Raw genomic sequence first — 144,179 nt, forward strand, 5'->3', positions numbered from 1 at the left:
TGTTTGATGTGGCTGATTAAATTTTACTTACTTTTCTCGTCTAAATCCTAATTTTCCACCCTTAGTATTGCAGTATTGGCTTGTTTCATAGTTTGTTCTTGCTAACTTCCAGTAAAAGATAGAGTTCCGGTTATATTAAGTTGCTATTTTTTTTTCCCGTTTTCAACCATGACTAGAATGTGTATGTAGGTCGATTTCCGGCTGTTACTATTTTATTGAATTACTCTTATAACATTGTTGCGGTTGGCCTTGAATCTTTATCAATCTTAGCTTATGCCTATTGTTTTATTTAAAATAGTATTTTGGACTGATTTAAGAGTCTCCACTTAATTTTTCAGAAAAAATCAAGAAAACTGTTGTTTTCAAAAGACTAAAACAGAAATCTAGTGAAACTTAAAAAGGGTTCGAGGTTCTTATTAGCATTTCGGGAAGGGTTTGAAAGCACCCGAAATGTCCGCTAATATGCGGTTATCCGACAATTAATTCTTTGGCTAAAATGTTTAAACTTAACTTGATTTGCGAAATTGGTACTACTTTTAGTTAGGACCATAGAAAAATAATGAAATATTATTTAAGTAAATATTTCATAAACTTATTTATTTATCATTTATTTATTTATTTTTTAGTCAAGTTAAGATGAGTAATTTAGTTAAGTAATTAATTCAAAATAGGTATCTTTCGGGGATTTGAATATTTTCGACCTTAAGATTAACAACAAACATTGACAAGTAAATAAATATAATGAAAATAAATAGGGAAAGAGACTTGGGCCCAAATTTGGTTTTCCTATCCGTCTGGGCCAGTATTGGGCCCATTTTCGTTTTGAGCCTTTGGCCCATTTGAATTACTTGTACCTGTCCTAAGAACTAACAAGTATAACGAATAAGTGGGCTTAGGCCCAAAAATAATAGAATACAACTTTTTCTATATAAAAATTGGGCCCTTGGCCTAATCTTTTCAATTCTCCCCTGATGCCAAATTCCTTCAATCCTGTTCATCGATTTTAATGGTCGGCTGACTCGGAAAGGAGGAATTTGAGCCTTTATGGCTCTCCCAAAATGCAAGAAAGACTGTAGAGTTTATAGTGAACTCGGGCGGATTTCACATGCAATAAAATAAATAAAATACATAAGTAATACTCATAATAATTCGTAAGGAGAATGAAAACCAATAAGATGCTTTCGGTACAATAACTTCAAGAGAAAAATAATAAAATAAAAAAATAAAATTAACAGCATGCCAAACACACGATTTAACTAGGATATCCACACATGCTCCTTCTACTTCAAACGATGCCCATAATGTCAAAGAGTATTCCAATCTCACGGTAAATTGAAATTATGACCAATGTACTCAATCCAACAATAACTTCAATTTTTTTACACTAGAAAACTAATATCACTACACTTCTCATAATAGACAAATTGATAATGACCAACTTCTCTTTTCATGATGGAAGAAGAGAACCCAACAAACATAACATAACATAGGGGACATATAAGTATTGCCAACCATTAGGACAAAATCAAATGCAAGAGAAAAGATTTCAATTAAATTAATCATTAAGACCCATTTAGTGATGAATATGTATCTTTGGCTTATTAATAATAATAAATAAATAAAAGAAAGATAAGAAATAAATTTAAAAAAAAATAAAATAAAAATAAAAAAAATAAAAAGAAATAAAAAGAGAACAACAAGTGACCAAGTACTTTGGCAAGATAATTGGAAATAAGCATGGTCATACTACAAAAAATTCATTAAGTAGTGTTATTGATTTTGACATCAAGGCTCCCGAAGCTATAGACAAAAAAAATAAAAAAAATAAATAGATATATATATATATATATATATCCTTTTCAATCCAAACAAGAACTAAACCGGCTATTTCTTAACCAAACCAAACATTAGACATCACGTAACACTCGTGACAATGCCGGAAACACATAATTGCTAACTTACGAAACACACGGAGAGATATACCAAGAATACATGATTAGCTCACGCCAAAATGAAAGTCACATTCACATGAAATATTAAAGAGCCACAGATTGCCAAGATGCTTTCTATCACAAAAATGGCTACAGAGAAATAGAAATGTGACCATATTAAAGACCGAAATTCCCGGATTCTTTGACCATTAAACAGTACCAAAACCAAACCAAATTATGTCTAAAAATACAAGAAGACAATTAGATTCATAGTCACACATTTTTGAAGCTAAAACAGTGAGCAACAAATGACTCTAGAGGACTAGTATGAGATGTTTTCCTCCCGAAACGAGATATAAACAGATTTTTAGACATGCCTTGAAGAATACAAACTTAAAACTCCAACTTGTACTCAACAACAACCAAGTATACAATAACATAATTTATTCGGCACCATCCGAACACATAACGAAAGCATGAACGTCGTTTCAACAACATAAAAGCAAAACAATACCATGGCTATCCAATGAAGAACAAGCTAAAGCTCGAGGCGAGCACATTGATCACGAATTCGGAAGAAAGAAGAAACCAATAGAGAGACAAACCAAAACGAGCATTAAGCTATCTTAGAGTCTAAACACACGTTATTCATTTCAGAAAAATAAGATGAAGATTAGAGCCATCACTTGGATTCGAACACATCATATAAGAGCATCTCAAGGCCCATACTATCCACGACTCACACCTGAACGTCTACCGGAGACTAAACAAAATGAAAGAGATTAGAGTTATTCACCTTTCGATGGGCAGAGAACAGGAAACGATGAACAGGGGACGACTCCACCACTACGTAAACTTGACCACAAGCAGCGATTAAGAAGCTTGGACAGAATGCCGAACCCAGAATACTCAAAACTAGTTCTCTTTTCCCAAAGTGTATTTCGTATGTATTTTAGCTATTTGCTTAAATTGATCTTAGTCTTTTTCTCTAAATTTTCCAACCCTTTAAATGGAGAAGGAGAGACATATATATAGGGGAAATTCCAATTCACGTTTTGAATGAAGAACGGATAGGAACAGGGGCAGAAACGAAATTTTCCTCCGATTTCAGAATTCAAAATCTGGAGCAGAGAGCAGCTAGGACGAAATTTTCTCCAAAATTTCAGAAAATCCGGACAAGGCAGCAGGGCTGCTGCGAGTTGGTGATGGCAGACGCTTGCTTTTCCGGGGATTCCGCTGAATTGTTGCTGCTGCTTTGACGTTTTTTAACTGCTAAAGAAGAAGGAGAACGTGGGGGGGTCATTAGTTACTGCCGTACGTATGTATAATTGTTTTGAATTGTATGTATTGCTGTTGTCATTATGGCTGGGCCCTTTTTTTTAATTGTTATTATTATTATTATTATTATTATTATTATTATTATTATTATTGTTGTTGTTGTTGTTAGAAGAATCAAGAATGGGTTTGTTGGAATTATATTGGTATTGTATTGTTGCTGTACGTAGTTGCTTGCTGAGGGAATTGGGTTGGTTTTTTATTTTATTTATTTATTTCTTCTTTTTTTTGAATTGGAAATGGGCTGCCCAAAATTGGTCTTCAACTAGTAATAAAACGAATTAATATAATTAGACTATCGAGCTTCTCAATCTTAATGAAATAAAATAATTAATTTAATTATAAACTAATTAATTCAAAAAATATAGACCACTATATGACTGAACTAATTAACCAAATATTTAATTAAAACAAAATCTTTTTAGATGATTTTCAAATAATCATAAAAATATACTAATTATATACATAATTATGTAAAACAAATATATTATCTAAAATTATAAAAAGTGACAAAACTAGTTAAAATAACTTGCAAACATATATATATATATATATATTATATATATATTTTAATTTTATAAAACTAATTATTTTAAATCGTTTGAAATTGAAGAAACTCGATAATTAATATATATTGTGGAGGTCCAAAATTGGGTGTCAACACCTATTGATCCCGAATTTGCATTGATGCTTAGTGTTAGGCGTCATTTTCTTCATTATTTCGTATCAAGTTGAATGAATAAATACGACAAGCTTTCTAGTTCGCATATAGTACTTTGATCATAATGATCTCTCGTTGGATTCATAGGGAGTATGATTGTGCTATTTCCAATTACTTAAGCTGTTGTTAGTAAGTGTAGTTAGTCATCTAAGTTTCATTTTGTTTGTGTTGAATTCTTGCTGTCCATTAAGAAGATAGTTGAGGTGTTTGGTTAGTTTTTTTTTTTTTGTATGCCAAGATGTCTCCTTTGATATTATTTAAGTTAAAAATAAAAAAAAATAAAAAAAAATGCTCATAAGTTAGATTTTAACATGTTTCTTTGATTTCTATGAAGAGAATTTTAAGAAGGCATGTGCATTGAGACTAATGTTAATGGTCATATTTGGGATTATGGATGACATATTTGTCCACGGCCTCTTGTGAATTCCAACTCCCCGCTATGCTTTTAATTTGATATCATTGGGATAGTGATTTAAGATTTCCGACAGTATGATATACATGGAATGATATCTTGGTTGTTGAGAATCTGGTGACGAACATAAACTCGAAATATGGTTTAGATAAAATAAAAATTGGTTTGTTGTCAAGTGTAGCTTTTCCGTTGCTCCAATTACTTCTTATATTAGGTCCATAATGCCTTAATTTCTTGTTTTGCTTTAAGCTAAAATAAGTCGTTCTCAAATTAATTTATGCAATAGTCAATTTCTTTTTTTTTAAAAGAAGATCGAGTGTGACAATAGTTTCTCGGCATAGTATGTCTTGATTTAATTAAGTTAATAATAGAGGAATACCTTATCTTTACATGCTTATCCCCCAATTCTTGGTGTCTAAAGTTAGCTACATTGAATTTGCAATGAAAAATGCCAAATTTCCTTCGGTTTAAAAAATAGTGCATCAACTAATCCTCTCATTCCATTTACTAACTTGTACTCACTTGCTCACTATGTGTATGCTTATCTCCTTCATGAGTAAATCATTTGATCATGTATATGTTGAAAGCTTTATCTCTTTTCTAATTCTTTTCATTCTCTTTGTGTGTATGTGAATCCCTTTGAGTCCATGGTGGACTTATCTACCTTGCATTCCGAGTTAAGCCATAAAGGCTTGATCTTCGCTCTCCCTATGTATCGAGTCAGCCGGGCAAAGAAAACCGAAGGACAAGGCTGGAAAGTCAACATTACAGGTTCCGAAAAGTCAAAAAATGGGCTGTATACATGTTGTATACAGTGGTATACGCTGCTATGAGGGCCCAAAACGCATAGACAGAGGGCGGAGGCGAGATACATGTGTCCGGAAGCAAGAGATGCATGAAAAGAGCTGATATATATGCTCATATACACTGATATACGCCCAGTGTATACGCAAAAACGGGAATTGGATTCAAATTTGAAGGGGCCCAATTTCCTTATTTCTTTTACTATTTTAATTGTTTACTTATGCTTGACTAATTTTATTTAACTCTAACCATAGAATATTTTAATTAACCTATTTATATCCCCAAAAGATGAGCTATATTCTTTATGTCGGTAAAACTTTTTATCAATTCGTGTAATTTATTTGAAAAATCTTTAGTCAAAACTTTTTACTTATCCTTCAATTAATTAACATAGTTTTCATATTTTAATTCGGTTCAAATCATTTTTTTTTAAAAAGTGAGTAAAATAAAATCAACCTAATTTCGTAAGAAAAAAATAAATTCTGATCACATTTAATTCAATGTTTCAATTAATGTCTTCTTTCTTATAAAATGTGTCACTTATTTAATTATTTTCTCAAAGTTAATCAAATATTGTAAGTTATTATTTTTTATGTTAAATCATTATTTTCCTTAAAATAGTCAAATATATTTTGTCAAGTCACAGGTCAACCGCATGTTAGCGGGCACTTCGAATGCTTAACCCCTTCTCGAAGTGTAAATTGAACCCCGAACCCTCTTTGGCATTTTCAAATGATTTTTTCTGTTTAAGTCTTTGAAAATTATAAGTTTTCTTAATTTCTTTAAAAAATTAAGTGACGACTCTTTTCTAAGTATTTTTCTGAAATTGTTTTATACTTAGAACATTTCAAAAGTGATTTTTCTAAAGGTCAGGAAAATTACGGCATAACACCCAAAATCTTCTCGCTCTGATACCAATAAAAATACGTTCAAATATAGTAAAGCATGTTTAAAATTTATAACTAATAATCAGGTTGTTATAACTAATAATCAGGTTGTTTGTAAAAGTAAATAAAGGCTACGTTTGTAAAAATATGTTGTAAGGGCATCTCCAACCTAATCCTCTATTTTACTCTCCAAATATAGAGTTCTCTATTTTTTCAGACAACCAACTCCAACCCAATTCTTTATTTTACTCTCTAAAAAGGAATCTTTTTCTCTCTCCTCAATATTATATTATTATTTCTATTTCATTCTTATTTTCTTATTTCATAATATAAATCCTTTATTTCTTTTTTCCCAAATAATTACTTTATATAATTTTTAATATGATATAAAATTATTTTTTATTCTAAATTTTTAAATAACATAAATTGCAAGAAAATATACATTATGTGCGGATAGGTTTTAAAATTGCGTAAAATGAATTATAAATTCAAAAACATGAGATGCATGTATTAGATTGTTGTATACATTATGTGTGGATAGGTTTTACTCGATTAATATCTACATATAATTTTATTAGTCTAAAATAACTTTGAGATAACTATGAGAATCTCATCCTACGGTTAAAAATATGATGAAATTCATCCAATAGTAAAAATCAAAATTACATTCTATCCTATTTATCTACATAGTAATTTTATTTTATCTAGAAGTAATTTTTTGAGATAAGGATGAAAATCTCATCCTATGGTTAAAAATATAGTGAAATCCATCCCATGGTGAAAATGAAGATTACACTATCGTATTAATATTTATAGATAATTTTTACTTATCTAAAAAAAAAATTGAGATAAGGATGAAAATTTCATCCAATGGTTAAAAATATAGTGAAATCCATCCCATGGTATAAAGCAAAACTTACATTCTATATATAGTATATGTAGAAGTCTATTCTTGTCATAAAGGCAAGATAGTACACTCACATTTCTAGAAAACAACTAAAAAATGTCTCGATCTTCTGGATACTCTCTCAATGAGGATAAATTATTATGTCAAATCTATGTAGACATATCTCAAGACCTGATCACCGGCATATGCCAATCCTATGATCAGTTTTGGGTTCGAATTGAACAAAGCTATAATAATTTAAAGGAAGAATCATAGATATATCGCAATAAGAAATCATTGCAGTGTCGAATAGCCTTAGTTAAGAAGGCAATAAGAAAATTAAGTGGATGTATTAGACAAATAGAAAATTTGCATCCCAGTGGTGCTTCAGATATAGATATTGTAAGTGACTATTTTCTAACTACTTATAATATATTTATATATATTTACTTTTATACAATTTTGATTCATATTTTTGCAGATTAATCAAGCAAAAATGCTACTTATGCAAGAACCAACTTATAAAAAAGGTTTTAAGTTTGATCATGTATGAAATCTCATGAAAGATTTTGAAAAGTTTAAGGATATCGACATCGGAAAGAAAAAAGTTCGAGGCCAAGGCTCTACTTTGCAATCATCGGAGTCCGAGGCTCCTAGTCCTACATCACCTATAGTATCATCTCCTAACTTATCATCTTTTTCACTTAATTTAAATGAGAATTTTTCAGGTCATTACACTTCGTCTGAACGACCTATTGGGGTGAAGAAATCAAAATTAAAGAGATCAAAAGATGAAGGTCTTTCGTCAGCTATGAAACTTTTCGAAACCGAAAATAATCGACTTGGGAAGATGTTATCAGAGTCTGCTACATCCAAACAACAGAACGGCGAAAGGCTAGATAGATATATCAAAGCCAAGGAATTTAGAGACGAAACTAAAATTTTAATGAAAAATTTAGAAACTATTAGTGATCCAAATATTCGTGATTACCTGCAACGAGAACAACAACGAATACTTGAAAAAAGAAATCGACAATCACAACCGCAGTCACAACCGCAATCACAACCACAATCGCAACAATTCTCGGAATCATATCCTATTTTTTTTCTGAATAGTGCTAAATCTGGAAACGACCTACCAGATTTCTAAATTATTGTTGTGATCAATTTATTATTATGTTATGTATTGTATTTTATCTTGTATTTAATTTATTATGTTATGTATTATATTGTATTGTTATCTTGTATTTAAATTATTATGTTATGTATTGTATTGTTATCTTGTATTTAAATTATCATATCATGTATTGTATTTTTAAATTAAATTTTTCATCTTGCTATTTTAATTTTGCATATTCTTTATAATGAAAATTAATAATAAAATAAAAGTTTATTAGTCACGAAAATTAGAAAAAAAAATACTATTAATTCGAAATTAAAATAGTATATATTAAATAATATTTTTAAAAAATATTATATTACATTTAAAAAAGAATTATGAATATTATATATTTAATTAATGCAATTATATGTAAAATAATATGTTAATTAGAAAGTAATAGAAATAATAATAAAATAATGAAAAAGTGAAATAGAGACTGTGAATAGTAGTTCTCCAATGGAGAACTACTATTCACCTCTCTATAAATGGAGAATAGAGAGTAATTTAGAGGGTGGTTGGAGAGCCCTTTCTCTATTTTACTCTCCAAATATAGAGAATGGAGAGTAAAATAGAGTGGGGTTGGAGATGGTCTAAAATCCTACTCAGTACTCCCTCTTCCTACTCCGTTATCTTGTTTAGTAGTGATTTGTTACTAAATCTATGTAATTTCTCCCAAAATTACTTTTTTTTTACTCTGTTCATCTCTTTTCCTTAACCCATGTTCTTAGCACCTGCTTCTTTAACTACACCCTGGGATACACAGTCCTTTCGGTTCCCTGACCATGGCGTACTTTAAAATTCCCTAGATATTTACAGGTTAATCCATCGGGGTTACTAAGAAGATAAAGAACTAACCATTTACTAAGAGTAATTTAAACATTATATGAACATTATAGAAATATAAACATTATATTAAACATTCATAATAATAGTACATAATAATATCTACATGATATAGGGAGAAATTTACGAAGATTTAGAAAACTAATAACTACTTACATGATAATGGCCGGAATGAGGTTTCCCTTTCGGGAGTCCCCGGGTGACCTTGCAGCTACTTGAAAATTAAAACACTTACACATTTTGTACACAAACACTTACTCACTTTTTTTTTTGAAAGGGAAGGGAAATATGTAAACTATACAGTCTTACAAGAACTAAATCAGTCTTTCTTCTTTGCTCAATGCTCTGCTTATACTTAGCTCTACCTCCTCGTCTTGCAAATGGTTCTATTTATAGGAGTAGATCCGGATTAAAGTTCGAATTTCAAATTCTGAAAAAACTTTCTTCACCTGTCGGGTGCTCTTTGGGCCCCATCGTCACATGGCTTTGTGAAACTTTTTCAAAATTGAATGGTCCTTCTTTGTCTTCTTGTGATAGTGGAGTCGTCTTTATTAGTAGTGGACATGTAGTGGAGTCTTCTTTATCATAATGACTTGTGATGTCATTGCTTACATATTTGTTTGTCTTCTTGTGTTGACATCATTGCTTACGTATTTCTCTAGGTATCTAGGTTGTGTAGCGCTATGGAATCAAAACTCATTCCTGAATCATTGTCTTCATTTGGGTCGTAGTGCCGATTAAATTGATCTATTGATAGATCATTTTCATCACTTCTACTATCTGTGTCTTCGTGGTCAGAATCTGCTGGATCTGGCTCTGGAGTTTCTTGTATAATTTTTTTCTTGTATTACCTCCTTAGTCTTTTCTGTGAGTAACTTGTAAAGGGACCTTTTTATTATTTTTTCTATCTTTTTATTTTTTTTCTTTTTTGGAGGATTCCCTTTGTATTTTTGCTCGTCTATGCTATTATACTGAAACTTCATGGCAGAATTCTTACACTTTTAGGTAAAATGTCAACCATCAACGGATTTGATGAGTCCTTACCCGCTACCGTTTGAACGGGACTAGCTGTACCTCTAGCTGGTACAATAGCTCTTTCTACATTCATTGGGGAATGTACACCCATCTTATCCATTTTGTAATGAGATGGAAAACTCTTTAATGGTATGGTTTGATCGGTATTTCCAAGTAAAAACCTTATCCTCTCTTGTAATGAGTGGATATGTTGTGTCATTTTTCCTTTTTTCAGTTTCTAGTCTCTCGATCGTCTGATTTAGTCTTTTGAATCCTTCCGTCATTGAAGAACAATGATCGCAAAAAATTATTTTGTCTGTATCTTTTTGAATGTTGTATTGCAAATATGGTCTTGAAGTTTGTCTCAAAGCTGGGCTTATAAAGTAATTAGGCCCAAGAGTTCCTCTAGCATAGTCTAGTGCTTCATTCAAATCATTGGATCCTTTAAAAAGTGGGGTAGGAAAGTCTTTGATTGAGTCTATTACTTCTATCCATGTGTGGAACACTCCTTGTAATCTCCCTTGGACTACTACATAAAATCTGAATTTTTTGTCTTCATTTTTGTCTGTAAAATAATGGCTTGATGAATTTACTACTGAAATGAAATAAATGTTGTCTTTAGGAATCTTGTTGTATGCTATCCATATGTTGTCTATTAAGCATCTTTGAGGTCTATCTATCTTCGTTTCTGGTTTTACCCTGAAACTTAGATTAGATGGAAGATAGAAAATTAGATTTTGTTTTCCAAAATATATTCTTTCCATGCTTTCCGTATTTAGTCTTGTTTGTGGTTGAAATAAAGTATTTTCTAAAAGAGTCTGCAGAAACAAGTCTTTGTCTCTCTGTCCACTTGAACTTGAACTGGATGCTTTGTCTTTATCTTTGCCTGTACTCATTCTGAAAACAAACAATTAGTTTTCATAAGTCTGCTTAGTTGATTTGCTAAGGAATTATCTTTTCCATTTATATGTTTTAAAGATATATTGTATATTGACGTAACGTCTAAAAACTTTAACCATATTCTTTTACTACTATTTTTTCCTTCTATTTTTTGGTGGAATTTTACAATAGCCTCGCAGACTGTTCTTACCAAAATTTCTTGTTTATTAATAATGTATAATTTAAAATTATTTAATCTATATATAACTGCTAAAATTTTTGCATCTATGCTACTCATATTTCCTTTTTCTTTGTATTTTCCACTGTGATAAGCACAAATTTTTTCATCTTTTTTGTCTCCATATTTATTGTTTTTTGTTTTTAATACTGCTCCCCATCCTTCTAGACTTCCATCTGTTTCTACTATTGGGTAGTCGGTTTCTAGAGGGAGGGCCAAATCTGGTATATTTTTAACCATTTGTTTGAGTTTTTGTACTAGTTTTATGTCTTCTATATTAAATGTTTTTTGCCCATGAATTCCTGTTTTAGAGTATAAGGGTCCTGCTACTTTCCCTAGATCTTTGATGAAACTTCGCGCATAATTTAATATTCCTAGAAATTTTTGTAAGTCTTTAGTGTTGTCTAATTTATCGGGCATGTCGAGGACCTTTTTTGCTATATGGGGTTGTAATTTTATCTTTCCATTTCCAATTTCTCCCCCTAAGAATTTTATAAGAGTCTTACATAATTCCATTTTCTTTTTGCTAATTATAATTTCATTGTCTACGAACAGTTTAAACACCGTTTGTAAATGTGCTAGATGTTCATTGGTATTGTTACTAAATACTAAGATATCGTCTACATAAACTAAAATAAAGTTTTTATAGTCTCTAAATATATTATCCATCTTTCTTTGAAAGATCGGAGGAGCTGTTTTTAAACCGAAGGACAATACCAACCATTTGAAATGTCCTTCTGGGCAAGTAAAAGTTGTCAATTCTATGCTATCGTCATGCATTTTGACTTGCCAATATCCGGATTTACAATCAAACTTACTAAAAAAAATTCTTCCTTGTATTCGATTTATTAATTCTGATTTGTCTGGCAATTTATATCCATCCATTCTAGTTTTGTCATTAAGTCTTTTGTAGTTTATCACCATTCTAGCTTTTCCTCTTAGTATTTCATTATGATTTCTTCCCATAAATGCGGCTGACCTATTTTTGAAGTCGACCTTCTTATTATCCCTAAATTTAATAATTCTTTTATTTGATCTTCAAATTCTCTCAGGTCTTCATTTGTGGATTCTATTGAAGCAGCTTTAACAGTATACTCTGGGTTAATAATATCAAGTTTGCAAGTTATATGATTGGCTTCCCAGTGCTTCAGGGGTCTTTCTCCAATTATTTCTAATTTATCTAAGATGGAAATTACTTCCTCTAGGTCTTTCTGGTTTTTTATGACTCATATATGTTGTAATCCTTTTCTGAAATTATAAAGTTCTGTATTTATTTCTATTAGATCATAACTTTTTTCTATTTGTATATCAGATAAACTTAGTTCTAATAATTCAATTTCTTTAATTTCTTCCATGATAACATGTATTTTAGTACAATTGCATTCTTCCCCTTTATTACATTTTAATGTATTTGTATTAGATTTATCAGTATTTTTAAGATACCTTGATTTTGTAGGAACTGGTTATGTTGTTATGGAGGTTTGAGTCATATTTTTAGAAAATATTACTCCATCTCTAGTAAGGAGACAACTTTCGTTGTTATGTAATAAGAAGTTTAAGCCTAAAACAAAGTCTATTCTAATATTTAAATCTCTAACCCATATTTTCCCTAGTTTATAAGTGGGTTTATAGACGTCTGCACATGTATTTAAAAAACTTATTTGAGCATTACTAACATAATGTTTATATATATTTGAAGATCCATCCATTTGCATTGCGCCTTGTGGCTCAGGAAATTCTTTTATTATTACTGAAGGCATGATACTTCTATTTATTATAATTTTTGTACATCTAGAGTCTACTAGAGCTAAAGTTTCTATTTCATAGTTTGAATTCTTATTCTTGTTAATATTTTGATAAGATTAATTTTCTTGTCTTCATTACAAATTAATCCTTCAAACGATTTGTAGTCCTCTTTTTCATTTAAGAGCTCAATTTCTTCTTCTAACGTTGCATTTTGATTTGTTCCTTCTACTTTTTCTTTTCCTTTTTCTAATTTACTTATTCTGTCTTCTAAACTATCAATCCTTTTTTCTAAAGATATTAATGTTTTTTTCTTTTGTACCTATTGTCTGGTCTATAACTTTGATTTTAAATATCTTATCGATGCACATAAGGCATCCTTCTATATAACAATTCATACATTTAGCTCTTCTGTCTTTACTGGGGTATCATGTGCAATTAAAATATTTTTGGCTATCTAATCCTTTTCCTTTGGAAAATTGGTGATCGCATTGTATATTGACAAATGTAAAATCCTTGATATTTAAGTCTAATTTTTCTAATCCTATTTCGTTTATTAAAGTTTCTTCTTCTGAATCAGACGAATCTTGTTGTCTTCCTTCTAAAGCATCTATACTTATTACTGAATATATACTTTCGTTATCTGACATGTATTCATCTACATTTATCAGGGTTTCTTGGAAATCTTCTATAAGTTGGGCATTTCTTGTTCTATTATTATTTCTACCTGGACAAGTATTAGCTAGATGTTCTTCACTTCCGCATGTAAAACAAGATAGTCTATTTTTATAGATTCTATTATTATTATGCTTTCTCACATGTCTATCTTTATTTAGATAAGGCTTTCTTGCCGTAGATTTCCTTAGATAATATTTTTTCCTTGGTTTGTAGTCTTGGTTATTTAGATGTCTTTTTGTACTTTCTTTTTGGTGTACCTTGATCATAGCTTTGCGTTGTATATATATTTTTACAAAAACCTGTCTCATTTGTTTTAATTGTTTTTGTATTTGTATATTTGTACATTTTTCTTTTAATATTTCTATAACATGCTGTATTTTATGTCCAATAGACCAATTAACATTTGGATTTTGCATAACTCCTTCTCTTTTGCTCCTTCTTTCTTCTATTTCTCTTCCTAAGGCTCTAGGGAGTTTGTTAAAAATCTTTTTTCCCAAGCTTTGGTCAAACGCATTGCCGCTTATAGCGCAATAGTAAAAATAGTCTTTTAAAAAGTTTTTTATATGGCTCCAATTTGTAATACTAATTTGTTCTAGTTTTATTAATGCATTCTTTTGTAAAACTACGAATCCGCTATTTGGGTCTTCTCTTGTTATTAGGCTGTGTATTTTATTAGTGAAATTATATGGGTTTGGTCACATATTTACTAGTTCTTGGAATTCTTGAGGGTAAGCTACTTTGTACGCTTCCCACACTCCTTTGATTGATTCTCCTAAAAAGGTTTCCATGTATCTATACATAGTTTTTGCATCTGTTTCACTATAATAATGTATGTTATCTGCTACCACTATTCCTTTCCATACGTCTATTACTGAGTTCCATAATTGAGGGTCATGAGCTGCTATATTTAATATCTTACCTGTATCTCCTCCGTCTTGAAGCTTGATAGGCAGTTCTATTGGCATTCTTATTCCTATTGGTCTAACCATTTTTGATTCTGTTGTCGGGTCTTGCCTATATACCCTGTGACGTGGTAAATTACCTATAGTATATTCTACTGGTGTTATGGGGGTTTTCTTTTGGAAGGGACTTGAACTAGAAGAAACGATTTCCATGAATTCTTTTAGACTGTGTGTTGTCTCGTCATCGCTCTCTTCTTGGGTGTCATCTTTTTGTCTATACCCATAATTATCTATTCTAAATTTGCATTCTTTTAAGTGTTTTTCTACTTTAGAGATATCTATTTTTCCTAATTTACGACATTTACATTTAAACAGAGTTGTTTTATTTTCTTGATGTAATTCTTTAGCCTTTGCTATCGATAAGTCTACTTCGTAGTCTTCTTCATTTATATTTTGAATATTCATACCTTCCATATTGATGGTTGATTCATTATCTTCTAAATCTTTCTCTATTTCCTTTTGATTTGTATATTTATAATCAGTGAATCTGATTGACGTCTCTCCTTTAGTATTAGTGTATGTGAGGTGGTCGTTTGGTCGTAATACTTCTTTTTTATAGAATTTTTCTAAATTCCATTCTCTACCTGCATATTCTTCTGAATTTATTTTTAAAGGGTTCATTAATTTGATTCCTTTATTTCCCATTATACCTACTGCATCGTTTATCTTTATTTTAAACCTTGAACTGTTGTTGGTGGCTAATTTTCCTATAAAGTCAACACAAACTAAAAGATTGTTTCCACAATTCATTTCTTCGTAACCTTTGGTTTGTATGCCTATTTTTATGTATTTTCCAAATTCTTTTGAATTTATCATGAAATCTGGACTACAGTAAAAAATTCCTCAATTATTACTCATGTCTACTTCTGTTAAACCTATTATTGATCTTTTAGATTCTGACAATCTGCTATCATATAATGTAATCAGTACTTTAGTACCCAAATTTTTTATGGTTAAGCCTTTGAACCCTATTACCACCAACCATGTGCACGAGATTCATTCATTTTTTTTGTATTTATTGCATAGATTCTTTACTAATTAAGTTTATACTCTCACTATCGTTTTCTGATACACTTAACTGTTCTTCTCTATAATGTCTGTATAGATGTGCTGTTAACGAGAAAAAACTTGTATTATAGAGAACTTGTGGATTTAATAGTTTTAATTTATTTTGTTTGATTATTTCTATGTCTCTATCTACATCTATTAGTTCATCCAACTGATGACTACTACTTGGTCTAGATGAGTTATTTATTATTCTAGCTAGCATATTATTTCCTAATATATCTTGAGAGAAACTGGTCCTTTGTCTTTCTTGGGAATTTCTATTCCTGTTTGAAAAAATGTCCATGCTTTTTGTTTTCTTGTAAGTCTATCTTTTTGAGGGGTGATTTCAGTTCTTTTGAGCTGTTCTATTAAGGCTTGTATATCGTTTTCTTGCTTATCTTTCTTAGTAGGGACTTTTGTTTCTAATAAGCTATCTAATTTTTTATTTATTTCAGTTATTTGGTCTTCTAGATTTTTATTTAATTCTAATAAAGGAAAAATTATCAGATTGTTTTGTTTTACACTTATTAAGTCTGTTTTGCCTGATGGAGTATAGTCTGATAATCCTTCAGGGTTAGCTTGAAATTGTGCTGTTTTTCTAAAAACTTCTTTATAAAAGAGACTGTTCATGAAAGGGTTAAGTATTTAAGCTTGCCTAATTCTTTCTTTATTTCTTTTGTTTCTTTATAAAGGTTTTCTAGTTGATTATATATTGTTTCTAGTGGACTGTTATCAGTTATTTTATTTGCTACTATGGTTTGTACCTTAGAAATTATATCTAGTTGTTGGTTTTTTAGAAAGTCGAAATTTTGTTCTATTTTTTCTAATGTTTTGTTTTGTTTATGCTGCAGGTTTTCTATGGTCTCTATTATCTTTAGAAATCTATCGTCTTTGGACTGACTATGTTCTGCTAAATTTATTATTAAATCTGTAAATAGTATTTAAGTGTTGATTCTCACTATGTAAGATATGGTCTCCTTCTGCGAAATTACACTTAAGTAGTGATCCAAGTTTTAGTCTTAGATATTTCTTTTCATAAACTATTTCTAAATCTAAGTATTCTAACTTCTTAACACTTCCTATTATGCTAAATATAAGGTTCTGTTTTTCCAATCTTGTGTTTCTATTCTAATTTTCTTTTATGTAGTGATTAACTCTAGCTCCTATAGTAGGTATTTGTAAATTTATCTGTTTTATTTTCTGGTGTATAGACTATATTTGTGAAGATGTCAATAAATCTGAATATAACCTTAATTGTTCTAAGTATAACTATCTTTGTTCTATCAGAAAATCGTATATATCTATATAGTTCTGTCTTATTCTCAATAGATACCAATGATATTCCTGGTTAATTATAATCTGTTTTTCGTATGACCTAAATCTTTTCTTATATATTCTAGATGGCATATATATTATTACTTGTATTTAGGGTGAGTGCTATTATCCTAAAGGTAGTATTAATTTACTAATACAGTTTCTTTGGACTCCTATGCGTCTATTTGCGTGTTGGATATTACTCTCTATGTTATGTAGTTCCCACTTTAATGCACTTAATAGCTTTGGATTGACTAAGGTTGATCGATTTGATGAATATAGACCCCCGTGAATACAAAATTTGTCTGTTAAGTCTGTTGTTTCTAATATTTCTAGATATAGGGTTAAAACCTCTTTTATTTTCTGCCACTCGGATTTAGTCTGTAATTCTCTATATAAGTACCAATAATTTAACCTTAATTGGTTGGCAAAAGGGTGTTTTTTCATATAGTATAAAATACTAAAACATGTATAATTTAGAGAATACATGTTATATATGAGGGAATATTAAACACTACTACAAACTTTTCTATTATTTTATTTGCTTTTATTAATTTTTTTAAAGTTCTATCTTTATAATTGAGTTTATTTAAATCCAGAATGAGGTATAACACTACATGACTTATTTTAAGTTTGAAATACCCTTTATTATATTAGTCGAGCACCCATTTTGAGTTCGATGATTATGTAGAGATTGAAATTTTGTGAGACTCTTCGAGTTGAGACTCTACAAAGTGTGTTTAATTCCAATAAAGATTCTTGAAGGCCTTTTAACCCTAAACCTTAATTCATGCCTATAAACCCTAGTTCATGCGTATATAAAGGGTACTGTATTTTCTTGAAAAGACATCTCAAATATTTTGTAAATTCATGGAATATTCAGAGATCAAATCTAAATAATTTTAGTTCGAGAAATAAGTCATTAACGGCCTTCGAATCATGAATAAATCTTATGAGAGTAGAATTAAAAGAGGAACAAATTTGTACCTACGAAACATATATGCTTATGCTAACCATATACTATAGTTAGACTATTTTTTCCACATAAATTTGTATTAAATAGAAGTGGGCATAATAAGTGGCGCTTAATTAGGATGCTTGCTCTATGGCATGTAAAATCGCTTTTAAAAAATTGTGTTCTCATGACTATTATATAATTTATAATTAAATTAGAAGGTTCTCAATTCTCATATATGTGAAAGTGAGAAACATATTCTCAACGTTTTAGTTATTATTTCTTATTTATTTAAAAATAAAAATTACATATATTACATCTTTAAATTATATCCAAAAAAATTATTCATACACTTTAGCTTTAGATGCATCCATTACCCCTTATTTTTGTTCATAGTTGAGTTAGTACCCCTAATCTATGACAATGATAATTAACATGTAACTAATTTTTATTTAAGCTAAGCGTCTGAAAAATAAAAGAACACATAAAAAAATATTAATTGTAGATGTATCAGTATGACTATACCATATTTTTCTTTTCTCCAAATACTTTTTCATTATCATCCATATAAGCACAAGCACACATTTGACAAAACAAGGTCACACCATAAGCTCTTATGAAATATTTTATTGACTATGTATAAATAATAGAAAGAAACAAAGCGACATAATTTGACAAGCTGGTTAAGCGTTATATATAGGGAAAATTGTATATAATAACAAACTATTAATTCAAATTAAATGCTATAAAATATAGTTTGATCTAATTGTACCTCATAGCAAACTGTTGCTATTTGACCTCTCTCCTGGTGAATCTTGCTCGCCATTCTCGTTCTCTCCCTCGCCTTCTCGCTTTTTATACAAACGCAAATGTATAAAATGCGTTTGTGTTTGTATAAAGTGAGAGAAATTGTAAATATACATATATTTTCGTTCCCCTCTCCCAGATCTCGCTCGCCACTCTCCCAGATCTCGTCCGCTCACTCGCCTCTCTCACTTTATACAAACACAAATGTATACATTGTGTTTGTGTTTGTATAAAGCGAGAAAAAATTGTATATATACATATATTAGAAAATTGTATATATACATATATTTTCGTTCCCCTCTCCCCCCTCTCCCAGATCTCGCTCATCACACTCCCAGATCTCGCTCTCTCACTCGCCTTTCTCACTTTATACAAACACAAATGTATACATTGTGTTTGTGTTTGTATAAAGTGAGAGAAAATTGTATATACAAATACAAATGCATATATTTTCGTCCTATAAACTTGTGATTATACAAATACGATCTTCCCCTGCCCAGTTTTCTTTTGTCTTTCTCTCTTTATCGCTTTATACAAACACAAATTATACAATTGATCTTTTGTATATGTAACCAAAACAGATTATACAATTGTTTTCTTTTGTATATGTAAAGCGAAATTATACAATTGCTTTCTTTTGTATATGTATAGCGAAATATACATATTTATATTTGTTATGAAGCGCAATTATGCAAACTATAGCTATAACATACAAATATGATTTTTGTGTTTGCTATATGTGAAAGTTGCTCTTATATATATGTTACTTTTTAAGATTGACTATTCGAATCTCAACTTCAACGTATATTTTTGATAAATATTTGAGAGAGGCTTTATTATTAAAAAAAAAATCAAAATTGTTATCTATTAAATATTGTAACTATTAAATTTAAATGATCATAAATCAATCTCTCGTGGCACACACTTATTTGTAGATATACGTACTCACATATATAGGCCTGTAATTTTATAAAATATACATATTAAAATGATGATATATTTATATATATTATCAATTGAATTTAAAAAGTCACGAATTTTATCCATTTTATTGAAAATATTTATTTACTTTTACTTTCCACTATTAACGTATGATTTTTTTTTTTAAAAAGTACTCATAATATAAATATTGTATAGAGTATGAATATGAAAATATTTTACCTAAACTCAACGCGGTAAAAACTAAAAACCTAAAGTAAAGCGCGAGGACCTATGTGCCTTACAAGGTATTTGTGCCTTACTACTTTAGAATTTTGCTTAACAAATTGATTTATGATTGATTCAAATTGAATGGGTTCAATAATTAATTGATAACAATTTTGATTTTTTTTGTTATTATCTTATCGGTTCTTAATAGTTTGAGGTTTTTTCTTAATGGGTTAGCATGTCTACAAACTGATAACCAATAAGTCAAATCGATAAATTTCAAAATCGAACGGAACCGAACGATACGTCTAAATAGCGACTTGACACCACACTTACATTTTTATTTACATATAAATAGTACAAATAGAAAAGAAAAGAAAAAACGTGAAAACACAACAATAAAACAGTTGAATAAATAATGGAGGAGGAATATTATTTTAAACGTTTTTTAATTGTAAGGCTCACACCGACATGCACCTTACAAGGCACATGTCAGTTCGCGCCTGGTAAGGCGCATGTCAAGCTGCGTCTTCCTATATAAGTTTTAAAATAATCGTGGATTATATGAATCCTTTGAATTTTCGCCCAATTTAAGTTAATAAGTTGTATAGAGTAGTTAATTTCCATAATTTTTCTATTAAATAATCGCCCAATTTCTTAAGTTGTATAGAGTAGTTAATTTCATAAATTTTCTATTAAATAATCGCCCAATTTCTTAAGTTTTATAGAGTAGTTAATTTCCATAAATTTTCTATTAAATAATCGCCCAATTTCTTAAGTTGTATAGGGTAGTTAATTTCTATAAATTTTCTATTAAATAAAAAGACATTGATAGGCACTAAATACCCTATTTTAGCATTAAGTCCTCTAGTGCCTATCTTAGTTGGTCGATTTCGAAGGACTATCCTAATTTACGTAGTATTATCTTCTAGATGTTTTTATCTATAGTGCGTTTATTTTTTTAAAAAAATTATATTCTTTATAATTTTTTAAAATATTTTAAAATGTTAATTATTATCATTTATAGAAATTTTTATAGAGTAATTTAAATATACGTGTATTTTATTTTAAAACACTTAAATATCTAATGTTCGAAATCACAGTTAAAATAAAATTGTTTGACTTTTGAAATTTGAAATATGTCACATAGATGCATGATCTTATATCTTGAAACTGATTTGAAAAATCAATAATTAATGTTAAAGACAAATAATGAAAAAGTAGGTTTTTCTACTATAGTAAATAAGTAAAAATAAACGGAGGCGAAGAGTGACCTTTTTTCTCTCTATATAAACTACACTATGTTCCATCCATCTCCAACCCAAAATACAATATTTCCACACTATTTTTCTACCATTTGCATACTCTGTTTCAACTATGGCCTCTTCCGACGACAACAAGAACAACAACAACAATGATGTTGTCACCGATTTCTTTTCATTCTATCGACTCTATAAAGACAGTCGAGTAGAACGTTTCTACGAACTTGCTGGTGTACACAAAGTTCCACCATCGCTGGAAGATCCAACGACTGGTGTATCATCAAAAGACGTAACCATCTCTGCTCACGTCTCCGCTAGACTCTACCTTCCAAAAAACACCGCACCCAATCAAAAATTGCCCGTCCTAGTGTATTACCACGGTGGAGGGCTTGTAATCGGATCTGCATTTTTCAAAACAGAGCATTGTTACCTCAACCATCTGGTTTCCGAATCAAATTGCATAGCGATTTCTGTAGATTACCGTCTTGCCCCTGAGCATGACATCCCGACAATCTACCAGGATTGTTGGGATGCTCTTCAGTGGGTCGCTTCACACTCTATCTCTGATACAATTAACAAAGATCTGTGGATTGAAAACCACAGTGATTTCAACAGTGTGTTTGTAGGGGGTGATAGTGCCGGAGGCAATATAGTATATAATATGATCATGGGAGCGGGGAGGGAAAAATTGATCGGAGATGTGAAACTTTTGGGTGCAATACTTGCATTTCCTTATTTGATAATACCATCGATTGAAAACTTCGATAAAGGTTTGGCTTACAAGCTTTGGAATAACATTTGCCCGCTCTCTGAGGGGGGAAATGATAATCCAATGGTTAATCCAATCTCGACAAAGATCCCTGGCTTATCGATGCTAGGGTGCTCGAGACTTTTTGTGTGTACGGGAGAGAAAGACGAACTTGTCTCACCAGAAGTTGGGACAAAATTCGTCGAAGCTGTGAAGAAAAGCGGATGGAAAGGGGAAATTGAGTTAATTGAAGTTGAAGGTGAAGGTCATGCCTTTCAGTGTGAGAATCCTCAAGCTGAGAAATCTAAAGATTTGATCAAACATATGGCTTCTTTTATCCAACGCAAGTGATCTATGTCTTATTATTTGCCCCCGTGACGAGTTTCCGCCTGAAACAACTTTTTTACCTTTCCGAGATAAAAATAAGGTCTGCATATATTCTATATTTCTCAGACTACTATGTTGTTATTGTTATAGTATACTATTAATATTAAATTTTCTTATCTTAAATTAACGATATGTAATATCTACAATAAACGATATGTTTGCTATTGTTTAAAATATACTATATAGAAGAAGAGAGCAAATCAACTTTATTTTGAGTTTTCAATATTGAGCTTATAATTAAGTTGAGTTCCTTTCTTTTAAAAAGATGAACATCCTAATAAAGTATTCAATGTCAAATTATTTTAATAATTTCTCAATTTACGCCATAATCATTCAAGTAAAATGTCCATTCAAACAACTAAACCATAACCAAGGTACGTAATTTCTAATCTAAACAAAGTAGAGCAAACAACGTTGCAAAAACTTGCAAGTTCATATCATAGATGTATGAATTAATATCATTTAATAGCAAAGTTGCTGTATGTAAATTGCATTCCAGCAAAGGTCCATGCCCTTGGAAATATTTTCTGTCACTGCAGGGAGCTTATATACCTATTGACAAAGGTGTATTCACGATTTGAAGTTTTATGGTTTCGAAATAATATTAATGAACCCGCTGATCATTTGAGTTAGTGTACATATCCGTGTGACTTATAAACGATTTTAATTTTTTAATTTAATTTATTTTTTCACTATACCAAAAGAAGAAGAAGTTGTGTATATTGTATTATATATATTTTTTTGTTATAATAGTTCATTGAATTGTCACTAATATAGACATAAAAATAGACGAGAACAATTTGAATCCTAATTGGTGTAATTTGTCAAGTTTTACGTTGAAACTTGAAATAATCGTTTGTCAATAGAGTAATAAGTGTTTTTTTTTTTAATTAGAAATTTTAAATTCGAGCTCAAAATATAAAATTATTTTAATTTGTAAAGGAGTGATTACATCCAATTGTGATACTTATTTATGCGAAATAAAATTTAATCAAATTCAAATATAAATAACCAGAAAAAAGCTTGTGTAATCAAACAAACTAATTAATAAGTATTAGACATGACCTTTTTTTTTCTTAGGGTAACCATATAATATAGTCAGATATTTTTTCCACATAAATTGTATTAAATGGAAGTAGGCATAACAAGTGGAGCTTAATTAGGAATTAGGATGCTTAAACTATGGTATGTAAAATCACTTTTAAAAAATTGTGTTCTTATAACTTTTATATAATTAAATTAGAAGGTTCTCATACATGTGAAAGTAAGAAGCATATTATCAACATTTTAAGTATTATTTCTTATTTAAAATTGAAAAATTACATATATACATCTTAAAGTTATTCATGATACACTTTAACTTTAGATGCATCTATTACCCCTTATTTTTGTTTATAAGAGTTAGTAACCCTAATTCATGATAATGATAAATAAAGTGTAACAAATTTTTCAAGTCTGAAAAATAAAAAAATACATAAAATAATATTAATTATACACATATCACCATTTTATTGAATATTATAAATTAGTTACACTGTATACTCTGTTTTTTTTTTTCTGAATATTTTTTCATTATCAGCATATCTCAAACACATACGGAACGAAACAAGGTCACCCCATACACTGTCGACTTTAGTATTATGCAAAAATGATAGAAAGAAACAAAGTGACATAATTTGACACGCTAGTTAATTAAACATCTTTGTAATTTGATAAACCAACAAAATTGCCTTTGTTGACTAGACTATATTGTAGAAGTTTTATTAAAGATATAACTATGAAAATAACATTATCTTGCATTATTTGTTATGATATTATTTTCTTCGTTCAACAATAGTTGTCCACTATATTATTTTAATATGTATTTGACAGTATTATTTATTGTCATTTGAAGAATTGTGTCACAGTGGTCCCGCACGAAGAATATTAATTGATGTTTAAATCGAGTTTGTAAAAGAATTGAGTAGTTATTGATTTAATTATGAACTATTATTATAATATATAAAAGGTGAATATGACTCGTTCATTTATCACATGGACGGTTTGCTACTATATGAATCAAATACATATATCTATAAAATGGTTACGTATACGTTTGTTATTAACTGACAAATTAATTTAGTCTTCGCAACGTTGTTTGCTCTACTTTGTTTAAATTAGAAATTGCCTTGATAACGGTTTAATTGTTTGAATGAACATTTTACTTGGATAATTGTGACGTAATTGAGAAATTATTAAGATAACTTAACATGAATACTTTATTAGGATATCCTTCTTTTAAACGAAGAAACTCAACATATAGGCTCAAAATAAAAAATTCTAAATAACCAATTTGATTAATCCAAAATCAAACTTAAGAAAAATGATTCAATCTAAACATAAATAGAATAATTAAAAATAAATTTTAATTATTGAACTCCAAAAATCAATAATTCAAATCCAAATATATCCAAAACATGTCGAAACATACTGGTCACACAAATCAAACATGGAGCAGATAAAGTTGATTTGCTCTATATGTAACAATATCAAACACTTTACAGCTTCTAACAATTCATCTACACCACAGAACACTACCAATAAAATATTCACACTATTAAATATGTTTATTGCAGATATTACGTATCGTTAATTTAAGATAACAAGATTTAATACTATTAATATACAACAACAATAACAATATTGTAGTACGTGAGAGATAGAGAGGTTGTTTCCGGAGGAAACTCATCATGAGTGCAAATAATATAATTTCTAAAAACACATGTTTAATCGCGTTGGATGAAAGAAACTATAAGTTTGATCAAATCTTTAGATTTCTCAGCATGAGGATTCTCACACTGAAAGCAATGGCCTTCACCTTCAAATAAAATGGACTCAATTTCCCCTTTCCATCCACTTTTCTTCACAGCTTCGGCGAATTTTGTCGCAACTTCTCCTGGGACAAGTTCGTCTTTCTCTCCCGTACACACAAAAAGTCTCGAGCATCCTAGCGTCGATAAGCTAGGACACTTTTTCGAGACTGGATTAACCATTGGACTATCATTTCCCCGTTCAGATAGCGGACAAATGGTATTCCAAAGCTTATAAGACAAACCTTTGTCAAAGTTTTCAATTGATGGTATCATCAAATAAGGAAATGCAAGTATTGCACCCAAAAGTTTCACATCTCCGATCAATTTTTCTCTCCCCGCTCTCATGATCATATTATAAACTATATTACCTCCAGCACTGTCACCCCCTACAAACACGCGGTTAAAATCACCATGGTTTTCAATCCACGGGTCTTTGTTAATTGTATCAGAAACAGAGTGTGACGCGACCCACTGAAGAGCATCCCAACAATCCTGATAGATTGTCGGGATGTCATGCTCAGGGGCAAGACGGTAATTTACAGAAATTGCTATGCAATTTGATTCGGAAACCAGATAGTTGAGGTAACAATGCTCTGTTTTGAAAAATGCGGATCCTAATACAAGTCCTCCGCCGTGGTAATACACTAAGACGGGGAGTTTTTGATTGGGTGCGGTGTTTTTTGGAAGGTAGAGTCTAGCAGAGACGTGAGTAGAGATGCTCACGTCTTTTGATAATACACCAGTCGCTGGATCTTCCAGCGATGGTGGAACTTCATGTATACCAGTAAGTTCGTAGAAACGTTCTACTCGACCGTCTTTGTAGAGTCGATAGTATGGGAAGAAATCATTGACAACGTCATTGTTGTTGTCGGAAGCTGCCATAGTTGAAAACAGAGTGTGCAAATGTTAGAAAAACAGAGTATGGAAATGTTGTTTTTTGGGTTGGAGATGGATGGAACAAAGTCTAGTTTATTTATAGAGAAAAAAAAAAAATGCTACTAACTTTTCTGTCCGTTTACTTTTTCTTGTCTACTGCATTAAAAGTATGTATATTTTTTTCCAACGTTTTACCTTTAATAATAATTATTTATCTTTTAAAATCATTTTCAAGATTTAAAATTATACATGAATTAGTACGAGTGTAGTGATAAAATATTCATATTAATTTCTTCATTCATTCAATAATAGTTGTTCACTATACTATTTTTAAGATGTCCAACAATACTTGTTCATTTCATGAAATCAATGGATAATTTTACATTTAGTTCCTAATTTAACTTTATCATTAATTATAATCACTTATCTATTATATTTTTCAAAAAATATTGTATTTATTATATTTAAAGGGTGATATAGTAAATTTACAATTCTATTTATAGTTTCTTAATGAAAGAGTACTATTTATCTCAATTTATGTGATAAATTTCTAATTTCTAGAGTCAAACAATTTTTTTTGACAGTGATTTCGAGCATGAAGTTTTTAAGTGTTTTAAAAGTAAAATTTACACAATTTAAAAATTATATTACAATAATTTACCATTCAAGATATTTAAAATTATAAATAAAAAATTTATTTATATCTCAAAATTCGAAAAGTATCACTTAAATTACGATCGATGGAGTCCCGTCCAACTAATTTCTTCTTGTTTGTTGAGATATGAATGAACTTTCCGTTTTGGGATAATGGGGTTCCGGGTCCGCCTTTGCTTGAATTATTGGTATTTGGTGTGCAGTCAAAATCACTATTTTGCCTATATGTGGCTGTCCATCTTATTCATTTATTACTGTATACTCAATGAGTCGAGATGGTTTTATTAAATAAATTTTAATAGTTAGTGTGATGAGTAATCAACTCTATTTTTTAATATATTGTTTATTTTACCAAATCAATTTAATAAAAAGGCTTTTATTTTTAAATTTCTTACGACTATCAATATATTAGAATATGATACAATATAATTATTGAGATTTTTCATTTTTTTATTAAATAAATTTCAATAGTTGTGTGATTTTTGAGTAATCAACTGTATTTTTTAATATATTGTTTAGTTTACCAAATCAATTTAATAAAAATGCTTTTTCTTTATTTCTTACGACTATTAATATATTAGAATATGATATAATATAATTATTGAGATTTTTCGTTGTTAAGTAACAATAAATTTAATGATACGATCTAACTAAAATAAATATTGTATTTAAACTAACAACACAATACAATATAATCAGAGGCGTATGTAGAGGGGGTGCCGTGGGTTCACGTGAACCCATGCTCCCCTTTCTAAATCATATATAGTAGTGTTATTTTTTTAAAAATATGTGAACCCATGTTCAAAGTATCATATAATAATACGATGATGATTAGGTGCACCTCTCTAACTGAGGATAGAAATTTAAATCTTATATCTATCTTGTCTTCTTGAGTAACACCACTCCAAGTGGTTATCGGTGACACGTTTGACGTTTCAACTAATTTATTTTTGTATTTTTTCCTTTAATCTTTCAAAATTTTCAACTGTCTTACATTGAAAATTCCTAGAAAATTAAGCACTGTAAATTTTTTATGTAATTAAATCAATTGTGTATATTAAAATTTAAAACTAATAGTATTATATATTTTGAATCTTTAGTTTTTAAAATTTAATGGTTCATATTTAGAACCTAAAAGTCAAATGATCAAATTTATATTTAAGATACATTTCTTCGTAATCGTGCACCCATCTAGCCGAAATCTTGGATACGCCTCTGAATATAATAAGTAATAGCCATCCAACCAACATGGGTTGTGGCGCAGCTGCGCATTAGTGGAACTGTTCCACCCTTAACTAGAGGTCTTGATTCAAGTCCTGGGTATGAAGAAAATCATGTTGGAAGCGTCATTCCCCAATGGACCATACAGTGCACGATCCGAATTTAGTCGGAGCTCCAATATAGATTTCGAACACCGAGTGAAAAATAAAAAGAAAGTAGTCATCCAATCAAGCTTGTTAAGTACCCTAAGAAAGGTATCAAATCGACGTTCTAGCAGATTTTTCTTTATTACTAAACATTATTTGCAATTATAAAAGTCATGAAGTTCCAATTTCACATGTTATATTAAATAATAATGCTAAAATAGGGTATCTAGTGCCTATCAATGTTTTTTTATTTAATAGAAAATTTATGGTAATTAACTACTTCGTACAACCTAAGAAATTGGGCGAAAATTCAAAGGATTTATATAATCCAGGATTATTTAAAACTTGGGATATCTTGATCTGTTTAGTAATCTCATAAAATTGAAAAAACATAATAATTATTCTTTTAGAAAGTAATACTATAATTTAGAGAATATATGTTTTTTTTTTTTTTTAATTATAGAAAGAAATATTAAACACTACTCCAAACTTTTCTATTTTTTTTTATTTTTTTTTTAAAGTTCTATCTTAATAATATAGTTCATTTAAATCCCGAATGAGATATAACGCGACATGGCTTATCTTAAGCTTGAAATACTTTGTATTATATTAGTCAAGCACCCATTTTGAGTTCGCTCAGACGAATGTTCCCGCTGATTGAATTTTTCCTTTCCAATGGCTTATTGTAACGCCTCTCAACTCCTAAGTAAAGATCCGAATCATCATTCGTATTTATATAAGTCCGAACCCGATGATTTCTAAGTTTTAAATGTATGTAAAGTCCCTTACTAAGTATACTAAGTGTATCAAATGTATTTTAGGGTCGTAAGGTACCTCAAAAATGAAAAAAGTTCAAAGCATTTTTATTGGCTAAGTTTTCACATGAGTTCATATAAGGGTCGAATTCAAACTAACATATATATTAGAATATGAAGATTTTAAGTGACCGATAACCTATCAAAATAAAGATCTCGGAGTCTACTTTCCAAAGCCGCCAACTTTGCGTTAATTCGAGTTTTGAGTAAAAAATTATGACTTATTTAGTAGAGACACTCTAACCTGGAAAATGCTCCGTGATATGGAGATAAAACGGACTTCACTGTCCACTCGAATTAAATTTCGTCCTCCAGCTCTAAGTATTTATTTTTTAAGGGTATTTTTGGCCTAAAAACACTTGGGGAGTTGTTTAAATGACCCAAAACATGTAGGAAATCAATTTTTTTCATAATTAAATCCTCTCATTCACTCCTAAAATTCTACGCTCAAGAACTTCAAGAAACATCAAGACTAGGGTTCATCTTTCAAGATTCTCCATCAAACTTCCCTACTACGGTACGTAAGGCTTCAATGAGAGTATCCCTTCACTCTCATGATGCCTAAAGTATTTTGATTTTCAAGAACTCTTTAAGATTGTTACAAGCAAAACTAGGACTTTTTTTTTATGAACTTATGATATTCTTCATTAATTCATGTTTTCATTGCTTCGCTTTGATTTTAAAAACTTTATTCTATTGATTTAGCATGATTTTCATGGTTTCTTAAAATATTTATGACCTTTAAGCATGAAGTCCTGTATGATATGAATTTCAACCTAAATTCAGGTTACTTTAGATATGACTTTTGATCTTAGTCTCATATATGATTCAAGCTGATAAATAGTTTTCATATCTATGAGCATTATATGAATATATGTTATTTTGGGAGGACTATTTAGACCGAGAGAATGCGGATTTTAGAAAACCCAAGTCCTATAACTACGTGTCGCCGTAGGATTATGTTTTACCGTCTTGTCGGTTGACCATTTACCCTGAAGCTCAGAATAGTGGATCCACATAGATATGATATGGTCCTATACTCTGGCAAGGTATAGGGCAGCCCTCCCAACTGGTTAGTTGTTGGACTCATGAGCTCACATGGTGAATATCGATTATAAGAAACTCCCTAGTTTATGCATTTTATTGCGATATGCTCTTAACTCTACTTAATTCACTTTAAGTATGTTTATTTACAACTATGATTATGCAGGGATATTGAAATAGACTCATCTCTATATATGTTTCTGAAGAAAGACTGTGAATGGTTTTTAGACATGAAGTACTCCAACTATTTTCTCTTTAGTTCTTTCAATATGCATATGATTTTGGCAACTTTATTTTACTATTCTCGTTACAAAATTTTAAGATTATGCTAGTGTCCTTACATACTCAGTACATTCCATGTACTGAGAAATACCTTTCTCTGCTTTGCATTCTTTTATGATGTAGATTTCAGCCTCCGTACTCAGACTTGTGGTTAGTGAGGTTGAAACAGTTCCAGCCAATAGTTGGTGAGTACTCCTCATTCGAGGACTTCCTAGATCAGTTGTAAGTCATAATTTAGTACTTTAGTGGTTATTTGGTTTGAGGTAACTGGGGCCCATGTCCCGATAAACTTGTTTCCTTCGATTTAAATGTTAGAGGTTTATTTCAAACATTAGTTGTTCAGTCATCATGACTTTGTTGATTTCCTTATTAAGACTGTTAAGCATATGTTTCAACTTCCGCATTAGTTTCATATGATATGTTTTGATATGTTATGTCAAGGATTAGCTTGGGACCACTCGTGATTCCGAGTACCGTGCCTCGACTGGTGTGTAGATCCAGATTGTGACACTTATATACATAGTATAACTTTGCTTGTATGCACATAAGTTGTACATATCCGTGTGACTTATAAACAATTTTAAATTTTTATTTAATTTATTTTTTCACTATACCAAAAGAAGAAGAAGTTGCGTATAGTTTTTTCACATAGTTCATTGAATTGTCACTAATATTGTCACGACCCGAGTCTACACCCTGGACGTGGCCGGCACTTAAGAACCATTGTTGGTCCCCAAGCGAACCCTCATCCTGGTTGACTACAAGCGGAAAACTAACTTAAGCATGCAAAAGCTTAAAACTGAATAAAATTCAATAAACTCAACTTTTCAAAACTTTAACTTTAACTTAGAATAAAAATAATATATTCAACTCGCCATAAAATATACACTTAAGTCTTTAAAACATTTAATAAAATAGATGAATAATACAGACTTCTCAACTATATTGACTATCTGTGAAGCCTCTAACTGTTAAAGATGGAAGTCGGGACAAGACCCACAACATCCTGACTAAACTGAAAAGTAAATGAAATCCTCCGGAAACAAGGAGGCTCACCATAGCTAACTCAAACTCCTGGATGTATCAACGAATCTCTTGTTGATGATCTTGAATACATGTGTCTGCATCATGAGAAGATGCAGGCCAAATGGCTTAGTATGTGGAATGTACGAGCATGTAAGGGGAATTCTAAAACATAAACATAAGCTTGAAACTTGATGAAAAGGAAACATACTTACCTCTTTTCAAACTTACTCGACTTAAGGAATACTCAAGGATATTCAAAACTACTCAAACTTACTTAACTCAGAAGTACTCAAGGATAAGATACTTGACTTCAAAGATACTCAACTCAACTCAAAGATATGATACTCGACTTGAAATACTCAACTCATGAATAATTAATTGAACTCATTTCATTATAAAGCAGTTTAAAACAAGTGTAATATAAAGAAAAAGAAAACTGTTTAAAACATGATGTCAACTCATAATCATAAATTCATAAAAGCCATACCATGCTCCCTCTCAAAGTCTACTTGTGCAATGCATGAATGAAGTCCCATACCCCCATTCATACTAAGCAAATTCCCTTGAGGAACCATGTAATTACTGTTGTGGGAGTTTCTCTAACCGACAACCATCACTTAAGAACTATAGTGATGATACATCGTTATTAGCCCCACGCTGCTCGGGCCATCCTATACATTGCCGTGGTATAAGACCTGAACTACTAAGTGGATCCACTAGTCTATGCGAAAAAGATTCATCTAAAAAGTATGACCCTTTTCTACCCATGATAGCTACATGGTTTATGGGGGCTGTGGGTTCTCTGAACGCTCCCCCATATCGATGCTCAATACTACTCCCAAAATATGATACTAACTGTTTATGTTTTAAAAACATTCTTCTTTCTGTGATTTGAGATAGTGCTAAAAAACTTAGCTCAAAGACTATCTTGGAAATCTCAGTTTCCTCTCTTGCTTCATTTAGAAAACGATTACTCTTTTCTGAAAACTTGCCCGAAGGCTCTTTGAAAATCTCAGTTTCCATTCTTATTTAAATGTGAAAAACATTTTAAATCTCTTTGGGAAATACTTAGTCCCCATATGTTTCTTTGAAGAAAAGAACTTCAACTTAACTCTTTACTGAACTCAAAACTTAAGTCTTAAAATAAAGTTAAAACATTTGTGAAAGACTTTATGAAAACTTTAAGAACTTATCTTAACTTGACTCTTGACTTCTCTTGACTTTGATATTAACTGCTAATGACTTGACTCTTAACTGACCTTGACTTGACTCTTAACTCTTAACTGATCCTTGAATTAAATTATGGATTCAAGGATTAAGATTTGTGATTGGAAAGATCTCATTATGTTTAGGAATGACTTTGAATAGCTAAACCTGAGAAAAGTTATGAAATCACCGTCTTGGAACAAGTCCGCGATGCGGAGACGTTTCTGAATTAATGCTCGTGAAATTAATTTTTGAGACAGAGTAGTCCGCGACCTAACTGCGACGCGGACCTGCGCGCCTGAACCTGCTCGACTTTTCCTTCTTCGTTTTCTAGCCCCAAATCGCCTAAACTCGATTATAGAACTCAAATTCTTTTTAGATCCCGATACCCATCATATGTATTCAAGAACCTAACTCAATACAACCCTAAAACTCAACGTAAAGATCTCAAAAACTCCTCAATTCATCCCAATTCAAGAACAACATTCAAATTCAAGAATACATGTCAAGAACATCAACTTTCAAACTCTTTTAGGACGAATTTCGCTGAACTAAACATGTTTGGTGCGTGGGTGAATGAACCCAACGCTATGAGAGACCATGTACCTCTTAGGGATCAAACCCATGGTGAAAATCCGCTACAACACGCAAGAATCTCAACAAACGCTTGATCCTCTCCTCTTTTCTCCTATTTTCTCTTATGAAACTCTCAACTAAAACCCTAGGCGTATTTTAGGATTATAAAACTGAACCTAATAGGATTAGACCCTTAAAACCTTACCAAAAACGAATTAAATCTGATTTGGTAAGGAAAAGACCAAAATACCCCTTACTATTTTCGGCTAACTTTCCTTAACTGGACAACCTAACTTCAAAAGGTCATATCTCACTCATACGAACTCGAAACTGAGCAAACTCGGTGGCATTGGAAAGATAATTCAAAGGTCTTTTGTACGGTATCTTGTAGCACATCTAACTCATCCTGTGCTAGGAGTTTTGATCATTTCAAGTTGACCCAAAACTCATAACTTAAGCATAACTTGCAAAATTTCAGATTTTGCTATTTCCAATTTGATTCTTTTTGGAACTCAAGGTGCTACGTTTAGTGACCTTAACACTCAAGAAATTGTAAATTCCTTGCAAAAAATCTCACTCACTACAAATAAGGGTTTGAGTCTTAGTTCAAAAATTTTCTGGGGTGTTACAAATATTGACATAAAAATAGACGAGAACAATTTGAATCCTAATTGATGTAATTTGTCAAGTTATACATTGAAACTTGAAATAATCATTTGTTAGTAGAGTAGTAAGTGTTCTTTTCTAATTAGAAGTTTCAGATTCGAGTTTTAAATATAAAATTGTTTTAATTTGTAAGAGAGTGACATCCAATTGTAAGACTTTTTAATGCGAAATATAATTTAATCAAATCTAATATAAATAACGAACAAAAAAAGCTTGTGTAATCAAACAAACAAATTAAGGGCACATTTGGTCATGTGATATGAAATCATGGGATGAAATTGAAGTTTTGTTTGGATTGGACATGCGAATTGAACTTTTTATGTTGTGTGTTAACTCATGAACATAAAATCCCCATAAGTTGTAAAACTATTAAAACTGTCTCAATTTCTTATACAATATTACTGAATAAGCATAAGTTTATAAAATTGAATAATACACCCTCACAAAGATATTCTTAAAAAATACAATATTTATTGATCAAGCTTTAATTCACTAAAAAAATAACTAAACATAAGTTGTATGGTGTACTAGTCTTTAATATAATTGTCCCACACAATACGGATAATCTTCTCACGTTGAACTTGCATTTCTCGCTCACATGACTGAGAAGACGAACCAATATTGTTACTTAGAGCCATTTGTTGGTCAATTTGGTTGGTAAATATATTTGAAATAATAATGAATTTGGTGAATATAAATGGTAAAGTAGAAATTGATTTGAAGTAATAATAAATTATATGTTAGTGAGAATAATCATTATATGAGATATAAATAGTTTTAGAAGTAACGATATGAATTATAAATTTTATTTATGTATGAAATAAATGGTTAGTAGATATATATGTGAGGTTGTATTAACAAAATATAAACTTGTGGGTCACTTCTTGTATTTGAAAAATCACAAATTGTGATTTGAAATTTTCAAATCATGATTTTTAGAAAATTTGAGATTTCATCTCATGATATGAAATTATGAGATTAAATTAGCATGAAATTGCATATCCAAACGCTGATTTCATCTATGATTTCATATCGCAATTTCGTATCGTATGTCCAAATGCCTACTAAGTATTAGACACAGTCCTTTTTTTTGCTTAGGGTAACCATATACTATAGTTAGACTTTATTTTCCACACAAATTGAATTAAATAGAAGTGGACATACCAAGTGACGCTTAATTAGGATTCTTGCACTATGGCATGCAAAATCACTTTTGAAAAATTGTGTTCTTATGACTTCTATATAATCAAAAACTTAGGAAGTTATCATATACTGTATGTGAAAGTGAGAAACATATTCTCAACGTTTTAGGTATTATTTCTTATTTAAAAATAAAAAATTACATATATTACATCTTAAAGTTACATCCCAAAAAAATATTCACACACTTTAACTTTAGATGCATCTATTATCCCTTATTTTTGTTCATAGTTGAGTTAGTACCCCTAATTCATGGTAATGATAAATAAAGTGTAACTAATTTTTATTAAAGCGTTTGAAAAGTAAAAGAAAAATACATAAAATGATATTAATTGTACATGTGTCACTATTTTATTGAATATTATAAATTAATTATATTGTTTACTATATTTTTCTTTTCTCTAAATACTGTATATATATTGCTTTTTAAGGCTGGTGATTCAAACCTGAGCTTCAACATATATTTTTGATAAATATTTGAGAGAGCCTCTATTATTTGATTTTTTTTAGTTAAGTAGACTTGAACTCTAAATCTGTTCTAGTTAAGAGTTAAGACCCAACAAAACAAATTTATTAGGCCTTTATATTGTCTTATAAAATGATAATGAAAATTAGAAAGAGAATGACTGCAAATGTAATTTTTTAACATCTTTTGAACTACAAAGCAAAATTGTATAAATAAATTATTATTTTTATTAAATAAAATAAGAAGCTATTAGCTGTGGATTGTTTTTATCACCAACTTTTCCGAGTGTTAAAAGTGTTTAAACCTATTTTAAAAATTTAGAAAAAGTTCAAAAATATTCTCCTAATCTTCACCAACTCAAGCAATTATTATCTTTTTGTGCAAATTGTCTAATGTCTATGCGCACCAGTTGTAAAATCTGTCCGCTTCTAATTATTAATTAAAAGACATCATAATGTATAAAAAATTAAATAGACACTCAAATTTGACTTTAATTGATAAGTAAATAATAATTATTTAAAAATAAAATAAAATGAAATCTCTTGATATCTTATAATTTAACTAGAAGAAAATGACTTTTTCAAATATCTTATTTGTAAAAATGAAGTTCTCTTATGTGTAATAATAAACATCTCTTCCAAAAAGTATATTCCCTCCCTCCCATTATATGTGACACTTTTCAAATTTCGAGATTCAAACAAGTCTATCTTTGATCATAAGTTTTTCATAGATCTTTTAAACATTTTATATTATCAATTATTGAGACTTATAGTATTTTTTACGTAGTTTACAAATATATAAATTTCATTTAAAAAAATTGAAGATTTCATGTGCAAATTTCAGGTCAAACTTAAACTGTTTGACTCTCAAAAAACGAAAAGTGCCACATTATTGAGACAAAGGGTATAATTTGTATTAAAAAGTTTGTATACGATTAGAAAATTATTTCTTCTTCAACTTTAAATATGAATATTTAAACGCCTTAACTCTACTTGTGCGAGGAATTCCTCAAAATGGTTTGTCATTGTCCTAAAGAACAATGATTTATTTCAGCTGGGAATTCTTCGTCTCTTTTTATTTTATAAAGACTAAGAAAAAGGGGAAGGCTGTGGGAAGAAATGATAAAAAGATATTAGAATAAATTTGGAAAAGATGATGAAGACAAGAGTTCATTTTGGTTAAGGTACTAGGAAATAATCTTTTCTTCCTTTAGCTATTAAGATATTTCATTCGTTAAGTTTAAAAAGTCCAACAAAACTCTTACGAGCCACAAAACTTGAAGTTGTACCTTTCTAGAATTGCCAACAATATGGATGGACTTTTTTCAAAAAAGAAAATTTAGACTGTTTATTAATTATTGAGTAAATTTTAGGAATAACAAAGATAAAAATGATATTAGCGTTCTATAGCTATAGTTTTGTTATTTGCGCTCTATAGCCAAATTATATTGCTATGAAGCATTTGATTTGTATAAATCATGGCGATTTGTATAAATCGGGCACTAATTCATTCGTGTCTATGAAAATTGCATTTGTATATGTATATGTTCTCTGTGTTAGGCAAGAGTGGCGAGTGAGAGAGGGCAGGGAGTGGAGAGAGGTGAATTGTGTATGTATATCGGTTAAATAGTTGTATATATGTAACTACTATGTATATGTATCAATGATTGTATTTGTATATCTGTATAAAATTTTAATTCGTATACAATTGAATCGAGTTAAAACATTTGTATTTGTATATCAAATCTCTCGCTTTATACAAACACAAATTATACATTATATTTGTATAATTTGTGTTTGTATTAAGCGAGAGAGAAAGACAAAAGAGAACTGAGCATGAGAAGATTTGTATTTGTATAATTGTAAGTGTATAGGACATAGATATATGTATTTGTATTTGTATATACAACCTCTCTCGCTTTATACAAACACAAACACAAAAATTGTAACTGTAACATTTATTTTGAATTAATAGTTTGCTATAATGCAAATTTTTTCTTAATTATTTGATGCCCTATTTTTTGTCCCAAGTCATAACCATAGACAGTTCTAGATTGTACAAGTGTTTTGATTGATAATATAAATATGAACAAAAAATATTTTTTAGTCTTATTTGTCCCATTACCTCTTCATTAATTCAAAGTGCATGTGTTTATCAATTTTGCAAGTTTTTTCAATTTGTGATAGCCACGTGCTGCTTTTATTGGTGAATGTATCTTCCCTTGCATTCAAATATTTAATAGTAAGCGTTCCGCATATTTTATTTATTTATTTAGAATTTGTGAAATAAAAATTGAATATCAAGTTATGTTTGATAGAAAAAATGATAGCATTTTATTTTAAATTTATGATAATGAAATTGAGAAACAAATTTGAAACACTTTTTTTAATTTGATATCCAACTCTAAGTTGGATTTAGATACTTATAACCAAACATCAAATTTGACATAAAATATATATATATTTTAAAAAATGAATAATTATCATAGTCAAATAACTTCTATTTTTCCAAATAGAGGCATCTAAGTTATACAAGTAAACAACAATCCTAATATTGGCCCGCACCGAACCAACCCATTTATATATGGAAGAGGTAGAGATAGACAAAAGAAGAATTGATGAGAGCTAATAATTAGATATGACATGAGATAACTTTAACTTACTACGAACATATCCTTAGATAGAAGATTATGGATGGTGCGTTGTTGAAAATCTTACGAAAAATATCTTCATCGCGATACTTGTATGAAATTTACTAAAGCTTGAGGCGTGTCAAATACTGTCCTTAAGGATATTTTACCTTATATAGGTGTATCCCGCAAGATTCAACAAGCTTTTCTAATATAAAACTAGGAACCAAAAACTAACAAAGATTCAATAGAAAAAAAACCAGCACAATAAAATAGGGAAAATAATATAAGTTTAGCTCTATGATCTTTTCACTTCTACCTTCTCAAAATTACATAAACTCCAAAGTCTCAAATGAAACTAAAGTGTACGTAAGAGTGAATGTCATAAAATACATTAAAGACAATAATTGAAGTCAATTTATTTTGGTCAAAAATAGACGTTGCAACAGCCATATGTTTTATCAACTGTAATAGTGAATATATTTATGACATAATCAAAAATATATAAATACTCATTTAATAGAGTAAATATAGATATATAATAGTATCAATTTTTCTTTTGATATATTAGAATATTTTTTCAACACGAACTTGGATAAAGGGTTAGTTAGGTAGTTGAGAGTTGTCTCGTTTTTCATCTTCTTTACTTTTCCATCGTATTAGTAGTCATAATATATTATTACTAATATATGAGAAGTTTCTTGTTATTTCATTTCTGTTACTATTTAGTTTTTCTTGCACTTTGACTATCATATTATTTTGTTGCACTAATTGTCCCTTTGTTTTGTCATGCTTTCTCTAGCATTGTGTTTTGACTTCTTCTCTCTCGTATTTGTTTTATTTTTTCCAAACTACTCTTACTTGAATCGTGGGTCTATCAGAAACAACCTCTCTATCTCTCAAGATAGGGATAGGTGTGCATATACACTATCCTCTTCAGATTCTACTTGTAGAATCTGGCTTGCTCAATCTTTTGTGTGATGCCCTTAAACTCCATATTGTTCAATTGAGTCAATTTTGGGCTTGAGCTTTAGTCATGTATTCTTCATTGTATTAAACCCCTTTCCCTCAAACTCCATAAGTCTGGCTTGCTCAATCTTTTGTGTGATGCCTTTAAACTCCATATTGTTCAATTGAGTTAATTTTGGGCTTGAGCTTTAGTCATGTATTCTTCATTGGATTAAACCCCTTGCTGCCCTTTCCATACCTTCTCCATTGATAAAATTATGCATGATTTGTGTTGCTTTGCCCTATTCTTCACCAAACTTATACCAACTTAAGTTGCTTCTTCTTGATGTAGTTTTTGAGTTCTTTTTGCTAATACCTCTTGTTTACTTCCATGACATTTCAAATCATCCAAGTCATTTCAAAATAATAGTAAATATATGAATCTAATTTACATACATGACCAATAAGATATAAAACTATATTAGTTCACATTTAATAAGATGTGAATTAAGAATCTAAAATTGATGAGTTTAGTAATAAAGTTATGAATCATAATAAATAAGATGTGAATTTAGAATTTAAAATTATTGAGTTTAGTAACGAAGTCATGAATCATAATAAAAGAAATTTAAAAAATAATAATATAAACTTGCACAATGAGTGAATATATTGAACTATCAAGGGGATTAAAACGTTTCGATGAAGGTATTGATCAGTTCAACACTTATCAATACACTTCGTCACACCTCTGGGGGAGCTCGTCTTTTGATGTTCTTAGCACTAAATTTATTGTATGATTATATAATTATGGGCCCATATCTAACATGTGCTAGATGATTTAGTGAACTTTATAAATGTATATATATTTGTGGTGCAAATAATAAAATATACTGAACAATTGTTCAAATGTTACATCCGCCCAGCTGCCTTTAAATGTTATAATAGTAAATGTTATCTTATTTTCAAAATTACAAACTCGCTCTACAAAGGAATATTTGTAGATATTGTTGTGTAACCTAATATTGTAAAGATTAATAATTAGTATGTTAATTGTTAGAAGTTAAACTCTGCATGAGTTTAACACTAGAGACGAACATATAGAGAAAAGTAAACATACAAAATTTTATCGTATTCGAGCCATAAAAATGGGGAACATCCTAATAAGGGAAAGCTCTCCCTTTAATGAGCTAGAGCTCAGTCTTCTATATTATTAAACTGGGTTCACAAGTTAATATATATATATTTATTTAATTTTTTAGTAAAAATATAGAGTATATAGAAAAGCTACTGGATTTGTCTGAACCCACGAACCTCCACCTAGCTCCGCCTCTGTGTGATGTGAATTCATAATGAGTTAAAACTCTATGTGGCGCGAATTCAAAATAATCCAGACTAGTAATTCTCGATACAAACTTGAACCATTGACCTCCAAAAAAAGTCATCCTCATAATTGGGTTGACCAACTTTCGTGTTAGCCTCGAACTATAATTTGGTATTAACAAATATATATTATATAAATTAACGTGCTCTCAACTACTATCCATTGTAGCCAAATATCCTCTTAATTAATTATAGTATATAGTTTCTCCACACCTCATTTCTTAATTTCTCGACTCGTTGTTTCATACACTAAAATCTTTCTCCAAAAATACAAACAAACTCCTAAAACATAAATTCCATCAATTTTATCGATGGAGAAGGAGAAAAATCGCCATCACAACAATATTATTCCTCGATCACCAGTCAATACTCCGCGTTTACTAAGAAGCAAAAGTGGAATGTCACTCCCAGAAATTCACAAAATCGACTATGTTCCACCAAAACATGTCAATCGATCAAAATCGACCACAAAAATGCGATCTAATAGTAGAGGAGAAGAAAATGTTAGCCCATTGAGGATGATCAAGAACAACAAAAAATTTCAAGAAATTGAAGATCATCATAATCATAGTACTTTTGCTAAATTCTTACAAAAACGCGATAATGGATCAAAATCATCAACAACAACAACAGCAACAACAACATGTGTTAGTACAAATAATAATTCGCGATCTGCATGGGCATTGTCACCGGGACGTCCTTTACCTATAGTCCCTAAGTCACCTAGCTCGAGAAAGTTGAAAATGGACACGTCTAAGGACGTTAGTGATAGTGATGGTGGTCGTGGTGGTGTTACTAGCGTTTTAAAGTATTTTAAACAGAAAAAAATTTCGCCCATACTAGAAGAAGATTTTCATCAGTATCGTCTTATGAATAATAGATTAGTACAATGGAGATTTGTCAATGCTCGTGTTGAGGCTTCTATGGCTGCAATCAAGAGGGTTGCACAGGTAAAAAAATTTATGAATTAATTAATTCTTCCATAGGTAGAGTAATTAATTTTAAGTATGATAATTTATTATTTTAATTTATTGTACTAAAGTTACAAAATTAAATAATAACGAAAAAAACAACATATATATACAACTATACATATATGTTGTATCCTTTTTTTTTTATTTAAAAAAGGCCTAAAATGTTAAATATAGTCCTAGAAAACACAAATAAGTGCCATGTACATTAAATTGCTAGGTAAGTGTAGCCACATTGATCATCAACTCACTTTATATAATATTCACGCGATATCACGTACAAATTAAAACTTGATGTCTTTCACCAAACGTGATATATACCATATACTTACATAAATCCTACTAGTTTAGGAGCTAATTACTTAGATATACTCTAGTTTACAATATTACGCATTTTACCAGATTTTGGTCCCCAGATACGTCTAGATGCATGTATGTCGAATACATAAGGTCAAAATTAGGTGTAATTTGTTGTTGATACATTGTATCCAAGTGGATTTGCATGTATCTGGGATACATAACAAATCCTGCTCGCTTGACTCGTTTCTCTCCCATCTCACTCGCCACTATCCCATGTATCTGGTATCCCAGATATATGCGAATCACACCAGATACATACAGATACATGTATCTAGTGTCATTCGTATGTATCTGGTATACATACGAATCTTGCTCGCTTCCCTCCCCAATCTCTCTCGCCTCTCTCCCTATTTTCTTGTATATGATAGCAATAATACATGTATCTAAGTGTATTTTCTTCAATATATGGTAGGAAACTTTTAATTAGTACGTAAGATATGTAATATTATGAAAGTATACGTAATGATAGTATATATAATAGTGAAATATATTTAATTATGTAGTTTTTCCTTCTTTATAAGTGCATATTCTCATTTATTTTTTCTTGGTGATGAGAACAGAAGAAGGTGTTCAATGTATGGTTAAGAATTTCAATTATGAGAAATTTCACAGCTGAGAAGAAAATTGAAGTCCAAAAAATGAAACATGATATAAAAATAAATAAGATAATGAACTCTCAGAATTGTTTACTTAGAGAGTGGCAAAGATTAGAGTTGAAAAATTCTGAAGCTGTTGGAAGGGTAGCAAGAAAATTATCAGCAATTTCTCTTTGTCTTCCACTTGTTGATGGAGCTGAGGTATCTGTCGTATTTTTCTTTTACACGTTTTTAAAAAAATTAAAATTAGAAAAGTGTTTTTTTTTTTTTTTATCCTTTTTATTTGAAATAACTATTTTTAGAAATTAAGACAAATAATTTATATTATTTGGACAGGCAAAAGTTATGTCGATTTACGATGCTATGATCACAGCAGAGGAAGTTATGGACGGTATACAGGATTTTATTATGAATATGGAATGGCAGGTAATTAAAATAAAATAAAATTATTCATCGCAAAAACATATAAGTGTGTATATATATATATATATATATATATATTTACTATAATCGTTCGCGAGTTTTATATCTTAATAATTATTTATTATTTCATTTACCTACTTAAACTATCATTCCTTTGTAATTGTATTAAAACATGCTTCAATGCTGCGTTGGCCTATCATGCCTGTATTGTTGATTGAAAACAAATATTTGGAAAGCTCATTCGATGTGTGTTTTATAATATAAAGAAAACAATATACAATTGAAATATGAAACTCGTTAAAAAATGATAATTTAGATATATTTCGACAATTAACTCTTAAAAAGATGTTCATATGAAATTGGCTCATCGTTAAGGTATTTTCAATGAGCCAATTTCTGTCGGAATTATTTGTTTTTTTAATAGTGATTAGAATAATGAAGAAAATTAATAATATTTTTTTGTTTTTAAATTGGTTTTCCAGGTTGAGCAGTCATGTTATTTGCTCACACAACTTATAGTAATTTTAAAGCAGGAGGAAGAGTTCTTGGAGGAGCTAGAGAGTCATTTAAAAACAGTTGATTCTTTAGAAGTAAGATTTTTTTTCTTAAATTATAATAATAATTATTATTATTTTTAACTTCTTTGATGCCCATAAATTAAACCTGCACACTCTTGTTTGTCATGAAAATTAATTTTCGTCCTACCAAATACATCTTATAATAAGTATACATTTTTCTTAAGAAGAGGAGCACGTAAAGTATCTCAGTTGCGTTCATGCAGAACTCAAAGAAAAATCACATATCAAATAGATATTTTTATTAAGAGAGGTTAAGATTTTCGTGAAGTATAAAATATGGAATCAAGATTTTCATTTTAACAATATATGATCAATGAGCATTATTAACATTATGCCTTGAGATCGAACCTTTAATTTGTGCTTTTTAGTACAAGATTTTGAGTCTTACATATTTACAATTTCACCATCAAGGCATCTTAAAATCGAATCATATTCCATAAATATATATGATAGATATCCAATGTGATATACATGTTATTCCAAAACCAATAATCTCTTTGTATGTGCAGGTAGAAGAGGAAACCTTGAGAGTACATTGTATCCAATTGGCTAAGGAGAGGATGACAAGATGGGAAGGAGGAGCTTAATTAATCCTAAAGTTTTTTTTTTCTTAGCTAAAACACACATTTTTGGGATCAACTTAATATCATTATATTTTTGTTGCATTTTGTAATCCTTAATTATTATCAATATCTATTTGTTAGTTCACGAGTTTATAACAATTACGAGAAAATTTCACAAATAATCACTCAAAAATCAAAATACCTGAAATTTCCACTAATTAAAGTTTTAAAAGGTAGGAAACATTGACTTACCCTATACGATTATACCAATCCCCCACAATTGAAAAGAAAAAAACTAAAGAAAAGAAACCTCAAATCTCCAATTATATTAACACTCCACATTGGCCTTTTGTGCCAAACAAACAAGAGCAATTGAATTGTCACCACCACTTCCGGGCAACTTCCTCTTGGGCTTGGCCTCTTGTAACATGGACACAACATCCCTCATGGAAGGCCGGTCAGCCGGGTTCCGGCTAGTACATAGCAACGCCACCCTAAGCATCAACATCATTTCCTCCCTCACTCGAGGACACGAAGCACCAATATTTTTATCCAAAACATCATTTATACCGTTTTTAATCTTCATCTTCGACCTCACCCAATCCACAATGCTATTCCCATCGCCAAATTCCGAATCTACCGATCTTTTCCCGGACAAAATTTCCATTAACACCACTCCATAGCTATAAATGTCACTCTTTTCGTCCACTTGCAATGTATACGCATATTCTGCACCATAAAGAATATATAAACTTACAAAGTTAGATTAGTGCTCTGAATCTTATATTATTTACTATTATATATAGTGTAAAAAAAGATTAAATCCTAAACATATTTGATAGGATTACAAAGTAGCACTAGCAAGTAAGATAATTAAGTGAGATCACAACTATCTTGCACACAAGAAATCGAGTTATCATAACATTTTGGCTTTTATAGCCCAAAGTATTTGACTTTTGAATTTATATGTTTAATAAAGAATACAGTACTAGGACTAATAAATTAAAGGGTTTTATAATCATGAAGATTCATATATAATATACTTTGGGAAAATCTTTGTGGGTCCAAAGAAATAACATAAAGTGAAAATTAAAGGCCTTAAGAGCCAAGGGGCTAATTCACGCGCAATAGTGGACATGGTCCCTAAAAGGTTAAAACAATTATAAGTAGTAAATCACGGAGAAAAAGAGAAAAAATAAAAATAAAAATGGTAATGGTGGTGCCATCAGAGGCTAATCTAAAATTTGAAGATTTCGGGTGCATCATAGGTTTGTTCTACTGAATGATCATGAACTTGAATCCCTTATCTAGCAGTCACTTATAATAAAAACTATACAATGTGGATCTGGCTAGGCTCGAACCTAGGTCGAGAGGGCAGATGCATTGGCCTGTACCAAGTGTCATTCTATACTTTTCATGGGGCACTGTTAATTATATCTAATTGTTGTCAGTTTCTCAAAATAAATATACTGATCATGATTTTTCCCAAAGTTAACGGGTGCACGTGCACCCCAACCTATATACATGCGAGTTCGCCTCTAGGTGCCATGCCACCTTTATAACGGAAATATCCTCCCCCACCCCCCCGATTAATGAGCTCAAATTAGGCCTTTTCTATCGTCACTGAACCAACAACACACTTTGTATTGAATTTCTCAATACAAATATACAACCGTACAAAAATTACTGAATTTCCGAAAATCATATCCAATACCCTAAGTCCGCCCAAAGTAAGAGGATTCAAAAGAAAGTGGACACATTGAAAAGGACCAAACAAAATGATGAAGTTCACCAAAAATACAATATGACATGATACCACGTTAAGCACGCAAGTGACCCTTTTCGTCACCCTACACAACAGACTAAACCGACACGATCGATGACGAAACATTTTTGGATAAACTTAACACAACATAAAAAAAAAAAAAAACACAAAACAAACCTTAATTATTAAAATAATAAGCATGAATAAATCCAACTTTTTTTTGTTCACACAATGTCTTTTGTGGGAAAATTTTTTTATGAAATAATTGTTGTTGTTACTAATATTGGCAAATCGAAGACGTTTTGATGATATTTTTGAGTGTTAAAGATAATAATAATGTTTAAAGTGTTCGTTGGACAAACAATATGAAATTAAAATTAAGATAATTTTTTTTAAAAAAGATTTCGACTATAAGAAATGTGATTTTCATGGCCACCTCAAAAGTTGTCACTAAAAGTAATATTTTAGGGGTTCCCATCGTAAGTAGTAATTTTACAGACAACTAGCTCGGTCACCACGATTTATAATACTTCGTGACAGGTTTTATAGAAACGCCACTAATACGGAGTATGGACCCCTATAAAGACTACAAACATACATATAACACAACATGAAACTATTAGATTTCAAATTCATGCACGTTGTAATTTAAATTGTATCTCCTTGACAACTAAATCGACCTTAGAAAATAGTTTAAAAAATTAAGGGAGATTCGAAATAACTTACCGGGTGCAATGTAGCCATAAGATCCAGCAATGACGGACATCGATTCGTCGCATTCAATCAATTTAGCAACCCCAAAATCAGCAACCCTAGCTTCCATTTCACCATCAAGAAGAATGTTGCTAGGTTTTAGGTCACGATGAACAATGACAGGGTCACAATCATGATGAAGATAACAAATCCCTTGTGCAACACCAAGTGCAATTTTGTACCTAGTAAACCAATCACCAACCAAATTTGCATCTTTGTTCTTGTCATGTAACAAGTCATCAAGGCTACCATTAGGCATGTACTCATACAACAACATAGTACATTCATTGTTACTACAACAACCTAGTAGTCTCACAATGTTCCTATGTCTTACATTGCCTAACACATCCACCTCTGCCAACACGCCACGTCGTTTCCTTGTCGTCTCCTTATGTTGCTTCCCCGCCCATAGCTTCTTCACCGCTATGATATCGCCACCTGGCATTTCCGCCTTGTACACTGTACCTATATATAAACGCGCACACACAGAGATGGATTCAGAATATAATCTTAATATTCAAGATTCAAACTTCTTTGGAAGTTACTCATGTACTTTTAAGAGATTTTTGCACATGATTTCTCTATGTTCGACTTCACTAACACTATAGATCATCTACTAGTTGCGGACCCCATTTTGAGTTTCACTTGAAATTGTACAATATTATATCTATAGACAAAGACAAATCTAGAATATAATCTCAGTATTCAAGATTCAAGCTTCTTTTAAAATTACTAATGTCAAAGAGATTTTGCACATTTCTCTATATATGTTCGACTTCACTAACACTATAAATCATCCACTAGTTGCGGACCCTATTTTGAGTTTCACCTAGAAATTGTACATTATATCTATAGATAGAGGCGAATCTAGAACAAAATCTTACTATTCAAGATTCCGATTTCTTTGAAAACGTGATTTTGAAATGTACTATTTATTTACTAATGTTTAAGAGACTTTGTACATTTCGACTTTGCTGACACTATAGATCATCCACTACCTACGCGCGGACCCCATTCTAAGTTCAAGGTGGAAATTGTACATTATATCTATAGATAGAGGCAAATCTAGAATATAATCTTAATGGCTTTAAGGATCGAAGTTATTTGAAAGTTGCACTCAAAACTAAATATTATGTAATAATTTAAGGGTAAGATCTAGTCTATCTTATACTTTTCCATTTGAGAGTTATATTGATAAAAGTCCACATTGCCAACTTGTCTAGGTGATGTCAGCATTTAAAAAAAAATATATATATATATATATGTACACCAATTTTGTATGATTTTTCCACCACATATACTTAATGAAAAATTGCGGGTTCAACTGAACTCATAACTAACAATATAGATCCGTTAAGTACCTGCAGACCCCATACCGATGATCTTATCTGTGATTGCTATGCTTTCGAGTACATCATCTGCTGTGAAATTCAACCTTTTGAATGCTGTTAACTTCCACGGTCCGATTTCCTTGTCACATGGAAATCTTCGATTGTAATTTGAATGAAAACACCGAATTGCCACAATAAGAATGATAATTACTACTCCAAATGCTGCCGACGCAATCCATACTATCAATGCACCATCTGTTTTCTTTGAATGGTTCGAAAAATCTGTTTTTCCATCTTTGAGTTCATCAGTCCTGCATGGATTATGTATGATAGTACCACAAAGACCTTCGTTTCCTACGAAGGACGAAGGATGGAAGGTTGAGAACATAGATCCTGAAGAAGGCAATGGACCAGTGAGCTGATTATACGACACGTTGAAATGTTCCAACGTGCTAGACTTTTCGAAATTGGAAGGGATTGTTCCTGTGAGAAAATTATGTGACAAATCAACGTCTGTTATCGAAGGAATACCAGATATTTCCCAAGGAATGATTCCTGTAAATGAATTTCGTCGAAGATTTAGAGAAATAAGCTTTTCACAATGTTCAATGTCCCATGGAATGCTACCATTGAGATTGTTTCCTTCGAGTTCGATTTTGTAAAGACTTTGACATCCTTTGAAATCAGGGAGATTTCCAACAAGGCCACTCTTACTTGCTGAGAATATCTGTAAATTCGGGGCGTTCCAGATATTATCAGGCAAGTTACTACTGAAAAAATTCTCAGAAATGTTCAAGTACATCATTTTCGGGGCATTTCCAAAATCTTTTGGGATTTGCCCCGAAAATTTGTTCTTGCTGATGTCCATGTAAGTGAAATCAGGCAAAAAACCGAATCCTGATGGAATCGTGCCATTGAGTTTGTTGTCTTGGATTCTCAACCTGGATAAAGCGTTGCAGTTAGTTAAGGATGAAGGAATCTCACCAGTAAACTCGTTCGAAAACAGAATGAGTTTAACTAAGTTGTTGCTGAGGCAGAGATTTTGGGGAATTGGACCAGTCAAATTGTTTGAGGACACATCAAGTTTTTGTAACTTAGCATTTGATCCTAACTTTCGTGGTAAAATTCCAGTGAGTGAATTGTTCCAAAGAGCTAACAATTCGAGATTTGGTAACTCACCAATCCCTTCAGGGATTTCACCTGATAAGTTATTGTTCATCAAATACAACATGATTAGCTCTTTCAACTCTGAAAATCCAAAAGGAATGTTGCCTGAGAGACGATTATCCGATAAATCCAATGATTTCAGCAATGTGAGTTTGGAAAAACTCGAGGGAATTGTACCGATAAAATGGTTCTTGAAAAGAAATAAGGATTCAATCTTTGTTAAATTTCCAAGCTGAATTGGAATTTCACCTGAAAGATTAGCTTGTGAGATGTCAAGATAAGCTAAATTCGATAACGAGGAAAATCCAGGAGGAACATTTCCAGTATAATTGTTGTATCCAATTTCAAGATGTTCGAGTTGGTTCAACAATCTCAATTCCTCTGGAATTTTCCCACTCAGTGAATTTCCGGCTAAATGTAGGAATTTCAACTTGTTGAAATTCCCATAACTTGCCGGAATTTCACCAGTAAAGTAACTGCCACCAAGATTCAAATACTCAAGATTTTGAAGCCCAACAAGCTCTACAGGCAACGCGCCTGTAAAGCTGTTGCTATAGGCATTCAAGTGTACTAGGGACTTGAGATTCGTTAGACCGTCAAGAGGAAATGCTGAATTGAAATAATTATGACTAATATCAAGTGTTCTAAGAAATGGAAATTCAAAAATGATGGATGGTAAAGGTCCATCAAATGAATTTCCACTTAAATTTAAGTGATGTAAGTGTATCAAGGATGCAATATTTTGAGGTATTTTACCAGAAAGATTCCTCTTTGAGAGATTAAGGGATGTAATGTGACTTGTTTTTGTGTCACATTTGATGCCTGACCATGAACACCAAAAGGGTTGTGAACCAAAATTTGAGAAAGTTGATGTAGGATTCCAATCTTGAAATGTATTGTTTGGGTCTTGAAATGAAGATTTTAAGGATAAAAGTGAAATGAGTTGAAGAGGAAAATTTGAAGTAGAGAAAACAAGTGAAATTTGTATGAGAAAGAAGAAAATTGTAGTGAGAAAGAAATGGTTCATGGTTATGAGATTGTAAGAAAAAATTGGTTGAGGAAAATAAGGCATGTAAAGATGAGTGGTAAATTTAAGGGAAGTAATGTTTTGATGGTTAGAATTAGCTTTTTGTTCATGATGATTAGTTTCTTGTTTTGTTTTTTTTGGTGTGAAGAGATAGAGAAAGGAAAAGAAAAGAAAAAGATTCACATGTATAATCCCTCAAGAAAGGATTTAACTTATAATCCCACCGTTTTAAAATATTTGTCACGATTTACTTATCGAGAGTCAAAATATGTAAATTATTTACCAATTTAAAGTCATAATTTTTGAAATTTGAAATTGTGTTTGGACATGCATTTTTTACTTGGAAAAAAAATTGAAGTTTTGTGAGAAGAAAATCCAAAAATTGGGAGCTTGAAAATATTTGAAGATCATATTTTCAAAATCTGATCAAATTTCATGATCAAACAAATATTTGAATGTCATATTTTCTATTTACGATTTACTTTTCCTTGCTCATATACATAAATTATACATGAATTCTACATATATTATATATTAGTCGGTTAACTAAATAACTATTCCTTCTGTTCATTTTTACTTGTCAATTATTCTAAAAATAAGTTTTCACTTTTATTTGTCACTTTTAACATATCATGATTTATTTTTTCATGTTTTACTCTTAGCATCCATTACTTACTCAAACCATTTCTTAAAACCTGATACTAGACATCAGGGGTAATGCAACAATCATGTTAATCATTATTTTCTTAATGAATGTGCCAAATCTATACTATGACAATTAAAAGCGAACGGAGAAGGAAGTATTTAAGATATTAAGCTCAAATTCCAATACATCTACAATACCAAATTTTCTTCTTCCTCTTAGTTCTTTTTTGTTGTTACTTCTTTATGTATAACTTCCATGCTTCTACTCACACAATTCATCACTCCATTTGATAAAAGACAGTGAGTCTGTTTTATTTCTTTTCTGTCTTCTTTTGCTTTCTCTGTGTCTCTCTTTATTTATTTATATTTCTCTCAGTATTTTATTTTTGTTTTGTTTTTATCCAAAGCACTACTTTTTCATCATTCCTCATTTGCTTTTTCTTTAATAATCCCAACAGATTGATATTGATTTTTTGGCAACAGTAGTCTCAGGATCCAAGAAAGTGATTTTCCATTTCCCACCTAATGCTATTTTTTTAATTGAAATAATAAATAAAGGGAAAAGGCTCAAATATGTCATTGAATTTTCAGAAAAGCTCATTTATGTCATTCGTTAAAAGTATGGCTCATCTATGTCATTACCGTTTAAGAAAAGGTTCATTCATGCCATTATTTTTTAACAGTGGTTTTGCAAAATCATTTTTTACACGTGGCCAATTATAATTTGGCCATCATTAATTTTTTTTATAAAAAAAATTTGAAATTCTTAACAAAAATTGAATTAAAAAAATAATAATGACGTGGCCGAATTATAATTCAATTTTTATTCAGAATTTTGATTTTTTTTATAAAAATAATAATGACGTGGCTGAATTATAATTGACCACGTGTAAAAAATGGTTTTGCAAAACCACTGTTAAAAAATAATGGCATGAATGAGCCTTTTCTTAAACGGTAATGACATAGATGAGCTAAACTTTTAACGGATGACATAAATGAGCCTTTTTTGAAAGTTCAATGGCATATTTGAGCCTTTTCCCATAAATAAATATGTCATTTAATTTGATTTCAACTGATATTTATGTCTTTGTATATAAGTAGACACTCAAACTTATACAGACATATGTGTCCTACATGGCAGCCTGTGTGACAACTTGCAACCTACATGGCGTTCTATGTGTAATATGTCATTTAGGACGCGTGTGTCTACTTGTTCAATTTTATACAAGTTTGAGTTCTACTTGTGCACACTCAAATAGATATCAGCTGAAATCAAGTTAAAAAACTCATTAATGTGTTATGCTTTTTAAATTTTATTGATTCTCCTTTTTTTGCAGTATATTTTCTTCTTTGAACTACTAAACAACAAATATTGATTCCAAAGGAATAACTTAGTGGGGATTAAGATGTTGTAATTTGAACCATAATATAATAAATTTGAATTTTACTAAAAGAGCATCTCTAATATATATTTAAGTTTTTAGGGAATTCAAATTCAATGAAAAATCAATAATGTATGATATAAAGTCTAATTAATCCCCTCCAATAAGTAATGATACTAATTGCCACCTAATTAATGATGATTAGCATCAATTTGTTGTGGTTACCCTACTGAATACTGATTATTGTTATGTACAAAAAAGAAAGAACAACTTCTTGGAGTTTTTCAAAAAATGGTTGTTTGCCTTTTTCTCCCAAATTTAGCTGGTAAAAAATATCCACCAAAAATGTTTAATTCAATAGAATTTTTCACTTTATTAATTAATGACTATTAGTATCAATCAGACACTCAAGATTGTGAGGTAGCAATCAAGAAGGTTAGTTAAAAATCATGAAGGGTCTGATTTAAATTGGAGCAAAGTTAGAAACGCTAGTAATTTCTTCTTATTTATCCTAGTTTTAGTGCATGTAATTAATTATTTAATACATATTATTGATGAGAGGTGCATAATATCCTGTAAAAATCAATCAAACTATATATACGTTGACCCGAATACGACATAAATAAAAAGAGAGAAGATGATTAGTAACCATCAATCGTCCTTCCATTCCATGAATGATAAACTATATGCTTAAGAACATTAATAATTCGATGTTCAAGTACTTCATTGTAATAACATTTTTAAATTCAGTGTGAATTATTAATTTCATTCTTAAATTATTGATAGCCTTAAAAACACTCATTTACTCGACTAACTGAACTTAAATACATTCCTGATCTTGCAATATGATCAATGAAATACACTCCAAAATTCTCGCTATGTTTAGGGGTGTTTGCAACACTTCTCTCGGGTTTTTATTAAGAGTTGCATACTCTTACAAGAGTTTGAAACCATTTGCTATGTCATGTGGCAGATAGGGGGTATGAATCTAAGTTTAGTTAGTCAAGTAAAAGAATATTTTTAAAATTGTCAATAATTCAAAAACAAAAATAATAATTTATATCAAATTCAAAGGTGTTTTCAATACTCCTCTAATTTTCTTTATAAATGGGAAACAAAAAACACATTTATTGTAGTTCACAATATTATCCAAAACATTTCTGACTGCTACACCAGAATTACTTATTGGTACAATTTAATTATTTTTTGTGACTCCTCATTCAATTATGTATCAATGTTTTAAAAGACGGGGTGTGAGGCGAGGTGTTTTATACAGTACGGGACGAGGCGTAAGCTTCGAGATACGAAGCGTAAGTTTCATGGATCTACGGGGTGTAGTCTCATGTATATTCAATTTTATAGTTTTATTACTAATAAAATAAACAAAGTAAACCTTTGCATGATTTTACAAATAATTTTTTATAAATAACATATAATATATAGAAATTATATTATCATTTTTATTTGAGATAAGTATTAATAATCAATAATGAAGGAAAAAGTATTATAATTACTATTTGAGAAATACCATTAGACCAATAATACAAAATATAATTTAAAGCAAAAAAAGTTTAACAAATAAATTTAAAACGTCCGGATCTACGTTTTTACGCCTAGGACTTATGTTTTTATGCTCGAGGCTTACGCCTCAAATTTTAAAACTTACGTCTTATGAAACTACGTCTTTAATTTACACTTCGAAGCATTTTTAGTACGTCCCGCCTCGAGACTCGACCAAAAACATTTTTGAAAATACTGATGGTTATTAATCATTGTACTGTATCTGCAAGGCAGTTAATATTTTCTTCAAAGTGGAAAATATTTCCTAGTACTTGCATATTATTCCAAGTTCTAGAAAATATCCAAAATGTAGTAAGATGTATTAAAATATTCAGAATGAATACCATAGTAAATTAAAGTGATGATGACAATTTGGACATTTAGGGGAAGTGAATGTATTTGATACCAGCTGTTTCCTATCAAAATTTGTCTTTGTTAAGTTTTTAAATGATGGACATTACTTTGTATTATTAATGATGATGATTGTATGAATTGACAAATAATACTCTACTAAAGTTGTAGAATTTACACATTGAATTTGGGAACAAATGCTTGATTATTGATTAGAATTATGCATATATCAACGATAGTTTGATTATTAATTAGTTACGCAAGTATTTTTTCAAACTTATGCTTGAAAATGGAATTTTTTTTCTTTTAATAAGTCTTACACGACGTGATATAGGGTTTACATATTCAGATACTAGAGTATATGATTTATACGGAAAAGAGAAGGTTAAATTGATAGAAACATTATGTAAGAGTACTTATAACTTTAAAATAATTACTAAATTATACTCCTCATGGAATTTTATTATAACATTTTAATTTTTTTTATAAAGCAATATTATTAGGAAAATTATGTCAAATATTCTAAAAATATTAGTACTTTGTAAAACTGTAACTGTAAAATTATCTGTTTAGACCGATAAGAATTGTGGAGTGATAAAGTACTTATTCATCCTTAATCAGAGATTTTTGGTTTGAGTCCACCTAGATACAAAGTAGTCTTTGTTAGGGAGTGTTTTATCCCTAATATGAGACTTTTCGACGTAAATTCAAATTTAATTACACTTCAATGTGAATATCGGACAACCAAATAAATAAATTATCTGTTTAGAACTTTGGTCAACACTCAACAGGCTGCATTCAGTTCACTTCATTAAATACACTAAAAAGAGTCAGTCGGGTCGGGTCAGAAGAAGAACCGAAGACCAAAATGGTAGAGCCTATTTTAGGGAAAAGCTATGGGCCCACTTTAATGGGCCCCCAAATAGACAGCCCATTTTATCTGCTTTTTGGCGTCATACGTGGCTCATCACGCTTTACTCGCGTGACTTACTGTGGCCCCACAATTCGCTCACTGGGCCCCACCTTCCGTGAATTATCACTACCGTTTATATTTATTTATTTTTCTCTATAATAACTTGAGATAATTCAAACTAGTGTTTGTAGTAGTAGTATTTCCTATTATTTTTAAGATATATGTGGTAAAGTGGGAATCTGCTTTGTAATGTAGAAGATGCGAAAATTAAGGTTGAGATGATTTGAAAATGTAAAGAAGAAGAGCATAAATGTCCAATGAGGAGGTGCGATATATTGACAGTTAAATGTGTGGTAAAGGCAGATTGAAAAAAGAATTGAAGAGATATTATTTGAGAAAATATGACACATCTTCAGTTCATCGATCACATGATAAATTTTTTTTATCCTATTCTTTAGCTCATCGAGCACATGATAAAAATATATCGTATTAATTACTCTATTTAGTTTTCCTATGTTGGTCAAATGCATACTTTCAAGACTAATAACTCTCAAGGTTAAAATCGGAAGAATAATTTTATTTATGTATTGATTTTGTGAAATGACAAGTATTAAAAAACATATATTCTTAATAAGGACTACATGTAAACAAGAATGAAGGAGACACTTTTGTTAGGAGCGCCAAAAAAAAATTATATTACGTAAATTTAAATTTAGTCTTCACGAATACCAACCATCGAATAAAAATTCTAAAAAGAAAAAGAAAGAAGCTCAAACTCCTAAATGAGTCAATTTCCATGGAAGCTGAAGCCAATGAGCCGTCGTGATCATTAGCATATAAGGGTGTCATTTGTTTCTTTTCATGACAATGAATTAATTTCGAATTGATAAAAAGTTTTATAAATATTAAATTGTAGCCATAAAAGAATAAAAAAGAAAAGTAGAAAAGGGACAATTGAATATGACTAAACAATAAATCCTCCTAATATGTATTTGAATGGAGTCGTTTGATTCATAGACTAAGTTATGTCGTTTCAAAATTATAATTTTGAATCTATATCTCATCTGAGAGGTGAAATAAAATAAAAAATCTAAAATTAAATATTTTAAAGCATCGAAATATATTTTTCTTTTCTAAATCAATCAATAAAAATAATAACAGTATACATAGCATATATATATTTACAACTTTTACATACTGAACATGCATTGTCTCTAATTTTCTTATATAATCAACACTGTAAAAATTAAATTTTTGTCCCTTTCTTCCTATCTTCACCCTTTTACGTTACACAATTTACTGAGCTCACAGTGGAAATCAATAGAAGCTGAGAAAGCAGCTCAAAGCTGACAGCCAATTCAAACATGAAAAAAAAAATCGTAAATAATGATGGAGTTAAAATTTTCACTATATAAAATTCAAAATACGTAGAAATAAACGTACTAATAAGCCAAAGGAGCTCAACATCAATTAAGTATATGTAAAAAATAATTTTAATCATATATATAATTTAATTTTCAATCAAACAAATATAAATAAATCCCTTGATTCTACCTGATTCCATCCAAACACGATAGAAAGGTTCATTTGGACTTTTTCTTGTCATTTAGGCTCCCGACTGGAAAGATTATTGGATGATGAAAAAAGGACACGCCTGCTCATTATATGTCTCCATTATTGTTTAAAGACAAATAATAATAATAATTTCATTGATTACCTTTTTTTCTCCCAAACATTTTAATTTTCTTAATTATAAAAATGATCTAGATTAACCTTTAATGGTTTTTATTTATTTTTGTTAAAATTAAGATGTTTGAATTTGATAATACACTTCAAATTATTAAGATATACATTAAAATTTAGATGTTTGTATTTAAAACATATCTAAATTATAAGATCATATTAGATTAAGATCTGATTGCTAAATAATTAAGTGTGATTATTTTTCGAAATCTAAATATATAAAACAAGTATTTATTTAAAAATTAATGAAAATAAAATTTAAATTAATATTATATTAATAAAATATTTAAAACAACTATATGGAGATTGATGATGATGATCATGACAATGGTGTGGTGGTTGTAGGTGACGATTATAGATTGTGTTCGATGATGATAACGATGGTGGTCGTGGATAGTTGCTACAAAGATGGTGGCTAACAGTAGTAATTAATAACGATTGTTAAATGTGGTACTTGATGGTGGCAAATATAAATTGGGGTGGACATGACAACTAAAGGTGGTGCTAAATAATGATAATTGTGACTAATGATGGTGATTATCAATAGTAACTAATAAATATAATGGAAATTGATGATCGTAAATAATGACTATGATAGTGTATGTTAATTGTGGTAATTAGCAATAGCGATGGAGAATGGTGATAGTTGATTATTGTGGGCGATAGCGAGATTAAGGATGAAAATGGATGAAGCAGTGATAAATTATCATCTTCATAAAAATCTTTTAAGTAAATATTTTAATTATATTAAAATTTTGTTTCAAATTTTAGAGCTTGTTCGACATTGCTACTAAAAATTGCTTATTTTTAGAAGCATTTTTTTTAAAAAAAATAGCTTTTCAAAAAAGTAGAAAAAACAATTTAATTCATTTGAAAAGTGTTTTTGATAAGTAAATTGTGTTTAACTAATCCTTTTAAAAAAAGTACTTTTGATAAGCAAATTATGAAAAAGGACAAGTATTAACGTACTTTTAATATAAAGATTACTTTATAGAGAAACTATTTTAAATATCTATTACAAAAATTTTAATTAAAATTTATTAAATTAAAATGTACCTATTCAAATTTTCAATCAATATTATACATAAATAAATTATTAGTAATATAATATTAACTTGATGATTTAAATATACTTAAAAAATATCAAGCAAAATAAATTCAAAAACCATTCCACAAATTAAATCACTACATACGAAAAATAATATTGTTTTCTTAAAAACAATTCTACATAAATTTTCTTTTTTTTGAATCCTATAAAAATATTATTGTTACCTTTATTACTATGAAATAATATATACAATATAAAATAATAATATATAAACATAAAATAAAACAAAAAATTATTATATAAAAATTAAAAATTAAATTCTTGAATAAAGCTTAACCAAATTTATGAGATATGCTAATTAATTAATAAGAAATATATTGATAAATATAAATATATGAAAGGAATACTTCTCCTTGTTTAAGAAGCAGAAAAATTTAGCTTCTTTCCAACAACAAAAAATTGTTTCTGCTTCTATTTAAAAGAAGTTTTAAGGATTTGCCAAATATTTGATTTTTCAAAAATATCATTTTTAACCTTTCAATAACAATGCCAAACAGACACTTAATCGTTTAAATCTTTCAAGTGATTATATAAAAAACACTTAATAATTATAATTTTTTTTCATAACTAAAATTTGGTATTTCATTTATCACACAAATGACCTTTTCTTTTCTTTGCCTTAGTGGAGGACAAAATCATTAGGCTTTGGAGGATATTGAAATGGCATGTCAAAGTCCCATCTCCGGTCAACAAAACATTCCTTTACCCTACCCTTGCCTGAAGAAAAAAAATTAAAGCTTTTCCAAAGTAGAGTCTTGTTTATGCATTATGTTGTCGTTTGATAGGATGTATAAAAATAATATCAAACAGGATATATTATAGTATTGATATTAGTAATACTGACATTCATAACAATATTAGAATTAATTATATATTTCTTATGTAGTGTTTTTGATTTGGTGAATTAAAAATCACATGCATTGTAAAAATTTTCTAAAAATATTATTTTATTTACAAAAATGTTATCAATAAATACAATGAAAAGGGTGTAAAAAGTTTTAAAGACAATTGTATCTTTCATCATGCTAATGCATTACATTAGAGTCCCTTCCATTGCTAATGCCATATTTTTCATGTATTAGTTATACATAGCATTATATTCCCTCTGTCCATTTTTATTTGTCATGTTTCACTTTTCAAAAGTCAAATTGACTAATTTTCAAAGTTAAATTAGATTACACTAATTCAATATTTTAACCAAAAAATTTAGATATTCAAAAACAATACGAAAAGTATTATAAATTGCAATTTTTTTACATATTAATATGATGAAAAAATATATCGTAAAATGTTAGTCAAAGTTATTATAGTTTGACTCTAAAAAGGAAACTGTGACAATTAAAAGTGGACGGGGATAGTACCAAATAACGTGTATACATAAATTGAAAAATCGTGCCAAATAAAGTATCAATAATACTCAAAATTAATACCTATATTATTTTTTATAATACATTCTACCAAACGATCTCTAATAGCTAAAAATAAAGAAGATAATAATAATAATAATAATAATAATAATAATAATAATTAATAATATCTATTATAATGAAAATTCTTTACATTATTAGTGCATACAAATTAAATCTTTCCAAGTTTATATGTATCATGTTGGAGGGAGAAGAGGGAATGAGTAAATAACCACTTTTAACATCTGCTATCAAATGTTAACCACTATTTTAAAAGTTATTGACTTTTTTGACAAGGAGAAAGTTTTTTTTTTCTTTCAAGATAAATAGTAAAATACGAAACAATTGCAACAAACGGTGCTAAAATTCGAAGGATGGACAAATGGAACCATTTTTTCCCACAGGCTTCAAACCTTTAAAAGTTCATACCAATAAACGCGATTTATGAGGTTCAAATCTTTAAAAATCCTTGCGTAATTTAAATAAGATCCAAATTTTATTAAGTATAAGTATTTTCCTATTACTTTTCATATGACGTCTAAAAACTCATAGCAGACCTGAAAATTGATCATCCACCTAATTTTTTTAGGTTTAGGAATTAGGGGTGGTCGCAAACATGACTTAATTTGCTAGAGCAATTAATGCTGGTTTAGTCAAGCTTTTTAAAGACCAAAAATGCACATTTTAATAAAATGTGAGGTGTTTAGTCAAAGCTTTTTGAGAGAAAATAAGTTTTTCTGAAAAGTAGTAGAAACAATTTTTTAGAAGCTAAAAAGAAATTAGTTTTTCCCTAAAAATACTTTTCTGGAAAGCACTTCCGATAAAAATACACTTAAAAGACACTTTTAAAAAGTTTGACCAAATATTAATATGGTTGTTCAAAACAAAAACTAGTTATCACAAAAGTACTTATGAAAAAAACACTTGTAATAAATAAGTTGATGTTTAAGGGCTTGACTAAATAGATTACTAATTTGCAAGAGCAATCAAATCTTTGTTTCATAATGAACCATTTGAAAATAAGCTGAGATTTTTGGTGATTAGATGGTAACTAAGGCATACATGTGATCTATTAACTATTCCCATAATCACTCCTTTGGAAACATTTGAAATATTTGAAGTGATGTAAGAACTACAAGATTGACAAGAAAAGAATTTAATTTCAAAGAAGGCCCCATATATTATATCATTGCAATTCATAAATGAAGTTGCTTTAAAGTGAAGATATACTAGTATTATGTCCCACCTACAATCAATTCCAAAGAATAAATAAACAACAAAATGATTTATGCCTTCTAAAGTATGTACATAAGAGTGTCCAATGGACAAATTGGATTGAATTTGAACGAGTCAAAATAGATTGAGCTAATAAATGATTGAGTCATTAACTCGTCCAAAGGGTCAGTTGGGTGAAGATGAATTGGGTCAAAATAGGCTAAATAATAGATCAGGACTCAACTGATTCATTCTTACTAAGTCCTACTTTCATTGGTTGTTTTTCGTAAGAACCTAAGAATCTTTATTTTAATTATGACTATATATAATATATCAATTCAACTTTTAGATATACTAAAGTTAGATATACTAAATGGGGTGTGGAGGGGCTTAAAATAGGTTGAGTTGGTAAATGAATGGGTTAAATCTTTTGAATGCGCTAAATTGGACATGTCAAAATGAACTGAATTAATAAATGGTTGATCAAGTTACACAAAACATATTTCATGGCCAAATTTTGCCACCCCTATTCACCATTCATGTATAATTAGTTAAAAAGGAATAGAAACTACATTGAGAATGTTGTTAGGATTTAGGAATTACTAAAACTGTGTCAGGGAACGCTTTACCCTCAATATGGGACTTCTCGATGCAAATTCGAATTTAGTCAGACTTCAATATGGATACCGAACACCGGATAGAAAACCAAAAAAAAAAGGTTACAGGAAAACTATCACGATGCTCTTATTTATTTTCCTCTTTAGAATAATTTCCTGCAAGATATACAGTACCTTGTCCAAGAGACTTAAGTGGTCCATTTTGTCTTCCTATTATTTGTAATAGCTTCTCTACCTCCCAAGATCCAGGTCTACATACTCTCTAGTCTCTACCTTTTTCAGACCGCACTTGTGAGATTACATTAGATATGTTGTACTATTTGTAACAACTATTCTTTTGCCTCTATACTTATAACAAATGAATATAATTGGTGAAAATAGACCACTAAATGAACTTATTTTAACCTAGGTGAAAAATAGATTAAAACTCAACCCTATTGGTGAAGACCAACAAGAAGGTAAAGTCTTACCGGGTGTGGTGTTTATCCTGAATCAATGAATACATGACACGTGTTTTCACATACATTCTTGTCTCTAAACTATGGTTAATTAATGTACACTCTCACCTTGATCATTGGTAAATTAGTATTGTTTGGTGTCAACATCGCCGCAGATAATTTTTACCAAAAGACATTCTAAAGCTTGTACTTAGCAGATGATCAAATTTTGGCTAAATGCACTTATTGTTAGATAGTACTCAAAAAGAAACTTTACTCCTATTCCAATTTTGCTTCTCTCCACCTTTCATCTTCTCTTTTTTAAAATCAAATATAGGGATATCCCAAATTGGATCATTTTTTCTGCATCGACACGATCAATACTACTATCGAAGTGAAATAAGGAATCTAAAGAAGAGAGGTCATATTAGTAACAAGGTTTTTTTGGTTAAAAAAGGCATTTCTAGACATTTCTCTATTCAGATTTTACAAATTATAAGACACAATCAATCAATTATACCCTAGTCTAGATATCTGTCCATCTAATTTCTACAATTTGAAGCAAAGAGGAAAGGTACTAATTTCATTAAAGAGTCAAACCTTTCGAGCAAAAATCAAATAAGACAATCATGATGCATAAGAATGTTTGAACTTTATCCCCCCCACCCAATTATGAATTCTATTTATTTTAGTAAAAATTAGGCAAATGACATAGTATAAGAAAGAAATTACTTCCTTTCCCTACTCTTTCATTAATTACCAAAAATTCCTTTCTTTAGTGTTTTTCGGATACATAATATAGCAGTGTGGATACTTAATCTAGCAACGCGGATACTTTAATTAATAACAGGCGGATACTTAAATTATTAAGTTGTTAGCAGCACGGATACTTAATTAACGGGCGGGTGCATAATATAGCAGCGCAGATACTTTAATTAATAACGGGCAGATACTTAAATTATTAAGTTGTTAGCAGCACAAATACTTAATTAACGGGCGGATGCATAATATAGCAGCGCAGATACTTTAATTAATAACGGGCGGATACTTAAACTAATAAAGTATCCGGTTAAGTTGAATTGGGGGAAAATAAGGGATTTTTGTATTTTAGTAAAAAAGTAGGGAAATATTGAGAATAGGTAAAGAAGTGTTGTGTATTTAAGTAATTTTTCCTTTATTTTAAGGCCTAATCCACTTAGAGCCCGTTTGAATTGGCTTTAAAAAGTAGTTTTTAAATCAAAAAAAAAAAAATCAAACTTAAATGACTTTTTAAGCCAAAAAATAAAAAGTAGGGGAGACCTACTTTTGGTTTTCAACTTATTTTAAGTTGCTTTTAACATTGACAACCACTTCCCAACTTATTTTAAGTTATTTTTATATTTGTTAAGCACTTCCAGAAGTTAAAAACTGACTTAAAAGTAAGTCTGATCAACTTTTAAGCCAATCCAAACACCCTCTTAATCATCATAGGCTTCATATCCCCACTTTGGCAACCTATTTACCCAAGTTCTCAATGCCTATAATTGCCAAGCTCTAATATTACTGGTCACTAGTATGGAAATTGGAAGACAACCCATACACCCCTAAAAGTCTATGATCACTTAGTTTTCCTTGGCCTTGTCATCCATCACTTCGCGTATTCTCTTTTTTGATAATAGTGGTTTCCTCGCCAGCTTACACATAACTTGATTAATTCCACAAGTTATTTGCTACCTCCCACCAACACAAGTACCGGATACCTCTATTTACCAAGACTTGGACGATGAGTAGAAATCACCTAGTATATATGCTACTTCATTGCCCACTAGGCCACACTCTTCAGTGAGATCCATCACTATGCTTCTTTTTGAGGACCTATGAAAAAACCTCTCTTGCCTATTTGGCTATTCATGATTGCTATATGAGGATCACTTATGGATTTGCAAAAGGCAGGAATTACATTTCAAGCTAAGAAAAATGTTTTTATAAGTTTTACTCCAGCTGGAGGAATCCAAGGACTGGAGAGAATTGATATGATGAATACTTGAGTTTCTTTATTAATCAAGACGCACTTATATGTATATAAAGTATCTAGCATGCTGAAAAGAGGGTTTCAAGGTCATGTAATAGTAAAGCTTCTGAACAATTTATTTTTTTTAACCGTAGTGCCAGGCCAGATTGTGCGTACCTAGACTAATTCTACGGGATACCAGGTTACTCTATCCAGAAAGGCTAGGATAAATGGGAAACAATCATCAAGTGTTTTTATCTCTGTTGGAATTTGAACCTGAAACCTCATGGTTCTCAACTCACTTCACTGACCAACATAATTTTTACCTTGAAAATAGGGGGAAAAAGAAACCAAATGAAAGATATGACAATAATGCTACATATGCACAACATAGTAATGACATCAATCTTACTGCCTCTGCATCAGTTCTCCAATTCAATCAGAAGTTTGAAGGAAAGGCATAAAGATGAAAGGAGTGAAGCAATGATACCTCTTACCCCTTACAGTATTTGGGTGACAAGAGCATCAAATGCAAGAGCAAGATGAAACAAAAAAAAGAACCGCATAAGATAATCAACTAATTTATGAACCTGCACAGGGATGGAAATAAATATGAAGAGAAAAGGTAGCAATCGCTAAGTTGTAAATGCATTATATACTTAGCAATGAGACGTTCAATCACTTTATATCATCATCTGTTCTTGATCCTGATTGATCTAGGAATGCTGCAGGCATCAAACTGTAGAACTTACAAAAAGGAGATGGTAAGAAGAAGGAACTTGCTTAATGCCATCGGAAGTGTAATTAAGTAGGCATCTTGCCAAGTGAAGACCAGAATCAGACAACAACCCACCTCTGGAAATTGAAAATAAACAGAAAAAGAACATTGTAAACCAAACAAATTAATTAGTGATCTTCAGTAACATCGTATAATTTTGATGTCTTTTAATAGTTCTAAAAAGGATGTGGTCTCTTAATAGGTAACTTTCTCATTACAATTGGAAAATTCAGGTCATTGATTTGAACAAAGTACAATTCTGAGATGCCAACACCACTTGGATTCAATATGGAAACCTGACAAGCAAATACGCATGCTTGCAGCATCAAGCAAATATTATGGCCAAACTAGAAGGAACATGAACCAGTTCATGGAAACATCAAAGAGAGTTCCTTCATACCTAGTAAAATTATGACTTTGGCTTTGAGATACAACAAAGAATTGTCGATATGCATTGAAGATCTAAATGCTATCTTGTTTTCCATAAAATAATTGATAATAAGGTTCTTGCTTTGACCTGCATCGAGAGGCATCTGTTTAGGTGAACGTCAAACTTCAAAACATAACAGAATTTTGAGTATTAAAGATTTGGTGAAATAAATCCTCACTGGAGTGGGACTTTCTTCTTCAGTCAGCATGCTCCCGGAAACGTATGATATTATTGATAAAGGTCCTCTCGCGACGATAGCTGAAGATTAAGATAGATAAGACTCACGAATATACACACAATACTTTCAGAATACAATTTACTTAAAGGACTTTCAAATAATAACAGTTAAGTTTTGATGTTGTCTTTAAGCCTAGTTTACACTTTACCACACTTCTAGTCCACAGTGCATTAGACTACAAAATGTTAGTTCCGCCAAAGTCGTTTAACAGTCATTTTTGCAAAGAAATGAACCTTTGGCTTAATTCAACAACAAAAACTAGCTCAAAAGGTGAGAATTGCCCAAGACCATACAAGATAACAACACAACCAATGCAGGACAATTTAATACACACACACCCTCCCGGCACATGGCCAGACCTGCAAACTGGTGTGTGGTCAACATAATATGGGGGCCAACAATGGGACACATAATAATAGGGACGGTTTTGGCTCTGATACCATGTTAAGAAATGGACCTTGATCCTAACTCATGAAGTGAGGATTATCCCAAATTATATAAGGAGACAAACAACTCATCTGCCAAACCAATGTAGGACAACTTAACAATATTCATAAGCTCCCAACAATCCCTTCTGAAAAGAAAAAATATATATGTATGTGAGTGCGCACATTTTCGTAAGTGTATGAGAGAGAGAGAGGAAGTCAAGAAATGAAAGGCTGAAAGGTCACCTGGGAGGGAGTTGAGAGTGCTTTACAAATAACCTAGACAAGTTTCAAATACTTCATGGGTATACAGAGATTCAAATCTTCTACTTACATGATAAAGGCTGCTAGCATGAAACTGGTTATGCCCACTAAGAAGTGAATGCTAAATGTTCTCCAGAAGTCATCCGGATCCAGAAATATCTTTTCTGAAACTAGAGTGACTATTCCAGAAAAAAGTAGAAAGGTCCAACCAGAAGGCAGGCATCTGCGAAAGGAAAATGAGGACGAATCCTGAAAAAAATCCGAAGAATATATCATCGTCAGAATCCAAGGAAATACTGACTTCTCAAATCTTTACACATCCAAAAATCACAAGCATCCGGAAAAATACCTGGAAATAGTTCCTGATGAATACTGCTGAGTAAGTGATCCTAAGAGCCATATCTTTTAAAAGTCAAGGAACTAGTGGCTACAAATTTTAGATGTCCTTAAGGACAACCTACAACATGTTTCGCACTTCCAACCATTTAGTGAGCCACTCATGGGCTTCCAGTTCTGTATACAGATGCAAGTGCAATAGGAGAGTAAGCACAAATCACATTAGAAACTATTTCACTATTAGCAAGTTCCTGTACTTGTGAAAAGGGTGCCAACACGTGCTTGTTACCTTGACAAACTTGCAGATAGCCATTTCAGTTTAAGCAGTCAGCCAGAATGATACTATTAAAAATGTTTGCAACACTACTACAGCTGCACCTTTCTTACTAACTCCAAAACACAATAGCAATCATCAGGTAAACCCTACCTTCTCCTCATGCATATAAAGCTTCCTGACATCACCATAGTGAAAAACATGCTTTATTTAGCCTACTTCTACATATTAGAAGTGTTCCTGAAAATAGTTCTTTCATAAAATGATTGATTATGACCTTGTAACGTGAAAGATGCTGAAAATAAAATATGCAACCCTAAGTATGGTTGCAACATGTTTACTATCGTCAAGACAACACCAAACTGCAAGACCTTGCCTTATTTCTGAACCAAGCTATATGGTGAGAACAATGATCATCATTTTTTTTAGAACAAAAGCAAACACTTCAAAGTTCCATAAAAGAAAAATATAGAACTTTAATATGTCATGAAAGGATACTCAAAGAATTAGCTAAAATCAACCCAATCGCACCAGCTGAATGTATAAGAGAAACATTCAACACCAGATAAATCAATGAGAATACAAGCAAGGAATCATTTGAGCGCTTGAGTTGAATCTCATTTGCGACCGCATGCAAAAATGCTTCTGATGTTCCTGCACCAAAGACAGAGAAAAAGTCAACAGGATTCACAATAGATCTGTAGACTAGTCACCAGGGTAAATTCAACATATCATCTTCACAAGCTGAAGACAAACACAGAGCAAATTAGTGGAAAAATCTTTAGGTCACATCATTCCAATTAATGACGCAGGTTACAGCAGAAGAGAACACACCTGATTGTAGATTTCAGCTACTTGAAATAGAATAAACAAGCTTTTAACAGTTATTTAAAGCAGCCTTATCAGAAAAATGTAAAAGGAATAAACTGATTCATAAATGATCGAATTAATAAAACAAAAATTTGTATGGAAAAAAAGCTAAAACCTCCAACAATAATTCATAAAGGCAATTGGTAACAATGCCGTATTAGCATAGTACTAGCTGCAATGCACTGCAACGACTTCTGGAGTTCTTCTGGATTGATAAGAACTTAAGAACAAGTACGGAAAAGATCACAGATATCGGGATCTTTTGTTCGTATCATACATGTATATACTGTATTTTAGCTGAAAGATGCAGGAAGACTCTGCCAGTGTTATCAAAAGTGAAAAATGCAAAAAAGCTCTAAGGTCTATGCAAATAAAGCTTGGGTTTTAATGAGAAAAGACGCAAATGGAAAAAAATTACAAATACATGTTTACTCCAAGATAAATAATTATAAGCACGAACAACAAATATATGGACAACGAAATTGAAAATATTATGATAAACTGATATTTCAATTGTTTAGTGCAACCCCTTTAGGAAGGGCTCATTGGCAAGGAAAAGTATGTCTTAGAGCCTTGATGACGACATTAAAGCGCATATTAAGCGAGGCGAAGCGCTCAACATGTTTTGAGCCTCGTTTCAGGCCTTAAGCACGCCTTTGACAACACTGAACTGTGTCCTGTCCTCATTGGTACATGACATCTGATGCTTAGGGACAAAAGCACAAAAGATGGCCTATTCCTAAAATATACCAAATTCATCTCCAACAAGATGATTGGCTGGGTAAGGCATGGCTTCATGAAGCTACCCATTTATATAGGATCCGAAAAATACAAACGAACTTAAAGTATCACGCAGAGGAAAAATCACCAAATCGTTATTCAGGCTGAGCAAATGTACAATAAGCAAGTTCTCGAACTCTCCACGCACCATACAAAAGAGGAGTCCGTCTAAAGGGATTTAAGCATGTTAAGACATGACTAAATAAATTAAAATGTCTCCTCTGTAACAATAAAAGTTTTCAGATGAGGTGATTCACATTTCACACAATTTCACATGGTATAGTGAGTTCAAGTGCCACTATCATCCATACTGAAAAGTATATTCACATGCTTGGTCCTATAAAAATTATCAGGCTAGCACGTCATAATTAATTAAATAACTAAAGCTGTAGACTCTCTAACAGTGTAGCCTTCTACCTGAAAAGATTCACATAATTTAATAAGACAAAAGAAACTTGCTATTAGTTCCATCTCTACCAAAAGGTACAATAAAAGTCACCAATTTAAAAGGCATGCATCAAGTTTGCAGCAGTTCAACAAGAATGAACAACAAAATTACTCACGAATGAACTTGGCCAGATTCCAGTTAAGAGCATGTTTTTATTTTATAACCTCCAGTTAACAGCATGCTTTTCAAAACTTATCAGAAAGGTGAAGAACTGCCTCACTCACAGAAATTTCTAACATGAACAGAACTCTCAAGTAATTTCTGACATGGAAGCTGCTGCGGTACAATTAAATTACAAACTCAAATGCATCAAAATAGAAAACAAAGTTGGGAATTCCAATCTTCACAACCTTATTTCCCATATACAAACAGCTCTGTTTCGATATCATTATTTACTAGATTTGAAGTTTCATAGGACCTGCTTAATTATAATCATATACCGTGCTTCTTGCTTCATAAGATAATCCAGTTATTAAAAAATAAACTAGTTTTTATGCAATGTTTTGACATTTTCTGAGAACTTCAGGTTGATTAGGTGCCAAGTATCACATTTGACAGATTAAGAGGTCCAAGGTTATTAATTATTATTAAACAGCTCCAATCCACGGGCTGAGGCCCACTTCTAAAATCTACATAATTGAGAAGAAGTCAAAAGCCCGCAATATTTCATGATCAAAAGCTTTTCATTTTAAGTCACAATATCAGGATATGGAAGGACGAATCACTTTGCCTTACTCACTATAAAATTAAGAACGAACCTTTTGAGTCTAGATCATGGTTAGTAGCCCCATCAGGACCTAGTGAAATTACCTCATGATAATACAAATGAACCATATAGTAAAAATGGCTACTCAAACAATCATTCTTTCCTTTTCTGTCTAAACTCTTGTGATGACAAGGGAAACCCACCGCCGCTACCCTGTGGGTGCCGCACAAGGTAAAACCCCCACTCTTATGCAATAGCTCGCAAACCACATAAGAGATGTAACCCGCACTAGGCAAGCCTGATACAATGAGTTTGACCTAGAAGGCAAAACCCTTGCTTTCACTATTAGGGGGTTTCAAACTTTTTTAAGTTATGCAATAGAAGGGGGGGTTTGCGCTTGAATTGAAGTAGCGCCTTTGGAATATGAGTAAGGCTCCTAAGTGGTGCGTTCGTGGAGGCAAACCGAAGGAAGAGCAAAAGGAAGGTTGGGTGCTTGTGGGGCACGGCCATCCGGCCTCGAATAGGAGGGAGGGGGTTTCGAACTTGAGACCTCCAACATGGAAGTCCCAAGCCCAAACCATTGGGCCACCCCGAAAGGTCCTTTTCTGTCTAAACTCTTAAGTAGAATTTTTCATGGATCACTCTAAAAAAGGAGAGACTTGGTTTATTTGGAACCATTTAAACTTATTTAATTAGTATTCCTATCGGATTTGTTTCATTAATCTGAATTGGGTTTAGTTATTATATGAGAAAACATTGTTAAGTGATAACAGCATAAGATTTTCATGGAAGTCATTATTTTTAAACTAATTATTCAATAATTGCTTTGTTCAGAGATTATAAATGTTTACTATTATGAAAACCAAACATGATCTTACCATTCATGGCCAACAGAATTACATAGAGGCAATAGTATCGTAGAGCTGTTGAGGCTTCTCCATCACTCCACTTGCGACCATACAGCAACCTAATGAGAGAGTAGGAATAACTAGGGCCAAAGGCCATGACTACCAAACCTACAAGAAAAGCAGTTTTGAGAATGATGGTTAGCTATTTGGAGTCTCAATTTGTTTTATGCACCTAATAGCTAAAATGAAATAAAAATTCACCAAGATTTTTCTATGTAATGAATACAAGCAGAGAGTGAAACATATTGTGTGTCAGTTTATTATTTGAAGCATATTTATGAAGAAAAAAAAGTGAAGCATGGGGCAATGATGCTGACACACCCAAGCAAAATGCCCAAGGAAAAACAAGTTTAAAGAACATATATTGAAACTTCTCATTTCAATGGCAGCCAGAAAACCAGTTTGCTAGACCTTTCAAAGTCTTAGGTAAGTCATAACATCCCTTCTTTATCCCCCCCAAAAAAGGGTCATAACATCCCAAATGCTGAGTACAATGTACATAAGCCTCTATCTTTTAAGGCTTTCAAGTACTTTTTTCAAAGGTAGATTGTGAATTGTCACCACAGTAGACATTGCCCAAAATACAAGTTCTCCTAATTTCAATTCAGGTCTTTATTAGCTTCAGGATTTAGTAGTCCATTCCACTCGTGCAAAAGGTTACTTCGGTAATTAGGGCACACATTTAATTAATTCATAAAAATTGTCAATTAATTAAAATCTCTCTGTTTGAATAAATAAGGTGGCCAAGTAATATGCTTTACTTTATATAACTTGTCCTTCAAACACCTCATATTTCTCTTTCCAGATCGCCCATATGATGCAAAACGGAGAAATGTTCCACTGTTTTCTGCTCATATCATACAGGATTGTGTAAAGAACAGTAATTAATAAGACAAAGAGAGGACATAATAGTGACTTCACATAGTTCTCACATTCGAAAAACAAGGTTAATTCCTGTAAGAAAATATATCCCATAATGTATAAGTTGTCAGAAGGTCAATGATCAGCACCCAGAATGTTTAACAGTAGAATAAGTTCCAAAAAAACGACATCATTGGTAAAACTGGATCTGAGAATTTCAACCAATGTTTGCTAAGATAACAGGTCTGAAAAGAGGAGGACTTGGCTCAACTACTAGAAGATGAACATTCATTTCTTATTTTACTCATTCAGTAACAAGTTCCTAATTTTATGACCCAGTAGGATATTAGTAGAAGTAGGTAACCACTAGTCTAGCTTTATAGAAAGAAAATTTTAAAGATATATTTCTTTTGAAGTAATATTGAAGCAAGTTCTGTTATGAAAGAATGTCAGAGTCACCTATTAGTAAAACAAGTTTCAATGCCTCGGTCAAACTTTTTCCCAGTTTCTTTTGCTTCTGTGTCTGTTCACCTGTCAAAACAGTAAAACAGTTTAGGTATCAAATTGCCACTTCAAATTGAATGAACAGAACAGAATTGGCATTAAGTTTATTTTATTATTATAGCTTTGCAGTAGTGACAAACACCAAAAATGCAATATCAGAAATGAGATTGTGTAAATGATAGTTGTTAAAGAAAAGGACCTTGGGCCTAACTCAACCCTAAAAGCTAGCTCATGAAGAGATTATCCAAGACCATATAAGAAGACCAAGGACCCTTTATCCCACTGATGTGGGACTTCAACCCCCAAGACTGGGGGGCCCAACATTGGATAAACTAATTTGTGATGGGCCTGACTCTGATACCATGTTAAAGAAATGGACCTTGGACCTAATTTAACCCCAAAGCTAGATCATGACTTAACCCCAAGGCTAGCTCATGAGGGGAGGATTATCCAAGACTATATAAGGAGACCAAGGACCCCTTATCCCACGGATGTGAGACTCCAACAGTTGCAAGTTTGGATATCAAGCTGTAAGTCATGGATGGAACTACTCATTGGGTTTTGGTGCACTAATCAGAACTCTAGGAAAACACAGTGTTATTTCTATCATCAATTCAAAGAAGCTTGGAAAAACAAGGGGAAAAGATGGCATTTTGCCTTTTGCTATCAAAGGCACTTCCTCTCTAATACCAGTTGTTTGAATAGATTAAGACTTTTTTTAGAAAAGTAACTGTGTATTATATCCAAAAACAGTACTTAGGTAGTACTGAAGATACTGGAAGAGTTAGTCTGACAAGTGCAGGATACAATTGATGTTAAAAGATCATTGGGTTCATAGAAGTAATAGATCAGGCAAAATCCTGTCAAAGAAATAAATAGACCAAGTAGCATCAGAAAATAATAATAAAAAATAGTTCATTTAGGTGGTTAAGGACTTAAGGTTAAAGAAAAAGATAAGCTCATTTTCTATTTCTTAGCTTCTGTTCATAATCGAAATGTAAGACATGCTGACAACTAGTAAATACCAGTATAACTGTGGTTTAACTGAATAAAAGTTTTTTAATGGGCATGGCATCACTTGAGGAACCACTATTCTATCTGTGTCTTGTCTTGAACTTCCTTAGAAGCCAATCAACAATCCTGTTAAGAACAGGTTCTGTTTGGCAAAAAGTGATAGGTAGGAGGATGATTATTTGTCATTTCCCTTTTGGTAAGTAAAAGTGGGTTATCTAACCTCTCAAATCTAGATTGAAGGAGGAATTATATCTCTTTTACTTCTCTTGTAATTGTGTCATAATTTATGAGGAATAATCCTACTAAGGAAGTAAATTGATGAACTTCTCTCTCCTTGCCCCTCCCTCCTTTCGAAAACAAATTAGCATTACTCACAAAGGTAACAATTATTTAGGTGAACAAAGAAATTGAGAAAATAAGATGATTACGATCAGCCAGAGTCCTAAAAGGAAGGCGAGATAAACCTGATGCAGACCTTGCAAATGTAGCATATGAACTTTCCTCAAATGGGAGAAACACCAGCCTAACCACTAAGCTGCCTGAAAAATCAATTTTGTATCCGGTAAAAATGACACATTTAAGCAAAATATGCTGCTATCTTAAGAAACGCGGTAAGTAGGAGCCAGAATAACTAACTAAAATACCTAGTTTATCTACAAGCCCATATACTGCTTGGTTATATGGTGTGTCCAACCATACAAGAACCAATTTTTCTCCTTCTTGAAGAATCAACTTGCGGAAAGATTGGAAGGTAAACAACATACACATTTTTGAAAGTTGCTCATCAATGCCTCCACTTCCTACACTAAAAGGATATTAACTGTCAACTAAAATAATGGTAGAGAACAAACATTCCAATAGAACTGTCAACATAAAAGGAAAGGGCAGAGAAATTTTGTTAACAAAGTTTAACAACTGATTACTCCAAACCAAAGGCAGGCTTTGTAAAGCCCCACAAGTTTCTAGATTAATTTGGGACCAATTTCGAACATAAATGAAGTTATTGAAGTGAATCAGAGGTACATGGACCCACACAAAGGTGTAGGAACATGGTTCATAAAGCAAAGTAGTAGTCCTTGAATTTTAGCCTGAATGCTTCAAACTGTTCATCACTTGAAGTTACACAGATAAAGTTATGCGCAATTTAATGAACAACATACTTCAGCTAAATGCAGCACAGATTTGCCATTGCAGCACACGCTAAACAGAGACACTGTCAATTGCAGTACAGATTTGCACTGCATCGCAGAAGTGTGGCTTGCGAGTCACGATGCAGGCTGGTGCAGGTTTAAGTATAAAAAAGAATGGGAAGAAAGAAGTTGGTTCCATTCTTTTAAATACAGGACATTTTCTCTCGACCCCAAGTCATCCAAGGTTTCTCCTACTACCAAAGGTAAGTTTCTAAATCGCTTGAAGTTAAATAACTGCTCTCAAACAATGATTCGAACAGGGCTTCATCTTGAACTAGATACCCAACAAGCATACAGGAACAAGTTAGGATTCAATTGAGAACTTTGCAACCCAACTTCTACTATGATTCTTAGAAAAATACTAGTTATAGAATTTGTTTGTAGGAACCACCATGAAAACCTAGGATGACTATGAACACTCAAAACGTAGAAAATCCAGCCAAGGGTTTCTAAATTGGGAAAAGCAAGAAACGTTAGAATTGATTCTTTTGATTGTGTATAAGTGATTTGGTGAATTGAGTCATTCAGGGTGGAGTAAATGGTTGAGCTAAAATGGAAGGAAGCGAGGAGAGTTGAGAATTGAGACAATGCTTTTACTATAGTTGTCTTACAAAAATCATGTCACATATTGTTGTTAAATTGTATAGAGCGTTAATGTGGATTTAGATTGGAGCGAGCGGGCTCACATTATTCATTAGAATTGCAGAAAAGTGTTTAGATGATTATCCTGTTTATTCGTCCAAGTAACGGTTCCATCATTGCATTTCATGACTTGCATACATTCTCAGATATTATAAAATGATGAAGTTTTTCTTTCATATGATTTGATAGGACTAGTTTGATAAGAATTAAGAACAAATAATGTCGACTTGAATTACATGATTATAGAACTGTTCAAAACAAGTTTTTAGAGTCCCTAGATCTCTGAGAGAGATTAGTAGCCTTCGGTGGGTTATGATACCTCGGAACTACTCGTGACTTAGTAGGTGAATAGTGTCTATCTAATCCAGACACTACAAAGCATAGCGCCTAGAAAGCATAACAATGCGAGCATGTTAGAATCTTGAATTGTGTGTCACCAACAAGGATAGAGCCTAGACAATCAGGTTAGGATCGTCCTTGATTTATACAGAACAAGAAATATGTCAGAATCCTTGATACTCCCCAGAAAAGCAAGAAAGAGAGATTTTCATAAAAAGAAAGTAAGTACAACAGAACAAAATATGAGTTGTTCAACTCAATTCTTCATGAGAAGCTTTTTTTTAGAATTATACCATGTCATGCATTCATACTTCTTTCAGAGTCTTGTTTCAGCAATAGTGGGAGATTTTTTTACTCACCGAGCACCATTGTGCATTTGTGCTGTACAGACGTTCCTTTGTTTTCTTGGAACCTACATTGATTTATGTCAATATAGGCACAAATTATTTAGACGGGCAGACTACAAGTTAGTTGCTCCTCCCATTCCAACAGATTCTTGGTAAGGTCCATTCCAGACTATGGAGTTCATTGCATTTGACTTCAACTTTTACTTCTATTTATTTTACTTGAGGATTAGCTGGTGAGCTATGTTCTGAGCAATCCACCCATATTCTTTAGAGACTTCATAGATGTAGTTGAGTCAACGATTTAGAGTTCAGATGTAATCATGTTTTCTTTCAGATATTTGATTTTATAGATGGATTATGCTAAATGTTTTCAGAATATGTCTCTCTAAACTTTAAGAAAGACATTTTCTTTTGGTTTTACATGTTGAACTGCTTGATAGAATAGAAAGAAAAGATTAGAAGGTTTGCTAGTTCAAGTTAAAGCACCAAGTGTCAGTTACAACTAGGTCAGGAATAGGGTTATGGAAGGCTTCCAATTATTCCTTCATATTTATTGCAGCGACATTCCCAACCACCCCTACTTCTGAAGAGGGGAAAAGAAGAAAAGAAGAAAAGAAGGAAGAAGATCTATTCTCATAAAAAAACTTCACTTGTTTTCTTTAGGACCAATACAGATGCATTACGTGTGTCTGCTCACATCTTCCTCTCTCTCTCTCTCTCTAGGTGATTCCGTACTTCGTCTGTAATTTTTCTATAAGCACCGCCCTTGTGCCTTACTTTGTGTGGAAAAAAATCATCATTTATCAAGAAAATATGAAATGTATAACATATATGTGAGCCAATAGAGAGGATGATGAAATATTAGAACTCTTACCTAAAAGGGAAGAGATCAGAACCGCTATACACGTGAAAAAGAAGAAAGTAGCCCCAGTAGCCAAAGAACACACAAGCTCCAAATGCGACTTGTGACAAGGCAAATACAATTGCTTTCTCCTGAAAGTAAGAAATTCTAATCTTCAATCCTGAACAGGTACACTATGCATCTAAGCCATTGAGCAACAACACAGTCCATCTTTTGCATAAACAATTTAAGACAGTAATTCATGTTACAAATGAACATGATTAAAAGAAGCTAACAGTAAACTTGCTTAAACTTAGTAAATAAAGATACATTAAAACAAACAACTAAAAGAGTAAATAATGCAGATGTTGTTGTTTACCATGCCAGGTAGATTTACAATGAGGATGTAAGTAGTTATACAACGTGAAAGGGTAGCTACACTTTCAACTACCAGTCGCAACTTGAGGAGAAGCAAATTCTGAGATAAGATGTAAAAGGGTTCAGCCAGTAGCTCCAGTATACATGCAAAACCTGCTCGGTGGAAATAAAATTCCAAATAAAATAAAAATGTCAAACAACAGAATTTTCAGTTACCAAAAATCACAAAATCAACTTCTGGGGAAGGCCATCGGTCTGATAATGCTACTATCAAGTCTCAAACCTCCAACCAGATGCAGGCAGAAGAAACAGTTCTAAGCAGGTCAGGATGACATTAAAATCACATCGAAACCAAAGACATACAGCCAATGAACTGGTTGAAAAAAATGCACACACCCAATGAATAACGATTTCAGAAGGGTCTAGATCCAAACTCTCACCAGTGAGTGTTCAAAAGCCAAAAAAAGATGCAACCATGAAAACATAATCAATTTTTTTTTCTGAGATGAGTAACCATGGAAAGCTGAAATTTCCTGGATCACATTGATAAGCAGCTTGTAGAATTAGCACAAAACACAATGCTTTAAAAGATTATATCAAAGTTTAAGCTCACCATTTATCCATATAGCCTGTGCAAATTGACTAGAATAACTTAGTTCTTGCCACCATAAAACAAAAATACATCCTGCAAATGTAATAATTATTCCCAAAGGGAGAGTCATCCATGCTACTTTCAAGAGTTTTGCTGCATTTCCTCTCCCTGATGATCCACCACTGCAATTTAAACACAGTAACATCCTTAAACATTAAACGCATAACCAAAAAAGATATTTGCAATGCAATTCACAAAGCAGTATATAAAATGGCAGAAACCAAAGGAAAAATTACCTTCATGTACTCATCACAATGTCAAACCAGGGAAATTAACCTGCTTTTTTTGGGGGCATTTTTTTTTTTATTTCCCTGGTTTGGTTTCATTTCCCTGGTCATGTCAAACCAGGTAAATAAACCCTCTATTTGCTCAATTTTAGGATCTGTGAGCTATTTGGAGTTGATATTAGGAGAGCCATCTAAACAGTCAAAAAACTGACATATGGTTTCCCAAAATATTGTATCCTCTTTCCCTTCCTCGCATATTTGTTCTGAGAACTCAAAACCTTAGCCAACCTATCTGCTCTCGTCTGTGTCAAAGACCTCTAAAAATATTTTCACATACTTATCCATGTTGTCACAAAAATATTAGTCTTTCATCGAAGAAGATGATGAAGCAGCAAATTGCATCGAAGAAGATGTAATTCCTTTGAAAATGAAATTACCAGTTGAGGAGGTTGTTCAAGACACCAACACTTCAGAATGGATTCAACAACAAATCATCAAACTAAGCGCTGAATTGGGTGTAGATCTTAAAGGGTGCGATGAGAAGGCCAAAAAATTATTTATGAAGATGGACAACAACAATCGGATGAACAAGGGGGAGCAAGCCATTGTAAAAAAGAAGGGGGTGAATGAACTGAAATGATTAGAGCTTGATGCCAAATTCTGTAGTTATGGCTCAAGAAGTAGGGGGGGATACCTGGCAATAAAAGATCAATGAAGTTGGAAAGAGTGCCTTGGAATGTTAGGGGGCTAAACTGTGGCAGAAAGAGGAGGCTAATCAGAAAGATTCTACATACATGGAAATCTGATGTAGTGTGTCTGGAGGAAACAAAGCTAACGGGGGATATCACAAAGATACTGAAGGAAGTTCGGACAGACCAGTTGCGGAAGATACTCATTTATCTGTGGAGGACTAAGTGGGTGAGGCAAGGGAACATAAAAGGATAGCTAAAATGCTGGAACAAGGATGGCAATGCATCCAAAGAGGAAGGAAGATGGAAGATTGTCCTTGCATGCACTTCGTGGACAGTGTGGAAAGAAAGAAATAAGAGATGTTTTGAAGACAAGCAGAGCATCTTCCAGGAGTTCAAAATGAATTGTTTAGCTCTGTTTTATTTTTGGTGTAGACATAAATTAATAGCTCAAACAGAAGATATTTTTGACGCTTTAGACTATTCATAGGAACAACAAATAGATGTTCAAGATGTACTTTAGAAGGGGGACTACATATTTTGATGTAGTGTACCAGTGGATATATAGACTAACTGTTACCATTCTCAAAAAAAAAATATTAGTCTTTCACCACACAGGGCTTTTTACATTTTTATGTCGATGCTGAGAAAAGCAGTGGATTTTGTGGAGAATTTAGGAAAATCCGAAAATACAAAAGTGGATGATTTTACAGACCTTCTGAGCTCTTTGCAGAGTAAATGAAAATCCTTGATGATACACCTGCCTAGTTATTTTAATTAAGTACAAATAAATACGTCTTCCTAAAAGAAGTTAAAAATAACAAGCATCATTAGGTATGATGTGAATCACATAAAACAGCCACAACAAAAGTATAAAAACCCGTCTTATTAACTATGACCATGACAACTTGAAGAAAAATATATCTTACTGCATGAGATAAATAGTGAACTCTTTAATCTCAATAATGAGACACAGTTGTGACATGTTTCCACTGATTGATATTTTTACTCTATTGAAGCTAAAAGAAGTTGTGAAATGAAATGCGAACAACAAACCTAAATGTAGCATCATAGTAAATGTCCAATAGTACCTATAAATGTCTGCCCTCATGCATGCTCGTCTGAAGCCCTCTCGACTAAGAAAAAGCACACAAGTAATGAACAAGTGAAATTGTACAGCATACAACTGCATGATTTACCAACAAGATGTTAGACACTTTCCTGTACATAAAACCAAGAAATCAGGTTGAGAAGTATAATAAAGCAGCTGAGTTGATAAAACAACTTCTGGAACTCAAATCACCACAAAAATCAAAGAAATAATGGCTAATCGATTTGGTACATGTAAATGTTGTGACCTCTAGTTTACAACCAGTCAGCCACAAAAGTTTATACTAGACAAAGGGAAAAGAAACAACAAAAACCTTCCAGAAGAACAGGTGAGAGAGTTCTTCTCACTCTCCAATCCAGCTACTTTAGTTGGCAGATCCCTATTTTCTTTCTGTCCATGGAGATGCAGAGGTTGCTATCTTTTTATAATTCAAATTAACAGCACAGTAGTAGTGGTAATACCTAAATAAACTCAATGTGGCATCTCTCTGACAGACTATTACATACTTTAAATACTATTTTAAAATATAGCTGAAATACCAACTCTAATATATGACCAATTCATACTTTCTTTTGTTCAGCTTTGATCACCTGGCTGTTAGAGCCCACAAAATTCTATTCGAATTTAATATGAAACACCACAAAATGAAAAACAGTTTCCATTATTTTTTTGATAATCATTACCTATAGTAATATTTCCAAATGTTGTATTCTCACCCCAAGAAGAGTACAACAAGTGAGACGAAACAACTGCAAACCAACTTATTGATAAATATGCTCTTAAAAAACTATATGCATATACATAAAACAAAAAAAACAACATAGCCTCAATCACAAACTTGGGGTCAATTACATGAATAATTTATATTCATTCTTTTGCTAAGATTAACGTTGAGCACCCTGGCCATTCCACCGTATACTTTCTATGTCACGCCAGCACAGATATCGGGTAGCTATGTCTACTAAAGCTTAAGTAGATGAGAACGAAATCAACTAGCAAGGATCAGGGCTCACCAAATTCATTAACTGCTATCTCTTATCTTTAGCATAATTTCTTCATTACTATATTTTCTTTTCGTACTTGAGTTTGATATATCATACTTGAGCTGAGGATCTATTGGAAAAATCTTCTCTGCCTTCACAAGGTAGGCCTGTGCAATTACACTTGGTTAGTTGGTTTGTTGTTGTTGTTGCTAATGCTACACCTTAGGAGCTGAATCCTCTACATTAATTCAACTTTTCTTGGGTTCATTTCACTCCAATGCTCACTAATTTGTCATTTAAATCTTTGAAACAACTTCTAATTGGATCACTAACCATAGAGAAAGACGATAATTATTGAGAAGTAATTTATTTTTTAGGATAATTGTAGTGTCCGGGAAAGCTTTCGCACACCTATAACCACCCACCAACAACAAGTATCAGCTGCCTCTGTTCACTAAGGGTGGGACAAATGAGAAAAAATCACCTAGTGTTTTTGTCTTTGTTGGAATTCGAACCTAAAACCTCGTGATTCTCAATTCAATTCACGAAACCTCGTAATTACTAAAAAAAAAAAAGCAAAACGGAAATGATATAGAACAAGGATTAAAATAGAAGATTACCGCATAATCTTCTTCAGTTAGGTGTCGAACGATCCAAGTGTTGAATATGAACGGTATTCCCCTTGATAAAAATTGAGTAGCTACAAGTATAACACACTACTCAACAAAAAACTATATGAAGAAAAATATAAAATTGAACAGAGAAAAACTGAGAAGATAAGCACTGACCGAGCAAGTACTTGAATGTGTGAGATAGATTCGCCGGACGGTCACCTTCTTCACTTGATTTTGACATTGCTTTAACTAAATTTCTCTTTTCTATCTATGGCGTCGATTGATCGAACAAGTGAAGAAGAACATGAATAAAATTGGGTTTACGGCCCGCTCTTACTTTAAAGACTTGAACCGGGTTTATTCGGAGGAATTGTGGTGGGATTGCTTAAATCAAAGTCCGGGTTCAAAATTTGGATATAGAGAAAATTTCATTGGAGGCACAAAATAGGTTATATAATGCGCGATCTAGTTTTAGGGTCCATTTGGCTTAGCTTAAATATATTTGAGGAATTTTCGCAAATAGCCACTAAAATAAATTTAATTACGCTCTATAACTATAGTTTGCATATTTACGGGTTGTAGCTACAGTTTAAGCTGTCTCGTTTGTATAATTCGTGGATTTATATAATTCGCGGGTACATTTGTATAATTCAGTTATTTTTGTATAAACCCGAAATAACGAATTTATACAATTACAAACATCAAAAGTGTAAACATTTATACAAATTTCGAATTATACAAAAGTTATACAAATTCTGAATTATACAAACGTGTGAATTATACAAAATTAAAAAGTTGAGCCGTGTAATTATAGCTAAAAGTAGATCTCGAATTGTAATTAAGGTAAACTATAGCTATGTTAAGTAATTAACTAGTATATATTTGCTTATACACGTAATTTTCCCTTATTTTATACTCTTTTGTATCTTAAATATAATCTCTCTTCATTAAATATTTATTTTATTAAGGTGTTTATAGTCTTCAAGAACAATTCACAACGAAGGAAAAAATAATTAATTTTGTCTTAAATTTTTAAAGTAAAATAATTATTATTAGAGATTCAGATAGATAATTTAAGAATAGGGGATTTCTAAATAAGTTTTTTCATTTACAACTAAAACATTTGACTTCTAAAATTGTCGCAAATCATATTTTGATGCCCTGCTGTATATCTCTAATCATTGAATCAAAGCCAAAACTACAAAGAAAGCTAAAACAGCTAATTCTCCAACAACATAGTGATGAACTATATCAAATACACCATGTACAAGAGTGTTAAATGGACGAGTTGAATTAAATTTAAATAACTTAAAATGTGATTAGTTAATGAATGAGTGAGTTATTAATCCAATCAAACTCGGCTAGTCATAATTTCATAGCTAATTTTACCGCTCCTAATAACATATAATCCTCGTAAGTGTCGAGTCATCTTCCTTTCTGCAGTGATGCTGATGTGAAATGGTCCTTTTCTTACAACCGTTAAGAAGAAGAAACACACTGAAAAGAAGTATATATTTAGCAACATATCATGTCATGAAAACTAGAGCCAGGTCAAACAGACTCTACCTGCATGATGAGATAGTAGTAAGGTCTACGTACACTCTACCCTCTTCAGACCCCACTTAGTGTGATTACAGGACATGTTGTTGTTGTTGTATCATCAAAGAACACTATGGGGACAAGATGAGTGGGGAGTGGAAGTTTGGAGATGATCAAGGAGTCCTAGCAATGGTACTATGAATGATTGTTTAGGTTATTGATAGTTTTGGGCAGTTTACAAGCAAATCTCTCACACAATTTTCATTTAGCAACTGAGACTTTAAGGAAATCTATTGAGCAACACAAGGTTCTTAGATATTCACAAGATATTAAAGACAAATCTTCCATACAGGAAATCAGAAGATCTTCTAAATCTAGAAATTGAAGTAAATGTTTCCCTAACAACAGAAACCCTGCTCTAAATTGACAAATTAAAGTGACCTTAGCTCAACTACATCAGATTGTTCAGGAGGAAATCAACATCAGGAGTGACAACAGCCCGTTTTCCGAGTTCTCCCAGCTGACAACACTGCTTCTCAGCAGTGTTGATTGCAACAACATCTTGAGAAAAAGAGCATTCTACACCAGGAGAAACCTGCAAGTAATTTCTTGATGTTAGAGGAGTTTCATGTTGATAGACACATTGCAAGCTACTGCATATGGATAAGTATATGCTCGAGACCAAAAAAAAATGATTGAACATTATGACGAATGTATTTGCAAAAAACTGCAGGTCTATTTTCCACTTCCGTTTCACAGATCACTTTGCTAGCTCATACTTCAAATGCGAGGTAGATGAAATGGACTCATTAACCGAAGTACCAAACATTATGAAGCTTAAGAATTGTTTGAACCATAAGTCTCAGTGGAAATAAGGAAGAAAGAAAATGGAAAAAGATGTGATGCTTGTTCTGCTAAATAAATTGATTCTTTGCATGATAAAATGCTAAAGCTCGGGTCATTCATGGACAGTTCACAGTAAATACTCTGGAGTCCTAATAGTTTAACCATCTTACGGAAGTGTAATATCTTTAAACTGAGAAGAAGAGCTTATTATCAAACTGAAAATTTTAGTTTGTCTTGAAAGCAAGGAAAAGATGTGACTCACATCGTATAGAATGTCTCCAAGCTTCAATTTAATTGCTCCACTCTTGTAAACCAGCATTTTCCCCATGCTTCCCGCGGGCAACTCTTGCAAACTGCACCCTTTGTTTGTAGTATTATTATGTCGTCTGGAGATTGTAGAGCTGTCAGCTATCTCTTTCCCTTTTGCACTGGCAAGAAGCCTGGGAGCACTGCCAGCAACTTCTTTTCCCTTAAGAATAGGTGATGACAATGTTGCAGCTTTATCACTTTTATCCCCTGGCAACGTCAAGCAGACAGCAGTATCTCTACCTCCTGTGCTAGCTTGCAGCTTGCTTAGGGGTAAATTAGCAGGAAGCTGAAGAAAAAGAAGCTGCACATCATCCTTCTTTTCCTGTTAACCAAATATCCATATTAGTAATCTAAGGGAAGAACTTCTTGTTTTTTCTATGAATATGATTTTGTATTCTGAATTTACTGCATAGAGCAGATACCAACCAGTAAGCCAAGCTCTGAAGCAGGATTTATATTATTTTCATCATACACAGCATTTTTTGCAGCCTCTCCAAATTCAGCTTCATTTAAAATTTCTACAAGCCAGAAAAAACAGGAACAAATAAATGATAATGCGAAATCATGGCATGCAACATGAGAAACGAACAGGAGAGTTATATCATCTTCTTTAAGACAATATCATTCATACTAAATAAGCAATAGTTGCTGCATCATAAACCACAATAACTTTCTTTCTTTATCATCATTCATCACTAAATAAATGACTCAAACAAGTCACATGCCCAGAAGCAACCGACAATTGACAAGAGGGACTAAGCTACGCTCTTCCAATTGCAGCAAATGGTCGGAAATCATAGAGAAAGACACTAGCACTGTATTAAAAAGAGAAATACTTCTGACAACGTGGCAGATAAGTGTACTACACCAGGCACTGACATTAGCAAAAACTGAAGTTTCTTCTATTCAAAGTGGAGAAAGGTCTAAAAGTGGATAGGCCCAGGGCTTTAGGGTAGTGGTAAGAACACAATGCATGATATGTCGCCTAGGCACACATCACGGGTTTGAATCCTGCCGCAGACAAAAACTAGTTTTTAAGTGGAGAAAGGTAGAGGGGCAGCCTCAATATTCATCGAGTTTCGAACTGTGAGCCATTGGCCCTCGAGAATTTCTTGGTTATAAAAAAATCTAGGAGTGGATATACAATTTGATAAATTCACACTTTATGGTAAAATGACAAAAAGTTAGTTTCATATGGTAATATGAAATGGAAATTATAGGGACAAGCTCTAATTTGAATGATTGACATACTTTTAGGGCAACACACAGGAAAACAAACTAGTCTGTTAGGGGAAAAGGAAGTTAGATTATTTTTTCTTTAAAATGTTCCTGTTTATTCAGAAATACCTGGATCTCCAGCATATGGTCTTCTCAGAGGAAGGGTTACAGGATAGTTGCTATGATGGTAATCCTGCCAAAGAATCAAGAAGCAAAAGGGTCAATTAATGGATGTCGGCTTGGGCATTGTGGTGCCTAAAGAGATGTGATAGCAGGAAAAACCATTACCCAAGGTTCTTTATACTCTTTCTTCCTTTTAAGTAAAGAATCTGAATTATTGACTGACATTTCAGCAAGATCTGGTCCAGTACTTGAAGGTAAAGTAGGTAAAGAATCAATGTCCATGTTATCACAAGATTCATCGTCTTTCAGAGTACTATCCCGATTGACAGTGAGTTCCCTAGACTTCCCAAAAGTCTTTGTAGAAGTTGGTGATGCTACTCCATGAGCAAACGCAACCTCAACTGCAGCTTTCATTTGAATGTCAATGCACTTTCATAAGAAAAAATAATAATCATCGATGACCATAAACAATAAGGAATGAGAAAACTGCCAATAACTAATAGTATGATGAATAAACTGTCAAGGTGCATATGTCTAGCCAGACTTGCACACTTGACATATTGATCATGATGCATCTCATATAAAAACTTGAAGAGTGACACAAAACTGAAGCATCATTAGTGATTCCAGGAGAAGAGAAAGCTTACCTTTTTTCTCTGTTTTAGGTTTCTGTCTAGTCAAGCGCTCCTGATCAGACAAAAGAGAATAGTTATTGTCAACACTAGCGGACCCAGGATTATCATTAAAGGGGTGTCAATGGTTGTGTAGAAAATATAATTATTGTCATTTGTCAACTTACTATGAGGAGACTAAAGTTGTAAACTTGTAATAGAAATACTACTTAAATGATGCAATGTTTCAGTATGCATCCTTTCTTCTGTTATACATTTTTTGTCATTCATAAAGACCCTTTTGGATGGGATGAGCACAATTACTAAGAAATTGATTCACTTATATCCTCAATCAAATAATAGACGCCATATAAAATTCACTTATAATTCCACTTTAATCACCCATTTCTTAGTTGTATTTCACATTATATCATTTTTTTCTGGGATGATGTCAACTTATTGATATCAGTTCTACTCTAAACTTCATTCATTTTGATTTGAATCCCCATTATAACCTTCCCCTCTTCTTCTTCTTCCCTTTTTCATATTCACAGGACCACCCCGCCGAAAATAATTTCAAAACCACCTTTATTTTCTCTAATATTTTTGGACACACCTATATAATATTTCATTGGATTTTCCCAAAAGAACATTACTACTTTATAACTACCATCATCCTACAGCAACATTTTCCCCTCATATGGGCTTGAGAGAGTTACTAGCTATGCAAATCTTAGGTAGGAAGAGTTTGTGTTCCCAATAGAGTGAAAGAGATATATGAGGATTGATATAGCCAACTCCAAATAGTCTTAAGATTGAGAAAACAGGGTGCATTTGCTATGAAGGAAAACGTTCTCTTGAAAAATAGATGGTTTCTTACTTATTTTCTTATGTTCAGTGATATTATTCCTAAAAGTATTTATATATAATCTAGACAAATATGATGAGAAGTGGGCTAGGGGTGTTGTTGGAGGGTGGAAGGTCACACAACTAATGTGGAATGCCACTTGAGAAACTTTTTTTTCCCTTCTTTTACTATTAAAGTCATTTTCCTCGCTCTTAATAACTTGTTTTCCTAGAAGAAATATTTTCCAAAATAATATATTATATACATAAAAGGAAAATATTTGAAATCCATAATGAAGCACATGGCTTTGACATACACTACAAAGTGAAGCTAACTAAATAAACAAAAAGATAAACACAATAATTATTTGTCTCTTTTTAAAAAAACCTTATATTAATATCTCTTGATTATTGTGATAAAACTAGATAAACACATAGGAGCAAGCAATAACAACTACAAAGTGAAAAATGGAGGGTGAATTTACATTGACTTTGCGCAGAATAGCTTCAGCAGCTTCATTATCATCCCTATCTTCATTTCCATCTGCTTCACTGCAAAAAACAAAAACAAAAAAAAAAACTAACAAAATCAGTACTAAAAAATACACTGTAAATGCCACAAAAAAAAAAAAAAAAATGTACTTTTTATGTTGTGCAGGATTTTGCTTCTTTCGACGGGGAGGTCCTTTGGGAGCAAATTTCACCTGTAAAATAAGAGTTAAAAATGAATAATTTAGTAACAGAAAAGAGAGATCTGTAGGATAATGGAACAAATTTGGAAATTTGTGAAAAAAAAAACCTTTCTAGTGCTGGAAGAAGAAAGAGGTAAATCTGGATCCATGGTAGTTTATGTAGAAAATGACGAACTTGTAGATAAATTGGGCAAAATACGGGTGAGAATTAACGGATCTAAGGCAGAATTGCAGAAGATGATCGTGAAGAAGAAGAAGGAAAAAAAGAAGAAGCAGGAAATGCGATTCGAACCCCAGACGTTGTCAAGGCAGATTGGCGATACAACCACAGGAACTAAATGCAGCTTTAAGCCCTATGGTGGAATATAAAATATATGTATGCACTTTTCTGAATTTTACTAAATTAAGTTAATTTATCATTTTTTATGGGGGTTCTCCAATCTGATGTTCAGTATCGCATTGGAGTTTGATTAATCTGAATTTGCATTAGGTAGGGCTCATCCTAAGGGTAGCGCTTGTAATCCTACAAGTTGGATATGAAGAGTGTAGAGTGTATACAGATCTTACTCCCACCTTCTAGAGATAGAAATGTTGTTAACGATAGCACTTCGGCTTAAAATAGAGCATAAACAAATAGTTTGAAAAAGGGTGTATAGAAATAAGAACAGTAATAACAACAAAATGATGTGAAAGTGAGAGCACTACACATCATACAGAAGAATGAATACTATTACAACAAAAAACACACGTGATACCCAAAGAACAAGAAACAATAGAATAGTGCTTATACCATTGATAAGAAAGGAGGTTCAAGTACGACCACCAAGTCTCTTATGCTCTCTCACTGTTGTGTCTTATGTGAAAGAAAGAAATAAAGTCTCTCATTGATTAGGAAGATAACTCTGTATTTATATTGAATTGATTTCTATTAAGATTGTAAAGATCTAGTAAAAGAGAGTGATCTCACACGTATGAGAAATACGCTTACAAGACAAAACGACAGGTCAATTTTATTTTATATATATATATACATATATATATATCAACCCCAACTCACGAGATACACATGAGACCTAATCTAAATTTGACCTTGAAATTTTTTTTGGGGGTATTTTGAGCATACCCAAAATACGTCCAAATGCATACATTATTTGTGTCCAAATTTATTTTCTACGCTAAAAGTTAATCGATACAATTAATGTTACAACCGTTACATTTATAATTTTGACTTTTACTACTCAACATTGCCAATACATATACTAGTTCTCGAAGACGTGCATTGCACGTGTATTCTATGCTTAAGAGTATAAATATTATAAATGATAACGTATTTGAATTAATTTTTTAGATGTCATATGAACATGTGAAGAAAACAACTATATTTTATCTTTTATAGCTATTTTTCTCCACAATAATTTTTATTTTATAAGGCACATAATAGATGATGTTCTTGTTGTTGGTTCTCATATTTGACTTTTGCATTGAATGTGCACATAAATCAAAAATAGTTATTTTACTTTCCATTTCTATTTTTCCAGTTTATAAAATACGAATTAAACATAAAAAATATATCCAATTTGTGAAATCATATATATAATCACTTGCTTACCTTACATCCAACACAAATATGTTCATATCCTTGTAAAAGATTTTCAATCATTCATCTAGGCATGATAATTCAAGGGTCAATAACAATGTTGTATTATCAGTTATATAAGAGTGGTATAAGAAGGTGAAAAGTTATTAGCTAAAAAATTAATATACGAAAAAATGAAAGATAGAAAAAATTAATGTAATAACTAAAAGAATTCATAATGCTATAACTAAAGAATGTAAAATAATGTGAATACCATTTGCAATAATTAGTAATAACTAAGAGAATTTATAATGTCATAACTAAAAAATTAAAGTGTAATAGCATAATTTCTTATCAATTCTACATTTACTTAAATAAATAACTTCTAATTAATTTACTGTTTATTTAGATAGTTAATTATATTTTAATAAAATGTAGGAGCAAAATGGTAATCCAACGTTGCACTTTAAAGATTTATGTGCGTTGCACATTTATTCTATGTTATTTAATATAAAATATATTTTGCAAATGAGACACGCACGCGCGCACCCCTCCCCCCCATGCCATATGAATTTTCCTTCGACTAAAATATATATATATATATATATATTATTGTAGATAAAGTAATTATTATGTCTTGAAAATCAACAAAACAATTTGTGACAATTCTCTGACACATGCGAATTTCAATAATTTTAAAAAAGATATTAAGAAGCATACATATGCATCAAAGGAGAAATTGTTAGAAAAACAAATGAATTAGACTATTTCACGTTAGCTTCATATATTGAAACATTACATTCTACTGTATATATTAAGAAAAAAATTAAAAAATTATTATTATATATAAAAAAATTATTTCCCTCAAGTAGTCGAGGGTTTGGAGTATATCCTCTTAGAATATAATGATTTATTTCATCAGAATAATGGTACCGAGATTCCACTGATCTTCAAACTCATTCAATAATAATAAATCACACGAAAATTACTAAAGTGTAAGAAGAAGAAGAGTAGAAGATTAGAAAATTTTCATGGTTGAAATATGATAGGACCCTCTATTTATAGCGAAGAAAGGGTAGTATGAACATGTACTTATTGTGCCTTATCTGAAATGTTATTACCCTTCAAAAAAGTGACAATCCTTTGCAAAAGTCACAACTTATCGGAATAGTCAATATTCTTTGGAAAAGTCACCGTCATTTGTAAAAGTCACCGTCATTTGTTCTCAAAAGTCACCGTCATTTGTAAAAGTCACAACTCATCAGAAAAGATACAACTCTTCATAAAAGTCACAACTTTTTAAGAGAACATATGTTATTCAAATAGAAATAGATGGGTGTTTTAAGTAGGGGTATTATATAACTTAACATTCAAGTTAGAGAGTTCATGCTTTTAAACTAGTACGAGTTTTCTGACACGTGTGTTGCACGTGATTACCAATTTCAAAAATATATGTTATAGTAAATAGTATTGCTTATTTAAGCGAAGATTTAAATAATAAGATTGGTAAAAAATAATATTGCAGATTATTTTGTGAATGTTCAATGTGGATCGTCATATATATCTCTTATTCACGCAAACCTATGAAGATGGTCAATGAAAATTTTTACTAGTTAAATGCAATTATGTATATATTTATTTCTATTTGATGAGGTTCAATCATGTAATTAGTCTTATCTCACTAATATTATCTTATAAACAATATTTGTTTTGTATTTTTCTTGTCATCTAATCAAATGTGCTTTGCATGTGTATTGTTAAATTGTTTAGATGTCATATGAACATGTGAAGAGAACAACTACATTTTATATATTCACATATTTTCACATTTATTGTGAGTTTTTTTTGTTAAAAAAAAAAACTATGAACATTTTAAAACAATATATTTTCAAGTTAGAAGATCTCGTTAACTTGATAATACATTTGTGACAAATACAATATTTTAGTTTAAATACAAATACCTACCTAAATATAAATATATATTTGCATTAATGAAAATATTTATCTCATAAAATTAGCTATTAAATAAATAATAAAAATTAAACTAATATAAACTTCAACTTGTGTTATTACAAGTCATATGATTTTTTCTAAAATACTAAAATATTAAGAAATAGTAAATAAGTAAAACAAAAGGGCAATGTTTATATAGTAATAGCTATTTTGAAGCAAACTTTCTGGGAGTCTACATCACATAAGTAACATTGATAAATAAAGTCATTCTTTTGTCTTGAGCATAAAAAATGAATCGTGACAATTCTGTATATTTTGAAGCATATATCAACATCACAAGAGAATTGTTAACAAAAACAAATGAATTTAGACTACATCATATTAAATTCATATATCGGAACATTACATACTAATGTTTATATTAAGCAAAAAAATAATTATTACATCATTAAAATTAAATTATTTCCTCAAGTACTCGAGGTTATGGAATATACCCTCTTAGGATAGAACGACTTACTCCATCAAAATAGTGGTACCTCATATTACGCTAAACTTCGAACTCACTCAACGACAATAAATTACACAAAAAAAAATTTAAATGCAAGAAGAAGAGTAGAAGATTATAAAAAATTGTGGTTGGGAAATGAGAGGAAGTCCCTCTATTTGTAGTAACAAAGGGTGGTATGAATAAATATTTTTTTGTATCTTATCTAAAAAATCATGACCTTTCCGAGAGGTCACAACACTTTGGAAAAGTCACAACTTATTGAAAAAGTCACAACTCTTTGGAAAAGTCACAACCTAAGTTAGGGATATTATAGCAATTTAACATTCAAGTTAGGAGTTCATGCTTTTAAGGTAATATAGAAAATAGATATATATATTATTTCTAATAAGTGGGAATATCTACTACTTAGCACATGACAAGTGTTTGATGATATGTGCTTAGATAGTGTTGTACATTCTTCTTTTATGGTTGTACCTTTAAAATTTATATTATTGGACAATTTAACACCATTAATTACCTACCTCATTTGGGCCCATTTATTTCAATATATGTTGTCTATCTTATTCTTTTTTTCAACCTTTTATTTTAAACTTCTTGAAATTTAATTACCTATTTATTACTCTCTCTATACACTTTTAATTGTTATGATTTCCTTTTTAGAGTCAAACTATAAGAATTTTAACTAATATTTTACCATGTGTTTTTTCATCATATTCATATGCAAAAAATTACAATTTTTATAGTACTTTTTGTATAGATTTTGCATATTTAATTTTTTTGTTTAAAATATCAAATTAATACAATCTAATTTAACTTTGAAAATTATTATATTACTACTATTAATAAGAGTGAATGTGAGGAGCTTCCCGTTTATGGGAATTGACAAAAAAATCCTTAGATGTTACTTTTGTAATTTCACATGAAAAATGTAATTCAATTGGTTAGTTAAAGGAGTAGTGCAACTGCATTTCATTTTTTGTATCTATTGGACTAATTTGTCCCCTTAAAACTACAAATAATTCGCACAACTTTCTAAAAACATGGGCCCCACTTATTACTACTTAGTTGTATTGCTTTGGTGACTGATATCAACTATTCTCTCTCCAATAATATTTCTCCAGTATTGACTTTATACATTTTTTAAGAAATTATAAATAAAAGAGTAATATTACTATATCATTTTTTAAATATAATAAATATAATGTATTAAAAAATATAATTGAAAAATGACTATAATTAATGATAAGGGGTAAACTATCCATTGATTTCATAAAGTGGACAAGTATTGTAGGACATTTCAAAATAGTATAATAAACAATAATTATTGGACGGATGGAGTAGGATTAAGTCTTTCAGTACTTTTCTCACATTACTTAATTTCTCCCATCATTCAATTAGTGAATCTTTAGTAGAATTAATTAGAATACTTTTTACTTAATAATACACACAATAAGCAATAAGAGGAAGCTTTCGTTGGTCTGTTCTTTTAAAGGTATGTTGCTAAACCATCAACACTGAAAGGCAGCTCTACTGATAATTGTGAAGAAAGCATATTAATGGATTAAAAATCAAAAAGAGGTAATTAAACCCTAATATATTATAAAGACATCTATAAAATTTGGTTGAACCTCAAAATCTATTAGTGCCATATAAATTAGGATAGAGGAAATAATATATATTCTTTGAAATAACATGAAACGTACTACAAATCACACAATAATTAGCAACTTCAAAATTTAAAGGACATACAAAAAATTTGATCAACTCTCAAGATTTTACTAATGTCACATAGTTTGGGATAGAAAAAGTAACATTTACGTAAAATGTACTATAACTCATAATAATTAAATAACTTCAAAATCTAAAAGACATACAAAATTTACTTGACTTTCGAAATTCTATCAATGACACATAAATTGGGACAAAGAGAATATTGAAAATTACATATAAAGTATTATTAACCACAATAATCAACAACTTAAAATTTAAAGAACATACAAAAAAATTGTTTGACCGTTAAAATTTTATTAATGTCACATAAATTAAAATAAAAAATAAAAATATATGTTGGACTTGTGCTGGCACGGACTACTGTAACTAGTATATATACACACACTATCAACACACTAAAAATTCTGTTTTTCTTCGGAAGTTGTTCTTCTCCTTTTGTTTTCTCGGCAATAATTTTGTGCAAACTCTAAATTTTTAGTCATGGTGTTTAAAAGTGATTGGTGTAACTTTGAAGAGCAATCAGCAACAACAATTTGTGTTTTTGAGGATTAATTTGCTTTCAAAACAACGGCTTACCACGGCATAAAATTATTTACAGCACGCTTTTCACTATTTTATTTATGTTCAATAGCAATATTATGCTATTTTTCTAACATGTATACTCCATTAATGAACTATAGTTAAACGATAAAAACTGAGAAATATCATAGGATATATTGTTTTTGTACAATAATTGAGTACTCAAAAAAGTTTTTGTTATTTATTTTTACGAGTAAATGAAATAACAGAAAGTCATTCCCACTGGTATGAATATATTTACGGAAAGTCATGCTAATTTCATATGAATATTTTCTCTCTAGTACCATTCCTTAAATTTCATGGTTTTGATCCTTAGAATTTGATTCATTTTTTTTTATGACTGTGGGTACCTACCACCAACAACAGGTACCACGATACCAAGTAAATCTATCCACCAGCTTTGAGGGATCTTCGGGTAGAGCTCAATGCTTTAAAACAATTGTAGACTAAGAAAATGTTCATATATCAAATGGAAATATTAGTGAATATTATTTTTTATTGTTAAGGAAGAAGAGCCTACAAACAAACAAACATACCGCATACACACACATCTACAACAACAACAAAAAAACCAGGGGGGTCTAGAGAGTGTACAGACCTTACCTCTACCTTGAGAAAGTAGAGAGGTTGTTTTTGATAGATATACCCTCGACTCGAAAGAACAATTAAAAATGAGGTTGTAGCGACAAGTGGAAACAACAAGATAATAAGATAACCGAAGCTAAAGGAACATGGAGTAACATACTAAAACACTGAAAGAAAACGAATACACTCGACTACCTACTAATACAAATGCAATCTAAAATCAATGTATTGGATTGGAACATAAATTCCTGGAAAGAAAAAATAGGTTAAGGAAAAGGCTTTTACCATAGAAGGTATTGATTAAAATGACTGTGCAACATATACACAAGAAAGCCCACATACATATCACCCTTTGTTTGATTTTGTGTGAAGAATATGAAGTGATCTTAAACATGTCATGACATGTCTGTGGCTATAAAATCATGCTATTAAAACAAATAAAAAGTTTATGTTATCAAGATATTAGAAAATGTCATTCTTTTAAAAAGAGATTGAAAAGAAAAGAGTATAGAAGAACAAAGGATGTTATTAACCTTCTTTTGTAGTATGACGTAACTATCCTGCTTAGCCACACTGTCTATATTCTCAAAGACTTCACAACCACAGTTCTATCTCAAAGTTTCAACCAATCCATATTCTAAGTTAATGCTAGCTTCCTACAACAATATGCTCTTCCCGCTAAACTAATAGCTAAAATCAAATGATAATACAGCACCCCTTACGCACACTACAACACGAAAACTTAGTCCATTACTGCTAAGGGAAAAAGTACTACACGACTCAAACAGGAAGCATTTATACAGCCCACCTATGTCTTTCTAGACTTCTCTTCTTACCCAGTTTGATGAGCTAAATTATCTCTCTTGGTGCTGAAACCTAGTTCTAAAGAATAACCAAGTAAAGCAAACAAGGTTAAATTTAATACAGCTATATTTGAGGATAAGCAAATTTCTCAACACTCGGCCCAGAACAGGAATGCCCATTGCACTACAAGAATCTTTTCCTGTCACAAGACATCTGGAGAATATATCAGAATCAAATAACAAAGAAATAATCCGGAGACATGTGAACGTAATAGTCATACTATCAAGTCACATACCCTGAGGACCTTCACATCTTGAAGATGCACCTTCTGGAGAGAAATAGCAAAGGCACGCATCAGGCTGCTGTCTGAATATTATCTCATAGTTAAATTAGATTTAGAACCTAAGAGAGAAAACCAGTATAGCAAAGAAAACCAAAATTGATAAGCAGTGAATGTCAGTCGAGGAAAAAAACACAACGCAAACTGTCAGTGATCAGTCATCAAGAAAATCCAACAGAATAATTAAATAAGTTTGAAATCATATGCTAGGCAGCTATGACAAAAGACGAATGTTCAGCATTATTAATATCCATGTGGCACCTAATTAGCTGCTCCAACACATGAGGAATGGACTGAACTCTTCATCTCTCTGCAAATATCATAATAGTACAGCACGGTTAAAGAAGTAAGACATGGCAAGAGGTAAGAAATCATGTGAAGTGCTCCAACAAATCAGCCTGTCAAAATATGGCAACAAGGAAAAACGTTAAGACCAAATCATCAAACAATGTGCTCATATTTAATGCATTAAACTAAATTAAAATAAAGCTTTTTCAAACTAGAAGAAAAAGAAATATAAATCTCTAAAGAAGTCAAATTCCAACAAGTGGAACAGAAGGGCCAAATTCTAGACATAGATACTTGTCCAGGTAGAAGTAGAACAAATGAAAATGGCTGACAAATTTGGTTACCTACATTCTAATTCCTCCTCGCAAACTCTTTTTTCTTTCTCGGGGAAGTTAGTGGAAGTGGAAGAATAGTTAAGAAATGGTCACAAAAGATGCTGAAAAGGTTAGATACAGAAAGCACCTATGGGTATGGCTAATATATAAGTACCCCCACCCCTCAAAAAAGGAGTGTGTGTGTGTGGGTGGGGACTAAAGGTGGAAAACAGTGAGTTATCATCAGCTATGAGTCTGTGATAATAAGACATGATTCTCCTTCAGCCCCAGGTACCATAAGATCGCTAAAAAATCAAGATGTCCCAGGGTAAGTGTGACTGTGTGAGTATGAGTGCATACACAAGGAATGAAAAGTGCAAACCAAGATTGTACACCAAAACAAAAAGTTGCAACTGTAACATTTCCATACCATGTACTACAAGCAAATACAAAGTTAACTGCATCATCATTTCATCTCCGACATGAACTTTTCATACTCTGCATCTGTACCATATGGAGGTTTCTCTGCAGATGGTGGAGGTGGAGGTGGAGGTGCAGGTGCAGGTTCTGGTGGATTTGAGGCCCAGGGAACATTGCTCATACTCTGTGAATGATCTACACTGGACTGTGTTGCAGTTGGAGGAAGAGGAGGTGGTGGTGCCATGGCATAATAAGAAGGATAGCTGTATGAAGATGTTGGATATGCAGGTTGGGTATGGGGTGGCAATGCAGCGACGGAATTGCCATAGGCATAACTGGGAAGCGATTGAACAGGAGCACTATTATGAGATTGCACTCCGGGAGGATAACTTTGTTGTGTCTCACCAGAAGATGTATAATTTTGCTGGTTTTCGCCAGAAGAAACTGTCTGAGCCGGGACACCGGAAGATGGTGTTGGCATTGGTGGAGGATACTGTGCACCATACGGAGGTACAAATTGACCTGGAGGAGGAGGATACATGATTGATCCAGGAGGTGGGTAAGAGGCATATGGTGGAGGCACAGGTGGTCCCCAAGGAACTGGAGTCCCAGCATAGCCACCAGGGGGACCAATGGGACCACCCGTTGCATACTGCAGAGACGGATAGACTCCAGATGCCTGATTAGGAGCAGGATATGGGGGCATTGCTGGAGCAGGAGGGCTTGGAGGCACAGCAGGCTGAGGGGGTTTGCCGGCTACTCTCACAGCAATAGTTCTCCCATCAAGACAATGACCATTCATGCCAGCAATGGCACTATTAGCTTGTTGAACATCTGAATACTTAACAAAACCATAACCTTTACTCAGACCACTGAGACGATCCTTTATAACTTTAGCCATTACGATGGTACCAAAGGGAGAGAATAAATTGATCAAACCATCATCATCCAGAGTAGGAGGAAGGTAACCAATATACAAGTTTGTATCATCAAATTCTTTTGGCTTCATTATATTTGACCCTAATCCAGGGTGTGAATTGGTACCACCACCACTTGTATTATTACTGCTGGCCCAAGGAGGATTACTGCCTGTGCTTCCAGGACCAAGAGCAAGAGTTGCTGCATTCTGCTTAAGTGATGATTCAGGAACTGTCCCTCCCAATTCTGCCAAGAAGTTCTGATACTCATCATCCATTTTCTTTCCAGTAGTATTTTTCACTGGACAATCTATAGTGGGATGTCCTCCATCACCACATATTTTGCAAAGCACATCACTTTTAAATGTGGTGGTGCGAGAAGGACAAGCATATTGCCTATGACCTGGTTCACCACAAAGCCTACAAAACTCTTCATCTCTAATCGTTCCATTCAACGCTGCAAGTTCCCTGAGCTGCTGCCTCTTATGCTCATTAAGTACTTCATCGACGGGCTGCAAAAGCTTCTCCAACATAGCTGCAGCAGCCTCAAGTGACTCCTGAGTATCAGCTTCCACTAGCACATGTAAATCCTCATTCTCTGCCGGATCATGTTTCAAATTCCCTTTCTGTTGGAACCTCCCTTCTTTAATCGACCCTTTACCTCGAATTACAATCTTTGCTCCAGTCTCCTTTTCCATTCTCTTCTGAGTATTCCCTCTCGGCCCAATTATAAGGCCGATAAAATTATAACCCGGGTACTCCTTCATTGGAATGTAAAGCTTTTTATGAAGTTTAGGAGGCCTATAATCTGCTGGTGGCTTAAAAGCTGGATTTTTCTTTATTATCTGTGATATAATCTCTTGTCTTTCCCTATTTAGTTTTTCTCGAGCACGATACTCCCTCGTATTTATACGTACACCCATATTATCATATATAGGTTCAGGCGAAGGGGATCGAGCTCCTTCGGGTCTATCATCTAAAGGCATACCAGATTGCAGTTTCCTACTAATTTCAAGTAATCTACTGTTAAGAGCTTGTACTTCAGGGTCAAATTCAATACCTCCAGCGAAATCCTTCATGAAATCAGGCAACTGAATCACCGGCTTCGGCTCATCATCCGCCCACCTCGATTTCCTCTTTCGTCCAGCCCCGCTTCCATCATTTCCTCCAGTGCCATCATTGCTCGAATCAGTCGGGGGTGGGTCCCATCGGCTTCTCCTCCTTCTTCTACTGGAAGTTTCTTCTTCACCACCTGATTGGTCCCTCTCGGCACCACCACTATGAGTGTTAGTCAACCCATTACCCGACAACAATGGCTTCTGTAACATAAGATTTGAATTCAAATCTGATAGTTTGTTTTGAGCTGAATTATTGTCGCCTGGCTTAGCTGAGTTTTCACGAAAGTTGGAATTTGAGCCGTTCAGCTCGGCATTTTCACAAACACCTGGTGCGGGATCTTGACCTAGGGTTTGTGAAGGGTTTTCATAGTACGAATCTGAAGAATTTTGGTACTGCTCGTATGAATTTACGTTTTGTGATGGTTCTTGAACTGGGTGTGATTGGGAATCCATTGAAGATTTTCGAACAAAACTGGGATGAATTGTATATAGAAGACTAAAGAAATATACGCGGGATTGTGTTTGTGTGTGTGTGTCTATATCGGGGCAATACTCCGGTTTGAAAAGGGCTTGGATATGATAAGTTGGGCTTAAACCAATTGGGCCACTTTTCTTGACCTATCTTGATTTTCCGAGACTTCTTAATTGGCTAGTTGTACATAGTCTTGGGCTATGTAAACAAAGGATTGTTTCAAACTTAGATGTGATACGATGAGATAGAATGCAATAGAAACAAAGACAAGCAATAAGTTAGGAAAAACTACATAAACGGGCCATAAAACTCAAAATAATTACATGTTCATACCTCCCATCCAAAGTAATTCAAGAAATATTCATTCTCTAAAAAAAAATTTACAGCCCATACCCTTCATTCATTAAGGTTGATAATTTTCGTTTAACTGATAAATCAATATCATATGATGTATTGATATCAGACTAATAATTTCACTTAACTGATATTAAATTAGTATATATATATATATCTATGTTACCTTAAAAACATGAACTCCTAACTTGAATATTAAATTACTATAATATCCCTAACATAGGTTGTGACTTTTTCGATGAGTTGTGACTTTTTTCATAGGGTTGTGATTTTTCGATGAGTTGTGACTTTCCCAAAGAGTTGTGACTTTTCCAAATAGTTGTGACTTTTCCAAAGGGTTGTGGCTTCTTGGAAAGGTCATGACTTTTCAGATAAGACACAAAAAACACTTGTTCATACTATCATTTGTTGACTATAAATAGAGGGGTTTCTTCTCATTTTTCAACCACAATTTTTTTGAATCTTCTACTATTCTTCTTCTTGCATTTTAAATTTTTTTGTGTGATTTATTGTCGTTGAGTGAGTTCAAAGTTTAGCGGAATATGATGTACCACTATTTTGATAAAGTAAATTGTTCTATCATAAGAGGGTATATTCCTTAACCTCGAATACTTGAGGAAAATAATTCTGATGATATAATAATTATTTTTTTGCTTAGATAGTATGAAATGTTCCAATTTTTCCGATTCGGCGGTTCGATCTATGATTTATCATTCATGGACGTTGATAAGATCCAATGTATGAAGTTAACATGATGTAGTCTAAACTCATTTGTTTTTATTAACAATTTCTCTTGTGATGTAGATATATGCTTCTGAATATCTTTTTAAAAAATTATTAAACTTTTCAAGAGTTAGAGAATTGTCATGATTTGTTTTTTGATGCTCAAGACAAAAGAATGACTTTATTTATCAATGTTACTTAGGTGATTTAGATTGTCAGGAAGTTTGATTCAAAATAGTTATTACTATATAAACATTGTCTTTTTGTTAATATAAACATTGCCCTTTTGTTTTATTGATTTACTATTTCTTAATATTTAAGTATTTCGACGAAGAAAAGTTTATGACTTGTAATAACGCCCGTTGAAGTTTGTATTACTTTAATTTTTATTGTAGTCTACATTCATTTGTTATTGTTAATAATTTCTCGTGTGATGTAGATATATGCTTCTGAATATCTTTTTCCAAAATTATTCAACTTCTCAAGAGTTAGAGAATTGTCACGATTTGTTTTTCTGAATCATTTAAAATTTATATGAATGTGAAAATATGTGAATATATGTGAATCATTTAAAATTTATCATTAACAAAAATAAATTTTATATTTAGTAATATGGAATAAACATTTTCATTTTGTCCCTACACTAAATTAAAATCTAATAACTATAAAAAAAACAGTAACATTAATTAAAAATCCTACTTATTTATGTAAGTATAACATTTAGGGAAAATTACGCGAGTTGGCAAACATTACTATGTTATTATTTAATGGACGAAATGGTCTGGTGAACCCTTGTACTTGTATCAATTTGTATTCTGAAACCTTTTACTTACCCCTTTGTCATTTGAACCTTTAAACTCAATTAAAATGAAACTTTTAAGCCCCTCCAACCATGTGTATAGCTCACTCTCCCTTGTATAATTGACATGTCATATCCAGATATATTAATGCCATATCATAATTATTTCATTTTTTATTTTTTTTAATACCACTAAGTAGATCTAAGTGGATATATTTTATTAAAATAAAAGGTTCAACATACAAAAAATAAAGAAACCAAAACCAAAAAAATAAATAAAAAAATTACAATTAGGAAAGTTCTTGACTACAATCTTCATCTCAAAACAACGCCGGAGATGTCTATCTTCAAAGGATTTCTTAGCTAAGTTCTCTGTTATGGAATCACTTCTTCGCATCACAAAGCTCTCACCGATGCCGTGTATCCATAACCATGGAGAAGATCTCAGACGAGTTAGCTTTTCCATCCAAGTAAAGTTGCAATCTTCAATTTTCCTTATTTCTGTATGGGGTAGGTTAGATCTTTACGAATCCCACGAATTCCGTTGATAAACCCCCAAATTGTTGATAAATCATTATTCATCTTGTATGAACAGTTGGGGATTTCTTTGATTGTTCTGGGTCTGCCTTATGTCTTTTGTTATTCTTGTGCTTGATGACTTGTGCTCGTATTTCTGTGATATGTTTGGCATATTTTAAAGTGAAATTCCATACATCCAATTCTCCCTATTTTCACTGTTTCACGACCATCGATCGGAGAAAGCCATCGCCGCGTTGTCGCCATTTTTGCAGGCGAAATCACATATACTTTCTCCCTCATCCATCTTCTTCTCCGCTGCACACCATCACTATTTTTCTTTCCTCCTCCAACCTCCACAAAAACAACAACCTAAGCCACCAAAACTGGCTGAAAAACCTCTTCACCGCCATGACCGCACCCTCACCCACCTCGTTCTCTTCTCCACTAGCCAGTGTCGCGTCCCTCTCACACTCTACTGCGAAATAGTGGTGGCGTGCACCACCATCGCTGCTTCTCTCTCACGCCACTGCGATTCAGTGGTCTCCGGTGAGCGCTGGTCTGCTTTCTCCCTCCGCGGTGAATCAGTCGCCAAGATATGCTAAATAGGTATTAGTCAATTGTGGAGAAGAAAAAAAAAGTTTGGTTAGGCGTGAAAATGGCCAAAAAGGAGGGGTTAGTGGGGAAGAAGAAATGACTTTTTAATTAATTGTTTTTTTTTTAAATATCTCTTTTATAGTTTTAATATTTTTTTAACCTAAAAAAGTTATTCACTCGCCTTAAGGTGCGTGAAGTCACACACTTTCGCCAACTCAGCCATCTTAAAGACACATAAGCTTGGTCAATGGTCAGAGGGATTTGTTAAATTGTGTTTTATTGAGTTTAAGGGTCCAGATGACAAATGGCTAAGTAAAAAGGTTCAGAATACAAACTGATACAAGTATAAAGGTCCACCAGACCATTTCGCCTATTTAATGGGGTATAGTTTCTTTTAATTACTCTATGTGATTACAGTTTGATAATTTTTGCCATTAAATATGGGACCCATCCATTATTTGTATACCAAATCAAAATCACAATTGTTGGCCTTAGTATAAAATTTTATACAAACTCAATTTTATCTCTCCTCTCTTCATTCTCTAATTTTTTCCTTAATTCACTCACACATATTCAATTTGAATTTTCAGTTTCACTCTCTCCTTCTAATCGTGTTTTCATTTTTATATGACCAGCTTATGCTTATTTTTTGGGGTGATTTTTTCTCAAAATCTCACTTTGATCTTCAGATTTCAAGCTTTTCAAAAAAAAAAAGGATGATGGAACTTCATCCAAGAGGATTACGAGAGGTATGCCTTTGCATGTCCAAGTTGTTTCGTATTTAGATTTGTATAATAAGAATTCTATTTGAATCATTAGTTCGAAAATTTACATGACACCGTTTGTATATTACTTCGGTTGTCAATGAATTTATTATCGATTGTATATGTTTCAATATGTATATATGAATTGTATATGTATAAGTTAAAGGTGTGTGCTAGTTCAAAAATTTACTTGACACCATTTGTATATTACTACGGCTGTCAATTGATTTATTATCCATTGTATATGTTGCATATGTATATATGAATTGTATATGCATCCAATTCGCTCCAACAGACATGCATGGTTCTGTAGTCAAAGCAACTTCGTCATTTTCGTGTACTCATCTTTTTATTTGATAAAGTAATTAATTTATGAACTATAGTATATAAATGTGTAAATTTGTATATTTTTGAATTTAGAATGATTTTGAAAGTATTGAATAGGGATAAGTCATAAGTACCCTCTAGACTATGACCGAAATCCAGAGACACACCTAAACTTAACTAAGATCCTATTACCCCCCTCACACATTTTTTTCGTATTTTTGTGCACCTTTTGTGCTGATGTGGCACCTTCAACCACCCAAGTTGGTTGTGTTTGCACACTCTCCCGCCACGTGTGTAAATATTATTTTTTCAATTTTTTTTTTAAATATCCTTATTTTTAAAATTAAGTTAATACACATTTTTTTACGTTGTATCAAATTTTTTTTACCTATATTCTTTGTTTTTCTCTTTTATTTTTCTATTGATTTTATTTTCTTTGTCTTTCATTTTGATTTGATTTCAAATGTTTTGTATTTAAAATAAGTTAATTTTGAACGGATATCAAAATAAGTGAAGAAAATCAAATAAAACATAAAAAAATTAAAACGTTAAAATTAAAGGACACTTTTAAATTATTTTTTTAAAAATAATTAAAATTGAAAATATAATAAATTAAATAAAAAATGTTTAAAGTGAAATGAAATTAAATACATATTTTACAAAGAAAGAAATAAAAATAATTAAATATATATAAGTTTTATTATCAATAAATATGTGTACTAACTAATTATAAAGTTACCAATAAAAAAATGACATGTGTCCAATTTGTGCACTAATCACTTGCCTTCAAGAGAGTGTGCATACTCTCTATGCCATGTCAGCGTTTGTGGTGTGTTTATTCCATTTTAAATTAATTTAGGGGAGGTAATAGGACCCTAGTTAAGTTTAAGTGTGTCACTGAGATTTCGGTCATAGTCTAGGGGTATGCCTTGTCCCTATTGAATATGTATAACTCTGACAGTATGCAAATTTAAATATTTGTATACGTATATTATATATGGATATAAATATGTACAAAAATGTAAATTTGTATATTTTTGAATTTTAAGGATGTAAAAATACATTTGAGTAATATTTGTGATTGATTGAATAATCAAGAATATTGATTCATCAAGTTTTCTTCGTTTGTTTGAATCTCCAGTGGTATAAGGAATACAATTTGTTATGGTGTTTGAATTTTACTAGAACTCATTTTTGGCAAAATATTCTATTAAAAAAGGTTTGGCTTGAATCATGGGATTCTATTAATTTTCTGTTACCGTATTTAGTGCTCATGTATATACTTATTACAAAAAATATTTGTATGAATTAAAATCATAAAAATGAGCTATACAATTTTAAGTCCCATAGCAAACTAAATTATACCCATGGAACGTAATTAGATAAACTATAGTTATGGAGCATTATTTCCTTAAATCTGTTTGCCATATATGAAATTTTCCCTAAAATTTATTAGAAATTCATCTATAATTCTTTAGTTGTAACATTATAAATTATCTTAGTTATTACTAATTATTGCAAATGTTATTCACACTATTTTACACTCTTTAGTTATAATATTATGAATTCTCATAGTTATTGCATTAATTATTTCTATCTTTCATCTTTACTTATATTAACTTTTGACCAATAATTTTTCATATTATTATACCTCCCCTACATATGTGATAACACGGTGTTGTTATTTTTCCTTGGATGAATAATGCTTGGTTGAATAAATTGAAAATTGTTTACAAGTATATGAACTATATCTTTGTTGGGTGTAAGATAAACAAGTGATTAGATATATGATTTCACAGATAGAATTTATTCTTTAATTTTAATTTTTAGTTTTTTCAGCAAAAAAAAAAAAAGGAAACCTTTCTCAGTTAACTATGGACAATCAAATAACTATCTTTGATTTATGTACACAATCAATCGAAAAGTCAAATATGAGAGCCAACAAAAAGAACGACATCTATTATGTTATAACTAATAAAATAAAAATTACAAAAATAGTTCTAAAAAATAAAATGATGTTGTTCTCCACATGTTCATATGGCATCTAAACAGATTAAGTGAAATACACATGCAAAGCACATCTGGATATATGACAAGAAAAATACACAACAAATATAGTCTATAAGGTAATATTAGTGAGATACGACTAATTAATTACATGATTGAACCTCATCAAATTAAAATAAGTATATACATTATTAAATTTAACTAATAAATTTTTTCATTGACCATCTTTATAGGTTCGTGTGAATAAGAGATATATATGATGATCCACATTGAACATTCACAAAAGAATCTGCAATATTTTTTTGTGCAAAACTTATTATTCAAATCTTCGCTTAAAGTTTTCTGAATTGATAATCACGTGCAACGCACGTGTCGAAAAACTAGTGTGTATATATTGTATTGGTATCATTAAGGTTTCTTGTTCATAAATTACTCATTAGTCAATGATACTATAAGAGTATATGTATATTGTTGTGATATCATTAAGGTTTCTTGTTAAAAAATTATTCATTAGTCATTGATATATATATATATATATATATATATATATATATATATATATATATATATATGGGAAAATGCATAAGTACCCCCCAACCTATACCCGAAATCTCAGAGACACACTTATACTATACTAAGGTCCTATTACCCCCCGAATTTATTTTATAAATAATTTTTTTACCCCTTTTTGTCCTACGTGGCACTATCTTGTGGGCCCAACGTGTGTTGACAATTATTTCAAGGATATTGCCACGTAGGCCAAAAAGGGGTAGAAAATTATTTATAAAATAAGTTTAGGGGTAATAGGACCTTAGTATAGTATAAATGTGTCTCTGAGATTTCGGGCATAGGTTGGGGTGGTACTTATGCATTTTCCCTATATATATACATATTGTATTGAAATAAATGATTCATGGTTTCACGTAGAGGAAAGTAAGAGGAAAAAATAGTGAAATTTTGCGACCCTTTGAAAGTGGTCGGTTGGTAGCGATTGTTAAGCTTTTCTCAGATCTATGGAGTTTTGATTAGGAATAATAGGAAATGACTTTTATATTCATGTAGAGGAAGGTGTGAGGAAGAAGTGGTGAAATTTTGACACTATTTGGAGGTTACTGGTTGGAGGTCCGGTGGTGGTGGGCAGTACTCCAATGAGCTCGTCGGAAAAGACTGTAACACCTCGCTTTTTGAAAGAACTAGAAAGACTTAGAATTGGAAAGAAACCTTTTTTTGGAAATAATCAAATTTGGAAAGTTTGACAAAGTTAAGCTAAGTATGAGTTTTTGAGTCGATTTCAAACGACCATAACTCCTATCTCAGGATGAGTTAGGTGTGCTACCAGATACCGTATGAAATATCTTTGAATTATCTTTCCAACGCCACCAAGTTTGATCAGTTTTGAGTTCGTATGAGGGAGATATGTCCATTTGAAGTTGGGCTGTCTAGCTAAGGAAAGTCAAAACCAGATTTCAGAAAGGTATTATGGTCTTTTCACTACCCAATTAATTAAATTCGTTTTTGGTAATTAAGTTGGGGACAAAACTGATTGGATTCCGTTTACGCTTCATAAAAATAAGTTAGGGTTTTGAGAGAATAGAAAAAAGGAGGAGAAAAGAGGAAAGTATCAAGGCGTTCGTCGAGGTTCTTGCGTTTTGTTACGTATTTTCGCCATGGGTTTAATCCCTAAGAGGTATGTAAGCTTCCATAGTGTTGAGTTCGTTCACCCACACGCCAATCATGCTATTTTCTGCGCAATTTCATTCTTGAAGTTGAAAGATTAGAGTTCTAGATGAGTTCTTGATAAGTGTTCTTGAAGTTCATTCTAAATCTTGTTTTGTTGGGGTTTTGATGATTTATTGAGATGAAAGTGAGTGTTTTGAGGGCTGTATTGAGTAGATTAGAGTGTACTTATGTTAAGTAATCGAATCCAAGTGATTGGGGAAGAAACAGTTCGATTCTAGGTGAGTTAGGGTGAGAAAATGAGCAAAGAAATTCGCCAGGTTTTCTGGGTTAGGGGCTGGTGCGTCGCGCCAGCCAGTGCACCAGGGTCACCTGCCCCATCCAGTTTGCAATCGGTTGATCCGTTTGAGTTCTTTCGAAGGGTACCTTTACTCCTTTTTTATTCTAAACACTCTAAACTACTTCTAAACAACTAGAAATCATTCATAACATGATCATAACCTTGAATTCATAATTCAAATTCAAGGTAGAGTTAAGAGTTAAGTTTTGAGAATTCTTTCGGACATTATAAGAAAGTCCCTTTGAGTCCTTTTGTGGAGTCTTCTACAACTTCTAGTAACTTGTTTTTAAGACTCGAGCAAGTGAGTATGAGGATGAGGAGAATGTATTCATGAGTCTACTTTATCATCACGATATCCTTCATATCATGAACCGTAACTCTTGAATTTATAATTCACATTCAAGAGAGAGTTAAAAGTAGAGTTCAAGAGAGTCTTTGAGTTCAATTGTGAATCCTTTGAGATCAATTATCGATTTGAGATAAGTTTTGAGGAAGTAAGTACGAAAGTGAGAAGAGTCGTATACATGAGTTTCATGTTGTTATGTAGACCCCCGAGTCTAGTCGTTCATGTCCATAAATTCCGCATGAACTCCATAAGTTGAGTATCTTTGAGAGGGGTAGTACCTTCAAGTTCTAAGTCTTGAGTATTGAGTTCCTAACACTTCTGAGATTATATTCCTAATCATGGAACTATTACATGTTACCCATGAAGTCCTTAAGTTGAGTAGTTCTTGCCCATAATTCCGCATGAACCATATGAGTCGAGAAATCTTGAGATGAGGAGTATCATTGAGTCTTTGAGTTGAGTTGTTCATGCCCATAATTTCACATGAACCTTATGAGTTGAGCATTCTTGAAATGAGTAGTATCATTGAAGTTATTGAGTCCTGAGTTGTTGAGTTTCGAGTATCGAGTTCTTTGTATGGTTATTGAAAACCTTGAATTGGGTCATTCGAGTCCATCATTCGGCATGAACCCTATTTTGAGAAGTCTTTTACAACTTTTTCTAAACTTGTTTTAAGACTTGAGCACTTGAGTTGAGAAAGAGTAGGGTCAAGTTCATTTTCCTTAAAATGATATATGGGAACTAAGTATTCTCAAGAGTAAATGTTTTCACATTTAAAAGAGGAGGAAGCTGAGATTTTCAAAAGGGTTTTGAGTAGTTGAGTAACATCTCTTTTTAGAGAAAGATTTTGAATAATAATCTCAAACCACATAAAGAGTTATGTTTTTAAAACATACGAGCTGAGTATATTTTGAGAGTAGTATTGAGCACTGATATGGGGACGAGTTTAGATAACTCAAGTCTCTATAAACCATGCAGCCGATGTGGATAGAAAGGGTCATACTTTTTAGATGATTCCTTAATGTTTTTTAGCAAAGACTAGTGGATCCACTTAGTTGAGAGGTCTTATACCTTGGCAAAGTATAAGACAATTCTGGCAGCGTGGGCGAGACACTATATCATCACATAGCTCATAGTGATGGTTGTCAGTTAGAGAAACTCCCACAGAGTTATTTTGTATTTTTATATACACATTGAATAATTATTGTAATTTTCAATACATTGAGTTGCTATCTACAGTTTTACAACTTTCCATATATATATATATTGCATCTTTTACTATTGCTTTATCCTTGAGTATCATGAGTTGAGTATCTTGAGTTGATCTGTGCTTCATTATGTCGAGTACCTTATTGTTGAGTTTTACTGAGTTGAGAACCTTATTATTGAGTTGAGTATCTTATCCTTGAGTACTTCTGAGTTGAGTAAGTTTGAGTAGTTTTGAGTATCTTTGAGTTGAGTAAGTTTGAAAAGAGGTAAGTATGTTTCATTTTTATCAAGTTCAAGTTTATGTTTATGCTTTAGAATTCTCCTTACATGCTCGTACATTCCACGTACTGAGCCATTTGGCCTGCATCGTTTCATGATGTAGATACATGTATTCAGGGTCATCAACAAGAGCTTCGTTGATACCACATGAAGTTCGAGTTAGCTATGGTGAGCCTCCTTGCTTTCGGAGGGTTCCACTTTTACTTTCAGTTCTGTCAGGATGTCGTGGGCCCTGTTCCGACTTCCATCTTTGTAATTTAGAGGCTTCATAGATAGACGGTAAAGTTTCAGAAGTCTGTTAATTTATTTTGTTAAATGTTTTAAAGACTTGAGTTGCTTAGTTTTGGCCAGTTGAATATACAATTATATTCTGAGTTAATTATTTGAGTTTTAATGAATTTTATTCTGTTTTAAGCTTTGTATGCTTGAGTTAGTCTTTCGCTTGTAGTCAGCCAGGATGAGGGTTCTCTTGGGGACCAACAATGGTTCTCAAGTGCTGGCCACGTCGAGGGTGTAGGCTCGAGTCGTGACAAAGACAGTGGAGAGATATAATAAATATGTATAAAGTATTTAATAATTGCATATTTTTCATTTTCTTCTTTTTCAAAATGTGGGTCCATAATCAAATATATTGTTAGTGAAATCAGTGCATATTTGATGGCTGATGCATGTAATTCTGTTCTAGTCGATGTATATTTTGTGTTTGAAAAATGTTTGTACACACACATATATATATATATATATATTTTTTTTTTTTTTAAAAAAAAAAATAATATTTAATTTATAATTTATACCACTAGACAGAGCGTCTAGCAGTTTAATTTTTATTAAAACAAAAATCCTCAACATAAATAAGTACAAGCAAGAGGGGCTAGGCCTTATGTAACATATATACCTCTACTAATTAACAAACATGAAGAAAATAAGAGCTAGAGAAAACTAGATATTCTATGATCATCACAGAATTCGTAATACACTCTATGATGATATTACAAATGAGAATGCTTAAATAATGCACAAATATAAAATCCAAGAAGAAAGTTGAGTTATCAACCTCAAACTTACTTTTACAAATGTGTGAATTTAAAATGAAATATATGTATATTTATAAGTAACTTATGTATAATTGTGCCATCACACTCTCGATACATGTTTTTGGATTGTTTTGATTCATTTAATTTTTCTTAATATTTACATGTATCATCAAAACATCTTATTTAAAATTATATTACTGATATATCAAAATACATCAATTAATTCTTACATACAATTAAGCCTAGAATTGTATATTAGATATTAGTCATCTACATCTCAAATATATGAAGAGAGGTATCGCTAGGTTATGTGAATAACAAAACTACCATTGCACTACATAATATAGTGATATACTATATCTATTTATGAAATTTTCTAAGTAATATTAACGCCAAGCAAGGCCCATTAAAGAGGAACCACTCTTTATTACAACATTTTTTATTTTCAGGATTTAAATTCGAGACCTACATATAATTAATGGTAGATAGATTATATTCATCTATCACAATCATGACTCATGATGAATTATTGGTTCATTCTCTTTATTTGTGCATCTTTGTGATGGGTAGATTTTCAACAACAACAAAAAAAAAGATAATAAAAAAGATAGATGTCTATAATGTGATACTAAAGTATGACCGAAAATATTTGTGTAGTTTGTAATTGGATGTACTTAAAACCATCATCATAATGCATTAGGTGCACATTTATATTTTGTATACATTGATTTCGAATAAATATCACTCACTTTTTCCTATAAACAATTAATTGATCCATATTACAAGATGAGTAAGTATGTGCATTGAGATTTTAACAGGACATGACTTTACAATTGTACTTAAAAGTTTTAAATTTCACTACGATTTTTTTACAAAGTGTAGCCACCCCAAACCTTCCTAAAGAAGAAATTTGTGATAAGTTGACAATCATCGTAAAAATAATTCAAAATATATTGATTTCTCTAAATAATATATTTCATATAAAGAATTGAGGAATATTAATTGATTGATTGTCTACCATTTTATTTCAATATTGATATTTTTACTCAGTGTATTGTGTTTGGTACTTTTTTTTTTTTTTAAAAAAATTTGGTTAAATAATTAAGAAATTAAATGATTTTCTTAGTAGAAATAGGTAAAATAAGTTCAATAAGTGGTATTCCGACTAATTGTCTCCTCCCCGGCCTCTAAAACACCCCATTTCCACACCCACCCACATAGCCCCGATTCCTACTCACCCCACCCTTATAATGTTTGCCTAAATTTATAAATACTTTTAGGATAATATATTCTACTTATTTATTTTATGAAAATACAAGAAAATAAATAAATAAACTATTTATTTTAAAAAAAAACATATTAAATGTAAAATATGTTCCTTCATACCAAACAAGTTTCTAAATATTAGTGATGTATATTACTTTAATTAATGTAGTTTTACACAGTTTTTAAATGTATAGTTTTATTTCTCAAACATTGAGTAACAGAAATTAAAAAATTACTTTAATGTATGAGTATGTATTAATCAACATATACTCATAACATTAGTCAAAATATGAAATTGACCCCCACACCATAATTATATATAAAAAATTATCCAATTACTTTTTTCCACATTTATGTGGCATATTTAAATTCTAGATTCGAGTAAAGCTGCCAAGCATGTAATATTTATTTTTCATTTTTGTATGAAATTTGCTTATATAATTTAATCCCAAGAGGAAGAAAAAACTTGGACTTGGTATGAGTCAACTTCCATATTCCTAGGAGATACTGGATATTCCTACAATATGTATTATTTTAAAAAAAGATTGTGCCACCAAAGTCCTAATTTTGTATTGAGTAAAACCCTCCCCTCAAAATCATATTGCCCCATGGATTATTTTTATAATGTTTGTCAATATTAAATTGATTATTACATGTCTCACAAGTCACAATCAATTACAATTCACACAAAACAAGGTGAAATATAAAGTCATGTTCCAATTACAATTATATCTCGAAGTAAGTCATGTTCCAATTGAACACTTCATAATAAAGTGTTCGTTAATTAGACACTTTCGATTCAATTTTTTTTTATAAAAAATTACGCGTATTTTCATTTATCTATTAGATAGTACTTAACCACATAAAATATGTCATTTCCTTTAATTGAGGAATTTTCGCATATATCCACTCAAAAATAACTTAATTATGCTACATAGCTATAGTTAACTAATTGCGATTTGTAGCTACATGTCAGAGGAAGGAGAGAAGTGAGCGAGATTGGGAGAGAGGAGAGAGGTGAGAGATGGCAGAGATTGGAGAAAGGTGAATTGTATATGTATATATGTCGAACTGTATATGTATATATGTCAAATAATTGTATATATGATGTATCTGGTATACATATGTATTTGTATATTTGGAGAGGGAGATTGGGAGAGGGAGGAGAGAGGCGAGTGAGAGAGGGCAGAGAGTGGATAGAGGCGAACTGTATATGTATAATAATTGTATATAACATACATATGAATTTGTATATCTGGTGAGCGAGATTAGGAGAGGAGGAGAGAGGGGAGTGAGATTGGGAGAGGGAAGAAGGAGGCGAGCGAGTGTGGAGATAGGCTAATTGTATTTATATATATGTCATATAATTGTATATATACATATGAATAATTTATATATGTATATGTATAAGTGACGTAATTACAGTTAAAAGTAAGCTGCGGGACATAATTAATTCAAACTATAACTATGTTAGCTAATTAACTAGTATATATTTGCTTATCCGCATAATTTTTCCTTAATTATAAGCATTAACCTCACATAGAAAATGCCTTGAGTTTTACATCTTATTGAGGCGAATGCTTATAGTTAAAGAAAATGACATATTTTATGTGGTTAATTTAACTATTTATAGACGAATGAGAACACAATTTTTTTAAACCAAAAGTATCTAATTAGAACACTTCTTTATTAGGAGTTAAGGTGTTGATTTGAAAGTACAGTTAATTCGAAAATTTACATGAAATATTCTGACAAGTCTAAGGACTGATGATGTATTAAGCCAAATATAAAGTAACAATTCTTTAGTATAGTTAGAAGACTTTACCTCATAGGACGTGTCTGCAACTATTTCTGTTCTGCTTAGTCAAAAGCTTAAATAATGTTAGTACTAATTTTATAATTAAGGTGCATTGAAGATAAGTGTTGGACCAATGAGCTTCTTGATTAAGACTCCATTAAACAAGCAATTGAAAATTATAAAGTCAGAAATAGAATACATGAAATTTATCTTGCGTATGCAATGATCACAAAGCATATACCAAGATTTCCTAATTTTAGACATTTACTATTCTATAATTTTGGTTAGTGCTAATGCATGTTTGCTAATCTTCAATTAAAAATTAATTTCCATTTTTCAACAAATGATAAGAGATAGTCAATGTTGTTATCATGTCAAAGGTTTTTGTGATACTTCTATTTAACCAAGTTTAATTCCTTCTTTATTTAGTTTGATACAAGGAAATAAACTTGATTTCATCTAATCCAAAATATATAATAATGCCTCCTTTTAACTACAAAAGAAGTCCAAAACACATCAAGAGAGCACAAAGTTGGAAAGAGTTAGTATTCTTTTGTTTTCCTTTTTGTGCCTTTATTGGGGCATTTCCAAGAATGTATTACGTATCGTGTAGATGTGAATTCATAATCTAGAGTCAGTCAATATAAAATGAGTGTTTTTTTGAATAGGAATGCATAGTTCGAGTTGAACCATAAAAACTCGTCCCATGTTCTTGGGCATTTTCAAGAATGTATGATGTGTGTGTAGATGTGAATCTATGATCTAGAGTCGGTCAATACAGAATGAGTGTTTTTTTAAAATAGGAATGCATAGTTCGAGTTGAAACAGAAAAAACTCGTCCCATGTTCTTGAGCATTTTCAAGGATGTATGATGTGTGTGTAGATTTTAATCCATGATCTAGAGCCGGTCAATACAGAATGAGTTTTTAAAAAAAAAATAGGAATGCATAGTTCGAGTTGAAATAGAAAAAACTCGTCCCATGTTCTTGGGCATTTTCTAGGATGTATGATGTAGATGTGAATCCATGATCTAGAGTCGGTCAGTACAGAATGAGTGTTTTATTTTAATAGGAATGCATAGTTCGAGTTGAAACATAAATCTCGTCCCATGTTTTTAGGCATTTTCAAAGATGTATGATGTGTGTGTAGATGTGAATCCAAGATCTAGAGTCAATCAGCACGGAATGAGTATAATTTTCTCATATGTATATGTACAAATGCACATTTTCAGTTTACCTTTTTGAATATGGATTATACATAGTTCGAGTTGAATGCAATATGTTCATTTGAACCATAAAACTCTCCTCTGTTAATGCACGAGTTGATCTTACATTTTTGCGATTGTTGCAGAACTTACATTACTGAAGAGGAGTGGCAGAGTATGGAGGAGAGTGATATATCGAAAATAGAAGGGCAAGGAACAATGCAGTCTCCGATTTCTTCAGTTGTTGCAATAGCCATAACTGGGAACAAGAATAGCAGATATGTGGTGAAATGGGCATTAGAGAAATTTATTCCAGAGGGAGAGACGCGCTTCATGTTGCTACATGTCCGCCCTGAGATCACCGCGGTTCCAACTCCTAGTAAGTATTTGACTCTAGGATATCTTATGTTGAAAGTAGCAGAAAGTTCTGCTACATGTCTGGATTATTGCTGTGCAAGAATTCGAGTATAAATTCCTTCGGTTAATCTAGCATATCTAATGTAAAAACTTCATTATTCAACACCTCTAACACGTATCACCTGATTTGGAGTTAACGTGCTACGAGTCAAAAATAAGTTTTTCAAATGTCTGATCTTGTGTAGTTTGTTACCTGCCTTGTAATTAGTCTAAACTTGCAAGTTGCTGCATTTTTTTTCTTCTAGTGGGGAACTTGATTCCTATTGCACAAGTAAGAGAAGATGTAGCGGATGCTTTCAGGAAGGAAGTTGAGTTGCAAGCAAGTGAAAAACTTCTTCCTTACAAGACAATGTGTAGTCGGAGACAGGTTCGAGTTATATCCAATGTGTGCCTGAAATACTTGAGGAATTACATCTTGGTTAATAATGTTCATTTTCTCTTAACTAAATGCAGGTACAAGTAGGAGTTGTTCAACTTGAATCAAATGATGTTATAAATGCAATTGCAGGGGTAGTATCTAAATGTTCTATCAACAAGCTTGTTATTGGAACCTCAACCCCTGGCCTATTTTCAAGGTACCAATAACTCGAAATCAATATGTCTTTATTGACATTTCTTTGTTGCGATTATCATACACGCAATGATGTGATAACTTATTGAATGATTCACAGGGGAAGAAACTTATCTGCAAGTATATCAGAAACAGCTCCAACCTTTTGCACAGTTTATGCTGTGTCAAAGGGAAAACTGTCATCAGTGCGGGCCTCGAGTACAGAAAACAACAGATTCCTTATAGATGATAGCAGTGATACAAGTAGTTCATCTAACAACTCTACAGGCCACAGCTTTAGCTCACAAGCAGGTATAAACTTCTTATTCACATATTTCTTCATTTTCCTAGACGTTAACGAAGGATACAATGAACTTCATTAAAACAAGGCGATCACATGATGAAACGAGAAGCAATTGAAAATGATTACTTACAAGTATATGCAGGACCGGATATCGTCCTTGCTTCATTGCCACAATTGTAATATCTTGTTCTTTAATTCTCAGAGAGGACGGACCATAGCTCAACTTCACCTGCTTCATACTCTCATTTGTACTCTCCTTCTCATCAACCGCAACGTTATCAAGCTAAATCTCCAGTGCACCAGGCCCTCCAGACACTTCTCCATAAAAGAACAAATTTCAGTGAAAACATCCAATCTAGAAGTTCATCTGTCGATATTGGAGAAGCATTTCAAGCTCTTTCAATTAAAAGCAATACTCCTTTGCATAAAAGAGCAATTTTGGATGAAGTCATCCATCCTAGAGCTCTATCTGTTGCTATTGGAGAAGCTGATGATGAAAAAAGTTGCTATTTCAGTAGCTCGGGAATTACTGATCTCTACAATCGTGCTTCAAGTTTCAAAAAAGCGAAAGTCGACAACCAATCATGGTCAATAAGTCAGTCTTCTACCTCAGATGTTCCAACAGATTCTTCATCTGGAAGTCAGGTGATCATATTTTTCTTTCATTTAACATGCAGTGCCATACATTCACTTTGCTTATATGAGGAGCTTCTTGGTTCTGCAGTTTTATGCATAGTCCTAAAAGTTAGTAGAAATCTTACAGGCTACAGCAAACCTCCTGTTTACAGAAGGAACTATGAGGGGTTTATCCAGGAATGAATAGTGACACTTCGACTAGACTTTAACTATTTTTTAATTTTGTGACTGTAGAAATTACATGAAATCTAACTTCACAGCTCAAGTTACACTTGCCATAGTTTCGTGAATTGCTACTAAAGTCTTTGTATATGTGCAGGTTAACATCAATTATGACCTAGAAAAACTGAGAATTGAGCTCAGACATATTCAAGGAATGTATGCAATAGCCCAAACTGAGGCGATAGATGCTTCTAGGAAGGTAATTTTCATTTAAAACTGAATTTGTGGCAAATAGTACTCCCATATGCTATTACTCTTTTTATTAGAAGCATGTAATCAATAAGCATTCTTGCCTCTTTCATGCACATATTGGATAATTTGCTTATACTGTGCTTTCTCTCAGTTGAATGAATTTCAGAATCTTCGAGTAGAGGAAGCAAATAAACTTAAGCAGATAAACCTTAAAGAGGAGGAAGCGAAAGAATTGGCAGAGCAAGAGAAGTTAAAATGTGAAGCAGCAAAGAAGGAAGCTGACTATGCAATGGAATGTGTTGAAAGAGAAGCTGAGCAAAGAAGAGCAGCAGAGAGCATTGCCAACCGGGAGGCTAGAACAAAAGAAAAGCTAGAGAAATCATTGGCACTACCTTTGCATCACTACCAGGAATTCACGTGGGAAGAGATTGTGACGGCTAGCTCATCATTCTCCGAGGATCTTAAGATAGGAATGGGATCATATGGAATGGTCTACAAGTGCTATTTGCATCATACACCTGCAGCAGTGAAAGTTCTTCATTCAGCTGAGGCTCATAGAACTAAGCAATTTCAACAAGAGGTATGCAAAATCTCCGAACAGAGAAAGAAGTTAACAGGAATAACTAAAATAAGCTTCGAGTAACATACATGGCGTATTAGCTTCAGCCAACTGTAGTTGTGATTCCACTGCTGCCACTCAAATTTGGCTTTGAGTTAAACTAACTATATCCTTTTTCTGGCTATTTCCACAGCTTGAAGTATTGAGCAAAATTCATCATCCTCACTTGTTATTTCTTCTCGGTGCATGCCCTGAACGCGGTTGCCTAGTATATGAGTACATGGAGAATGGAAGTTTGGAGGATAGGTTGACAAGGAAAAACAACACACCTCCACTTACATGGTTTGACAGGGTTCGCATAGCGTGGGAAGTTGCTTCAGCTCTTGTTTTCCTTCATAACACGAAGCCAAAACTGATCATACACCGTGATTTAAAGCCAGCTAACATACTCCTTGATCACAACTTAGTCAGCAAAATTGGAGATGTTGGTCTTTCAACAATGGTTCAGTCAGACTCTTCCTCAGCAATGACCGCATATAAAGACACTAGTCCAGTTGGCACACTTTGCTATATAGATCCTGAGTATCAAAGGACAGGATTAGTCTCTACAAAATCTGATGTTTATGCTTTTGGGATGGTCATATTGCAGTTGCTTACTGCAAAAAGAGCCATAGCTTTAGCCCACATGGTAGAAATGGCTACCGAAGAGGATAAACTGGTGGAGTTGCTGGATCAAGAAGCCGGTGAATGGCCTCTTGAAGAGACAAAGGAACTGGCTGTACTTGCTCTAAAATGCACTGAACTTCGACGTAGAGACAGACCTGACCTGAAAGATGAAGTTCTCCCTATTTTGGAGAGATTTAAAGAGGTTGCTGATAGAGCTCGATATTTGAAATATAATCAACCTCCACCTCCTAGCCACTTCAAATGCCCCCTACTCAAGGTACACTTATGTTGATTGCGTAAATCGCTTCATAGTAATTCACATTACGCTATTATGCATGTTACAAAGTCTACTTCCTGCTCTTTGATTCATTTACTAAAGGAAAATTCTGCTTCAGGAAGTGATTCAAGACCCCTGTGTTGCGGCTGATGGATACACTTATGACCGGAAGGCAATAGAGTCATGGCTCGCGGACAATGATAATTCACCAGTTACAAATTTACCATTACCACATAAGCACCTGCTTCCAAATTATGCACTTCTCTCAGCTATCAAAGAGTGGAAGTCAGGGAAACATTGACACAACTTTTAGCTATATACTTGAGCTTCTTAGAGACGGGAATCTCTATGTTTGTACATGCAATTACTAGTGTTAGTTGATAGATTAGTCTCTCAGATACATTCATTTAGCATTGCTTTCCCACAAGAAGCCCTCTACATTCTTTGAAACAACTGATTGGAAATAAAGAATCGCGGCAAAATCAGCTCACTGATGAGCTACAATGTAAAGAAGTTTTTGTAAAGAATTCCCAAATAAATGCTTGAAATGTTAACTAGTGGTTAACATAGACATAGAAATGTATATGATCAGATACTCATTTTAATGTTTTTTTTTTTCAAGTTTATTCATGTAGGTTGTACTTCAACAAATGCTATTAAACATTAGGAGAAACTTTTCATTTATTTACTGTAACACTTGATTTGAAGAACCAGATACAACAGCATCTGAAGCTTGAAATGAGAAAAAAAAATCATTATGTATACATTGTTCGAGAATATGAATATTTTTCCTTTTCGACACACCAATTTTGAGTTGTAAAGTGCAGAAATATATCACTAGGACTTAGAATGCAACACCTTACCAACAAATAGTCAAGTAGTATCTGTTCCGATAAATATCACTTTCTGCAGAAAACAGGATCTTATCAATGACACATGTCAAACTTACTGTTCATCAGGTATCAATTATATCATCAACTATAGTCGTCAACAAAAATCACAAATCAGAATTATCTAGATAAAGTAGCTAGGAAAGTGAGCAGGAACCTCATAGTGATTCAAAGATTTTTATTCCTGAAGTGCTACATTTTGATTGATAGACACATTCCTTATACATCTACTGGCCTACATTACTCAGTTCAATTTGCTTCCTATCCAGAATGGATTGTTGAAGAAATGATCAACTGACGGTAATGGCAACTTCTCATAACTCCTACCTTTTACTGTTAACTCAACTTTGCAAGGCATGTAAAGAATCAAATATGGTAGCTTGTTATTTCCTTCACTTGTCATAAGAGAAAGCACACTAAACGTAAACTCAAGAGAAGTAAGTCCCGGTGAACTACAAATCATTTCTCGAATTGCACATGAAGTTGGTTCATGTCGATCAATGCAATACTTTGCGCTCCAAGAAAAGAGTAGTCATTTTCCAATACAAAGACATCAATATGATGTGAATCACTGACTGAAGAGCCAACCAGATGTAAATTCCCGCGGACGCATCCACAGTAATACTGTTCATTCATTTTAGGTAATTGATAAGAGTGGATAATTTCCTTATCAATATCAAAATAACAAAAGCTATTTACCCCTCTCAAGATCCAAAAGATAGCTCCATTGAAGAAAACTCCCTTACATTGTCCCAAATAGCTCAAAAATGCTTTTGGGAACTGGACTCGTGATCGCCTCCATGAGTTGGTATCTGAAGAGTATATTTCAATAGGGAGACAATAACATAAACTATCTTTGGGATTACTCGAGAATTGGATCCCAACATTTATAACTTTGTAATGAGGCGATATCGAATGATCAAAGGCCAAACTCATGTCTAGTGACCCCACATTTGGACTCGGACGAGTATGGAATTCCTTTGTAGTTGGATTACACACAATGTACTCATCGAATAGCCTCTTACGACAAAGAAGTAAACCACCACAACAATTCAAAATTACAACATCATCAAAGGGATCATCTTTCATTATAAAATCAAAGAATCTAATAGAAGCTTTAGATTTTGTTTTATCAGGAATGTAATAACAAGGGTAATCGAGAAAAGGCGACTGTAGAATGAGTAGAGTTGGGAAAGATTGAGGCTTCCAGAGAGAAGAAAAACGGGGATTGGAGACGAGAGACCTCCAACGTTTCGAAACAAGTTTGAACCTGAAAAGAGGCCTTGCAGGAAGGAGTAGTAAAATCTTGGTTACAAGATCATCACTACCTTCAATTTTTTCAGCACTATAAGACATGTTGATATGTTTGTATAAAGAACATATCTATTCAAACACTTACATATAGATAATAAAATGGGAAGGATGAGTTCAGTCTCCAACAAGAAACTTTCAATATTCTCATCACAACATTTAACGGATTACAAAAAATGAAGAGTCCATGTTGTGTTTCCAGCAGAACCATTAATGTGCACAAAACACAATTCATTTTGTCATTACTTTTTTCAAGTTGCAACAAAGCAATGTAGAGCACTTTTTTAAAGCATCCAATACTCTAAAAATACAGAGTTGTTATATGAAGATTCACAAACAACAACCAGGCCAGTGACAGAGCCAGAATTTTCAATAAGGGGTTCAAAATGAAGAAGTAAACACAGAAAAGGTTGAAGGGGGTTCGACATCTACTATATATACATTAAAAAAAACTTTAACCTTGTATAAATAGTACTCCCTCCATTTCAAATTAATTGAATTGTTGAGACATTTTTCATTTTTTCAAATCAACTTAATTGTTCAACTTTCAAGACTACTTTTAGAATGTTCTTCCAATTTTATCCTTCATTAGTTAGTATTGGAATTAGTTATTTAATTAATGTTTAGTTATTTTCATTATAAATTTGACAATAATTAATAAAGGTGAAAATGGAAAGTTATACCTAATAATATCTTAAATCTTCTTTTGTAAAAGGGTGTGAAACACCTTAACAATTCAATTAATTTGAAATGAAGAGAGTAATATTTTCCGCTGAAATATGTTGGTTCCGCCCCTGACAACAACAACAAACTCAGTGTAATCCTACGGGTGGAATGAAGATTCACAAACATGATTTCAAAATTGTTATCTTTTTCTACAAAATAAGTACCATTTCCTCGTGTTCCTCATAATTCATGAACACATACAATGAAAAAGGGTAAATATGCTCTATCTGTTAGGCGGAGAGGGTATATATATATATATATCATTTATTTAACTATAGATATATCTGGTCGAAATTGCAAAATTAAGATGTATATTTACCACTTTTCCCTTTATATATTCATGAATCGTTTTTCTTTACAAAAGTTGCAGAAAAAAGAAAATAAATATCATTACTCATTCTACTTACAATGAAAATCAAGAACTTCTTGCAAGGCAAAAAACATGATTTTAGAATTGCTAATGGCAAAAAACTCTTCTTTTTCTACAACAATAATAAGCAGTGAGAGCTGCAATTTCCTCCATTTCAATTTGTTTGCTATACGTTTCTTTTAAGACCGTTTAGAAAAGAGCATTTTTTCTCCTTTTGACAACTCTTTAATTTCAATTTTTCAGGTGACATATTTAATACACAAGATTAAAGTTCATTTTGATACATTGTACACTTTAGTTTAAGATAACATGATTCAAAATTCTTCTTTACTTTCTTAAATTTCATATCAAATCCAGACAAACAAATTGAAAGAGAGGAAGTACATAAAATTCATGAACCAACATCTTAACAACAACAACAGCATACCAGTATAATCGTACAAGTAGAATCTAGGAGGAGGGGTGTACCCAGACTTTACCCTTGCGTACCCTTAACATATATATACATCAAATTAAAATTCTAACCTAGATGAACAAATTAACTTTCCGTCCCTTAACAGAAGATGGCTCCGCCACTACATCCAACTTCAGTTGTTCTCTAACAACTTCTACATCGTCATGCTACACACCACTTAAGTCCTTTTTCTCGGTAGATGATGTTTAATCGTAGACATTAGAATTTGTTGCAAACAATCCTATAGCAAAGTGTCATATTATTTCTTGATAAATTTAGATATGAGTCTTCACTGAAGGCAATGAATAGTACCTGAGATGGTGATCATTCTTGATAAACAACTTTTTCATAATTACTAAACACACATAATTTATCACTCAATTTTAAAGATTATAACTGTAGATGACTTGTAACTTACACTAGTGAGACTAGATACATTCAACACTTCAAGTATATGTCTCTTTGGAATAACATCCTGCATATTTCATAAGAATGTAATTTTAATTTAATCACTACTATAATATTTCTAGATCAAGAAGAAATATATGTAAAATGATAATTTTAACAATAAGATAAAAAGACATAATACATATATTGGACCCTAAACTTGGCTTCAAATTTTAACTTAGACCTCCAACTTTCATAGTGCACAAACAGGCACTTTAACTACCCAATTTTTAAATAAATAAACACACGAGTCCTACCTGGCAAAACGCGTGATGTGCACTTATTCTGCGCGAGTTAGGAATAATTTTTGAGGACCACAATGGTTAAAAAAATGCTGAAATGACAACTCTACCCTTAATGAATCCCTTTTATATATATTTGTATATTTCCAAATCAAAATCTCATTTTTTCCCTCCTCTTTCAAACCAAGATTTTTTTCCTCTCTTTAGAACGATTTTTGCTCATATTTAGTGCAAATGACTTCTATTTTTTTTTTTCATTGTGGAAAAAGAGCTATAATGAAGATTTATTGATTTGCAAACAATCCAGGTCGCTGGTTTCTTGGATGTGCAGATGGTCAGGTATGGTTCCATTTAAGACATCTTTTTTTTGTTTAAACTTTCAAAAGGGCAAAATTGAGGCATACTTGGACTAAATTGAGGAAGATGAACATATGAACATCAGCTTCAGCATAAATCTTGAACAATTTTTCCCTTTGATTCACTAGATTTTAGTTGTTTATTGTCACGATCCGAATCTACACCCTGGACGTGGCCGGCACTCGAGAACCATTAATGGTCCCCAAGCGAACCCTCATCCTGAATGACTACAAGCGGAAGACTAACTCAAGCATACAAAAGCTTGAAACTGAATAAAATTCAATAAACTCAAATACTCAGCTTTAAAGAAATCTGAAAAAAAAATACTCAATAGATAACTCAGAGTTTGTAAAACCAACTCAAAGAAGATACATACTGAAAACTACTCAACTTTGTCTATCTATGATGCCTCTACTATTACAGAAGGATATCGGGACAAGACCTACGACATCTGAAAACTACTAACTGTCAAATAAAGGTGAAGTCCTCCGAAATATAAGAAGGCTCACCAAAGCTGACCGGAACATCCCATGACCTCAACGAAATACCTGTTGATAATCCTGAATACCTGTATCTGTATCATGAAATGATGCAGGCCAAATGGCTCAGAACATGGAATGTACGAGCATGTAAGGGGAATTCTTCGCAACTCACTCAACTCAACTCAAAGAAATAGGGATCAACTCAACGATAAGGTACCTAACTCAAACGTAAGATGCTCAACTCGAAGAATACTCAACTCAAGATAAAGCAACGATAAAAGATGCAATACATGGAAAGCTTTTAAAACAGTAAATCACAACTCAATGTATTGAAAAATACAATAATAACTCAACTTGTATAAAAATACAATATACTTTGTTTGTATGCAAAAATACAAAATAAACTCTGTGGGAGATTCTCTAACCGACAACCATCACTATGAGTTATGTGATGATACATCGTCTTGCCCACGCTGTCAAAACTGTCCTATACTTTGCCCGGGTTTATGTCTTACTCACTAAGTGGATCCACTAGTCTATGCTAAAAGCATTAAATAATCATATAAAAAGTATGACCCTTTCTACCCACATTTACTACATGGTTTATGGGGGCTGTGAGTTGTATGAAATCTCCACCATATCGGTGCTCAATACTACTCCCAAAATATACTTAGCTCATTATGTTTTAAAGAAAACCTTCCCTCTTTCTGTGGTTTGAGATTATTACTCAAAAATCTTTCTCTTAAAAGAGATGGTACTCAAACTGCTCAAAACTCTTTTGGAAATCTCAGTTTCCTCTCATCTTAAATGTGAAAACATTTACTCTTGGGAATACTTAGTTCCCATATATCATTTTAAAGAAAAATGAACTCAACTCTAATCTTCCTCAACTCAGTGCTCAAGTCTTTAAAATAAGTTTCAAAATAATTTGTAAAAAGACTTCTTATAATAGGGTTCATGCCGAATTATAGACGTGAACGACTCAATTCAAGGTTTTCAATAACCATGTATAGAATTCAATACTTGGAACTCAACAATTCCAGAACTCAAGGAGTCTATGATACTACTCATCTCAAGAATGCTCGACTCGGGGGAGGGGGTGATGGGGGTTCATGTGGGAATTATGGGCATGAACTACTCAACTCAAGGGCTCAATGATACTCCTCATCTCAAGACTGTTCGACTTATAGGGTTCATGCGGAATTATGGGCATGACTACTCAACTCAAAGACCTTCATGGGTAACATGTAGTAGTCCCATGATTAGGAATATAATATCGAAAGGATTAAAACACAATGCTCAAGAACTTAGAACTTGGAGATACTACTCCTCTCAAATATACTCAACTGATGGAGTTCATACGGAAGTTATAAACATGAACGACTCAACTCAAGGGTCTAAATAACAATATGTAACTCATGTATAAGATTTTTCTCATTCTCATACTTACTTCTTCAAAACTTAACTCAAAATCCATAGTTGATCTCAAAGGATTCACAATTGAACTCAAAGGCTTTCTTGAAACTCTACTCTTAACTCTTTCTTGAATTTGAATTATGAATTCAAGTTATGATTCATGATATGAAGGATATCGATGATAATGTAGACTCATGAATACATTCTCCTCATTCTCATTCTCACTTGCTCGAGTCTTGAAACAAGTTATTAAAAGTTGTAAAAGACTCCTCAAAAAGACTCAAAGGACTTTCTCAAAAATGTTCGAAAGAACTCTCAAGACTTAACTCTTAACTCTACCTTGAATCTGAATTATGAATTCAACGTTATGATTCATGTTATGAATGATTTCTAGGTGTTTATAAGTAGTTTAGAGTAGTTAGAATCATAAGGGGTGAAGATACATTTCAAAGGAACTCAAACAGGACAACCGGCAGAAAATGAGTGGGGCCAGGCGACCCTAGCGCATTCCTAGCGTGGGGTACCAGCCCCTAAACTTCAAAGGCACTATCTTGGTGCACTGACCTGCTAGCGCATCTGTGGCGCATCGCGCCACCATTCCCCCAGACAATTCCGACGAATTTTTCTACTCGTTTTCTGACCATAATTCGAGTAAAATTTAGTGGTTTCTTCTCCAATCACTTAGAATCGAATACCCAACCTAAGTACACACTAATCTACTCAAAACGACCCTTAAAATCATTAACTTTCATCTCAAGATTCATCAAACCCCAACAAAACAAGATTTAAAATGAAACTTCAAGAACACTCATCAAGAACTCAATATACCCAAACTTATGGATGAAATTTGTAAAAAGAAACTCAGGATTGCGTGTGGGTGAACGAACCAACACTATGAAAACTTACATACCTCTTAGGGATCAAACCCATGGTGAAAATCCGCAACAAAACTCAAGAATCTCGACGAACGCTTTGATCCTTTCATCTTTTCTCTTCTTGAACTCTCAACTAAAACCCTAAGCATAGATTAGGATTATAAAACTGAAACCTAATCAGTTTAGACACCTAAAACCTTACTAAAAATGAATTAAATCTGACCGGGTAAGGAAAAGACCAAAATATCCCTCACTATTTTCGGGTAACTTTCCTTAATGGGACAGCCTAACTTCAAAAAGTCATATCTCACTCATCCAAACTCTAAACATAGCAAATTTGGTGGTCTTGGAAAGATAATTCAAAGATCTTTCATTTGATATCTTATGGGCCACCTATCTCATCCTGTACTGAAAGTTATGGTTGTTTGAAGTTGACCCAAAACTTGAAAGAACTTACGCATGACTTGAATGAATCTTTTTGGAACTCAAGGTGCTATATCTAGTAACCATAACACTTAGGAAATTTTAAATTCCTCGGTAAAATCCTACTCACAACGAAGGATGATTCGAGTTTTAGTTCAAAAAATTTCTGGGGTGTTACATTTATCCTAGCTAGGGTTTTGACCTTTTGAGAGACGATCAGGTGAAATGAAAATGTCTTTTACCCTTTACCCTTGTATATGAATTGGAATTAATTTTAATTTCTTTTTGTTCAAAAATCAACGTGTAATATATTTAATTAGTTGGCAGCAATTGAGTGGCTCGCTACTACACGTGAGAGCGTTTGCATTTCATGCTCTTTGGCTGCAAAAATGGCGTGTTTATTTATTTAAAAGTTGGATAGTTAAAGTTCCTATTTGTGCACTATGAAAGTTGGAGGTCAAAGTTAAAATTTGAAGGCAAGTTTAGGGTCCAATATATGTATTATGCAAGATAAAAAATTGTCATATGTTGCATGAATTCCACGTTGTAAAGAGAGAATTTTTTTGTCATATTTGTTCCTTTTTATACACTTTATAAACAATCCCCAAAAAGAGGAAATAAAAAGATCAAAGAGTTCTTTTTAAAAAAAATTAAAACTAACATCAAAGAGTTCAACTAAATATCATTAAGATTTTTTATATTATCAAATCAATCAAAAAATATTTATAGGTTACAATATTTAATATTTATAACGTAAAATGTATATATTGTAACAAATCTAGATTGAGAGATAAAATTGATGTTTTTAATCCTTGAAATATTGATAAGTTTTTGTTTTGATCCTTGCAGTATATTATTAAACATATTTAACTTTCAATTAATTAAAATGTATAACATATATTTTATCTTTCAACTTGTGAAACCTTACAAATTTAACAAAATATTAATTTGTAAATTATTTATGTATAAGAACTTCATGGCTTTTGAGAATGAGAACATTCAAATTAATACTTCTTCTCCTACATCTACTAATCAAGTTAAGAAATACACACAAGAAGTTGAAACAAGTAATATCTTTTCAAATGTATTGTATTTTTTAAAAATCTATTGTGTTTTCAAGTTTTTGATAAACTTTTATATCAGGTTTAGTGGGTCCAGGTGCTATAGGAAAGGGACTAGAGAAAAGAACTGGATCTTTGAGCTCCTCTTTATAAATTTCTGAATATGAGGTGGGATCTTTCAACAAGATTGTTGTTTTTGCTAATGATACTCATACTAAATACACCAAATTGAGTTCAACCATGTCTTCTAGTCAAGAAATGCAAAAAATTAGTAATTGAGAAAGAGGATATGCATGAAAACCAATGTTTCATTGCCTCCATCTATTGATCAAGTTATGAAACACTCTCAAACAACATAAAATGTATGATATTTTGAATTCATATGTTATTAAGTCTTAGAAATGAGTTTGATTGCTATAGTTTTTATCAAATTATGCAATTGTAGGTTCATCTAATCCTACAAAGGTAAAAAGAGTTCGAGGAAGCAACAAGTGCAAAGAAGTTTCTTCACTTGAAATTGGACTAAAGTTGAAGGTAACATTTTACAATAATCGAACGGTTCGAACTAATAACAATCTTTTTTGAAGGAATTTGGAAAAAATTGTTCGTGATCATAACATTTGTCCCTTGGGGGTATCATCGTGGCATGATATTAAGCAAGAAAAATGGAATCACATGTGGGAAGCTGTTGAGGTAACAAATATACACCTTATTCAAATTCTTTGGTGTTACCTCATACATCACATGTTCTTGTCCATATAGCAGTTGTTGAAAAGCTTTTGAATCCATTCTACACCTGATTCTGCATTATATCTTTCATTAACGGAAGTTTCAAAAGTAATGTACACTTGTCGAATAATTTTAACATTTCAATTTTAATAAACACCTGACAACATATGATGCCTCTTCATTTTCTAAAAATAATAACTCAACTCATGTTTCAATTGTTGTAGCCTAAATTTGAGAGTGCTGATATGAATGATCTTCGTGATCATATATTGGGATGGATATGAACGAGTTATGGATTAAATGGATAGGACACTAGCATGAAAAATATGTGAAGGACAAGCCAATCCAACAGTCTCTTAAGAATGTCCCCAGTGGAGTAGACAAAAAAGAGTCGGAATGGTTAGTAAAGGAACATTTTCTTTTGAAAGTTTTCAGGTACTCATACTGAGTTAATAGTTTACTTTGGTACTCTTTTCCATAGTTTGATTTTCCTCCTTAGCACCTAATATACCTAAAACCAAACCTAAGTATAGAACATGTTTGATACATAGTATACTAGCATTCTAGATGAACGAACTAGCTAACATATGCCTAATTACTTGCACTAGAAGCTTATTGTTGAACAAATACAGGCAAGAAGCACTAGGAATGCAACAAATCGAGCCAAGTTGAAGATGCCTCATCATATTAGTAGCAAAGTATTATCATAAAATTATTTTCATAAATGGAATATTTAAGAGGTTTGTGTTATTTGACATGTTTGACTTTGATGTAAAGGGTGGGAAAGATGGCAATCCACCAGATTTGGCAACTATTTTCTTTGAGACTCGTAAGAAATGTAACAAGCTTGTTGAACCTAAAGCAATTGAAAAATAAGTGCATTTGGTAAATTGACTATGTTAGTTACTTGATATAATTGTTATGTGTTATGATATAAAATGTTCTTTGATATATTTTATAGGCTCAACTTGAAGAAATGTTTCAAGCAGATCTACCTCTACCTACCATAGAGATTGTTGAAAAATGTTGTGGACCTCAAACTCGTAGCCATGTATTTGGATTTGGGGGTGGAGTAAAGGCAAAAGATTTGAAAGGTGAAACTTCATCATAGGCTGAATTCTTGTCTGCGCTGCGTTCAACTCGAGAGGATATCAAATCCTTGAATGAAGAAAACAAATCCTTGAATGAGGAAAACAAATCCTTGAACGATCGCTTGTCTATCATAGAAGATGAAATGAAAAAAATAATGAAAATGAAAGAATTCTTCACCGCTCAACAATCATATGTCCCACCTCTAACATCGTCCTTCTCAACTGAATGACCACTGTCTTTTTCAGCTGACCAAGTTAGTAACAATATACCAGACTTTTTAATTTATTTTGTTGAAACGTAACACCATAATTAATGTCTGATTAAATAACATTATATGGATTTTTCGATGTGAAAATGAAATATTCCCAGTCACACAAGTAAACTTCAAGAATTGTGTTAATTGTGCAGTAAAATAAGAGACAATATCAAAAATGAATCTTGTTCATTAGAGTCAGTGACTTCTTATTGCTTACAATTGCTTCCTTGTTCCATGTATATATATATCTATCACATTCAATGTCCATGTTGTCTTAGGCTTGCATATTGTTGCACCATTGACATGCCACTCTACAATAGTTGCAGTCTATTTCTGTACGACAACAACTTAGAAGACAACATTTTATTTGCTATCATCTTCTCAATAGTCGGGAGACATTTTTGTATTGAATGTTTTCTTGTTGAAAGTGGTATTCCCAGAGGACGAGCAGAATTTGTTTACCATTTGTTTCCAGCTAGTATATGTATTGGCTATGTTATTGTACCCCTTCTTGCAGGGTCTGGACATGCACAAAAAACAGTTACTCAATTTCACTCGGATACTCCTAAATTTTTGTCTTTTGTGGCTTTTCAGTATCAAAACAACACAGACAATAGCAAAAATGAAGAATGTTATTTAAGATGTCATACCAAATATGACCTTGTCTAGGCTATTATCCACCATGAACTCATAGACTAGGAATTTTTCTGCTCCATTAATGCAGTATCCCAACAACTTGGTTAGGTTACGATGTTGTAGCTTTACTATTAACTTGAATTCATTCTCGAACTCAGTAAATCCTTGGCGTGAAGTCACGTCTTGCTTCTTCACTGCTATTTCTACTCCATTCTCTAGTACACCCTACAGAAATTATGTATCATTTGGGTATTAATTATGTTGTCTGAGTTACTATAAATATGCATTTTCATGCTTGTTGAAAAGAAATAATAACCTTATAAACATTGCCAAAGCCACCATGCCCTATCTTATTAGCCAGCAAGAAATTGTTAGTGGCTACCACTAGATCACTGGAATCATATACAATGACATTAGTGCCCTGCAACAAAGCTCCTTGAGAATTTGCCGGCTGATTGATTCCTGGTTCATCTGCTCAGATAAAGATATTATTTTGAGAAAGCAAATTAATTAGAAAATAATGGATGTGAACCATACCTTAATATGAGTATTAGGCTAGCTATCTTACTTAGGTCATGTGTTTGCTAAATAATAGTGCTCTAGTGAAACTAAGCTTAGTTTGTAATAAAGAATTATGAAAATAATATAATAGCAACGCAAGGTGATTCTTTTTACCTAGCACCTTTGTCCTCATTCGATATAGAACCCCAACAGTTATAAGCAAGATAGTAAGTAGTGCGAGCTCTGAGATTAAAGGAGCAAAAACTGTCCATTCCTCTTTCCATCTGCAGTTGGAAACAAGTGCATCTGTCCATAAGAAAGATAAAAGTGTTAGTTGTTTCTTACTCATAAAATTAGGCTTCAGCTTTGAATACACAACTTAATTTATCATATTTTCCAAAATTTCCTACCATTTAAAAATATTACAAAAATCCCTATTTTCCTCACTCTCTCTCCTAATCTCTGATACATTCCTCAAACTCTCCACCCACATCTCTTAATTTCCCCAAAATCAGCCCAACTTCCTCAAAATCACGCTTAACTTCATCAATTTCAAATTCTAAATAAGGTAGAAAAATTTGTATTCAGACCTATCAGTATTCTTCACAAACACGTCTTTATCAGTGGGAATGAACAAAGATTTAGTGGCAGTTCTGCCCTCATGAATAACTAGGAATTCAAACCAATATTTTATGCCGGTATGGACACTATTTATTTCACATTCTTGGCTTTGAATGTGAAATAAATTGCGTCCATACCGACAATAAATACCAAATTGATGAAACGGAAACGAATTGATATATTAAAACTTACCGAAAAGAGGTGTGAAGAGATATAAAATCCCTTTACTATTAACCAGAGATCTCGAATTCGAGTGACAAGGATGAAGAACTTCTTGTAGATCCACTTTATCTCTGTTAGTGAATCTGTCCAACATGAATCTATGTAGATCAATTTTGAATATTGAATACCTAAAAGAGGAGAGAGTTAAAACTTAAATTCTAATATTTGGAAGACTCAAACTTTCATAAACAAATAAAAAAAAAAGAGGTGGATGATTATCTTATCTGATTTCCCAAGTTTATTTTTATAAGCAATATTAGACCTTTAATAAAGTTAAAATTGATACTCTCGCCATTTTATTTTATTTGACCTTTATTTTAAAAATGAATTTTTAATTTCATGTGTTTGTTTTAGCAAAATAAATTTCAAAACATCATAAAGAGGATTAGTTTAGTAAATTACGTCTTTTCTTAAATATTTTTTTTAAAAAGTGTGACAGGTCAATATAAGTCAAATAATATGATATGAATAGAATATATAAATAGAGAAACAAATATTTAATTACGTCAAGAAATACAAAGAAAGAAATTAAGTCAAAGGGTTTATAAATAAAGACATAAATCTGTAATTTAATCAAGTTCTACCATTAATTATTTTACCATTGAAAAAGTTTAGAGTTTTAATATCTTATTTAATTTGTCGTTTGAACATTTAACTTGTAATTAAAGTCATAAATTGAAATAAAAGAAGAGATTTGTATGATTTTTTTTTTATTATTATTATTATTTTTATTTTTATTATTTTAGTAACAAGAAAACATGATTAGCTTATAAAACAATCAAAAATAGATGGAAAAGGAATGAGTAGATTTTTACATTTCAATCAAAATCATTAAATTTGCAACAGAAAATTGAAGGTAGAATCTCACCTTCGACTAATGGAGCTCCAAGAATAACTACATCTTTGCTCATAAGATATTGTTGCTTCAAGGATTTTTTACTTATACTTAATTTTTGAGGGTCAAAATATATATGAATCTCTCCATATCTCTTTCCTTTTCTTTTAGAAATATCATTCCTTTTATAATGGTGTAGTGCATGCTTATTGTGTAAATTATTCTCGAGGACTCCACAGTCACGAGAAAACTCATTCTATAATTTCTCCCACGAAATTTCACACCTTGAGTTTTTGTTTTGAATGGTGAGCCACACCAGACATCTTTGTCGTGTTCTCGAGGACCCCACACTCACGAGAAACTCATATTATAATCCCCTCACATAATTTCACACCTTGAGTTTTTGTTTTGTTTTGTGAGGCACACCAAACATCCTTGTCATGTTCTTGAGGACCCCACACTCACGAGAAAATTTATCCTATAATTTTCCCCTCGGAACTCACACCTTGAGCTTTTGTTTTGTTTGGTGAGCCACGCCAAACATCCTTATCGTGTCCTTGAGGACCTCACACTCACAAGAAAACTCATCATATAATTTACCCTGAGGAATTTCACACCTTGAGTTTTTGTTTGGTAAGTCATACTGATGTACCACGGATTTACGGTACTTATCATGCTTTAAACTTGGAGTTTTGCATATGTCTTAAGCATTTGTTAGTACATTTGATGGTATTTTACTTATGGTTTGTAGGAAAAAAGGTTTTTGATAAGTCAGGATGAAACAGGTTGAAGCATCAACTTTTTGAGTTTGGACGACTTCACCTACGAGCGGTAGACTTCTCTACGAGTCATAGGAATGAATCGTAAAATGTAATGATGGTTTTTAGAGATAAGTGTTGGGAGACGAGACTGAACAATGATCCGTAGGTCCAAGTCGTAGGAAAGATCAAAGATTTTGAGCTCCATTACTTGGATGACGAGAAGTCACGACGGGTTGTGCAAAGTTCTATGGGTCGTAGAACACACCCATAGAAAAGTTAAGAGATTTTACCAAGAAGGTTTTTTTGACAGAAGGTTTCTACGAGCTGTAAGACCAATTCATAGAAGAACTATGGACTCATATTTTTCCTTTTCTGAGTTTGTTTCGGATTATATGTTTATAAATAGTCGTTTAATTCTCAATTTAACTGTTAGACAACTTGCATATTGACTTTTGGTTTTGAGAATTATTTTGGCAAACACTTTGCCATTTAATTCTTGAATAATTGGTTTATAATACATCTTTTATTCATCAATTCAAGATTCTGGATTTCAACTTCTCTAATTGTAAGTTAATAATTTATTTTAACAACCTTAATATGAATTGTGATAACTCAAGCATGAGTAGTTAAATTCTATAACTAGGGTTGTGGGAACCATGAGGAATTTACAATGTAGACCTAATAATTAGTAATTTTTGAATAAGTGTTTATGCATGTATTGTTAATCTCTTCGCTTTAATTGGTTTTTAATAAGGGCCCACATTAGAACCTGTCTTATTCCTACTTGCCCGATCAAGGAAGTAACGAATGGGAAAAGAGATTAAACAATGGAGATTCGGTGACTACAACCAACATCTAATAGCTTGAACCACCTCTGCCATAGCTAATCTGGGGTCAAGGGTAAGGTTTAGTAAAGCACACACCCATAGACCGACCAAGTTGCCTGGTGAAATTTCCTATTTGGTCGACCAGCCACTTTGGAGATACCTAACTTACCGACTTTGCATGTTAAACACTAGACAATGTTACTATTATAGGGTTTACTTCCTTAAGGACTTGTGGGAACACGTATACCCTAGTTTTATATTCTTTTGATAACACAAAACATTCAATTTTGTTTACTTATCAATTACAATTTTATTTTACAAAACTCCCCACCTTTAAGGAAATAACTAAACTAAAAGTATAATTAACAACAAATTAGCCTAAGTTTAGACCCTATCCTCGTGGGATCGACCCTAACTCTGTTAGGTTCTTTATTTGAATAATAACCACTTATACTTCTTTAGGGAGGTGTAATTTGGGCGTATCACACGCTAAACCTTCTTGTCGTGTTATCAAGGACCCCATACTCACAAGAAAACTCAACCTATAATTCCCCCCAAGGAATTTCATGCCTTGAGATTTTGTTTGCTAAGCCACACGCCCACGCCAAACATCCTTGTCGTGTTCTTGAGGACCCCACACTCACGAGAAAACTCATCCTATATTTTTCCCCACGAAATTTCACGCCTTGAGTGTTTTTTTTGTTTGGTGAGCCATGCCAAAAATCCTCATCGTGTTCTTGAGGACCCTACACTCGTGAGAAAACTCATCCTATAATTTCCCCCACAGAATTTCACGCTTAAGTTTTTGTTTTGTTTGGTGAGTCATGCCAAATATCTTCTTTACCCACAATTATACTTATTGTGTGCTGGATTGGGGCTCGGTCTGGCTCACATGTATTTAGCTCGACCCAACTCGCATGTTTTTAGCTCAGCTCGGTTGGCTCACTTTGGTCATGTAATGATTACTTTAAACTAAATTTCATCCATTAATCTTAATTATGCTAGTAAAATGTCAATTCAATAATTATTATTTATTACAATTATTTACAATTATGTTAATCCCATTGCAATTAATTTTTTTTATAAACATCGTTACTTAAGAAACTTTATGGGTGTTGGAAAATGTAATAAATATTTAAAATTTAAAATTAAAAAAAAATAAAAAATCAAAGAAATTTAATCCTGTACAATTTTTTTGAATTTATTGTTGCTTTATTATTATTTTTTAGCCTTTTAACGTCTTTTGATTTGATTTCTAGTTTAAACTACATATTTTGTATAGGGGAAGCTACACAAAACAGATCCAATTGTGGAACTGTTTAGCAAAATTTGACTCATCCCAAACTATTTACCTTAATGGATCATGACCCAAACTATTTACCCACTTACTCCACTTTCTTCTTTCTTATTTTGCACATGATGTCAACATCACTACTATGAACTAATCTTATGCGATACTCTGTCAGTTTATTGATACCATATCTGTAACATCCGGCAATGCGAAATAATTGAAGAGGCTTAGAATTGGAAATTTTCATTTTTTGGAAAGAATTTAGAGTTTTGGAAATTTTGGCTAAGTATGGAAAATGTGAAATTTTGGCCAACTTTGAACAGCCACAAATTCTAGCTCAGGATGAGTTAGGTGGAATTCCAGTTATGGTTGCAAAGTTCGTGGAACGACCTTTCCAACGCCACCGAGTTTGCTCGATTCCGAGTTCGTATGAGGGAGTTATGACCTTTGAAAGTTGGGCAGTTGACAAGGAGATCCGTCCGGGAACCATTAAGGGCATTTTAGTCTTTTCCCTAGCCAATTCTTTTGAGCTCATATTGTTGTATTAGGATAATCTTTGGATCATTTTTGTCCCATTTTTGGTAAGAGAAAGAGTTAGGGTTCTTGTGATTGAAGAAGAGAAGAAGGAGAAGAAGAAGAAGAGAAGAAAGAGGAGATTTGTCAAGACCATTGTGGAATTTTGTCGGGGGTGATCCCTATCAAGGTATGTGAGTTTTCCGTGTGGGTTGATCCTTTCCCCCACACACCCCAAGTTTATTCCTTGCTTTGAGAAAAGATTGGGAGTTTGTTATTGAAGTGTTGAAGTTGTTAGTTGTTAGTTGTTGTTGAGGTTGTTGGTGGTGTTGTTGAATTTATTGTACGTTGTGAGACATGATTGGGTCGTATATTTAAGTTGAAACCTATTGTATGTTGAGGGGATTATGATTCTAAGAGCTATGACCCTTTAGAGGTTGATCCACCATCGATTTGCAGAAGTTTCTGGGCTGTCGATCCCCATCTACGGGACTGACCTACGGACCGTAGATAGATCAACGGTCCGTACTGGTCAACCGTCGATTGGGACAGAAGTTGGGGTTATGGGGCGTCGATCTACGGTCGCGACCTACGGTCCGTGACCTGACCTACGGACCGTAAGTCCGTACCGTAGGCCAACACTTAGTCTTTTTCTTAAATGAAATTTTGGGGAAAATCTCTGACGCAATCTACAGACCTGCAGTACGGACCGTAAGTCCATCTACGGTCCGTCGATGGCGACCGTAAGTCCCATCTGTGTCACCAGAAATCTGAAGTCTCAGCCAAGTTTCCCCTCTTCTTTTCTCACTTTCTCATGCATGTTCCAAAGTAATTCACCTATGTTTTATGGTTGTTTTCGACGTTCCAAAGTGCGTCTAAGCGTTCAAGAACCCTTCCATAACATGTGATCGAACACCTTGAATTCATAATTCCGATTCAAGGAAAGATAGTTCCAAGTCAAGTGAAGTTTCAAGTCGAGTAAGAGTCTTAGTTTCAAGCTAAGTCATGAGTTTAAAGTTGAATTCTCTTCAAAAAAAGAAAGCTATTAGGGAACTAAGTATTCCCAAAGGAGGTCGTAAATGCTATTATATTTGAATAAGAAGGGAATCATGTTTTCTTTCCCCAAAGGAGCCTTTGGGCTAAAGTTTTGAGTAATTATCTCAATCAAAGAAAGAAGTTATTTTAAAAGCATGAGCCAAAGTAATTTTGGGAGTAGTATTGAGCACCGAATTGGGGGACACGAGTTCATATTAACTCAACTCTCCCTAAGAACCATGCGCCAACATGGGACTTGTCGTATCATTCTTTTTAGATGATCACGCAAGATTAGGCTAGTGGATCCACTAAGCAAAAGTAAGGTCCTATATCGATGGCAAGGTATAGGATGGTCCTTTGGCAACGTGAGGTAAAACGTTGTATCATCACTAAGGCTCGTAGTGGTGGTTGTCGGTTAAAGAACCTCCCACAAAAACTGTGTTATGTTTATAAAAGAAAAGTGGAGTTTGTTGTCATTTTATCCTTAACGATCTAAGTTGTTTACATTCTTTTACAAGTTTTATATGTGTGGCTCGTGTCTTATTGCTTTACTTTGAGTCCAGTTACGTATATGAGTCGTTCAGAGTCAAGGTAAGTGATCTCTTGTTCTTCTTTCAAGCTTAAGTTGTGGTTCAGCTTTTCCAGCTCACATATTCGTACATTCCATGTACTGATGCCAGTTGGCCTGCATCGTCTTATGATGCAGATACAGGTACCCCGGATCAGCATCCTGCACGTCGTTGATCCAGCTGAGCACTCCAGAGTCTGTGGTGAGCCTCCTTGCATTCCGGAGGACTCAATTATTTTGTGTACTTAGTTTTGTTCTATTAGGATGTTGCGGGGTCTGTCCCCACATCCATCTCAGTATATTAGAGGCTTCAATAGACAGTTAGACAGACAGTCAGTCAGCTAGTTTTGAGTCTCTTGACTACGTATTTATGTAAATATCCTATTTTGAGATTCGGGTTGCCTTAGGGCCATATTTTATAAGTTAAGTTGTTTTTTTGAAATATTGCATTGCTTTGAGTTATTCTGTTGAGTTAGGTTTCCGCTGAGTTAAGAAAGCCAGGCCAAGGGTTCGCTTGGGGCCAGCAATGGTCTCCGAGTGCCGGTCCCGCCCAGGGTGTAGGCTCGGGGCGTGACAATATCGATATCATATAGGACTAACCTTAATCCTATGTGATACTCTATTGGTATATTGATATCCTATTGGCATCATATATGATTGGACTCTTTTTTTAAGAAATAAATAAGAAACAATTAAGAGAAATTACAGAATTTTCCAAAGCAAAAAGAGGAATGAGGAGGTTATGATCAAGCTTATTATACGAGAAATACATGGTAGAGGATCCCAACAGAGGAAGTTGAGTAGTAGATTACTAGAGCTAAATGTATATCCATAGAACTGTTAGGAAAGGATAGGAAGGTTACTAAAGTCAGTAAGTAAGCTTGGGGATATTTGTCCAAGACTGCTTTCTTTTTATTTTGTAATGTTTCACTTTGGTTAATAAAAATTTTATTTACCAAAATAAAAAAAAAACAATTAAGAGAAAAATATTAAAGTCACAATCTTATTTATTAAGCTCTAAATTAGTATACAGAAAATATATTCTTTGTGATACTCCGTCGGTATATTGATACCATATCGGTATCATATATTACTGAACTTAATCATATGTGACACTCCATCGATATATTGATACCCTATCGGTATCATATAAGATTGAACTCCCTTTTTAAGAAATAAATAAGAAAAAATTAAGAGAAAATTATTAAAGTCACAAATCTTATTTATTTAAACTCTAAATTGGTAGAATATATATATGTATAATATCTCTTTTTACAAATTAAAAAAAATGTATCTAAATTAGGACTATTTTTGAAACTGTTTTAAATTATAATATTGAAGAATTGAAACATACCTCAACGATATCATGACAGTATGTAGATATTTAGTAATGGTATTATGGATGATTGAGTAATCTCATCGAAAGACTAAAGCAAACCTCAAGTAGTTACTCATTGATACCACTAGAGTATATTATACTTTTATGGTATCACGAAAGAAAAAATAGTCCTTCAATAGAGACACTGCTCAATTACTCTTTAATATCATAAGAGTATATTCATATACTTTAATATATTGTGATGATATCATAAAGAGAAAAACGGGTGAGTGCTGACGTCAGCACATGAATAAAAATAGATATAAAGCATTTTAAAATTAAAAAAAATATATGAAAGTAATGAGACATTTAAGGATACATATTTTACTTGTTTGGAGTATTATACGTGTTCTTTTCTCTTTTGTATATACTTATTCTTCTGTTAGTTTGTTATTTCATAGTCCAATTTGAATTAAACAAATCTATATATATATATATATATATATAGAAGGTGATGTAACACTTCTCTATGACCAGCATTCATATTTATTTTTTATCTCTTTTTTTTCATTTTTTCTATTTAACTTATTTATATTTTAAGAAATGAAAAACTGAAAGTATTATTAACAAATATACGTTTAGATCTATATGCATTCAATTACTAAATGGAAGATGAAAGGCTTTGTTTTTTATTTATATTTTAAAAAGAACTGCAAAACTGAAGGTATTAACAATATACGTTAAGCTCTATGCAATATGCATTCAATTACTAAATGGAAGATGAAAAGGCGAAAAGTCTTTCATCTTCCAAAACTGTTTATTTTAGTATATAAAATCAAAGGGTCAGGAAATATGCAATCTCATAGTCCTTCCGAAATGGGCATGTTTCATGGATTTTATTATAACTACTTGAATGAACGTTTACTCATTTCTTGATAAGATTTCAATCAATAGTTTCTCCGATAAGAAATTTATATGAAGAGTGATGAGAGTGTCAAAATGCAAGAAGAATTATTTGTAGAAAATATCAATCTATTTATGGAATTTATATCAAATTAGGAGGAGATTATGGAGATAATATTTCATATTAAAAGGAAAGAATTTCCCCGATAGGGGAAAAGGAAGAACAATGAGGACACAACAGAAAAGAAAATGAAAGAAAAAAGAAAAACAAAGTTGACAGTATAGCATGGCGTTTATTAACCGAAATTAGTGGTGATATTATTAATTTCTTTGTTAGGCTAATTCCTTTAGTCCTTTATTTTTTGATTTTATTGTCCTTCTGTATTTTTAATTAAAGTTATTGTTATCAATTATAAGATGTGATGATAAAATTATGCTAAAAGAGTATATGATATCATTCTTACCTTAGCATGGGTTTTTTTGGTCTAAATTTTAAACCTTTATTTTTTAAACCTCATAGGCCAGTATTACTATTTACTATCTATTTTTCTTATAATTTTGAATTTTTTTTTGTCTCATTTTCTGTTTAATAACCTTTTATAAATTTATTCACTTTCCTTATTATTAATATTTACTACATTTCACTTTTTCTTCTTAAAGGAAATATGTAACGGCTACATATATAATGGTGTAATTAGTGGGTATTATCACACATTTTTCTAATTAAACCATTACTACACCCACGGACTATCAGTTTTCCCTTGATGTTTAATCACCTATAATTAATTGAACAATTCATTTCTCTATTTATTCATACCTTTTTAATACTTATTATCACATATTTTTCTAATTAAACCATTGCTAGGAGACTCTTTTTTTTTTTTTTTATCAATATCATTGTTATTTAAATTTTTGTAATATTTTATTTTAGTTTTCAAAAGTTAAATTCATTCTATTGAGTACATCTCTCTCTCTAAATCTAAATCTGTATATAATATAAAACAAAAACTACAGTACTAGAGATAGAGACAAAATAAGTACTATACGGATATTTATTTAGATAAAATAATGAAGATCAAGAAGAAAAATAAGAACAATGAAAGGATAAAATATCAAAAAGAAGATGGAATAAAAGAAAGATTATATGAACAAAATTTTGACCGTTTAATGAAAGTAAGGAAACAATTAAATACTTAAGAACAACATTAGTAATGCTTGTATTAGTTATGCGTGCATTAGTTATGATGAGATTTTTTTAATGCAATGTTTTGTTTTGTGTACTAAAAATATTGTGTATTACATAATTTTTTCAGAAAATATATTTATTTACAAAAATACCCTTCACAAATATAGTGGAAAGGATGTAAAAAAAGTTTTTGAGGGCAATTGTGTCTTTAATAATGTTAATGCATGCATTAGAATCCATTGCATTACTAATACTAGCATTAGTTATGCATAAGTTAGAAAAGTGTACCAAACAAGGTACTAATAATACATCAAGCTAATGCAAACATTATTTTTCTCCAATACGCTCTACCAAACGACCCCTAATTTTAAAAAGGAGTGTATTAACCTCATAATATATAAAATAAATTTATAAATAAATTATACATTTCATTTTAAAAGGATTTTTTATGATAAAAATATATAATTCGTTTAAGCTCCAATCTACTAAAATACATAATGTAATTTTCTTATTTGTAAATGTGATATAAATAATTTTGGTTATACAAACACATTATTTAAGGGAAAATCTTCAGAAGAGCAAGGACTCATGAATAATTTAAAATTATAAAAATCATAACATTTGAATAAGAATAATAAATTGAATTAAGACTCTTTAGTAGAATTTTTTAGCACTCAATATTTTAAAGAATATATTTTATAAATTTGATAATTATTTTATAATCGCGAAGCGTGATCAAATTCACTAGAGTATATAACAACAACATATTTTGTGTAGCGTCACAAAGTGGGGTCTGAAATATTAGATAGATGTAAAGAATGTAAAATATTCTTTTATTATTTCATTTCCTTAGATACTGTATATTACATGTAAATCTTGCACAAATGAATACACACAAAAATTTCCCAATATTGTTATTGTTATTTCCACATATTTTGAGAATATCATTCCCTTAAAAATAGAAATGATTTCATATTCTATAAAAACTTGTTGGTATAGTTGATGACATGATAATAATTGATAGCCAATACAGATTTGTACATTTCTTCTTAATCATCCACACAGATAACAAATTCTATTTTCTACTAAGTAAAATTTACTCAACTGAAATAGGTTGGGTAATTTCATAGATGATCACATTAAACTTTACTCTACACTTAGACATAACACGTAAATATATTCTTAATTTGGATTTCATGACATCTATGTTTTCCAATTTTGAGTATGCGTAAGTAGACATTTAAATTTGTACAAAATTAACAAGTAGACACACATGTCCTACATGACATAATAAATATAGGACGTCATATGACACAAATTTGTCATGTAGGACACATATAAGATGAATATGTCTATTTGTTCAATTTTATTTAAGTTTATGTCTCTACTCGTGCACACACAAAATTAAAAGGTTCCGTTAAAGTCAAATTAAATGCCACATTTATGCATTATGCCCCTATAATTTAGTGTGACATTAAAAAGTAATTTGACTAACTTAACATATTTTGACTAGTGGAAACTTGACTTGTTTATATTACAATCTTGATTTTGAGAGGTTAGGGGTAATGCCAATGCCACATTTTCGATATGATCAAGCAACAACTATAACATATTTTGGTGAATCTTGTGGCCATTTGCACCTCACAAAAATTTCATTCTACACAATTCGATTTGATGTATACGAGATGAGAAGGGATGATTCAGAATGGTTTGTTAAGTACAAGGTTGATTTTGAACGTCCTGATCATGAGTTGACTTATCGTAATTTTACGATATTATCTCTGGTTCGAGGTAAACGAGAAGAGGATGCATTTTTGGTTCTGGCAGTTGCTAATGATGATAAGCTAATGAAGTACAATCTTATAAACAAGACCTTTGAGAAATTCTGTGATTATGATGTTGAAGATGAACAAGTTTTTTATTGTTGTACAATTGGTGCTTTTGAGTATATTGAATCTTTGTGTTGTGTTTGAATCATTTGCATTTGTATTTGCATTCCTCTTGTATTAGTGAACTCATAAAATTGTTTGTTTTCATATGTTATACTTGGTTTTTGAGTATAGTGCATCTTCATGTTGCCTATAGTTTCGTGTATGGTTGCTAAACTTTACCCTTGTATCAGTAAAGTTATAAAATTAAATTAAATTTGAGAGAGGAGTTTGATTGTTTACAGATGAAGCCAGACAACATTTAAGTTAACAAGCAACTCGAGTTATGCAATAGGTATAAAATGACTTGTACAATCAAAGTGTTACTCTTAGTCAGAAACCACGTAGCAGCTAAGGCTCCAAACTTAAGGGGATGGGATATTGACAAGCAGAAGTTTTCTCTACAGAAATTCCAAAGTATACTACTAGTGGTGCATTGTTCGAGAATATGAAGATTTTTCCTTTTGGACACACCAATTTTGAGTTGTAAAAGTGCAGAATACCGCACTAGGACTAACGAAAAGTCTACTAGTATCCGTTCTGATATATATCACTTTTTTGCAGAAAATAGTATCTTATCAATGAAATAAGCAGAAACAGTGATACATAGCAAACATATCATTCATCGGGTATCAACTATCATCAACAAAGTAAATAATCCTGACCAACTTATCCTCAAGATGAGAAAAAAAGGCAACAACCAACTAATGGAAATTAATTTGAGTCAAAGCTAATATTCTGTAGAAGAAGAATGAAAAACAGACTCCAAAACAAAGATTTTTATGCCTATGTTACTCAGTTTAATTTGCTTCCGATCCAGAATGGATTGTCGAACATATGATCAACTGACGGTACAAGTCCTACTTTTTACCGTTAACTTAGCTTTACAAGGCATGTAAAGAACCAAATATGGTAACTGATTATTCCCTTCACTTGTCATAAGAGAAAGCACAGTAAACCTAAACTCAAGAGAACCAACTCCCGGACAACTACATATCATTTCCCGAATTGCACATGAAGTTGGTTCACGTCGATCAATGCAATACTTTAGGCTCCAAGAGGAGTAGTCATTTTCCAATACAAAGACATTTATATGATGTGGATCACTGACTGAAGAGCCAACCAGATGTAAATTCCCGCGTGTATGCATCCACAGTAATACTGTTCATCTATTTTAGGCAATTGATAAGAGTGGATAATTTCCTTATCAATATCAAAATAACAAAAGCTATTTACCCCTTTAAACATCCAAAAGATAGCTCCATTGAAGAAAACTCCTTTACATTGTCCCAAATAGTTCAAAAATTCTTTTGGAAACTGGACTCGTGATCGCCCCCATGAGTTGGTATCTGAAGAGTATATTTCAATAGGGAGACAATGCCAAACACTATCTTTATGAATCAAGAAATGTAACCCAACATTTATAACTCTGTAATGAGGCGATATCGAATGATCATCAAAAGCCAAACTCATGTTTAGTGACTCCACATTTGGTCTTGAAAGAGTATGGAATTCCTTTGTAGTTGGATTACACACAATGTAATCGAAGAACCTCTTACGACAAAGAAGAAGTAAACCACCACAACAATTCAAAATTACAACATTGTCAAAGGGATCATCTTTCATTATAAAATCAAAGAATATAATAGAAGCCTTAGATTTTGTTTTATCAGGAATGTAATAACAAGGGTAATCGAGAGAACGCGGCTGCAGAATGAATGCAGTTGGGAAAGATTCAGGCTTCCAGAGGTAAGATAAATGGGGATCAGAGACGAGAGACATCCAACGTTTCAAAACAAGTTTGAACCTGAAAAGAGGCCTTGCAGGAAGGAGTAGTAAAATCGTCGTTAAAAAATCATCACTACCTTCAATTTTTGCAGCACTATAAGACATGTTAATATGTTTTTATGAAGGTCATAGCTATTCAAACACTTGTATATATAATGAATTGAGGGGCCATCAAAAGACTTTCAAAATTCTCATTTAATCTCAAGTATATTTTCTGATCCCACTTGTCAAGATTACATAAAACGAAGAGTCCATAATATTGCTCTCTTTATTTTATTTTCCAACTTTGGCCATTAATTTTTCGTGTTGGGAATATGAAGATTGCGACTAGGAGTGTCAAAAGAGCCTATCGAATATGAGTCGATCGAAAACGAGTTAAATAAAAATGGGTATAATACTCGAATCGACTCATATTTTAAATGGATAAAAATGAGTTACCCAATGAGTAATATGGATATCCATATTTACCCATATTATTATTATAGGGATCATATTAAAAGCTTCAAAACCAAAAAATACTCTTCACCCTCACCCTCACCCCCACCCCACCCCACCCCACCAACCCCCATGAAAAAAATACTTAGTACTTTTTAAATTTAACCTACCCACCCCCACCCCCAACTCCAACGCATAAAAAAATAAATTTATTTTTTTTAAAGAAATTAAATTTATTTTTTACTATTTTAATCACCCCACCACCACTACCCCCTTCCAGTCCCCCCCACACCCACTCACCCCAATGCCTAAAAAAATAATATTGTTTTTTGTTTTTCAAAAAGAAATTAAATTTATTATTTATTACTTTGATCACCCCCCACCCCCACCCCCACCCCAGCCCCTAAAAAATTAAATTACTTTTTTTTTTATTTGTTTTCTAAAAGAAATTAAATTTATTTTTTACTACTTTGATCACCCCCACCCTTCCAACCCCACCCAGCCAGCCCCTTCCCCCCAAAAAAAAAAATTGTTTTTCAAAAATAAAGTTGGTTTTTTTCCCTTATCCCACCCATTCCTACCCCAACCTCCTACACCTTAAAAAAATATTAATGTCACTTTTATTTCTTTGATAAATGAGTCTCGTTTACCCATTTAAGTACCCACTTTTAAATGGGTAATATGAGTATGACTCATTTTTAACCATTTTTAAATGAGTTGGGTACCCAACTCATTTAAGATGGATAATTTGAATGGATACCCATATAAATTACCCATTTTGCCATCCCTAATTGCGACACTACCAACAAATAGTCTACTCATAAATATCACTATCAGTTGTGATACTTAAGTCTCCAAGAGGAAAGCAGTAGCAAGAGGTTCAAGATTAACTTGTACTAATCAAATGGTTGTTTCTTGATCATCTGGCAT

At 32.0% G+C, this 144,179-nt stretch overlaps 10 protein-coding genes across 14 annotated transcripts; 3 read left to right on the forward strand and 7 right to left on the reverse strand.

The window, feature by feature from the left end:
• The first annotated feature begins 21,141 nt into the window (after positions 1-21,141).
• LOC125831048 (2-hydroxyisoflavanone dehydratase-like) lies at positions 21,142-22,125 on the forward strand. The gene has a single exon (XM_049510238.1). It carries the CDS (start codon positions 21,142-21,144, stop codon positions 22,123-22,125), a length of 984 nt encoding a protein of 327 aa, XP_049366195.1.
• A 2,786-nt stretch (positions 22,126-24,911) lies between these two features.
• Positions 24,912-25,923, reverse strand: LOC125831050 (2-hydroxyisoflavanone dehydratase-like). Its single transcript, XM_049510240.1, has one exon. The coding sequence runs from the start codon at positions 25,893-25,895 to the stop codon at positions 24,927-24,929; it is 969 nt and encodes a 322-aa protein (XP_049366197.1). The 5' UTR covers positions 25,896-25,923; the 3' UTR covers positions 24,912-24,926.
• A 14,536-nt stretch (positions 25,924-40,459) lies between these two features.
• Positions 40,460-43,663, forward strand: LOC125831428 (QWRF motif-containing protein 7). Its single transcript, XM_049510631.1, has 5 exons — positions 40,460-41,098; positions 42,040-42,276; positions 42,412-42,501; positions 42,981-43,088; positions 43,586-43,663. Exons 1-5 carry the CDS (start codon positions 40,460-40,462, stop codon positions 43,661-43,663), a joined length of 1,152 nt encoding a protein of 383 aa, XP_049366588.1.
• A 159-nt stretch (positions 43,664-43,822) lies between these two features.
• LOC125831025 (leucine-rich repeat receptor-like protein kinase TDR) lies at positions 43,823-49,708 on the reverse strand. Its single transcript, XM_049510214.1, has 3 exons — positions 47,519-49,708; positions 46,131-46,622; positions 43,823-44,368 (listed from the first exon to the last, which is right to left on the reverse strand). Exons 1-3 carry the CDS (start codon positions 49,680-49,682, stop codon positions 43,968-43,970), a joined length of 3,057 nt encoding a protein of 1,018 aa, XP_049366171.1. The 5' UTR covers positions 49,683-49,708; the 3' UTR covers positions 43,823-43,967.
• A 14,727-nt stretch (positions 49,709-64,435) lies between these two features.
• LOC125831039 (uncharacterized) lies at positions 64,436-80,221 on the reverse strand. Of its 2 annotated transcripts, XM_049510228.1 has the most exons (14): positions 80,073-80,221; positions 79,905-79,984; positions 78,282-78,376; positions 76,236-76,396; positions 75,624-75,775; positions 75,278-75,396; positions 72,530-72,690; positions 72,350-72,424; positions 70,827-70,898; positions 69,477-69,614; positions 66,293-66,448; positions 65,534-65,586; positions 65,255-65,433; positions 64,436-64,515 (listed from the first exon to the last, which is right to left on the reverse strand). In XM_049510228.1, the coding sequence occupies exons 1-14, from the start codon at positions 80,137-80,139 to the stop codon at positions 64,455-64,457; spliced, it is 1,569 nt and encodes a 522-aa protein (XP_049366185.1). In that variant the 5' UTR covers positions 80,140-80,221; the 3' UTR covers positions 64,436-64,454. The 2 variants fall into 2 exon arrangements, with proteins under 2 accessions (XP_049366185.1, XP_049366187.1); XM_049510230.1 differs by lacking the exon at positions 78,282-78,376 and having other exon boundaries at positions 80,073-80,090.
• Positions 80,222-81,730: 1,509 nt separating this feature from the next.
• Positions 81,731-86,355, reverse strand: LOC125831040 (uncharacterized). 2 transcript variants are annotated; one of them, XM_049510232.1, is made up of 10 exons: positions 86,269-86,355; positions 86,190-86,233; positions 86,033-86,094; positions 85,876-85,942; positions 84,581-84,620; positions 84,099-84,334; positions 83,940-84,003; positions 83,019-83,110; positions 82,546-82,914; positions 81,731-82,032 (listed from the first exon to the last, which is right to left on the reverse strand). In XM_049510232.1, exons 2-10 carry the CDS (start codon positions 86,229-86,231, stop codon positions 81,889-81,891), a joined length of 1,116 nt encoding a protein of 371 aa, XP_049366189.1. In that variant the 5' UTR covers positions 86,232-86,233; positions 86,269-86,355; the 3' UTR covers positions 81,731-81,888. The 2 variants fall into 2 exon arrangements, with proteins under 2 accessions (XP_049366189.1, XP_049366188.1); XM_049510231.1 differs by having other exon boundaries at positions 84,099-84,340.
• A 7,483-nt stretch (positions 86,356-93,838) lies between these two features.
• Positions 93,839-97,698, reverse strand: LOC125831029 (splicing factor-like protein 1). Of its 3 annotated transcripts, XR_007443178.1 has the most exons (4): positions 95,191-97,698; positions 94,420-94,556; positions 94,114-94,146; positions 93,839-94,017 (listed from the first exon to the last, which is right to left on the reverse strand). XR_007443178.1 is itself a non-coding variant. In XM_049510218.1 (2 exons), the coding sequence occupies exon 1, from the start codon at positions 97,666-97,668 to the stop codon at positions 95,227-95,229; it is 2,442 nt and encodes an 813-aa protein (XP_049366175.1). In that variant the 5' UTR covers positions 97,669-97,698; the 3' UTR covers positions 94,320-94,556; positions 95,220-95,226. The 3 variants fall into 3 exon arrangements, 2 of the variants coding, with proteins under 2 accessions (XP_049366175.1, XP_049366174.1); XM_049510218.1 differs by lacking the exons at positions 93,839-94,017; positions 94,114-94,146 and having other exon boundaries at positions 94,320-94,556; positions 95,220-97,698; XM_049510217.1 differs by lacking the exons at positions 93,839-94,017; positions 94,114-94,146 and having other exon boundaries at positions 94,320-94,556.
• Positions 97,699-105,750: 8,052 nt separating this feature from the next.
• Positions 105,751-117,051, forward strand: LOC125831429 (U-box domain-containing protein 35-like). The gene is made up of 11 exons (XM_049510632.1): positions 105,751-105,873; positions 112,164-112,264; positions 113,074-113,306; positions 113,590-113,711; positions 113,798-113,919; positions 114,016-114,206; positions 114,401-114,843; positions 115,154-115,255; positions 115,400-115,828; positions 116,001-116,750; positions 116,869-117,051. The coding sequence occupies exons 1-11, from the start codon at positions 105,751-105,753 to the stop codon at positions 117,049-117,051; spliced, it is 2,799 nt and encodes a 932-aa protein (XP_049366589.1).
• A 1,048-nt stretch (positions 117,052-118,099) lies between these two features.
• On the reverse strand, positions 118,100-118,996 carry LOC125831430 (F-box protein At5g07610-like). Its single transcript, XM_049510633.1, has one exon. The coding sequence runs from the start codon at positions 118,994-118,996 to the stop codon at positions 118,100-118,102; it is 897 nt and encodes a 298-aa protein (XP_049366590.1).
• A 23,119-nt stretch (positions 118,997-142,115) lies between these two features.
• On the reverse strand, positions 142,116-142,919 carry LOC125831431 (F-box protein At5g07610-like). The gene has a single exon (XM_049510634.1). The coding sequence runs from the start codon at positions 142,917-142,919 to the stop codon at positions 142,116-142,118; it is 804 nt and encodes a 267-aa protein (XP_049366591.1).
• Between the last annotated feature and the right edge of the window lie 1,260 nt (positions 142,920-144,179).

The sequence above is a fragment of the Solanum verrucosum genome, unplaced genomic scaffold (genome assembly GCF_900185275.1).
Source record: "Solanum verrucosum unplaced genomic scaffold, falcon-dt-bn FXZP01000049.1, whole genome shotgun sequence".
Classification (NCBI taxonomy): domain Eukaryota; kingdom Viridiplantae; phylum Streptophyta; class Magnoliopsida; order Solanales; family Solanaceae; genus Solanum; species Solanum verrucosum.

Excerpts from the sequence above, each read along its gene's own strand:
- LOC125831048 (XM_049510238.1), top strand. The coding sequence starts at position 21,142 with ATGGCCTCTTCCGACGACAACAAGAACAACAACAACAATGATGTTGTC.
- LOC125831050 (XM_049510240.1), bottom strand. The coding sequence starts at position 25,895 with ATGGCAGCTTCCGACAACAACAATGACGTTGTCAATGATTTCTTCCCA.
- LOC125831428 (XM_049510631.1), top strand. The coding sequence starts at position 40,460 with ATGGAGAAGGAGAAAAATCGCCATCACAACAATATTATTCCTCGATCA. Across the intron at positions 41,099-42,039 it reads CAATCAAGAGGGTTGCACAG|AAGAAGGTGTTCAATGTATG; the intron begins GTAAAAAAATTT and ends TGATGAGAACAG. Across the intron at positions 42,277-42,411 it reads CACTTGTTGATGGAGCTGAG|GCAAAAGTTATGTCGATTTA; the intron begins GTATCTGTCGTA and ends TTATTTGGACAG.
- LOC125831025 (XM_049510214.1), bottom strand. The coding sequence starts at position 49,682 with ATGAACCATTTCTTTCTCACTACAATTTTCTTCTTTCTCATACAAATT. Across the intron at positions 46,623-47,518 it reads CATCGGTATGGGGTCTGCAG|GTACAGTGTACAAGGCGGAA; the intron begins GTACTTAACGGA and ends GTTTATATATAG. Across the intron at positions 44,369-46,130 it reads TTATGGCTACATTGCACCCG|AATATGCGTATACATTGCAA; the intron begins GTAAGTTATTTC and ends TTTATGGTGCAG.
- LOC125831039 (XM_049510228.1), bottom strand. The coding sequence starts at position 80,139 with ATGTCAAAATCAAGTGAAGAAGGTGACCGTCCGGCGAATCTATCTCAC. Across the intron at positions 78,377-79,904 it reads TAACTGAAGAAGATTATGCG|TTGTATGCTGTACAATTTCA; the intron begins GTAATCTTCTAT and ends TAAATCATGCAG. Across the intron at positions 64,516-65,254 it reads ATGCTAGCAGCCTTTATCAT|CTATCGTCGCGAGAGGACCT; the intron begins GTAAGTAGAAGA and ends CTTAATCTTCAG.
- LOC125831040 (XM_049510231.1), bottom strand. The coding sequence starts at position 86,231 with ATGGATCCAGATTTACCTCTTTCTTCTTCCAGCACTAGAAAG. Across the intron at positions 84,621-85,875 it reads CTATTCTGCGCAAAGTCAAT|GAGCGCTTGACTAGACAGAA; the intron begins GTAAATTCACCC and ends TTGTCTGATCAG. Across the intron at positions 82,033-82,545 it reads TTGGAGACATTCTATACGAT|GTTTCTCCTGGTGTAGAATG; the intron begins GTGAGTCACATC and ends AATTACTTGCAG.
- LOC125831029 (XM_049510218.1), bottom strand. The coding sequence starts at position 97,668 with ATGGATTCCCAATCACACCCAGTTCAAGAACCATCACAAAACGTAAAT.
- LOC125831429 (XM_049510632.1), top strand. The coding sequence starts at position 105,751 with ATGAGCAAAGAAATTCGCCAGGTTTTCTGGGTTAGGGGCTGGTGCGTC. Across the intron at positions 113,920-114,015 it reads ACCCCTGGCCTATTTTCAAG|GGGAAGAAACTTATCTGCAA; the intron begins GTACCAATAACT and ends AATGATTCACAG. Across the intron at positions 114,207-114,400 it reads CAGCTTTAGCTCACAAGCAG|AGAGGACGGACCATAGCTCA; the intron begins GTATAAACTTCT and ends TTTAATTCTCAG.
- LOC125831430 (XM_049510633.1), bottom strand. The coding sequence starts at position 118,996 with ATGTCTTATAGTGCTGAAAAAATTGAAGGTAGTGATGATCTTGTAACC.
- LOC125831431 (XM_049510634.1), bottom strand. The coding sequence starts at position 142,919 with ATGTCTTATAGTGCTGCAAAAATTGAAGGTAGTGATGATTTTTTAACG.